Source organism: Phyllostomus discolor, chromosome 2 (genome assembly GCF_004126475.2).
Source record: "Phyllostomus discolor isolate MPI-MPIP mPhyDis1 chromosome 2, mPhyDis1.pri.v3, whole genome shotgun sequence".
Lineage (NCBI taxonomy): Eukaryota > Metazoa > Chordata > Mammalia > Chiroptera > Phyllostomidae > Phyllostomus > Phyllostomus discolor.
In genome coordinates this window covers 11,702,005-11,846,183 of record NC_040904.2, presented here as the reverse complement: position 1 = coordinate 11,846,183, position 144,179 = coordinate 11,702,005, and the positions used below count along the sequence as shown (strand labels likewise).

At 40.1% G+C, this 144,179-nt stretch overlaps 2 long non-coding RNA genes and 1 other non-coding gene across 3 annotated transcripts in view; 1 reads left to right on the top strand and 2 right to left on the bottom strand.

Moving 5' to 3' along the window:
* The window catches only part of LOC118498779, a 15,575-nt gene extending 11,057 nt beyond the window's left edge, over positions 1 to 4,518 (top strand). Inside the window, exon 2 of the long non-coding RNA XR_004901234.1 lies at positions 2,309 to 4,518. This is a non-coding gene — a long non-coding RNA (uncharacterized LOC118498779). The remainder of the gene's footprint in view (positions 1 to 2,308) is intronic.
* A 43,611-nt stretch (positions 4,519 to 48,129) lies between these two features.
* LOC114491148 lies at positions 48,130 to 48,236 on the bottom strand. Its single transcript, XR_003683963.1, has one exon. It is a non-coding gene; the product is annotated as a U6 spliceosomal RNA (small nuclear RNA).
* Positions 48,237 to 49,263: 1,027 nt separating this feature from the next.
* LOC118498777 lies at positions 49,264 to 105,696 on the bottom strand. The gene is made up of 3 exons (XR_004901233.1): positions 105,323 to 105,696; positions 99,817 to 100,019; positions 49,264 to 49,355 (listed from the first exon to the last, which is right to left on the bottom strand). It is a non-coding gene; the product is annotated as an uncharacterized LOC118498777 (long non-coding RNA).
* Between the last annotated feature and the right edge of the window lie 38,483 nt (positions 105,697 to 144,179).

Below are 144,179 nucleotides of genomic sequence, written 5' to 3'. Positions count from 1 at the left end.
CCCAGAATGGGGAAAAAGAGTTTTGTCCAATGTTCCTTAATATGCAAGAACACAAAGCAGGTGATTACTGATAGCACTTTTTCTCCGAGTCAGAATGAGAACACAGCACATCAGCTTCCCAGTCCTGGGTGAGCCAGCCCAGAGTGCAATCCAATAGCAAGGAAAAATAGAAGCAGACTTCCATGTCTGGTTTTATTCTTGCAGTCTTCATTTTGCCCTTTCCATGCTAAAGACAAAGTGCATGTCCACATTCAAGTGTCTGCATGCATCAGAGCCTCAGAAAAGAGAAGTCATTCTCCAATATTTTCTCTATTATAATCATTACAAAGGGAGAAGGTGCATTTTTCTTTCCTTTTATCTGTTCATCTGCCATGAGGAAATAGTGAGTTATGTAACATCTGTATTCATTCTCCCATGAAATCTCTCTCTGCCATTCCAAACTAAGTAAATTCTAGACTGAAGATGGCATGACATTATTCATTTAAATCACCCAAACCATCCAGGGAAATGAATGTACGGATTGTCTTTCATTGGATATCCTGTATACAAACACAGAGATCACATACAGGAGGTTTTATATGGCTTGTCCTGTCGGAAATAACACATGTAAGGGAAGGACGGAAGCAGGATTGTGCAGAGGGAAAAGCTGAACTGTGGTGCAGTTACAAAAGGCTTCAGCCTTTCTGTGAAGAACACAGAGGAATCTAAATCTAGGATGATCTTTTAGAGATGTTCCAATCTGATTCAAGGGGTCAAGCTTTTGAAACCCCAAATGACCAGTTATTGAATGCTGGTTACCCTCAGCAAGGGAGCAAACCTTACGTGAAGGAGTATCCTTCCACCAAGGGCAATTCCCAGAGAGAGACACAGGTCAGAACCATCAGCAGCTAATGTATTCAGAGTTCGAACAGGAGTACCTTGGCTCGTAAGAGGGTAGTCTGGATAGTACATAATAGTATCCACTACAGTCCATCCTAATGTAAGAACTTGGAGTGGTTGCTTCTGGTAAAGTTTTCCCCATCTAAGAACATCTTCAAAATTCGAAATGGTCTCATGTTCCAGTGGAACTTATAAGAGGAAGGTTAGTAGGATGAACTACAGCCCTCTCCTTTGCAGCTAGTCTCATTGTAAGTGTTCTTCATCAGTTCCCACCTTTACTACCCATTCTAGATTCTCCACATCCTCAGCCTGCATCTCTGTTGGTCTAGCCTGCTTATTTCTTTGAGTGACACAAACCCTCATCTCTGAGGGGTAGGAGCCTTGGTCACCATGCAGTTTTGGGTCATGACTGCTGAACTTTCCAACTACTACCCATCACACTTGGGAGTGGGAATACCAAGAAACATACTGGTGGTTCTAAACTTTCTCCATTTTGAAACAGCAACCCATCTTTCCCTTGATCAAGATCAACTGACTTTACCCTAGTGAGCTCTCTGTTGAGAGCTTCATATCTTTATACTTTAGAGGAAACTCTAATGGAGTTCTGCATCAGGAGTTGAGAGCAGAGACTTCTGTACACTTCCAATTTTAAACCTCAAAATAGAACCAGCATTGTTTTATTCCTATAGGAATAGCAATGTCATATTCCACCATAACTACTTACCAAACTACTTTGACATTTGGACCATGTTCAAATTCTTTGTCTTGTTCTGTGTTCTTAGCAGTGTTCCTCCAAAGGAGAGCAAAGCAGAGTCTGAGACGAAGGTTTGCAGGCCAGGAGTGCATGTGAGAATGTGATCCCACAGAGCTGAAGTGAAGTCCAGGAGGAGAGAACCAGGAAACGAAGGAAAGCCAGTACACAGCCAGTTGACCCACTGAGATGGTCAACTGCTATAGCTGCCGGGGCTTCCAATGAGCCTTCTGAAATGCATCTTAGAACTAGGAGAAAACATTGCTCCCTGGTCCCTTGGCCCCCACTGGGTCAAAGTGACACCATGGGCATTATCTATCCTGAATCTCCAGGTTGCACATGTGTGAGGGCCAGAAGGGCTCCCGCAGCAACAACTGAGAATCCCCACAGCAGAAAACAAGAGGTGCTGATGGAAGTCCAAGGAACGATGGTGCCAGGTCTGTCTCATCTGAACAAAATGGGTGACAATCTGCTCTAAGGAGTAGTCTGTGATCATAGGTGGGGCTGCAAAGATCTAGAGTGATGTCTAAGAGTTATCTAAAATGTGCCTCCTCTGCACACATTTTTTGTTGGTAAAGACAGTAGCTTCTCTGTTCTGTTCAAAAACAAGCTACCTTGAGGCCTAAGTCATATTTCTCACCCACGAGAGAAATGTTATCACTCTGCTTTTTCATACAGGTCCTTTCTTATGTCACAGAGCCTGTGTAACATAAGAGCCGAGAGGACAGGTTCTGGAGTAGACTTCTGCAGTCAGTAGCTCTGATGCAACTTGACCAAGTTAACCTCTCTACCTTTCTGTTTTCTCACCTGTGATAGGAAAATAACCTTGTCCATGCAAAGGGTTCTTTATAAGTATTAAGTATACTATTCGCAAAGCATTCAGAAAAGTGTTCAGCACATAACCAGAATCCATGAATGTTATTTATTCCCCATTAAACAAAACTTCATCATTATTGATATTTTTAGATTAAGCTTAAGGATAATTAAAGAACAGCAATTTCAATGAAAGACAACATATGTTTGATTTGCTTGCATTGAGGTCTAAACTGATGGGTGGACTCTACTGAGTTTGGGCAAAATATGTTCCCAGTTTGTTCATAAATTTGTTAAAAAAAAAAAAAGAAAGAAAAGGAAAAAGAAAGAAAGAAAAGAAAAGAAATGGGCATGCAAGTCCTAAGTATGAATTTATTGAGGGCAGTAGTTGGTGTGATTCATTTCTAAATCTCCTGATGTAGATAAGTTTTCCATCTTCTTTTTTAGTACTCTGCTCCTCAGTCCTCATAGCCTTCCCCAGAAGGCTTCTGCTCCCAGAAGAATCTTTTTACAAGCTCCTGTGGTTCCGCAGCTGGCTCATAAACCTACCAAAATGAGGGATTATAAGGCTCAAGACAATATTGCCCAAGGTATAATCTTTGGACCACCTGGATCCTAATGACCAGGGTATGCATCCACAACTAATGCAACAAGCCAGATTTCATCCTGGGGTGGGGCCCCGAATGTCCTTCTTAACCCCACCAGATGATTACTATACACTCTCAATATTGAGATTCCCAAGCTTGACCACTTCTAGTATTTCCAAGTATTTTAAAGGAAAAAACCTTCAAACTTTGAAGTAATGAATATATATATGTATATTCTTATATATATTCACACACACACACACACACATACACACGTATGACCTGAAGATCTCTTGCTTCCCCATAAGAATGAAGCTGCTTCAGATCATCATCTATGTAGCAGATTTGCACTTTAAGATTAAGTGAATTAATAGGACCATGTGGAATTGAGATCACACCAGCTCAGGGGGTTATTGACTTTGGCATCTGATATCAGTTTAAACCTGAAGCTAGAATTTATGAGCTGCTTAGAGATATGTTTTTAACTTCCAGGAACTGAATGTCCTTGTGGTAGCAAACACAGTTGGAAGTCTATAGAACCTCAATAGATTTATTGGCCTGTGTGGTGGATATGCATGATTACCTGAAATACTGGAGAATGTAAAAGAAATATTAATGATTTTGAAGAATCCTGTCAAAGCTGAAGAATCTGGCTGTATGTTGCATTTGAGTAGCATCCAGAATCAATACATTGGTGAGCGATGCCTTATGCACAGTGGGACCAAATAAATACAATAATAGATAATATTTATTTTATGAGCAAGGAATTTCTAAGTAAACTCAGAACATTTTTCTTCATAAACAAGCTATTATTTTCCTATAACGATGATTCCTTTACTAGCAAAAAACATATGTATTTCTTGATCTGGGTAATTTTCATACTGGAGTGAAATTTCTCTGGCTGAACACTGCATATGATAACTGTTCTGAATAGTGCATTAGTTTCTATTGCAACTGAGCAAGGTTGCAATAGAAACCTTGCAACCTTGGTGATCATCTCCAAATGCAATCTTTTGACTAGAAGTTGGTTCTCATTTGCGGGGACAAGGCAGGACATTCCTTATTTTCCTATATATGATTGGGTACTAAGATTTCAGAGAGAAAGAATCTCTCATCAAAGGGACACTTTATATCCACCCATCATCTCCTGACACCCCAAAGAGCTCCATTCCAAATGAGCTGGTATGACAGTCTGCTAAGACTGAATCAGTAATGGGATATTGCCATCACTCATTCAGAATGTGGAAAACCTCTAAAGGAATGAAAGATTAAGGCAGTCTGTCTAGGCATACCCATGTAGGCATCCTTTCAAAAGCATATGTCATAGGAGTTCATTAAAACCTATATATCTTCAAAAATAATGCAATACTAAGTATCAGATATTTCACAGATCCACACACTAATAAAAATACACTTGCCCTTCCCAGACAGTGTTTAACTAAACAATAACAAAAATAATGAAAACCTGAGTATAAGGCACATGATGTTGAAAAAAATACTGGCCCTCAGATTTGAATTTAGATTCATTCCTTTTTATTCAGTAAAGATTTATTCATCGTTTACTCATGCCTAGCACCACAATAAACATCAATAATTCAAAGAACAGTAATATAATACTCTCCTTGTCTCCACGTAAATTCAAATTCAACAGGGAGAGATAAACACGTTAACCAATAACTATGACACAGTGTGCATCAATTGTCACAATATAAGGACAGCCTTTTAATTGAAGCCTTGGAGTTCTCATTAAAGATGACATTTGAGCTTAGTCTTGAAGAATGAGGGAAGGAGAAGGGATGAACACTTTTGTCAAAAAAGCAGCCAGGGGAAGTCAGAGCTAAGTGAGCAAACTCAGTGTCTTCGGGCGCTGGCTGGAAAGTCCAAAGCTTATAACAGCACAGAATAGATGGAGACCAGTGCCTAAGGGCCCACGAATAAGTTACCCTTGACCCTTCACAAAATAAAACTATTTGTCAACGGATGATTTTCTAAACCAATTACATAAAATTTCTCAATAAAAATTGGCAGCTTGAAACTTTCCACCAAAATAGGAAATACTTGTTGAAAAATAATACAATCTTATAACCACATACCCCTGCGAAGCTTAAAATTCCATTTTACAATATCATAAACATTGCTTTTTGAAGTCACAGGCAGTTCATAATTATAAGGAAACTAAACAGAACGAAGACAAACTAGGTCAGCAATTCAGGGCACTAATCATCTGATCCTATTCAGTCCTTTTTAGAATTCTGAAGACTAATCCTTCCAATATGTGAAATTAGAGGATTAGCTTTTTTCTAAAAAAAGTGCAAAAGTAAAATAAAAGTAAATTCAAATCTTTGGAGCTCAAAATGGTATGTAATTATTGGCCCGTTTCAACAAACATGTTTGTCTGAAACATGTTTGAACAGTTTTCCATGTCCTGTCCCCAGTGTTACACAGCACTTCAGTTCAGCTTTCACAGACATGCTTTGAAAAAAGTGATCTGATAAAAATGCAGATAAACAGGAAATGCTTCGCCCACTCCTCAGCCTGTCCTCCCTGCACCGTCCCAATTTAAGGCACTATCTTAATGCAAAAGCAGATTCTGTGAAAGCCCCTTCCAGCTGACTGAAGAGCAATATTTACGTTGTAGAAAAGGAAACTTGACCGAAGTGAAGACATATGATTCAAGAAAAATCAGATTTTGAATGTTCGTCGTCCAAATTATGTTCTCATTTTGACCTTTTTATTTTTGTGATAATGTGTTCCCAGAATGCCTGCCATTTTTAATTATCTCGACTACTGTGACCATATCCTGTGTTAGTCTTATACAATAGGACGTTCAAACTTTTAGAACATTCCATTCAGATACAAAAAAATGAACTGAAACACAACATAAAAGATGAAATGAAACTAGATGTTCTTGGATAATTTGTGGAGGATTTGCATCAACTATACATTTTTTTCCTCCCTTCATGTTATATGTTAAAGTTAAGCTACAAAAAATATATTATTTGGTGAGAAAATAAACTACACATTTCAAACATTTTGCTCTAGATTTCCTAAATAATTATTTTAACTCTCTGCTTTGCTCTCACAGTGGAGAGCCTAAGACACTCAGATGAAATCTTTGTAAATACCCACCTGTGCCTTAACTCAACAAGGACACTGTTACGTTTCTAACCCTACTCGAAGAGTTTATTATTGTAAATTAGTTAGCTATTTCTTGGACTGAAATTACTTCACAATAGTATTTGCTATATTGACAGTTTTCATTTATGATTTAACATCCATTAATATCTAGAACTTAACCCAGAAATTTTCTGGTGTGATGTACCAATTGACAATTTCACTGGCTCATATTGTACTAAGCATTCCATGGAAAACAACTAGAAAAGTTGATAAAATATTATAGAAAATAAATAAATATAAATGTATATAAAATATGTAATCTAGAAAGCATATAAATCAGTATTGAAGAGCTACAGAGACAGACAAGCCTTGAGGGACCAGGATCTAAGAAAAGGGGAAGACGAGATTTTGAGGGAGCAATCTGGTTGTTCTACTCTCCAACAGACATTGGCCAGATCTTGAGTGAAGCCAAGAGACTAAAAAGCCAAACCTTTTTTCAATATTCCACATATAAGTGAGATCATACAGTATTTTTCTTTCTCTGATGTATTTCACTCAGTTTAGTGCCCTGAAGATCCATTTATGTTGTCACAACCGGCAAGAGATTTTTCTTCTTTATGCCTGATTAATATCCCATCATGTATATATGCCCTATTTTCATTATCCACTCATCTATTAATGTACAGTTAGGTTGTTTCCATGTCTTGGCTATTGTGAATAATGCTTCAGTGAGATGGGGGTTCAAGACAGTGACTTCAATCCCTTTGTATATAAATCCAGAAGTAGAATTGCTGGATCATATGATAGTTCTATTTTTAATTATTTGAGGAAATTCCATATTGTTTCCCATAGTGGCTGCACCAATATACAAGCTCATAAACAGTACCTAAGGATTAATTACCTTTTCCCCAGCTCTTTGCCAACACATGTTGTTTGTTGATTTATTGATGACAGCCATTCTGACCTATGTGAAGTGACATCTCATTGTGGTTTTGATTTGCATGTCCCTGATGACTAGTGGCCTTGAGCATCCTCTTATTTGTTTGTTGGTCATCTGCATGTCCTCTTTGGAGAAATATTTATTCATGTCCTCTTTCCATTTTTTAATCAGATTGTTTGTGGTTTTTGTTGACCTTGTAAAATTTGGGGTGTCCTGCTGTGTTTTTTTATTGTTGACACTATCACAAAGGTCTCCCATTGCCCCCATTTGCTCCCCTCTACCCAGCCCCCACCCCCACCCCCGGCCTTCACACACTGTTGTCTGTGTCCATGGGCTATGCATATACATATATGTGTTCTTTGGCTAATCTCTTCTTCTCCCCACCACCTCCTTCCCCTCTGGAAACATTGAGTGGGTTGGAGAAGCATTAACATTAGTTATTTTTTAAGATTTAGAGTAGTTAAAAAATAGAATAACAGTTTAGAAAAAACTAGAAAACAATCTCTTTGATTTTTATGTTAAAGTGTTTTTGTAAAGAAGGAACTGTTCTCTACCTAACACTCTATAAGAAACTGAGTGTTTGAAGGTAAGAGGACAAGGGAGCCTATACAGGCTCTTAAGAACTTGGAGGAATTGTGATCAATAAAATTTCTATCATCAGAACTTTAACACTGTATATCATTCTGCTTTGAAGTGTATGGTTCAAAGTCTGCAACTCAGCAGTGACCATCAAATTCCTGTTTTATTTGAACACCTTACCACCTCATATTGTTTCTTTTGTCATATTGTCTCTGCAGTGGTGTGAAAAAATATTATTTAATGTTGTTTAAATTTGGAAATGTAATAATATACTACACTTCAAAATCCTAAAAATACTGCATTCTCATGGCAAGATTTAAGTATCCTCCCTAAGTCAACTGTAGGGTTCTAGTTTTTGGACTGATGGAAACTGATGTTGAAGTTAATGAAGAGAGGTATTTTTATAATAGAAGCAAGCTAAACTGATAAATAAAAAGGAAAAAGGGAGGGACATGAGAGGAGGAATGAAAAAGAGAAAGGAGAATGTGTCTTTCTAGAAATTCAAAGATTATACACTATGTGTCAATTCTCACTAGGCTTAAAGTAGGAGCTGTGAAGGATATGGCCTCCGAGTGCCATGAGCATGGATGGCTGAAGAAAGACACAGGGTGTAAAGAGACAGGTGATGGCCTCTGTGGGTGGGAAGAAGTCAGAGGAGAAGAGAGGATATGCTGGGGTTACACAAAAAGACAATATTTGTCCACCCAGAAGAGACATACGATAATGAGTTGCCCTCACTTTGCCAAGTTGTCAGATAAATGAGGATGATAATTTCTCAGTACGGTCTTCCTCTATGGTCAGATTAAAGTCTCCTCTTGCTCTTTCCCTCCAGCACTTTGTCCTCTGCCTAACTTTATAAGTACAGAAGTTACGAAAGTCCACAAACTAATTTTTAATGTTAAATCCAGCATTTTCAAAAACTTTATATAGAATTTAATCTGTCCCAGAGTCTTTAATTCACAAATACCATTAAAATGTTAATCCCAAACAGGTCTGCAGCCCCTGCCAGATTTCAGGAAAGCTCCAGAATCCAGGATGTTAATAGGGTTGCAAAAATGGAAAAGGAGATTCTTACCATCTGTCCATCATGGACACGACTAAGATTTGTGGTTTCCACCCGGTGGTTTTTTGGTAGCTGTCTTACTACAGGACTTTGTTGAAGTTCAGCCGCCAGAGTATGCTAGTGAAGGACAATACCAACCAGAAGGTCTTGGATCCCTGCTGTCTCTGGGACCACTCCTTACTCCCAATTTTCTTTTAATTCTTGATCATTTTCCCTTCCCCCTACCCCAGCTTGACTCTCAAAGGTCTCCCTACTTTTCTACCCCTCCCCATTCTCCTTCCTTCTGGATACCTATCACAATCTTTTACATGGCCTTTGGCTCTTACAAGATATGAATCTCCCCTTGGCAGAAAAGAACTGTCTACCTATCTGAGGGTGGGGAGGAGAAAAACAAACCAATCAGGTACTTTAGCCTTTTAGTCTGCTCAATTCTATCACTAAATAACTATTTTTATCTCACAGAGAAAATTTACTCCTCACTCAGAGCTCATTCAAAACAACATGGAACCAGGTTTCTATCCAAAATTAAGAATAAGAAACCCAGCACTCATTCAAAGGCTGACTGGGTCTATTTACCCTAATTTCTCCAAGTGCTGGGCAAGTAAGCTTGGGTATTGGCCAAATTTCCTGCCTCCTTACCCTCTGTTGGAGAAATTATCGCCAATGCACAGTAGCTACATTCCAACCAAGGGATTTATTTAGTTATTCATTCAGTAAATATTTATTGAGTGCCTGCTATGTGCTAGAAGCTGTTCTAAGCACTGAGAGTAATACAATGATCAAAACAAAATACCTAATTTCATACTAGAGTTGGGGAAAAACAACAAACAAAAAAATAAAAATGGTAAACTATATAGTGTATCACATAGGAATAAATTCTGGGGAGAAAAATTAATCAGAAAGAACATTCCCTTGAACTTCCATCTGGTAGGGTCAGAGAGTGGGATGGGGAAAGGGAGGTTAAAAAAAAATTTAAGTTAGTGGTCAGAAAAGGTCTCAGCCTCAGGGGCCAGGTATGTCATTGGTATCTTTACGTAATTACATAAAGTAAAGGATGAGAGATTGAGGGCGAGTAAATGACACTTTGAAGCTTCAAGGTGGCCAGGTGTTGAGTCAGCTCTAACAAGTGGTAGGTTGGTCCTTGGTCCTCTGCCTGACTCCAACTCCAGCCATAACTCCTCACCACTAAGTCAAGACCTTTTCTCTGATTTCTTACATCATGAAATGTGAAGGCTGTGCTCTGTGGACTAGCATAAGGGACATGGATTTGCCATGCTGATTTTGGCAACAGGTGTGGTTCACCAGGTCGGGAACTCAGCTTCTACATCCACCCATCCCAACCTGTATCTCTGAAACAGGCAGGGTGTCAACAACCTAAGACTCCTATGGAACCAGAGAAGCTCCACCCTCTGATCAATTTCTGGTTTCCTGAGACACCCCATACGTTACTTCCATGTTACCAGCTCTGGTTAACCTTCATAGAAGGCTAGCTCTCTGGCCTAAGAGGAGCAACCCATTCAACTTCTTTTCCCTCTTTTATCTGTGTTAATAGCACTCAATAAATTATTCTACTGCATAAAAGCTTGTATTCTTGTCTTTAGCACTAGAATGTAAACTCCTCAAGGGCAAGAACTACATGCCACAGAGATCACCATTGTAGCACCGACACCCCAATGGCCATACTTGCCACGTAGAAGAAGCTCCCTGAATAGCTATTAGAGGAGAAAAACTGAGCAAACTGCATGCTGAGACACTGGATGGGAAAGGCTGACCCAACTTAACCCCAAGAACTAACCCACGCATGCAGGTGTATCTGGTTTAACTTTGCATACCTTCTCTGAAAAATGACTTACCAAGCACAACTTCACACATTGCGGTTATGAGGATAAATTTTTTCACTGGCTCTAGTTCACATGGTTTAAATAGCATTTCACTTTGCTATGAACTTTATTTTCATTTGAAACTCCACCAATGTAAAACCATTTGAATCAAACCAGATGCAAGCAGTCAGAATGCCTCGCTAGCTCCTTTCTGTCTGTTGCACGTGTGAAGCAACTGAAGTGAACTCATCTAGGAGTGCCCTTCTCTTCTGACAGTCTTTCGAACCCCTCTGTCCTTACTGGATATTTGGGGCTGGGGGGAGGGATTAAATAATCTTGAAAAAAGTTTTGCTTTTATTCCTTAAAAACAAATTTTTTCTTTGACAATTACAAATAATACAAAAGTGTATGAGTATGCACATTACATGTGCATGTATTGTTTGCATACTCAACTCACCCACACATACACCCAATATCCTCTTAGTTCACTGTAGTTTATATGGACATGTAATAATAAGCCAGTTCAGAAATGATGTCTGCCTTAACTTTAACAGAAACATGAGGACAGAGTTTTCCACTGTCACATACACTACTGTTTAGGTATGTAAGCTTCCAATGTGGTTGGCATATGAGCAGTAAGTAATACTTGTTCCAAATTCAGCTTGTCACCCCAACTTACCCTAAGCATTATTTCTTTACTTTTACAATGGAAGATTCACAGGACCTAGAAAATGAATGGATTTGCAGCTACAGTATATTCTCCTCAACTGATTCTATTTTTCATTCAAATGCTGCTCTGTAAATCCCATCTCCAATATAAATGACCAAGCAATTAGTGTCCAGATGCTGGACTAGTGACAGATAATGTCATTTTTCATCCAAACACCAAAGTGAATGAATGACCTCTATTAAAATGCATCCTGCGACCTTCATTTTAGAATCACAACAATGTACATCTTTATAAACAAGCCAAAAAAAAAGCAATCAAAGGATGGAAATGTCTCTGTATGCCATCCATATAAGATAAATTATTTATTAAAATAGGAACACAACAAGGAAAATGATACTAAAATAAAAATGCATAAGAGAAAATAGTATTTTTTTTGTTCAGATCCTTGATGGGAAATCACACAGAAAAACAATGAAATGAAGCCCCTTTGTCCTTTTTGCCCCTCTGCACCACTGTTGTGGTTTAGGGAGATGACAGAGGGACAGAGACTCACTGCAAGCTGTCTGGAAGCCCTGGCGGATCCATTGGGTGACCTGGCTAGGTCCCACTGAGAGTTCTACTGGGGTTTTCAGAATGCAGATTTACACTACAAGACCAATAGTCACATATGCACTCAATGTCTACTACAGGCCAGCGGCACTGGGAGCCTATTGATCCTCCCAACCATCCTTTACCAGGTCTCATTATACCCACTTTTCTTATAAGGAAGCAGAAGTTAAGCAGAAGCAAGCAGGTTGCCCCCAAAATCACAGGACTAATAAGTGAAAGGTCAAGATTTTTGAATTTCAGAACCAGAGCACTTGGACTCCTTTTTATTTTTAATATTTCTGTTTTATTCCTTCTTTGTTGGTGATTCCAGGTTTGGTCCATTCTAAATTAAAGATTCTTAATTTACCATGCTTCAGTTGTTGATCAAAGTAGTGAATTCTATCTATGAAAAAACTCACTACAGAAGGAAGAAAAGAAAATCTTACATTTTCCTAAAAGGACTGGGGTTGGGAGCAAGTAGGTCCCTATTATGGATTAAATGGTGGCTCCCAGAAAAGATGTGTTGGTATTCCCATCCCAAGTACCTTTGAATGTGACGTTATTTGCAAACTGGGTCTTTGTAGAGATAACATAATTAAGGTGAGGTTATTAAGGTGGCTTTCATTCAATATGACTGATGTCCTTACAAAGAGGGGAAATTTGGATTCAGAGACAGACACACATAGAGAGAAAGTGATTCAAAGACACACAAGGAGAAGACTACTACGTGCCTGGAGTGATGCATCTACAAGTCAAGGAATGCCAAAAATTGCCAGCAAACCACCAGAAGCTAGAAAGAGACACGACCCTATAGTTACTTTGATTTTGGACTTCTGCCTCTGGATCTGTGGGACAATAAATTTCTATCATTTCTATTGTTATTGTATTGTTCTATTGTTTTTCTATTGTTTCTGTTGTCACCTAAGTGGTGGTACTTTGTTATGGCAGCCCTGAGAACCTATATGGCCTCCAAGAAATGAAAACGAAGAACTATAAAGGTTTGCTATTCCCAGTGTGATCCTGAGACCAGTAGCACCTGCACCACATGCAAACACGATGGGGTGTTCTGACTCAGAATCTGCTTTTCACCCCCTCTCCAGGTGAGTCACATGCACATTCAACTTTGAGAAGCACTACTGTAGAGAAGAGGGATTGCCTGTGGGGTGGACAGCAAACCTTGATCTGCAGCTCAGAAAAAAATGAGAGTTAAAAAGATTGCCAGAGGACACTTGACATGCTGTTTCAGGGGAGGCTGGAGGCTCCAGGAGGCACATGGAATGGGCAGAAATGTGTGCAGCTAGGCAGAAAGTGAGTACCTTCACCAGCAAAGACTAAGAATATGCCTAAGAAATATGCAGGGACCTGGAATGACCAAGAAAAACACAACAGGAGCAGACCCAGGATAACCTGGAGAAGGAAAAGCTAAAAGTGGCTGTAAAACCAGAGGAAATCTAGGAGGCAAGTGTGTGGCAAAGGACAGCTGGGAGCAGGCCCAGAGGAAGGGGGGCACATTGTCTTCTAGTACCTGAATAACCAGAGGGCTGGGAGGGGTGGGAGGGGGGCTGGGACACAGTAGAACTCCTGGTTATCACATGCCTGTTACAAAGACTTCTCATTAATTCCTATAAAGTAAACTCTGTCCTATTACTTAACTTTTCCCCCAAAAGTATTGAGTGAGGAGTGCTTACAAAAAGGAAGCCGGAACCTGTCGGCAGGTTTTTGCCCAGGTGCCCCCAGTTGGAGCTGGAGCTGGATTGGCTCCCTCCAAAGCACACAGGCCAGACTCAAACTGGACCCAGTCATTTGCAGCGTTATGGGCACTTGTTCAACACACACAGGAAGAGCAGGGACTTAAAATGAGGGAGAAATGATTGATCCCAGCTGAGATTTGGAACGAGGGGTGAAAATGCAAAGAATCTGTTCCAGATGGCAAAAGTTACAGAGAAGCAAGTTCTCAATCTGAGGCTCATCTTAGAGAGACCTCTAAAAAGGAGAAAACTAGAATGAAATGCTCAGAGATTGAAACCAGCTTGATGGAGGGCTGAAATCAATAAACCTCAGCAGCTACCTTCTGCTCAGCAAATCTACTTCCCACTCTAGTGACAAAATTCTAATCACTGTAGTAAGTGGTTCATACAGTTTCAAACTGAGGGCTATAGATTCTTTATCCTCGTCTTCTCCTATGTATAGACACAGACCAAAACAAATATAATACAATAATAAAAGAAAAGTTAAATCTTTGCCTGGAAGTTAATCCAAATCTCCAGTTTTTCTCCAGATTCTTCATTTTAAATCTCTCAAAGAACAGGACAAACCAATGAGTCCTACGCAAACTTTCATCTAATGCTAACAAAATCAAATCACCTACTCACTTTCTGTTCTTCGCCTTTTAACTTTTTACCAATCAAAATATTTACCTGAGATAAAAAGAACTTTTTAAATGCACTCCAATAGAAAATGTGTTACAGAAATAATGTCTGTTTTATAGATTAGAGTGCTTGCCGAAAACAGTTGTCTACAATTATTGCATATGAGCTTATTTGGGATTCTTATTTTTGGGAATAAGTAGGTGGGGTGGCTAAAAAAAATCCGTTTCACAGTTTCGATGAGCATCCTAAATAGCCCACTTCGAGAGCAAATGAGATTGGCATATCAACACTTAATAACTATAACACAATGGCAAATAACTGAAAGACCGAAAGGAAAAACCCTCTGGAAATGCTGTCTTCCACCACTCTCCCCCACACATACACAGCCAAGATGCCTCCCATTTTTTCAAACACAGGAAACATTTTGTGGGACAAATGTAGAATGGGAAGGATTGTATCACACTCCCAAGTCAGCTCAATTTGAAATAAATCAGAAGTTAAGGTCACTAGACACCTTTGTCCTATTTCTTCCTCTCCACTTGTCAGTTTTCAAGGCCCAGTTTAAAAACTGCCATCTTCCATGACTCCCTTCTGAATTTCAATTTTGTTCATTGTCTGAACCAGTTGTCTGTTTCAGGTCCAATGTCTGAAGACACTTATCGTTTTTATCCAAAATGTACCCTGTACACATTAAAATGCACATCAATGAAAGGAATCTTAACATTGAAACTGGAGTATTAGTATACAAATATCAAGTCATTGTGTTCTGTACCTGAAACTAATATAATGTTATACATCAATTATACCTCAACTAAAAATAAAAGATCAACTGGAGGCACAGTTTTAATAAACAAGGTTATTTATCCTTTTATTCAAAAACAAGCTGGACTATGGGTAGTACACGTATTATTTGCAACAGTCTGATTCAAATAGTATAAAAGGGTTGAAGATCAAATGATGCCTTTTAAGTAGAAAGACTACAGCTGAAATGGTCTACAAGCATCAGCCACATCCTGCCTTCCTTGCAGCCAGACTCATAAGGCATCTCTTTGCACATGAGGGAATTTAATTCCTTACAACTCCTGGTGCTAAGAGCAGTTGCAGAACGGCCTCTTGTGTTTTCGAGAGTTTGACCACTGCTCATGTGCGTATGCCATGGCCGAGCTTACATTTCCCAGGGAAGCCCGGAATCACTGGGGCTGAATGATCTCAAAAAGGGATCATTCCGTGTTGAAGGCACTTTTCTCAGAAAGGCACAGATGAACCCAGAATATGTCATAAAACAAGTTTCCAGGCTGCCAACCTTGCACTGACTAAATGTTCCTACATAACTGTGGGCTTATGACTTAGTACCATCTCAGTCCATGATCTCCAGACAATTGGAATGAAGCAGGGAAAAATATGTCAGGCAAAACTATATGATGTATTTGTTTCATATGGACACAGTTATAATGTTATGAGTAGACATTCCACTCCAAATGGGCTCTTCAAAGCAGTCTTGATCATCACCTTCCCCTTCATTAAAAGAGGAAGCACATCATTATTGCTAAATTGGCTCTCTCTCTCTCTCCCTCTCTCTCTCTCTCTCTCTCCCTACCCTTCCTCCCTCCCCCTGAAGCAAAAGTGCACATGTAACACTTTCACAAATGTTAAAAACAGAGCTCTGTGTTTTGTGAAATTTTTGGCATTGCTTCATACCACCAGGCGGTCATTCCTTCTCTTCAAACCTGATGAAATCATAATGATTCATATGCTTTGATTAGAATGACACACCATTCTTGCAGGAGCAATAAGCCTATTGTATTACCCAAAGAAATGGGTTTAAAAATAATAAAATAGCTACACTCTTAACTAAATCTAATGTGTCAGAGACTAACACAAGATTTTAGTCATATTTGACACAATAAAAATTAAGTCAGCATAAATGTATTCAGCTTTGGAAGTAAGCAGCTGCCTGTGCATGGGGGTGAACAAGAAGAATCGGGGTTTTAATCCATCAGGGATGTGTTGGATAAGAGGTGAGACTCTCACCGACCCATCTTCAAATTCCATGAAGCCAAGATTCTAGCACAGAGGGTCAAATGACTGCAAAGGAAAAGAATGAAAGCTGATGAATCTGAAATAAAATAGTGTAATCGTAATGAATCAGGTCAGGAGAAAATGGCATTTCAGGGGATCAAAAGGAAGGAAGAAGAATGTTGACCAGAGTCCATGGCCCAAATAGAGCAGAGAATTACATCCTGAGAAGCAAAAGAAAACTTATAAGTTGTCTAATTCAATCTCCTCATTGTGCAGATAAGAAAATTGAGTTAGGAAAATACAACGATTGGCCTAAAGCCATCTGGTTATGAGCAAGAACAGAAATGGAACCCAAAGAACGTCACTCCCAGTTTAGTTCTCTCTCTACCATATGAGGGAAGATCTCTACACATTAATGAAATTTCCCAAAAAACTGGGACAGATGGCGCCACTATAGAAACCTAATGGTTATTGGGTTTCATTTATGAAAGCTTTATGGTTCTCTATATTTCCTTGGTAATGTCCTAAAACTGATAAATTAACCTAGTCGCCAAGTTAATTTCATATTTTCAGAGCATGTATCTCAACCATTATTTGCAGATCATTCTTTTTTAAAAAAAAATCCCATTTCGCATATACCCTGGGCTTGAATACTGTTTTCTGTCATCTGCTGCAAAGTGAGACAGAGAGAACACGTTCTTTCCACATTGTTATGATGAGATGAGCAACATAAAAGATCAAAATTCCACCTTTTTTCTAACAATACTCAAATCTAAAACTGATTTGCATCTCAGTTTCCCCCCTTGATTGCTCGTTACTTGGTACAAAAGGAACAGGTGGTGTGTCTTCCCTCCCCAAGAACATCTCTGAGCAGAGAACAGTGTGTCGCACAAAACATCGCACTGACTACAATCTAACTGGAAACCATGTGGTCCTGACGTGTGCTGCTGTCCCTTCTTCTCTCTGCTAGTGTCATAGCCCAAGTTTACAGTCTACTGGAGATACAAAGTTCACAAATTTGATCCAAGGACACTGGTCGCAAGAAATCTCCTTAGGGATGTATCATTTCTAGAGTTCTCACAAAACCAAACTTCTTATCATCAGAAAGATTGTCAGCACTCAGGCTGCAAGTATCCAGGCAACTATGAAATGAAACACAAGGTTGGTCATAAGGCAGCAGGAAAAGATGATAAGAATGTACGAGTCACTAAATAAATCAGACCCATGATCCATTTGCCTAAGCCAGACACTCCCTACAACTCCAATTAGAACAAAGAGAATTGTGAATTAGGAGGAGAATAAAGTTGCCACCTTCTGGAGACTTGCCCTTTTCATGTCTTCTGATGGTCTGATGCCCCCATCCTTGATCTGCCCCCCTATATCCCTGGCCATGCTCCCAGAAATATTTCTTTTAGCACCCACTGCTCCCTTTCCCCACTGGGCTTCATATCTCCTTGTTAGGAGAAAAATATTCACTTAAAAGCATTTCTCTGAAATTGCAAGTGACTTGCAGCCAAACTTAACAGGCTCACCTCCCAAGGGCATTTTATATCTCCACAGAGGAACTTGTTGATCCATAGCAATGAATTTCTAATGCTGGGATTTGGGCTGAGATGTCTGGGAGCTCAAAGGTCTTCTCAGCACTTTGGAAATTATACTAGAGGAGTTTCCTGTCTAAGTTGACACACTGAGCCCCAGGGTGGAACTCTAAATCTCATGATGTTAGAGTCAGGACATTAGGGTGCTCCTTCTGGTTCCCCAAAGTGGCAGTCAAGCAAATAACCCGAACTCTGCTTCTCCATTTATTCATTCATGAAATAGATTTCAGAATACTTCAAATCCCTTACCTCGGGATCATGAGGCTGATCTGTATGCAAAGCATTTTACAAACATCAGTCACCTTCATTGTCAAAATTTATTATTTTTCTCACTGACATCAATCACTAGAGAAATTCCTCCTAGGGACTCTAGCTTTTCAAAAGATTCTTTGTGAAAAAGCCAGATAGTAAGTGGTTTTGGCTTCGCAGACCATGCAGTCTCATCAACTGTGAATCCCTACAGAAAGCAGCCGCAGGTGATACGTGAACAAACGGATGTGGCTGGATTTGGCTCACAGGCTGCAGTTTGCCAACTCCTCTTCCAAAGGCAGAATACCAAAACAGGGATATATGTTCATTACAGGTATGAAGAAGAATCCAAGGCGTGTATTCTGAAACTAATCATTCTTCTACCTCTTGGAAGGAACAATATATGTGACAGTACCCACTTCCTTGACTTTCATCCTAGCCACTACATAAACTAATGATCTAATAATCAGCCTATACAGCAAACAGCAGAAGGGATGTACATCCCTAAATAAGTGCAATGTATTCTCCACTCTATGCTCTCATGCATTTGCGGGCAGGTCCACGGCTGAGGCCAAACTGTTATCCAACTCCCCTCCCTGTCTCTCTCAAGTTGAATGATAGGAGATGAAGGCCTTGAAGAGGCACAGAGGAGATGATAGCATAGGGTTTCTGGTGCAAAGTCTTCCAGACTGTGGCTCCCCTCCAACCCCACCATCACATCCTGTACCCCAAAGCTGCCAAATGTGAGATTGTTACCTAGGTGTCCGTGGCCATTTCTTTGGCTACTTGGTGCCCCTACCTTCACTCCTTGCTCTGGACTGACCTTTGCAGAACTGCTGTTATGTCTTTGCTCAAACCAGAAGGGAAAGGACCCCCCAGGAACTCTTAAAGAGCAGAATACAGTATAATCCAAGTTATTTTTAGGTCCTCTGGAATAGATTGTGCTAAATCAGTGGTTTCTTATTCTGCAAACCACCCCGAAACAATTGCATGTTGATGGTCAGGGTGCTTCCCACCTTCGGACCTTCACCCTGTCCTCCTCTATCCTTCTAAACATGGGTTCCTAGCACACCCTGTCACCATGCTCACATAGAAAATCACAAAAATGAAATTGAAATGTAAACTTCTCTCCATTTCTGTATGTGTTACAGTTCCTAAGAGCCCACATGCAGTGTTACCTTGTATGCACATCCCTCGGACTCAGATGGTGATTTCTTCACTCACTTGAGCTCTGTCTAAGAATCTGATGACCGTGGATAGGTGCTGAGAGGAAAGCAGTCTGGACTGACTGAGGCAAGAAAATATGAAGCTGAGATCCCTGTGCTGTGATTTCTCTCTCTGGGCAGTCAGGCTTGTAACTCTTCGGCCTCCTGACCTCGTCTTCCTGGAAGGTTCATTCCAGAGCCTACACCTTTCAGAGCCCATCCCTCCTCTCCAAACCTGCCGCTGCTGCCACACAGGTTTATTATCTGTCACCTGGAACATTACTCTCCTACCTGATCTCTCTTGCTTCCCTCCCCCTTTTAAATGCCCTCCAACCTTAGAATGCTTCCTTTTCAACACCTGTCTCTGGGGAACATGTGGCCAGGGACCATCCTCATTGTAACAAGCAGGAGGAGGAGTTAAAATGCATATTCCTGAGCTCTACTCTTGAAAACACTGAACCACAATCTAGGAGTGGGACCTAGATATCTGCATTTCCTCATTTCTCAACCCCTCCCCTCCCCACCCAGCAATTCTCTTGTATGCTAAGTGTGTAGAGAACCACTGACTTAGAGGAAAAGGCCCAGCCTCTAAAGATGACCTCCAACTTATTACATGGCCACACAGTGTCAAACTGGTCCACTCACTGATTTTCATACCCTCATGGACCTTTGGAAATGTGACAGAACTGGTTGTCATGGTAGCTGAATGTTTCTCCAGGTTTTTTCTGGAAACATAAACTTAGACTCTCAGGGGTGCTCTTTGTTTTGGACTTTTGAAGGAGGCAGTTTCCTTCCCATAAGCCCAGGCACCAAACTCCATCCCCCACCCCCATACTTTCATACAGCTGGCAACACATGGGTGAAAGGTGGCCAATTGTGAGAGGACATGGAACCTGAGTCAAGGGCTGTGTCCTTCCAGCTGCACTCTTTGTTGGCATTGATGGGGAAGGTTGATGGTAGGAAGGGTGACTTCATCAAAACATGACATTCACTACATCTCAAGCTCCTGTGGTGGCAGGGACAGGGTCTACATCCCCAAGAACTAGGTTAATGGCTGGCTCAATACACATTTGCTTAAGGAAAGAAGGGAGGGAGGGAAAGAGGGAGGGATGGAGGGAGGGAGGGAGGGAGGGAGGGAGGAAGGGAGGAAGGAAGGAAGGAAGGAAGGAAGGAAGGAAGGAAGGAAGGAAGGAAAGAAGGAAGGAAGGAAGGATATAAACAGTGTAGACACTCAGGGAAAGAGACTGAGCTGAATACCTTGAAAGGCATTTTTGTTATGCACAGGCAAGATTTTTGACAGAATAATTCAATACATCTGCTTGTTGGTTTGTTCTTTGGAAATGACATGCTGGAAAAGTATATTGAGTATAAAAAATAGTATAAATTATACTGTCTTTCTGTGATTATTCCCCCTGTGATTTCACTATTAACCAAAGCCAATAAATAGTACCCTTCTAATTTATTCATTATTCCTACTGTTGAAATTATGACAAGGCCCCAGCACAACAGCTTCCCTCTATCATCATTTTGGACAAGTAGAACATTCTTTGAAGCACGTGGGTAGGTGGGTGTGGGACTGTGGTGCGTGGTGTGGAGGAAGGATCAGGGAGGCCTGGAAAAAGTAATACTTTGAAACTCAAAAAGCAAACTGCACCTATTTCAGCAAATTGGAAATTGATGGTGTGTAACTCTGAAGGCCTAGCAGTAGCTATTATTTCCATCCAGGCTATTATTAACTGGTAATATTTTCTCTAGTAAACATTCAATTACCATAGCAACAGGAGTCATGTCATATGGACACAAGGGCTCCCTGGCTTTGCCAAAAAAAATGAATGGCATTTTAAATGAGTTTTAGAAAATGCAAACAGACTTGCCAAAAGTTATTTTTTAAATACTAAACTCAATTTTTTCCTTGAGACAAAGGAAAGAAGAGAATTCTGATTGAGTGGAAACTTCACCAACCCCATTTTTGTCATGCTGAGTCCATTGCCTCCTCAGCAAATATAGAAGAGCCTTTCCTCCGATCTGAGCCAAACTCTCCACTGGGCTCTAGTTGCCATCTGATGCCCCCTTTTCCTGTCCTCATTTACAATGTCGGACACTGCGTCTAAACCCTCTAGCTTCATTCACTCCCCCACTGCTTCTTCCCATTAGTGTTTTTAAATAATAATTTGTACTGACCTGCAGTATGCATGCAAAGCATAATCAGAAGAATATAGATCAATAAACTATTTCAAAATGAATTCAGTGGAGCGTAACAGTACCCAGAAATTCTCCCTATGCCCTAATCTGTATACTATGTCTCTCGCCCCAAAGGAAACCACTACACATTAATTTGCCTCATGTTTGAAATACTTATAAATTGACTTTGATAGCACACACTCTTAATGTCTAGCTTCAGCCACTCAAAAATGTAGTCAGTACAATCATCTGTGTTGTTGCATGCAATCAAAGTATGTTCATTGATTGCTGGGTTAGTTTCCTAAGGCTACTGCAACCACAAATTGAGTGGCTTAACAGAAATGTAGTGTCTCACAATGGTAGAGGCTGGAAGTCCAGGGTCAAGGTGTCAGCAGGGTCAGTTCCTTGTGGGGAAAATCTGCTTAAGCCTCTCTCCCAGCTTCTGGTGGCTTGTTGGCAATCTCTGGTCTTATAGGTATATCACTGTGTGCTCTGCCTACATGTTCACATGCCATTCTCCCAATATGTGTCTCCTTACAAGGCATTTCCTAATAAGAATACCAGAATTTTGAGTTAGGAGCCCAATCTACTCCAGTGCAGCTTCATCTTAACTAATTATACCTACAATGACCATACTTCCAAATAAATCACATTCTGAGGTTCTGTGGGTTAGGACTCCAACATATGAATTTAGAGGAAAACACACAATAAGTGCTATAAAGTATACTATTGTACAAACATACCACAATGGAATTACATGTTCTATTTTTATAGATATTTGGTAATTCCTGATATGGGCTCTACTATGATAGCCCCAGGCTTGATCCTTGACAAAATAATAAAGAGCATGAAGTTTATCTCTGACATTTCTCGCTTCCCCATTCTAGGCTTTTCACCGCATATGGGGATTCCTTTCTTCTCTGACAGGTTCTATCCTGTTCAAGCTGCTTAACAACCAATAGCAATAAGGCATTTGCTGATCTGATCTTCGGACGTTACTCTTCTGCCCAAGCTTCCATTTAGGAGACCAGAAAGTATTTAAACTTAATTAAATAAGTCTCCAGATTTTGACTCCAGGATGTGGGAGATATTTCTTGGCATGAGTTTTTTTCCCCAGATCACACAGGAAAACCCACGGAGGCTTTCCTTACACAGTACGACCCAGATACGACGTGTTAAAAAAGATCTCAGGATAAAATGGTAATAGATGCATCGGCTAGTGCCACAATAATGCTGCACCAAAAAACAACCCCTTCAAATATCAGTAGCTTACAATAACAATAATTTTTTTTCTCACAGGTTGAGTGTGGGCTACAGCTTGGCTAAACCAGGCTGGACTGACTCTCGATCCAAGCCACAGGATGGGTTCAAATCAGCCCTGCATGTATTTGTCCAGGGGCCCAAACTTCAAGGGCAAGACAGGCAAGTTTAGTGTGTAAACACATTCCAAGCTACTGCTCAGCTCACACATTCCAGCACCTAATGGACTAAATAAAGTAAGTCACCAGGTAAATGGAAGTGGGACAATGAGGTATATTCCCCCCATGGAGATGAAGGGAGGGAATGTCTGTGGAACAACAAGGTAATCTACCACAGAAAGGTTAAGCAGAAGATTCTATAGATAGATAACATGAGGTAGAGAGGAAAAAGAGCTCAGACTATTTGTCTCTGACCTGATGATTTTCTCAGATCAGCTGAGGGTTCCCAGGCTGGACAGTTTTCCAGTCTAATGAACTGACAATGTACAATGGTGGCTGTATTAGTTTGTGAGTTCTGCCGTAACAAATAGCACACACTGGGTGGCTTCATCACCAGAAGTTTATTGTCTCACAATTTTGGAGGCTAGAAGTCTGATAGCAAGGTGTTGACAGGGCTGGCTTCCTCCAAGGCCTCTCTCCTTGGCCGTCTCCTCCCTGTGTCTTCACACAATCGTCCTGCTTTGTGTGTCTGCATCCAAGTTCCCTCTTCTTGTAAAGACACCAGTCATACTGAATTAGAGCCCACCCAAACAACCTCGTTTAAATTTAATTACCTCTTTAAAGATCTCATGTCCAAATATGGTTACATTCTGAGACACTAGGGCTTCGGATTTGTAGTGGTCAGCCTGTACTTTGGAATCAATCAGAGGTTGGTTTGAATTCTGTATCTGCCACTTATAAAATTGGATAATCAACTTTCCAAATTATGCACACCCCAGTCTTCTGGTGTCTAAAACCAGAGATCATAATATCTTTTCAGCACATTGCCTCTCGTTGCTTGTAGGAAAAAAATGAGATCATGTAAAATACTGGCACAGTATCTGACATAGTATTTTAAAAGTCACGAATAACAATTACAGTCTCTCTTATTATTTTATTATTAAAATATTTTAACAAGGTGCATTCTCAGTCAAATACCTCATACAACATATAGTTGGTTTATAAAGCAATATAATATAAATATCACTTTGCAGTATCATGAAAATAATATACTTTAATGTGTAGAACAGCAACTCTTTAATAGTTTTATGTGTTTTAATACCAACTTGTCCTTTTAAAAAAAGAAAACGCTTCCTTAGTCTTTCCCTGAGAAAGGTCTTCTGAGCTAACTGTGCACATTATTATGCTGACTTTGCAGTTGAAGAAACTGGGACACATGGAAGCTTAAATATCTGACTGCCAACATAGAGTTTGTGGAAGAGAAGCTACTACTAGAATCCAGGGTTTTCATACCAGCTTGGCTCACAGATCTAAACTGAACTCCCTTTACTCCTTTCTTTGCTTTGATCATCATATATACTTTGATTGGAAAGTTACACTATAATTTCACAGGGATTACATGCCCTTGAAGATCATTTTAAAAGTAAATGTTTTGAAACCAAAGATAATCATTGTTATACGACCGTAACCCTTTCTCGTATGCCATAGTCTCCACCAAGAATTTAACCGAGCTAAAGTTACACTTCAGAGTCTTGGTAGCTGGCTCTAGGTTCTGATCTGCATTTCTGGGACTCCAATTTCATCACACTATCTGGAGATGCATTGTTGTATTCTGGCCTGTGCAAGAACTCCCATACTTTCCACTTCAGCAGATATACGAAAAAAGCTACCACTGTGGTCTCAACATGAGTATTCTCTAAAGAAACACACTGAGTTGGAATAGATGCTGTGCATGATAAGAAATGAAAAGTAGAACATCGTGTCCAGGAGGTCTGAAATGTGCTCCTGATACTAAACATGCCAAAGATCGTCCTCCTTTTTAGACACTTCCTACTTGTTTGGCTACATTGTCTCCAAGAGCATCTCCGGGCTCAAAAATTCTCTACTCTTGGTTAGTAGCTCTGAGCTACCTCTAACTGATAATTCTAGAGGGAAGCTCACAACTGCAGGCTTCCTTAATCCTCTATTGACAGACAAATAAAGCAATAAATCACAGAACTAAACAGGTAACAGTGACTCTTGTTCTAGATAATCTACATTTCCTATATTTCCAAATCTGTCTGGAATTTTTATGAAGAGTGATAAAGTTTACACTATTCCCTCTTATAGACCTACAGAGTGAATAGGCATCTTTTCACCCACCATACTATGCTGTCTGCCTGCCCATAAATCCCAGAGTAAATCACACAAGAGAAGCATTTTCATGGCCCCATCCACCTTTAGTATTTGACAAGGTGCTAAATATAAATTTTATACAATATAATAATATAATATAAATTATTGTATATTTATCAGCTACCATTTATCTGGAGTCACAAGATAAAATGCGACATTCTTTTTAGCTGTTGGCAGTTTGCATTGCTTCCAGTCTCTGTCATTTACTTCTCAGAGCCCTATAGGTCTTGTGTGGCCATGTGGTAAAACTCATCTGGAACATTTAATGTTATTTTGCCTTCTTATTCCATTTTCACTTCTTGGTGTAAATCAAAGCTCTTCTGGGTGCAATAATGCTTTTCATGCTTTTCATGGCAATGGTTTATAGAAACAGAAATGATAGCAGCGTCCTTATTCACATTTCCCAATATACTTGTCACCAAAAGTTCTCAAAGAGATGTCATTAATCACTGTTAGTCACTTCTTCCATGCAAATGAGGAGGCCTTGAAATGACGTGAGTTGTGCTTGCAGTGGATTCAATGGCAAAATCTAAAATAATATTGAATTGTTTTCCAAAGAATGGAGGATGTCCTCCCATAATTCCTGCGCATTGATAACACTAGAGGATCAGACTTTCCTAATGAAGGGAGGACCTTCCTAAAGAAGAAAGCATCTCAGGTTTGATGCAGGAAAAAAGGAAGGAAAAATAATGTCTCATGTTGTTCCTTAATGCGCTTAGGAAAAAAATATAATTTAGGTCTAACAATTCGCATTGTGCTCACTTGAATCTGGTGAACAGTGTCTTCAATACTGGACTAGTGAAAATCAAGAGATGATAAAGAGTATAAAGAACAGTATTAAAAGTTAAATTTTTGCATGTGTGTGGATATGCGGATGTGTGTTTTCTTTAAATGGGCAAACCAGCTTTTACTTCCTTTCTTCTGAAACCTGCTTTGGCACGGCTTGCCCTTACGAACTCCGGATAAGCTGCTTAGGTGGGATTCTGGATTGGTGGCTGGAAATGTGATCCCAGTCTGCCCCCTGATTTCCTGTGTAACCTGGAGACATTAATCTCTGGGCCCTGTTTCCTCATCAGTAACTTCATTCAAATGTGGGAGGTGAGGGAGTCGTATGAAGGTCAAGAGGGTAAAAGGGGATATACAAGGGACAACTCTTTTTTAACAGTAGATTGCCTGAATATCTCATTAAGTCTGAATGGGCCACACATTTTTGCTGGGAGAATTCGTTCTTTAAAGCAAGAAAGAGAAAATGTTTTGTAGGTATATCTATCTCTATATCCCAAAACCACAGTCGTTTTTCTTAAACTTAAGCTCTGAAAACGATATGGAATGAAGGGGGAGTGGTATACATTTTTACATAACTAAGGCCCACTTTCCCCAGTTAAAACCACTAAACCATTAGGTTGTAAGCAGAGGAGCAAAGGTGAGAATATTATTTAAATCAGTTCAGCTTTCTTAATGTGACTATGAAACAGTGGTTTTTCAACCCCAACCATGCCTCAGAGTGTTTTCTACATCTTTTGAAAAATATAAATGTTTGGGCTTTATACTTAAACTACTGAATCAATATTTCTGGGATACTTTAAATCTCCGCAAGTAATTTTGGTAAGCAGCCAAAATTGGGAAATATTTAGCTAGGCCTGAAGGACTCTGATTCTTTGGGGCTTATAAAGAACATTCTAATCACTGGCTGCTATTTCTCTTGCTCGTTTTTAGAACATTAAATAGGCAGTGTCTGAATTAAGCATCTGCGTTCATGTTAAATATTTATAATGGGCACTTTCCTGCCTAACATTGTCAAAAAACAGTTATTCTGTCTTTCAGACTCCTTTCACCCCATCATGCGGACAGTAGGTAGAACCTCAGTCCTTGAAAATATCTTCCTCTGGGTCAAGGTATCTTACCCTTGGCATTACTGATATTTTGAGTCTGATATTTCTTTGTCGTGAAGGTCTGTCCTGTGCATGTTAGAATATGCAGCTATATCCCTGGCCTCTGCCTACTCAACGCCCTTAGCACACCTCCTTCCCTGGTTTTGACAACCATAAATGTCTCTAGTCATTGCCAAATGTCCTCTAGCAGGCAGGATCAGCCCCAGTGGAGAACCACTGCTTTGTATGAAAGGCAAAAACATACAGCAATCAAACTGCATTAAATATTTCTCACCCACCAAGCTCTCCTTGGCTTGAGTCTCTCGTATCACTGAGGGAAGCAATGCACCTCTCTAGCACCAACAGGAGCGAGTTCTCTTTACCGCTCCCACTGTGTTGTTGTGCCCATCAGTAGTGGCCTCTACTGTTACCCTCCCTGCTGTTTCTACCAGGGAGAGGAAACTGCTAATCACTGCTCCCTTCCACCATCTCTATGGTGATGACAGAGCCGCTGCAAAGGCTTTTCTCCTTTCACTCGTCTTTCCTGTGAAGTCATCCCCTCCAAGTCCTGTCCAACTCTGGGAACCCATCACCTCCTATTGCCTCTAGAGCTCAGGCTTCACTGTGACCTTGGCACAGTGATTTGATGGACCCAGAAAAAAGTAAACTGTATTCTCTATGAGGTATAATAATATTTTTACCTTTAATTATTTATCATTGTCATTTTTTAATTTCTTTTATTATATTCTTCTCCCAGTCATTGATAACAGTGAGGGCTCTCCTTTATGCAATCCTGGACAGATATATTAAGGAACCAAGTTACCTGAAGCACTGGATAGATTTTTTTAAATTTATGACAGAAGCAAATATCATAAAAGCCAAGATAATACTTATGCCCATCCTGGGATAATTACTTCCAAGAGGTAAGAAGAAAAATGGAAAAGAGAGAATCATGAGTTGATAAAATTTAAATACTAAATTGATCAATGTAAATGTAGAGTAATTATGCTATTTATGTTATCATTAGGCTTAGGTACAGAGGAATTATTTTTTAAATTACATTTCCATAGGTAAGAACTTATACCTACTGGTGACCACCCCCTACACCATTTCTCTGTAAAAAGAATCCTCTGAACACCCTTCAGATGGTCCTCCCACTTCTGCCTGAGTCCCCACATTTCCATTTCCCCTTCAGTGGATAAGCAAACTTGGTTCTGGGATAATTTTATTTTTAGATTTCTTTGTCTCCAAAATTGATAATACAATATAAAACTTTTCAGTTCACAGTATGCTTTCTTGTATATTATTCCAGTAGTTATCTCCATTTTACAAAGAAGAATCAAACAAAGGAGGATAAAATAACTCACTCAAAGTTAACAAATGACAGTTCTCAGACCAACACGTACAGCTGCTTATTCCGAGCATAGCATACTGTACGAAGTAGCCTGGTAGCTTAATATCCAAAGTGTGGTTGGTTGACAGGAAATAGTTCTGTGAAGTTCTTAGGTTATCAGAGAGTTGAAGCAGAGGACCACCTTCCAACACTTGTCAATCTGCACTAGTTGGTACATAACAGAACAATATTGCAAGAGGCACCAACAGCAATTAGATCTCTGATTTATGAAAGCATTTTGGTTGGCTTGTCAATAACCCATTTTATTTTATGTAGGCACCACGTTCTCTTGACAGATGCCTGGTTTTGCCTCCTTTTCATTCTGTGTTGTTTTTCCCATTGTCTCTGGAATAAGCCTCATCATGTCCACAAAGTCTGCGTCCTGGAAGGGAAACTGGTTTGCCTTAGAACACAAGCACCTACTTTTCAGGCTTCTCTCCCCTCCTCCACTAAAGGTCAGCATGTAATGGAATCACGGATGCTCATGCTCAGATGTTAACGGTGTGTTCAATTTTGTGTTCCATTCCAGTGAATATGGTGAATACATATCATTGCTTTTCCTGTCCCCACCCTTCCCAAGGACCTATAAAAAGGGAGGGGATAGGTTGGGTTTTCCCTTTTTTAATCAGGTTTCCTGGAGTTCCCTATTGTTTCAACTGGGAATAGTCTATTAATAAGCAATTAATATTCTGAAATTATCATCCTTTCACAGAAATTTCCAAATTCTTTGATAAATAGAAATCATTTCCCAACTGCATGCAGGGGGAGCAGGAACATCCTTACCTACCAGCCCCCTAGGACAGGAACATTTGGTCATCATCGCTTCTAATCCTGATACAAAAATTTTCACCCAGTATAGACAGCAACTGCTTAATATTAGCTATGACTAGGAAAATTCTGGGAAAAAATATTCTTGGTGTTGCATTTTATGAATTAGGTATTATTCATATTCCTTTGCTGTTGCCTGTTTATGGAAACAAGTGTAGACAAATTAGACTAAATACAACTTCTCTACAACAAATTATCAGTAGAAGGAAGAGCAAAAAGAGAGAGGAGGGACAGAGTGTGAAAGAGAGAAAGCCCATACACTCACCTGTCTCAGGGCAGCCTCTAAGTTATTGCAGCCACAGATCTGACTTTCCTTAAGCTCTGGGGATGTGGCAAAAAAGACCTGAAACTGCAGTTTTTCTTCAATGAATATGTAAATATAGCATGAATTGTTGTTTCTCTAAAAGCCCTTTGAGATCTTATAAGACTGTATCTGTCACTGTTTGGGCAGTCTCATCATGACTACTACCAACAAGGCTTCTTTCTTTGCCTCCACTGCATCCAAAAGTCTATCTGATGTCTCCACTCAAATGATTCAGAAGTATCTGAACCTCCTATGTCCAAACTAAATCATTTCTTCTGTAACCTAGGCAAAATGAAAAGAGCATCTGGAATTCCTAATATGACATACTTTATGCCTAATGAAAAAAATATGTTTAATAAGTGAATTCAAAAATCAAACACAATACTTAAAAAAAAAAAACTACATTGAGGCCCTGGCTGGCGTATCTCAGTGGATTGAGCATGGGCTACAAACCAAAGCATCACAGGTTCGATTCCTAGTCAGGGCACATGCCTGGGTTGCAGGCCATGGCCCCCAGCAACCACACATTGATGTTTCTCTCTCTCTCTCTCCCTCCCTTCCCTCTTTAAAAATAAATAAATAAAATCTTAAAAAAAACTAAATTGACTACATGGGAATGGAGATATTAATACCTTAATTAATGTTATTCCAGTGTTTGCTTTCTTCTTTGATTTTCCTGAAGGCACAAGTAATTATGAGGTTAAAAAAAAACTAATAACATTAAGGACCCTTATTATAATTAAAATCTGATCCTATTTTGCCGTTTTCCCTTAAAACTCCCATTTGTCTTCCTTCCTTCTTTCCATTCTTATTTGCTTACCTTGTATCCTTCATTTTAATTGCCTTATTATATAGCATCCTTAAGACCCAAGTTACCACATATGATCAGCTATCTAAACAGACTTCTTTATTATCCAAAACAACTATGGATTATTAGCCATTTAAAAATTAAAATAAGCAATATATCAGAAAATAGGCATTAAGCCAGTGGGCTTACTTTGTCACCTGGTTTATCATTAGTGTTTCTCATCTAACAGTTCACAGTGGTAATCTTTACTTTAAACAATTTCATAATACTGTCAATGGCTTTTATTTTTCACGCTCTACCCAGCCATACATGACATTATAATTTAGCATAATTGATGGTTAAATCCCAAGCTAAAGAGCTCAATTAGAGTGAGACCTCTGATTTCTGAATCAACCTTTTCATACATTCTATTTTTAGAACAAGTTATGTAGTCTGCGGTGTGTCCAATAGGGTGAATGTGATGAAATGTATAAAACCTTTCAAGTAAGAATGAGGTCCATTAGTCAAATTGTGTTTTTAATCTGTACAGGCATTACATCATGAGTCATTTAGAGGAAAGGGCAGAGTTTCCTCTTGAATTCATTACAGCATGAAAAGTAACATTTAGAAGGTAGAACGTACAAAATGAAATTGTACCTCTCAGGTAGAAGTATTTTTCCCATGAGAAAATACACCTTCAATTTGAAAAGCAACCAACAGTATTCTTTCTCTATTTCATCATATATAAGTGACTGGAAAATTATGAGCTCATTAGTAAAATCTCTAAGACTTCTCATGCAGAAAAAGAGGCACTACAAATCAAGATATATAAAAATATAGCAGAGAGATCATTTTATTTAAGAAAATGGTATATGTCAATTTTTAAACTTAAGACTAGAAATTTTTCTAGCAATGTAAATATCCATTGAACACATATTCTTAAAGATCACCAGATAACTACCTGGCTGGCATAGCTCAGTGGATTGAGCGCGGGCTGGGAACCAAAGTGTCCCAGGTTCGATTCCCAGCCAGGGTACATTCCTGGGTTGCAGGCCATAACCCCCAGCAACCACACATTGATGTCTGTGTCTGTCTGTCTGTCTTTCTCCCTCCCTTCCCTCTCTAAAAATAAATAAATAAAATCTTCAAAAAAAAAAAAAGATCACCAGATAACTAAAATTGTTGGCTTGTTTCACATTCTTGTCTTGTGATTTACCAGCTTAATAACAAGGAGCACCCAAAATATATACACTTGATTAAACATTAAAACACCTGAAAATTAAAATTTTAGTTATTTCAAAATGTATAAACATGTAGAGTCATTGTTATTATTATATGGTTATTTTCAATGTTCTTTGCATTAGTGTCAAAACTACCTAAAGCATGAGCTTTACAAAGCTATAAGGTTCTTTAATAGGGGGAACATTTCTATACTGTTAGCATCTCCTAATTAAAGAGAAAAGAAGCAAGCAGAAGCATCTGGAGTGGGCATACCAGGAAATATAGCCAACAAAATAAATATATAAATGGTTGGAAACCTGGGCCAGGAGGAGAGGCACAAAGAGAAAGATATATTACCTAATGGCATTGCTTTGTCCTGGGACTAGTTCTGTGCCGGCAAAAAATACATAGATCATTTCTATGGCTTGAGTTTAACCAAACTGGTAAGATCCATGATGTTGAGGTGTTACATTTAGCTGTGGGTAGATAAAGCTTGTAGCAAATAAATGTTTTAATTAAGTGATGTTCCAAGTAATTTATTGTGATTATTAAGAATAAAATTGGTAATCACCTAGTGAAACAGATTACACACTGTCAAGTTAGCTCAGACCCTAACCCTTCATTTCCTCAGCATCAGTGTTCTCCTTTGTTGTTTTTCCATGACTTACCCGAATAATCTTCTCAAAGCTCCATAGCTGGCCTTCCTGGAAACACTCTGAGTGTGCGGTCGACACAACACTGACACGCAGCGCATGTTCTGAAGAACTCGGGCAACATCTAACCCTTTGCCTGGAAGGCCCAGAAGTAACCCTCAGACCAATTTTAGTATCAAATTTAAAGTATGCTCAACATTAAATCAGAAAGACATAAAAGTTCATTTAATGAACATGTTGGAGCATCTTGTACTAGGAGTTGGAGCCATGAAGATAAACATCACCAATCAGGAGATCCCGGGGTCCCACAAGCCCATTCCCAGTCTCTCTGACTCCTGCCTCAATAAGCATGTACGCTTATCCAGTAGCCTTGGCTGAATCCGTAATAAGGTACCTGCATACCTTCTTATGATGAAATTTCACAAATAAGGTAAACATTAGTTCTAAAAATCCCTTAAACAGAGTATTGTACAGACTGATAAATTTGAATCTAGAGCAAATGATAGTTCTATAAGGTTTCTTATATGTCAAGGCATACATATAACCTACTAAATGAAATTGACTTCAAGTATTGTTTCTTAAATTAGCTTTTAATATGCATAGTTAAAGTGAATTTTAGGCAAAAATGGCAATAGGTTGTAGTTAACCAGTGGCTTGCCTAAAGAGCTGAGGATCATTAGTGTTCAAACATCAGAAATAAAAACTTTGTGAAATTCTGAGTTCTGGAAGTGTTCAAGAAAAGCCATCCTATTATAAAAACAGCAATGTTTCATTACTCAGTTATTTTCTTTTTAGCCACTAAAACACACTAAAATCATTATCCACGTTACAAATCATTTCAGCAGAGGCAAAAGCTCAGAAAATCAAATACATTTAACTGGCAAGACACAATAAACTAAGCAGGAAGTTCAAACTAAAATTTTGAACTTATAACAATAGTTAGTGACTAAGGGGAGTCTAGATGAAGGCAGAGACATAAAAATTCACCTCTTTCCTGATAGCGCAAACTAATAATGGAGATATACAATGTTTGAATTTGACTAAGACACAGCACCGGCAAGACACGCCATTCCCCTTGTTTCACCTTCTTCTCTCCTTCACAAATCTTGATTCTCTTAAGATGGAGAAGGAAGCGAGGCAATGAGAGGCAGGGGGTGAGTGGACAGGACTGCTGCGAGAGGAGAAACAGCCATTCAGACAGGATCCTTCAACCTTGGCCTACCATTTTGTGAGACTGATTTTTTTTTTCAAAATGTTTGAATCATGTGTTTATTGGGGTATAGTTGGAATGAAAGTCAGGTTCAAGAAGGACCTCTGTTCTCCTCAAACCAGCTACAGTTCAGTTCATTCCAATGTTTCAGGTGCAAAACTAAGTCCAGACACACCCCACTGTGGTCCTCAGATGCAAGCCAGGTGCACTAGAATTATCCGAGGCTGAAAATACAGCCTTCCCAGAGCTCCTGCGGTAGAGCCTGGAACTTTGCATTTTAGCTGTTACCCAGGTGATCCTGAAAATGGCCATTTGGGAGCTACTAGTAGGAAACTCAGACACATCTGTCAATATGATTCTTTTCTCTAAATTTTCTTTATTTTTATTTTAATTGTTGTTCAAGTACAGTTTTCTGTCTTTTACTCCCATCCCAGCCCACCCCCCACCCTCCCCCCTCCCAATTTCCACCCCCCCTTAGTTTTTGTCCATGTGTCCTTTATACTTGTTCCTGTAAACCCTTCCCCTTTTCCCCCGAAATTCCCTCTCCTCTCCCCTCTGGTCACTGTCAGCCTGTTCTCTATTTCAGTGTCTTTGGTTATATTTTGCTTGTTTGTTTGTTTTGTTGTTTAGGTTCCTGTTAAAGGTGATTCTTAAATCACTAAATCCACCAACCTTGCTCCAAAAACAACTGTCACAAATACTTCAGCCTAGTAAGTGTTCCTATTGACTCCCTCCATAGGTGCTGTCTTCTAGAACTGAGTCTATTTGATTTATAATTCCCCAGGGCCTAATGCCCTTGGGACAAAATAAACATACAGTAAATATGTATAATGAAATTAATGTTGTTTTCCAACCTGGCAAATCTTTTAATTTCTTTTCTTCTCTTTTGTTCACTTCATTCTTCCTTCCCTTCACTTCCTTCTCACACCATTACGCTTTTTAAGAATGTCTTTCAAAAACATAACCCACTGCCACAACACCTTTTCTAGATGAATGTATGCTCCTAGAAAAATGTGGAAGACCATAGCAACATCTGGAGATAAAAAGAGCTAAGGGGCACTCCTTTAGTTCAGAGCCAGAAGTTGGTAGATAGAAGAATTATTGATCTATTTATTATGTTCTACCCAATCCTATTCATTTTTTTGGTCTAGTTTTGCTAAAAGGTAAAAATTCAGAACTGCTATGCTGAGCTAAAACACTGAACCTGCTGGTGCACCCACCACCTGAATCAGAATCCCCTGGTATTCTCCTTCAATATAAAAGTCCCTGGGTCTCACCCCAGATCTGTCCAGTCACAACCCTACAGGGACAAAGGGCATGGGTATTTGCCTTTCTTATGAGCTTCCAAAGTAAATCTCAATGCAAAATAGCATTATCCTAGCACCACTGACCCAGCTTCCAACTTCCTTGAGATTAGATAAGGTTTCCTCCACCTTTTTCTCAAGAAGACCTTTATTCATTCATTTAATGTTTATTCAGGGCCTGGTTCAGATTTCTAGATTCAAAAAGAAAATTAGCCCGAGTTTTACATGTTATGTATCTTTAATTCCCTAAAGGAAAGTACATGTTTAATAAAAAAAATACATTCCACTGACTGTGGATTTTTTAAGTGTTTTTTAAATTAATCCTTTAGAATGAATTTCTAATTGCAAAAGCAATTTATTAAATGTTTCATTTGAATCCATCATTATGAATATAAATGGCACCATAGAAAATATTATAAACTTAGCATATTAATAAAGAATAAATGGTTTCTCTGACTCAATGACACAGATCCAATTTGGAAGTATAATTTCCATTATGCCTAAGAACATGACTGACTTTGTAGGTGCTACACCTGTGTAGTTGCTCAGGGTCCCAGTCTCCATTGTTGCCTTCTTGAAACTTTTAATAACCCAATCTTCAAACTTGAGTTTTATAAGTTTAGCCCAATGGGACCATGAAGCATATGCGTGAGCAGAGAATATGCAATACACTGGGAGGCAGCCTGTGCACGTCACAGGCATAGGTCTATTCATGGCTGGAAGCGGGCATCCTGGAACATTTGGCATAGCCAATCATTGTGCACACCTGGGGTGGGCCTAGGCCCCTCAAGGCCTCCAGGAACAGCTGTAGTAACATGAGAAAACAGATTGGCATTGACAATGGCAGCAGCAGCCCCAGAGGACAGGAAGACCTCCCGTGGAAAGAACCCTCAGTGGGAGGCCAGCTGCCTTTACCACTCCTGGAGCTCATCCCCACAGCTTTTGCACAAGTATTAACTCCAACCCAAGCACAGGGACAGGAACTTCCAGCACACAAATTATTTCAAAATAAAGTGTACATGTGGACCTTCCAATAAGATATAGCAGGGAGCAATTCAAGTTTTTCAAAGAACTTAGAACTTCCGTTTATGAAAACTGCTGCCCCATGGCAAAGGGACTATCCACAGGCTTAGGAATAGAAATTATATTTTAAAATCACCACAATTGATGGAAAAGAGTATTATTATTCCTTTTTGGCCCCCAAATCTTGCATTTTTGCATTTATAAGTTTCTACTATTAACACATTTATCACTATTACCCAACCCCATTACATTTTATGAGTAACAAGATATTTTTATAAGAAAAAGGTTTTATATTTTACTTGTTCTAACTGTACTTTTTAAATTTGCATTTTGAACAAAGGGCCCTGCATTTTCATTTTGCCTTGTGTCCTGGAAATCATGTAGCCATCCCTGACTGAGAGAAAAGGGACTTTAAGACTACAATTAAAAGTACTAGAATCTATGAGGGGTCATTGAGTTGGCCATGGTCCCAAAGCTGGCTAAAGAGATCTTGCTCCTTGACTTAGAATTTGAGAGGGCAGAGCCTTGAGCCCATTAAGAACCCTCCCAGAACTCATCTACTTACAGGAAGGGAAGAGTCTCTGTGCTCCCTGGGCCTAACTTGACTGGTTAAAAACGACCACAGGGAAACAGAGAAGCAGCAAAGTGTACGTAGCCGTGAGCCCCTGCATAGGAAACTGTCATTCACCAGGGAAATGAGTCCTCAGACTGAGCAGAAACTATTGTTATCTCTTTCTTCTCAGTGAAAACCTGCCCTCCCTGGCAACTGCCGATGAGCAGCCGGCCAAAATCCCCATGCACTGATTTATTTTGTAAGTAAAGTAAAATAAAATAAGTAAATAAGTAAAATAAGTAAATGAGGCCTATTTTGTATATTAGCACTGCCCAAACTGTAAGGTGCCACTTCACTGATCACCCAGGATCTTGTCACAATGCAGATTCTGATTCAAGAGTTGAGTGAAGCCCAGGAATTTGCATTTCTAATGAGCTCCCAGGGACTACTGCAACTGCTAGTGGTCTGATGACAATGATTTGAGAGACAAGGCGATAAAGACCACCTATCCCCAAGAGCAGTGCGCAGGTGAGAGTGTGCAGGTCCTTACTGTAGCGGCCATGCCAGCTGTGAAAATACCGACATGCTTCCATAGTCTAAAACACAGTCACAGGGTGAGCGCCCATTGTCCCCAGTCATCCAGCACCTCTCCAGACCCCCTGCCTCCAGGACCCAACAACAGTTGGCTGATGCTGCTGGTGTCTCCAGAGCAACTTCAGAGCTGCAGCCAGCATCCATTCTGATTGGTCAGTGACAGGCTGACCAGGTGTTTGATGTCTTGAATGCCCCTCGGGGAAAGAGCTCCCAATAAATATGTGTTGAATGACTCTGAGAAGAATTCACAACTTGCTGCAGGATAGAACCTTGTTTATCTTTACCTCCTTTTTCCCCAAACATTCAGTTACTGGTCCTTTTTTGGCGAACGTGGATCTGGTTCGCCCCCACTCATGTTGCTAATGAGAAAACTGGGGATCAGAAAGTTGAAGTGATTCCCCCAAAGTCAGATAGCTACAGAGAAAGCAAAGCAGGACCAGAAGTAATTCTCACTCCCACAATGTCATGCCCAATGGAGTTTTCCGAAAATGAAAGAGAGTTTGACTATCATAGCATGGTGACAACCTACAAAGTTTATACAGTGAATCAAAGTTTGAATTAATGTTACTTTAAAGAGATATCACTATCTTGAACCTGAAACCCTCAGCCTTGAATATAAATGTGTATCAGGACCATAGAGATGTGTAAAAATTATCCTGTCTCTAAAATCCTTAAGTTATACTGTCCAAGGGCCCTCACTGCAGTCGCAAAATTGTGTCGAAGTGACTTGTTTAATTAACATCACTGAAAAAAAAAGAAAACAAAATTTAAAAAATCACTACCTTTCATGACAAACCTAAGAGACCAGCCCGCAGACCTCTTCCCTCTCACCGTGGTGCTCCTTGCTCTCAACCACAACTGTACTCACCTGGGATTTTTAAGGAAGTGTCTGCACCGATGGCCCATGGCCGGTTGAGAGCAACAGAAGCTGCTGTGTAACCAGGGCTCTGACTACTCGTTTGCTTCCCTCCAGGACGAGGTGTGAACAACCACATCAGAGAAGTGTGAGGGAGACCCGAGATCACATCACATGCTGCGGGCCTGGGGAACCCGCCCTCTGCTGGGATGCTGAGTGGCTTCCTTTAACTCTATACCTTTCAAGTGGGGGGCTGAACCATTACGAGTTCCCTGAGGCTCAATGGAGAATAAAGGGGCATGCAGAGAGATTTGTCAATGGAAGCAAAATCTTCGGCCACATGCCTTCATAGAAAATAGTTTCCCAGCTTCACTTTTACAAGGGCCCGAGCAGCTGTAACCCTGCTCAGCGGCGGGGCTCCTGCAGCTTGGCCCCAGGGCATATCTGTTACTGGGCTAAATGCTCTCTTGTGAGAAATCAGGGAGGCACATCCATCCCAAACCAGAAGGCACACCGGTTACCTTCGTGGGTTACCGGATAAGGTTGCAGAATGAATGAGAGAGCTGCCTGTGATTCAGTTTAAGGCCAATGTACAATAAATGCCATCGTCTCCTCGTGGAAGGGCTTTACAGAGGAAATAAGCACCATCAGGATGCAAAGCCGGTTTTCCTGTTCAGTCCTGAGCAGGAACTGCTCTCAATAAATCATCTTCCTAATGGAAATGACAGAATTACTCTCCCAGGACGGGTAAACCCGGAAGACTGCACAAACCACACGTCTCTCTCAAGGACAACGGGAAGGAAACGGAGCCTCAGCTGCCTGGAAGGATCTAAGGCTTCCTAGGGATTGGTCCCACCTCTCTCCCTTGGAGGCCACTCTTAATGCTTTTTATAAGTCCATTGTTTTCGTCCAAAGATAGAACCCTTCTTAGAGGGTATACTGCTGGTTGTTTTTTAAAAAAACTCTCTCTGTGGTTAACCTCAAAGGAAAAAAGATCATCATATACCTTAAGTAAAAAGGAAAATTGTAAAATCAGTATAAGATATCTTTTCACTAATAACGCCAACAAAATTAAATGCATTTGGAAAAAAAAATCAACTGGTAAGGGTGATAGCTTTTGGAGAATATTGTATGTGGTTCACTTCCCTTCCTTGTACTTGTCTTAATTTTCAAATTCTCTGTGATTTCAAGTTGAATTATAACTACTTGTTATTTAAATTTGTTTACTGTATAGTATGTAACTTAAAATAAGAGTTGGATGTCTGCTACTATTATGATCTACTTTGTAAAGTAGAGCAGAAATATATGGATAATATAATGGGATTTTAAAAGCAGAACTAATCATTCACAGACATTTGCGTTCTGTGTCAACTACATTACTTGTATTAAGACTTTATAATGAGCTTTGTGTATGGCATTTGGCAAAGAAACTTTAGTTCATTCTTTTTGAAATGAATTGGTTAGAACTCAAGGTTTCTTTTCCAATCAAAACATTAGGAAGTGCTACTCCCAAACCGACTAAGCAGCCAGGCTTTTGATTTCTGAGAAATTCTGCTCTGGTGACCAGGGAACGAAAGGTCAGTTTTGAGGAAGTTTCTAGAACATGAAGAATCTCAGTGAAATTGACAGGAATTTTTTGAGTGAGGGAAAAAATACCCCTTAAATAAAGCAAGGTGTAAGGGAATTAAGGTCGCAGTTTTTATCAAATTCAACCTAGATATTTAGTCAGATCCTTTGGAACTTTTTCCCATGCCTACAATTCTTATTTGTTGCATTTTTGGCATGCTGGCTAAGTGATTCGGGGCACTAGCCCAAAACTCATAGGGTTTTTTGTTGTGTTACAACAAATTAATAAATTAGAGGAAATAGTTCTCTAAGATTCACTGTGACTTGCCCACTCTGGGGGGGAAATCACAATTTGTTATATGTTCTTTTTGCACTCTTAACTCTTTTTCCCAAAGGCTGTCATGAAAAATTTTATGGAGTACTTGACTAGAGCAATTATCCAAGTATAATCTAAGGAACCGTTCGCAGGGGTCCCCAAAACCCTTTCAGGGAGTCTACAATTTCCTTCCTCTTCCATCTAAAAACCTATATGAAGCTAAAACTTCTTTATACGTTTCCAAAAAAACATATTGTAGTAGATTAATGCAGAAGCAGATAAGAGAATTTATCTTCTGTTACATCAGGCAGTAAAAATATTTTCACAAAATATAAAACAATAATACCTGTTCACTTTTCTGCTTTGAAAGCTATAGTTATTTTTTCACAGAAACATACCATTTATGGAAAAAGTGCTGCTTTTTATTAATTATTTTATTTATTATTATTTGTAATGGGGCAATAATTGGGGTAATGCTCTAAAACATTTTGAGAAACTGCTAAACAAGGGAAACTTCTTCCAGACTGTGTTTCAGAAGGGCTGTAGGGGGATGAGAGATCACATGGAGCAGAGCCGTGCTCCCCGCTGAAGCCTCTCCCCATCACCGCCCCGTCCCCGCCCAGCTACTCAGCATCTGACCACAGATGCATGGATAAGCCCAGCCAAGGGCAGACATGTCTGGCTTAGATGAAAGGAAACAACTTCTGAGGAAAAATAAATAATTCCTGTTTTAAGCCTCTAAGTTTTGGGGTGGTTTGCTGTTCGGCATGCTCTTGGTGATAAATAACTGATTTCTCCTTCCTATAATTTCCCCAGAGAATTGATCATATATTTATAATGAGTCCCACGCATTTATGCTTCATTATGTATTGTCATACTATAAACTGATGTTTCTAAGGTACTTAAGGGAATAAAGTTTATCTTAGCTTTTCTTCTCTGGCTCAATAAATATTTAATTACTTCATGGACCAATTGAAAACCTGAAATTTCTAGGCAAAGAAGAATCCTTTAAAATTGTTCAATACTTATTCCTTACCCAGCTTAATACTTATGCCTCACACCCGAATGTTTTTTTTTACAAAAAGGGTAACTTCCCTTTTGAAGAATCAGCTGATCTTTTCTGTGCTTTATCTTAGAAGTTTTTCTCTAAGACTCAACCACAATGGTCCCCAAAACTCAGTGAGTATGGAGAACTTAGAGCCATACCACTAGAGCCGCATCTGCCAGGAGAAAGCATTTTCAATTTAATAGCTTTCACATGCCTATCGCTGAAATGCTAGGACTCTGTAATCTGCTTTCTCCATCACTTTTGTTATTACTATGATTTTGGAAACTGTTCAAAAGAAAAGTGACTCACCACCTAAAGAGAGATTGCATCCTGTTCTGTGCTAGCTTCACAATGCTGCTTCTCCAAGACACTCCCTGAATGCCTGGTCATCATTGCCAGAAGCGCCCTGACACCTTGTGCTATATCCAGCCCAGGACAAAGATGAGGAGCCTGTCTTCCAGCCTCTCACATTTCCTTTTCTGGAGCCATTTCTCCTTTCTGGTCACCTCTCTCCTCAGCTCCTAGAAACTCCAGACCTTAATGCCTTTTCTGAATAACAGAAGCCCTCGCTGTATTCTCCCTTTAAAACGTTCCATGCTCCAACAATCACTTGGCTTTGTTTGCTTGTTTTCAATACGTTCTTAAATTTTTTATTCGCAGGTGACATGCAATAGACTAGTTTTGGGTGTGGAGCACGGTGACTAGAAGTAACTTGTTTTTCATATGAATGACCAAACAAAGCAGAAACAGACTCATAGACACAGAGAACAGTCTGATGGTTGGGGGGCAGAGGGAGTTGTTGGGTGACAAAGGCGAAGGGACTGAGAAGATTACAAAATAGTCACAGGGATGTAAAGTACAGCACAGGGAATGTAGTCAATAATATTACAATAACTATGTACGTTCCCAGGTGGGTACTAGAAATATCAGGAAGGACACTTTGTAAACTATGTGATTGTCTAACCGCTGTGTTACTTGTTTTTTTCCCCAACTGAGTTCTTAGCAGTGTCACCGTCCTTATCAAAGTTCCCTTTATTTCACTGAGTGTCTGAGAGACAAACTCTACTAAAATAATTAGTGTGAAGAGTATTTGCTTTTTAAATTATTTTTCATAAGCATTTCCACAGAGGAGATATTTGTTAATAAAATTATACAATAATGATGCTATTTGTGGCAGAGTCCGCTATCCGCTCACCGAAATATCTTTTACTCCTCTTCCCGGGCACACTGGGTCACGCCCAGGGTCACTGGAAACTGCATGGTGAAGAGCTTAGATTTGCCGGGTTCCCTGAATGACTGTGGAGAGGAGGGTTGCCTTGCTAACCTGTTAACTGTTATGTGAGCCACACGGGAACTTCAGTTGTGTTTATATTACAAAAATAGAGGGACTTATTTGATACAGCAGCTGTAACTACCACAACTAATACACTATCCTTCTTTCATAATGTGACTTACCCTTTTGATGGCACGTTCCATTAATTCCCTCACAGATGAAGGTCACCAAACTTTTTCTCCTTTGATAGATGATTGGGAAGCAAAAATCAAACAACAGTTCTTTCACTAAAGAAACTAGAACCATATCCTTCTGGTATTGGCTATGGTCACTCCTATAGCTGCACTAAACGGGGTGCTTGATTGGGGCTGATATTTATAAGATGGCTTTAGGTTCACGTCTGGTGTCTCATCCATTACAACGGAAACATCTAAGGGCTGATTGAGCTCAAGCTTGTTTACTTGGTGATGGATCCTAAGAATTCAGAAATGCTCCTTAAAGCCTGATTCTGGGATCACACAGTTTCATCTCTGTGAAGGTCAGCCCAGATTCAGTGGGAGGGGGAACAGGTTCCCCCACTGAAGATGAAGTAGCATGTAACCACCGATGGGGGAGGCTGGGCAGCCATTCTTCAGACAACTTATTGCAACAATTCACATCATTTCTGCAGATAGAATCCCCTTGCCCCACCCCCAGCACTTAAGACCTCTCTTTATCTTCATCACAAAGTGGTTCTGAGTGCTCATAGGGGAATTCTATACTTGGACACAAGAGGGAAAAAAAAGATTGATCTAAATTAACAGTTTGAGGAAAAGCTTCAGCAAGAAAAATCAACAAGCAAGACTGCTTGGGGGCAATCTTAAAATAGTTCACGTGAGAGAACATAGGGTGAGTCCAGGATGAGTAAGAAGGCTGTGAGGTGGAGAAAGAGCTGATAGACTTTTACAGTCATCCCATCTGATGAGATAAATCAACTCTATGGGGAAATATTTGGGGAAGGGCTACCTTTCTTAAGCCTTTAAATTATATCCCAGGACCTTAGCCTGGTAGAGTCATTTCTGGTAGAGTCATTTTCTGCAAGCTTCTGCTTGAAAAGGGAGTAAAAAAGATGAGGTTTAGCATGCACCTTTCAAAAAGGCATTGCACAAACTGCAGTAATACTTTCAGATGTATGCTCTGCCTCCAGCATCGGCATTTTACAACTATTCAGGGCACGAAATTAGAGCTTCTAGCAATTTTTGTCCCATTGGAGCAGGAACTTCACTATTTTATTTTATCCAAGTAGATAAATCAACCACATTTGGTGCGTGTCATGCAAGGACCAGGTGGTGAGCAATGTTTTCATATCTAAATGCAACACACATCTTCAAAACAACTTACAGAGGAATAAAAGCACAGTGAGGTTGGCATGAGAAGGTGTTACTGGTAGATTTCAAGGCAGGCTGAGTCTCCAAAATCTTCAAAGGCCAATGGAATCAAGGGGAAAGGACAAAGATGAAGGACTAATCTGCTGACACTAAAAAGAGGCACCTTTTATTTTTCCTCTTCCCCCAATGGGCTAATGTAGGGAGAAAAGGAGATTTGTTGAAGAAAGGAAAAATAAGCTCACAGGAACTTTCAAGGGAAGCCATTAGGGACTTTTTGAGAATATCTCTAACTGGCTTATTGCTGCATTTTATATCTTCTCTTTCTCCTCCCATTCTAGAACTCTCCTAACCAGACCAGTAGAAGACCTGTTTTAACATGATAAGACCTGACTAGGTTTTTCTCAAACCAAGAAAAAAAACTCAAAAATTGTCAGGAAAGGGATAAGAGACAAAGAAATAATTGAGAAATAAGCGAAAATAAGCTCTCTTCTATTATGTTCACTTTTTTCTTTTATTTTTTGTTAAAGAGACTTTTTTAAAGAATTTTTATTCATTTGAATCTGGTACTTTATTCTTTTTAAATTATATTTTATTGATTGTGTTGTTACAGTTGTCCCAGTTTTTTCCCTTTAGCCCCCCCCCCCTCCCATCACCTCTCACTGCCTCAGGCAATCCCGACACCATTGTTCATGTCCATGGGTCATGTATATAAGTTCTTTGGCTATTCCATTTCTTATACTGTATTTTACATGCCCATGGCAATACCTAGAGGGATGTGACTACCAATTTGTACTTCTTAACCCCCTCACCTCTTCACCCATTCCACCACAACACTCTCCCATCTGGCAACCATCAAAATTCTCTCTGTATCCATGATTCTTTCTCTGTTCTTCTTGTTTGCTTAGGTTTTCCTTTTTTTAGAATCAATTGTTCATAGATGTGTATTCATAGTTTTGATATTCCTTTTTTTAAAGGAAGTCCCTTTAACATTTCATATAATAATGGTGTGGTGATGACAAATTCCTTTAGATTTTTGTTTGGGAAAGTCTTTATCTGCCCTTCAATCTAAATGATAGTGTTTCTGGGTAGAACAATCTTGGCTGTAGGTCTCTGCTTTTCATGACTTTGAATACTTCTTGTCAATCCCTTCTAACCTGCAAAGTTTCTTCTGAGAAATCAGCTTTCATTATTATGAGAACTCCCCTGTAAGTAACTAACTTCTTTTCTCTAGCTGCTTTTAAGATTTTATCTTAATCTTTAACCTTTGGTATTTTAATTATGATGTGTCTTGATGGGGTCTCTTTGCATCTATCTAGTTTGGGACTTTCTGTGCTTCCTGGACTTGCATGTTTATTTCCTTCACCAAATAGGGAAGTTATCTTTCATTATTTTTTTAAATAAATTTCCAATTTCTTGCTCATTCTCTTCTCCTTCTAGCATCTCTGTGATGCAAATGTTGGAAGGCTTGAAGTTGTCACAGAGGCTGCTTACACTATTTTTTTTTTGATGCTTTTTTTCTTCTTGCTACTCTGATTGGTTTTTGCTTCCTTATGTTCCAAATCATTGATTTGATTCTCAGCTTCATCTACTCTACTGAGGTTTCCTTCTAATTTGTTCATTATTTTAATTAATGTATCCTTCATTCCTGACTGGATCTTTTTTGATGCTGTTGAGGTCCTCACTAAGTTCCTTGAGCATCCTTATAACCAGTGTTTTGAGTTTTGCATGATAGATTTCTTATCTTCATTGTGTTTAGTTCATTTTCTGGAGTTTTGACCTGTTTTATCATTTGGGCCACATTTCTTTGTCTCCTCATTTTGGCAGCCTCCTTGTATTTGTTTCTGTGTCTTAGGTAGAGTTGCTATGAATCCCTGTCTTGGTAGTGTGGCTTAATGTAGTAGGAGTCCTGTGACACAACCTTTCCTATCACCCAAACTGGGTGCTTGAGTGCTTCATGTGGGCTGAATGCACTCTCCTCTTGTAGTTGAGCCTTAATTGCTGTTGTCAGGTCAATGGGAAAGATTTACCCAGGCCAGTCAGCCACAAGGACTGGCTGTGACCACCAACCTTTATCCTCTGTGGAGGATTAAGTGTTCAGGGACAGGGTTGTGGTTCTCCAATGTAGTCTGTAGCTGTCCACTAGGTGTGTGGGCTTTTGGGTCTCCCTGGTGGTGAAGATCAAGGTCAGCCCCCATCTGTGTTCTTTCCAGGGACGCAAGAGCTACAAAACAATCTGAGATGGCTGCTACTTGTGCTAAGCTTACAGATTTCCATGCCGTGTTCTGAATCTAGGCTGGCTGCTGCAAGTGCTGGGCCTGGGTCCACTTAGAAAGAGGTAAGGGGGCTGAGGGCTTACTGAGGCCAACTGTTGCTTATTTGATAGAACTTAAGAAGTTGTGAAGCATGAGCCAAGCCCAGCCATTTGTATAGAAAAGTCACCATTAATAGTTTGGGTGGGCCCATAAGTTTGTTGGGACAGAGTCTCAGGGGATCTCCTGGCAAGCAGTGTTAGCCAGGTTGATGGAGTCTTAGATAAGGCACCTTCCTGCCAGCTCTGTGCCTCTGTAGGGGGAGGACTCAGAAAAGGGACAGTAGCCTCTGCTCACATTTCTGTCTAAGGGAAAGCTATCCCCCTGCTTCCACCTTGATGCCAGCATTTTCATTCCTCTCTGTTTATCACTGGTGCCTTTCAAGCTGCTACCCCGGTACTGGAGCTCAGAGGGAGTGAGTCTGAGTAAGTCTGTGTATGGGTTCTTTAAGGAGAACTGTTTGGGACTCCAGAAGTTTCTTAATTTTGTTTTATAATTGTATAAACTACTTACATGAGGTCAAAACCACATATGCAAAATAAGATGCATTCAAAGAAGCCTAATTTCTTTGTCTCCTCCAGTCTATAATGCATTTTTAATTTATATTTTATCCTTTAATTTTTTAATAAAAGCAGATATGCAGATGCAAAATGCATTTTTATTTCTCAGTTTATTAGGTAATCTGCAACATATACTGCAATCTTGGTTCTCTCTTGCTTTTTCCACTTATAATGTATCCAGGCAGTTGCTGCAGAGTAGTACATGGAGGTCATACAAAAAGCTTTTTTCTTATTTTCTTGAGGGTAACATATATACATTATCTTTATATAATTTCATTAGATTTCATATTTGGTTATTGATAATAGATATGTAGATTGATTACCTGCTGTGAGCAAATGCAAACACAATGTACACAAGCCAGGTATATTTTGTTCACAATTTTCCTACTCTAGGCAATATTGAAATTAATGTATTCTTCTTCCCTCTCTTCTACCTCTATCTCATCATGTGTTTGAAGTATTAACTTTTGCTTTCAATTATTAACAATCAGATGAATAAATTTTATGCTATTTTTTAACTTTATCCCGTATATTATATGGTTTCCTCATTCTGCCTTCACTTTTTATGTTTGCACTATATCTATATCACCAAAGGATATAGATATTTCATGTTTGTTTCCCTGGTATAGTCATTATTTATTTTGAATTCTACTGGTAAGGATATATAATTTAAGGTCACAACTAATGTTTTTATACCTCTCTAGCTGGTTACATAATTATGTTACTCTACTGCCTTCTGGCATAAAGCATTCACATAAACAAAACTGGTGATAACCTCATTTTATTTGCATTATTAGTTTATCTTACAATAATTTATCTCGATGCTGGTAAATCTGGGTTAATTTTCTCTGTATCCATTTTCTATTTCTGGGCAACAAATTACCACCAACTCAGCACATTAAAACAGCAACATGTATTTCTCACAGTGTTCATGGCTCAGGAGTCTGCATGCGGGTTAGCCGGGCCCTCTGCTCAGGGCCTCACCAGGATGGAACCAAGTCGTCCGGTACTGTGGTCTCCTCTGAAGCTCGTGGTCTTTCAAACCCCTGGTGGTTGGCAGAACTCAGTTCTGTACAGTCGAGGACTGGGATGTGCACTTTCTGGCTGGCTGTCAGTTGGGGGCGCTCTCAGCTCCAGGAGACAGTTGCCATTTTCAGCCACTCCCCACACCGTGGAAGTTTGCTCCTTCAAGGCCAACAGAAAAGCTCTGTTTTAAAAAACACTATAAACGTGTTTATTTTTCCTGAGTATTTTTGGAAGTCACTCTTTCTGTGTACTACTTGTTGAGTTGTACAGGCACTGCACGTGTAATTTTAAAAGTATTTGTAATAGCCTAAAATACGTGCAGTATAAAAAACAGTGAGAAAACCGAGGCAAAAAAAAAAAAAAAGAAAATGTAAGTAGAGAGGTAGTAATGGCATGTTCGCCAGGGTTCTCCAGAGAAACAGAACAAATAGGAGGTGGATACAAGCAGAAAGAGACTTATTGGGAGAAAATGGCTCACAGGAGTATGGGCCCGTACACGTCCGAAGTCTGCAGAGCGGGCTGCCACGCTGCAAACCCAGGAGGAGCCAACGTTGCCGTTTAAGTCCGAAGGCAGCCTGCCGGCAGAGTCCCCTCTTGTTCAGGGGCCATCAGGCCTTCGGTCCATTCAGACTTTCAACCGATGGAATGGGGCCCACCCACGTGATGGAGGGCAGCCCGCTTCCTTCCCAGTTCACCAATTTAAATATGTTTTTTTCTTTTTGTTGTTATTTTTTTTATTTTAATCACTGTTCAAGTACAGTTTTCTGCCTTTTACTCCCATTCCAGCCCACCCACCCATCCCTCCCCACCTCCCTCCCATTTTCACCTCCCCCTAGTTTTTGTCCACCTGTCCTTCATATTTGTTCCTGCAAACCCTTCCCATTCTGCCCTGAAATTCCCCCTTCTCTCCCGTCTGGTCACCGTCAGCCTGTCCTCCATTTCAGTGTCTTTGACTATATTTTGCTTGTTCCTTTGTTTTGTTGTTTAGGTTCCTGTTAAAGGTGAGATCATATGGGATTTGTCTTTCACTGCCTGGCTTGTTTCGCAAAAATATGGAACGCTTCACGAATTTGCGTGTCATCCTTGCACAGGGGCCATGCTAATCTTCTCTGTATGGTTCCAATTTTAGTATCTGTGCTGCCGAAGTGAGCACCCAATTTAAATATTAATCTTATCAAAAAAATACTATCACAGAAACATCCAGAATAATGTGCGACCGCATATGTGGGCACTGTGGCCCAGCCACATTGACACATAACTTCGACCAACACAGATAGCTAAGATGAAAGTTACACGCCCACGGCATCACGTGTAATCCTATTTATGGAGCTGCTTCACAGGCACCCTCAAAGTTCCCTACCTAACAAAGCAGAGGATGAAACAGATGTTCTCTCAGGAACATTTTGTTTTCTAATAAAGAGAAACCCAGAGCAGTTTCTCCCATGGGTCCTCACAAAGAGGACACCGCGTGTTGCGGGGAGCCACCTCCCCGCAGGCTTCCCTAAATGAATCGGTGGCGCACTTCCAACACACAAACGCCATAAAAATAATTGTATGAGGAAACTTTTTATGGCTTAATTCAGCATCATCTAGGGATGGAATTTAGAATATTTCCCAAGACACGTAAGTCACAAATTCTTTAGTCAGTTCTCCATGGATAGTATTACCCCCAATTTTTTTAACCAAAAATTGCATAGCAGGGAATTTTAAGTTATATTCTCTGACTCACCTTAAAGTCGTACCACATGTAGACAGGTAGGTGATAGCTAGCAGGTTGGTATGCTTTCATGGGCCCACAGGGAGACGAACATCCCCTTATTAAAATGAGAAGCACGACCAAGACTCAGGCTTGCATAGACTCTCATTGACTGCCGTGGGGAGTTGATCCAAGGTAGTGACCCCGAGCAAATCCAACACTTTACCCAGTTCTGGAGCTGCTGCCAACATGGGCAAGTAAGCAATGAAGTCCCCAGAGTTCTCCACTATAGACTACAGCTTCGAGTATTTTAACATGGAAAATGTGATCGGTAGTTACGAATGACCACAGCACCCATTTATAATGTCCGTAAAGCAACCATACAATAATGACTATTAAACCCAGATTTTAAGCTATGTTTGCTTTCTAGTGACTCTTTCTAGGGAATCAAAACCAAAAAGCTTTGTTATGTATAGATTTTTTTTCTATAGCCTACTAAGAAGTTAAGGAATAAGAAAGACATATCACTTAGATTGGTCCAGGGTTGAAGATTGTCCTGCTGTCCTGACAAAGTTGCTGTAAATTCCATGAGTGGTAGGAAAAGTAAACTAGAAGAAGCATGTTAGTCTGGAGAACACAAGGGAGCCAAGAAATTGACAGAAATTGACAGCCATGGAGCCAAGAAATTGACAGAAATTGACAGCTGTAAGTGGTAAGCAGAGAGTGAGAAAAGCGGGAACAGTAAAATAAAGGGCCTTTCTGTTAACATAGGGAAATTTCAGTCTTCCATTTCCCAGGAGACCCAATTTCATTCAGCTAGAATCTCCAGTGTTGGTAACAAATTAATTGCTGATGAGAAATGAAGGAAAGCTTTTAGGGTGGGAAAGTTTAGGAACTATGAACATAGAGTTGCCTAAGACTCCATGATTACAAAACCAACATATGCTCACAAACTAGAAACGGAACTTCAATGATTTGCTACTTGCTACATCTTACTAGGTAAGCTGCTTGTTCCAACTGCTTGACCATCTGGAAAACAATAGCATAGCAAATTAAGTGCAAATTGGCTCATGACTAATCCATTTTGTCAAGTTAATTGAATTCTTTGTGTTAAGGACTTTGTCACTAACAATGATGACCAAGCATTGAAAGGGGAGATGAAGAAAAATTAATTAAAAGAAAATCAAAGCTTAGATTTATAGTGTGGTCCAGTTGACTAATTTCAAATGGAAAAGACTAGTGGTTGAGAAAGCCGTTAAAATTTCACAGAAAATCACTTCCAACAGAAATATCACTTTTGATTGCTCTTTTAAATGAATATTTTGTTTACAATCATAATTTTAAACAGAAAGTTTTCTTTCCATTGCGGCTACTAATGTGTCTGAGTGCCTTGTGTGTTCTTCTCCAGCTTTGTGAATAAAAGGTCAATGAGGAGATAAATTACTTTTTGAACACATTGTTGTGGGTTGCACCGCACCCCCCAGAAGTCCGCATGTTGCAATCTTGGCTCCCAGTGCCTCAGAATGTGACCTTGTTGCAGCTGGAGCTGTCACAGAAGTAATTACTTAAGATATACTCATACTGGCATGAGCTGGGCCCCTAACCCAATACCGCTGGTGTCCTGTGAAAAGGGAGAATTTGGACACAGACGTGCGTACAAGGAGAACACCAAATGAACGTGAAAGCAGACACTGGGGCATGAGTACAAGCCAAGCAAAACCAAAGATCGTCAACCAACCACCAGAAGCTAGAAAAGAGGCACGGAACACCGTCTTCCTCAGAGGCCTCGGGAGGAAGCGACCCCGCTGATACCTCATTCTCAGACGTCTAGAACTGTAATTCAACAAATTCCTATTGTAGTTTGTGGTATTTTTGTTATGAAATCCCAGCAAACAAATGCGTGCACTCCTGAGTAAATATTTCAGACGTAAGTAGGGCGGATTAAGAATTGTGTTCATGAAGTTAGTACCTCTAAGTTAAACCAAACCCCTGACCTAAATAAGATACGGCAGACCAGGGCCAAGAATAAAGACACTTCTCTGTTCTTCGTGGACATATGACAAACGGGGAAAAACGCTAGCACAAGGAGTGGCGGTCTTGTGTGCTTGTTATTCAGCTCAGACTTCACACACCATTTGCTGACTCCTCTGCCTTTATTCCAAGACCAGCTAAGAGAAGGGGGTGGCTGCCTTTGTTGAGAGAGTTTGGGTTCCATCCAGCCAGGTAACACGTGGTGAGCCTCCCACCGAAAGGTCACAGTACCACTTCCTGACCCCTGTGGCGCATCTCTTCCCTGAGGGACTGCTGAGAGGAATGAAGAGCTGTCCCACAGCAGGCAATGGAAGGCAGGAGATCAACAGACATCACCATTCCCGTGTAATAAGTGAAAACCCAATGCTTAATAAAGAGGAAGTGTTCTCTGGCCCTGGCTGGTATAGCTCAGGTATAGTGGTATAGTGGATTGAGTGCAGGCCTGTGAACCAAAGCATCACTGGTTTGATTCCCAGTCAGAGCATACGCCTGGGTTGCAGGCCATATCCCCAATATGGTTTGTGCGAGAGGCAACCACACATTGATGTTTCACTCCCTCTCTTTCTCCCTCCCTTCTCCATCTCTCTAAAAATAAATAAATAAAATCTTTCAAAAAAGAGGAAGTGTTCTCCATGGGCTCTTGCAGCTCATAAATAAGAGGCATCATCTAAGTGTAGGAGAATGGAGAGAGAAGAGTTTATTCAAATATAAATAGGTGGTAGGCCATGTCTTGGTCCTCAGTAATATAAGGAGACATTAAATAACTTTGGTGGGGAAAAGTCTTATGATCTGTGTATGTCTTAGACGCCCTACTCATAGGGCTGTGAAGAAGATGATTAAAGGAATTTAAGATTGGTGATGCGGAGACCCCATCCTGTTACTGCAGTAATCTTATGGTGAGTGATGATGGCTGAACCATGGTAGTGACAGTGGTAAGAAGGGACAAGATGAGATACGCAATATATCTAGGATACATTGGCTGGGGCACAGGGAATAATCTATTAAAATTACCAGGTCCCTGGCTTGGACAACTACATTTATGTGGTATTATTACCAGGCATGTGAGGTAGACACTGAAGGTCAGTTTGGGGAGGATGCGGGGACCAAGCTGAGATGTCTGTGGGCCACTCTCTCGGTGAGCCCTGGAGCACACTTGTAAAGTTTTATTTTCATGATATGGCAAACACGCATTGTGTCAACTAGGCTAAACCTCCATTCTCCAGGTTATCCTCCCTGCATTAGTCTTGTGAGCGTGGGCCACAAGAGACATCTTAAATGAAATGTGTAAGACAGGAGTGAAGTAGCAACCGGATGATGTTTACTCTCCAGAGGTTGGAGGTGGACATGAGATGCTGTAGCGACACACGTGCATTCTATCTGCTGACCCATCTCAGCAGTGACAGCACGCAGCACTTGACCCTGCACAAGCTGATCCTGCCACAACTCCTTCTTCAGCCTTGGGTCTCTGGCCCCTGGGCCAAGCGAATGTCAAAGGGCGCCAGCTTCTTCTACAAGACACCCTCTTTGGCATCAGCTTCTTCTGCAAGATGCGCCCTTTACCCAGGAGGAGGCTTAGAGGCAGCAAGAGATTGATGCAGGTTCCAGTCCATCTTCATGCGTCCACTGGGCTCATGGGGTCCAGGTTTTCCTCGTAGGTTCTGGCTTTACTGTTCCAGCGTGGCTACACTTTCTGTCCTGAATACCCGATCTGGTGACTTCAGGCTACAGTATCAGATACAGAAAAACGAGTCTCCCATATACTGTTGAACCAACTCCTAAAACTGCATCAGGTCAAATCTCTATAGAAAGTCCCTAGGACTTCTCTGCTTCTCTGGTTAACCCTGATAGACACCTGAGTGAAGCTCTCACGGAGCCCCACCCCCATCACTTTGCACAGCGTTGAATACATAGTCCAGTTCTCCAGACCCTTTTACCTTGGGACAAAAGGTCAGAAGTTTTAGGTTTTACCAGCCTAGGGCACCATTGTTCATTTGTAGCATTAAGTCAGTGCTGTATCTCCTCAAGCTGAGAAACAATTTGTAGAACAGATGGACAGTTTAAAGCAAGGGTTAGTAAATGTTTTCTGCAAGAACCAGAGAGTAAATATTTAGGATTTATAACCCATAAGGTCTCTATCACCACTATTCAGCTCCCCCTATTGAGCAAAAGCTGCTATAGGCAATACGTAAATGAAAGAATATGTCTGGATGTAAATAAAATTTAACTTACAAAATCAGACGATGTATTGGTTTGGTCCATGGACTATGGTTTGACACCCAGTTTAGACAAAATAATATAAGTTCTTTACCATAAAGGTGCACTTCGAAAAGTTATCCAATGCATTTAACATGGAGAAGAAAATTAAAGTCAGGGTCAGACAGCCTGGGGTCAAATCACTACTCTACACTTTCTGATGCTTCTTGTCCTCATTTTATGTGGAGACAGCAAGGCAAGTGCCGTGTTGACTGTGTCCACAAATTCTTTGACATGCCTGCTTTCAAAAGGTAGCATTTGTTTTCCCTTAAACATGGACTAAACATAGAGACTTATTACTAACAAATACAATGTTGCAAAAGTGGCATTTATGTAATTCCCAAGGCTAAGTTAGAAAAAGATGATTCAGCTTCAACTTGACTCTCTCTTAAGCCACTCAGTCTTAAAAACCCAGCCACCCAGCTCTGAGAAAGCCAAAGTGGCCAAAGGGAGAGGTCACGTATAGGCGCTCTGGCCATAGCCCCAGCAGAGGTCCCAGGCAATAGCCAGCATCATCTGCCAGACATGCAAATGAGCAAGCCATCAGATGATTCTTGTCTCCAGCCTTAGGGCCGGTCCAGCTGAAGCCAAGTGAGCAGAAACATCTGTCTCCACAAGTTCCAGCTAAATTGCCTAAAGTTACCGTATTTTTAGGACTATGAGACGCACCTAGGTTTTAGAGGAGGAAAATAAGGAAAAAATTGAAGCAAAAAATGTGGTAAAATATTTAATAACCTCCGAACCTGCTCCACCGCCACCCCCCCACACACACACACACACACCACATCAAGCCAGGTAAGCTACATTTGGACTGTAAAACGCACCCCCCTTTTCCTCCCAATTTTGGGGAAAAGTGCGTCTTATAGTCCAAAAAATACAGGTAAATAAAATAAACATTGTCCTTGTTTTAAGCTACTAAGTTCAAGGTGAGCTGTGACATAGAAACAGATGACTGGAATACAAAGATGCCCGGAGACTCTCCAGTTATCATCATAAGAATCTCTCGGACTTCCGGCAAGATGGAGGAATAGGTGGGCGCACCGTACCTCCTCGCACAACCAAGAACAGAGCAACAATAATTTACAACAATGATTTGCAGTCATAATATCAGAACTGTCGGAGGATTTATCTAAATGGAAGACGGACAGCCTAGAAGTTGAAGTAGACCCGTACATCCAGACTGGTAGGGGACTACGAGCCAAGCGAGCAGGCGTGGGGCTGGCGCGGGTCGCAGGCGCGCGGAGGTCGGGGGAAATTTGGTGCAGAATCGGCGCGACAGCAATCCGGGACGCAGGAGCGAGCACAGCGGTGTAGCGGTGATCCCTGAGTACGCAAGCGGCGGCTGGGGGAATCAGTGGGGCAGCGACTGGGGATCAGGGCAGAGCTCACAGCCCAGAAGCCCAGGGAAGTGTCTGACTCCAGGAGAACGGAAGGGTCGCCATTGATCCCTCTTGTCCCCGCTCCCGCCCCTGCCCCCACATATAACGTCACAAGCTAGCGACTGGGGCGCCCAGCACTGGTGAACACCTAAGGCTCCGCCCCCCACCGTAACAAGAGCGACCAGACCGGAGAAAAAATAAATAAATAAGTAAAATAATAGGAGAGACAGGGAAGACGTAAGATATGTTTCCAGCAGAACAGATCAGACCCCCAGGACTCATCCTTTTGAGTGACCAAGAAATAGCCAATCTATCAGATGCACAGTTCAAAACACTGGTGATCAGGAAGCTCACGGAGCTGGTGGATTTTGGATCCAAATTACATGAAAAAATGCAGATTACCATAAAAGGGATGCAGGAAGACACACGGAGAAGAGCCAATTGTGAAAGGAAGGAATCCGAATCTCAAAACAACACAGTGGACCAGAAGGAAGATAGAATCAACCAAGCAGGAGAGCATGATGAAATAAGAATTCAAAAAATCGAAGAAAAGCTTAAGACCATCGAGGACGCCTTTAAACGTTCCAACATCCGAATTATAGGGGTACCAGAAGGGGAAGACCAACAAGTGGAAAAGTTATTTGAACAAATAATAAAGGAGAACTTCCCCAAACTGGCAAAGGGAACAGTCTTCCAAGAAATCCAAGGAGCGCAGAGAGCCCCAAAGAAGTTGGACCCAAGAAGAAACACACCAAGGCACATCATAATTACATTAGCCAAGGTAAAAACGAAGGAGAGAATCCTAGAAGCAGCAAGAGATAAGGGGACAGTAACCTACAAAGGAGTTCCCATCAGACTGTCAGCTGATTTCTCCAAAGAGACCTTACAGGCAAGAAGGGGCTGGAAAGAAATATTCCAAGTCATGAAAGACAAGGACCTACATCCCAGATTGCTCTATCCAGCAAAGCTCTCATTTAGAATGGAAGAGAAGATAAAGTGCTTTTCAGATAAGGTCAAATTAAAGGAGTTCATCACCACCAAGCCCTTACTTTATGAAATGCTAAAGGGACTTATCTAAGAAAAGAAGATAAAGAAAAGACATGTATAGTAAAAGGACAGCAAACTCACAATTATTAACAACCACACCTAAAGCAAAACCAAAAGAAACTAAGTAAACAACTAGAATAGGAACAGAACCACAGAAATAGAGGGCACAAGGAGGGGCTAGCAGTAGGGGTGGGAGGAGGAGAGAGGGGGAAAAGGTATAGAGAATAAGTAGCATAGAATGTAGGTTGAAAATAGATCGGGGGAGGGCAAGAATAGTACGGGAAATGTAGAAGCTAAAGAACTTATAAGTATTACATATGGACATGGACTAAAGGGGGGGAAGGTGGGTGGGAGAGGGGGTACAGGGGGGAGGGGAGTGAAGGGGGAAATGGGACAACTGTAATAGCATAATCAATAAAATATATTAAAAAAAAAAAAAGAATCTCTCAAACTTATTGACCTGCTTGCTCAGATCTTAGCTTCATGCACAAGTATGTGCGTGCAGCTGACTATTGAAGGGAGTTTCCCAACCATGCAAAGACAGGACAGATAAAATAGCCAAGAATACTATCAAAAGCCACAGAGAAGATTTAAGAGGCAGAACCCAATGACCTAACCTGGAATTTGACACAACTCCGGCCTTGACACTTCTCTTTCAAAAACAATGTCATAGGACTTCTGATGACCAGGCTAGATCAAGATTAGAGCTGGCCAAACCATCTTCATAGGAAGTGAAACACCACTGAAAACTAATAGGCTAGCGTACTTTGAACTAAAGAGCTGGCCTTTACTTTCTTTTAGCCAGAGTGCTTTTCAACAGCAGTGTAAATCAAATTATAGAAGTTGGCTCCTAAAGGATATAAATAGCTACAGATCCATTACAGTTGGCTTATTTAAGGTGAATTCTTAAGTTCAAGACAATGAGATGGAGCCTGGGTTTCAGGGAAACAGAATATGTGCACCCTTGATCTGACCATTTGGAAAGAAGACCCTTATGTTTGAGATGATTCTTTTGTGAGGATGGAGATGGTACTGAGAATGAAGGTCAAGTGAGAGAATATACCTAGCAACATGGGACTGTAGTCTGAAGTGGTGATGTGTGTATGTAGGTATGAGAACTGAGGGTGATGCTTATGTCAGTAGATATGAGTGAATATGAACATTGAAATTAAAGGGTAAGCCTTAAAAAGAATGGAATCGTTTCCCAAAACTAAGCACTTCAGTGACACTGACCTACTTTCTTTTTCTCCAGCTTGATATTCTGTCCCAAAATGCCATCACTTTGCCACTCTGGGATCTCGTCCTGGAATGTCCTCAGGGTAGTGTTTTGAAATGGAAAAAAAATATCAAGTCATGCAGCCCTAGATTTGGAGGTCACATCTGCCTCTCTCTAGTTGTGTAAACTTCAGCTTTTGTTATTTTTACCATAAATTTCAAGACCTGTACAATGGGGATAAAATATCTACCCATATGGTGGTTATACGGTTTGAGTAAGGCAATATTCATGAAGCATTTACCACAATATTATAGGATAACATGTAGGGCAAGTTCAGTAAAGGATAGTTTCCACAGAACCCCTAATCCCCTACCCAGTGACTCCTACTTACAATCCTGATGTAGTGGCATCTCTTACAGTCCTTGTCAATGACCCAAGGAAAGCTTAGCTTCTTCCTCATGGCTGCCACAGCACCTTAGCCACATTGCATTGTCTTAACGTGATGATTTGTCTGTGTATCCCGTGTAGCCTAGGGACTTTATTCATTCCTTGTGTGTTTTGTACCATCGTGATGATGGTCCAGAAGGTTTTGCTTTATAACAAAGGCATTCATAAACACATCATTTATAAAAATTAGCATGGGCTGTTTGAGAGAATTAAAATGCAGATTACTCAGCATTCGGGAATGTTGTAGTCTACATTGTAGAGGCCATTTCTCCTTCTTCTTGTCCCCATTTGCTCAATAGTCATCCTCTTTTGATTTATGGAGGTCCTCTGCTCTTCTTTAGGACCATGCCTCTCACGTCTGCTCAAGTCAAAGCTGTTTTGTTTTTTTTGGTAAACTGATATTCTTATTAATAAACTATGACCAACAAATGCAATAAAGGACCCCTGAAATGTGTAAATCCACATAGTACACATTGCCCATAGTATACATTGCAGTACTGATTGCGGAGGATGGAAAAACCACTGCCGTACAAGTTTACTTTTAGGAATGCATTTTGCTCCCAGGTAAGGTGTTATATTCAAAAAGAAATTAGACTCTCACCTTTTTACCTAAATATACATATTCTTAAACTGCTAAATTTGTAGAACTAATCATTATAATATAGCTAATGTTTATTGAGCACTTAATATGGCACAAGTACCAAACTAAAGACTTTTTACGTGTCATCTTATTTTTATCATGATGGCAAATCTCAGAGAGAGAGAGAGATGATCATTACGTCAGTCTCACAGATGAGGGAGAACAGCTGACACTACACTAGTTTGAATGGTATCACCCTGGTTTCTACATTCCATACAATTTATATATGGGCTCAACATACTTGCAGGAATTAGCCACCACCTAGAGTTTATGATATTTTCATTATTACCTGTTCTAATATTGGGTTAGTGTATCAAAGACCTACGTTAAGACTTTACTGACCATCACTAAAGGGAATTTGGTTATCTGATTGTCTCCTATCATCTTACCAGGACTCATGTGAATGAGGAAGCAGAAAAACACATTTTACGCCCTGGCTGGCATAGCTCAGTGGATTGAGCACGGGCTGCAAACCAAAGTGTTGCAGGTTTGATTCCCAGTCAGGGTACATGCCTGGGTTGCAGGCCATGACCCCCAGCAACCACACACTGATGTTTCCCTCTCTCTCTCTTTCTCCCTCCCTTCCCTCTCTAAAAATAAATAAATAAAATCTTTAAAAAAAAAGAAAATCACATTTTATTAAAAATTTAGTTTTGGGTGGCAAACACACAATGCACTATACAGATGATATATCATAGAACTGTACACTGGAAACCTTCATAATTTTATTAACCAATGATACCCCAATAAATGTATATAAATCTTTTAATTGGAAGAAGAGGAAGAAAAGGTCAAGAAAAGCTCAGGAATGAATGCTTCTTACTACAGACACTACAGGGAAGGGGTCTAGGCAGCCAGAGAGCTCCATGAGTGCAGAAAGTTTTCTGAACAGATGAAATGATCAGAGAAAGACAGGGCATTCTGGTAATCACATTTACTGACTTTTACCAAAGTTGCGGGGGTCTAAGACCTACAGTAAGCCATAGCTGCATCTACCATACTGACTTCGACTTAATAAGCAGAAAGCTGATCCAAGGTAGACTTTCCAAACGACTTACATTTAATCATAGGTCTATTGCAACTCAACAAAGAATTGTCCAAAGTTAAATTATTTGGTCTTTATAAACTAAATATTCTTACTGACACTTAGACCTCTCACTCTGGCACACATATTCCTTTAGGGGAGAGGTGAAGACCCCTGAGTGGGAGTCTAACATTGTGCACTAGTCTCTGAGGAGGAAACACTTGGAGCATTTTCACAGTCCATCAAATGTGGATTCTTCTCTCTCCCTGGTGTCATCCTAGGCCATCACTGTGGACTGGATCCAATAGGAGCTTTTTCATTAGAGCAAATTCCAAAAACTTGACCTTCCAAAAGGATGACAGCAGAGGGAGAGCACGCTGTGCTGGAGTGGGAGCAGTGGCCGTGGAGGAATGAAAGACAAAAGTGCATAAACTCCCACTCTGCGATTAGCTCCTCCAGAACTTTTACTATCCATACCCTTAATAAGAATGCCTGTATGAAAATTTTATAATTCAAAACACCAATATGTTATCCCTGATGCTTGTTTGACTACCTCATCCAAACCAACTATAGACATTTTAGCTTTGTATATTAGGTATCTCAAGTATATTGAGGCTGATAAATCTAGTGGTATCGATCAATGATGTGGCAAGAACTGGACCTGGAATTCTAATTCATATATTCATATACTTAACACCCTACAATTTTGCCATGAGACATGATGATGAAATTAAAGACATCATTTTTAAAATCATATGGTCCTAAATTTAAAAGAAGCCTCTAATATTTTAAGATACAACAATAATTAACCTATTTGCACCTTATTTTCTACATATTTAAAATAAAAGTTATAGTATTTTTCCTGTGATATCATTTTGACAATTAGAGATAAATATTATAAAATACATGAGGCATATAGTAGACATACAATAAAATTATTAAGACTATTGAAATAGAAAAATACAACAGAGAATATAAAACAAAGATTTGGTTTGAAATTACTAACAAAGCTTATAAACCCTTAAAAGACTGATTTTTAAAAAAGAAATGAAGGAAAGGAAAGGAAAGAAAAGAAAGGAAAAGAGAAGAGAGAAAGGGAGGGGAGGGAAGGGGAAAAGGGATGGAAGGAGTGAAGGAAGGAAGGAAAGGAAAGGAGAGGAGAGGAGAGGAGAGAAAGGAGGGAGGAAGGAAGGAAAGGGAGGGAAGGAAAAGAAAGAGGGAAGGATAAAGGAAGAAAAGGAGGACAGATGAAGACAACATGAATAACCAATTACCAATATTAGAAATGAATGTGGGGATATCACTACAGATCCTACACATATTAAAAGGGTAATAAAATATTTTGAACAAAGTTATATTCAAAATAATTCAATAAATTTGACAACTGAAATTTTTTAAAAATTCCTTGAAAAAAACAACTCTCTCAAAACTGATACAAAAAGAAAGAGAAAATATGAACAATGCTAAAGAAATTGAAATCATAATTTAAAATCTTCCCCAAAATCCACAAAAAAGCTTCAGACCAAGATGGCTCCATCAATAAATTCTATCAAATATTTGCTGCCAGTCTTACATAAACTCTTTTAGAAAATATAGGGTGAGAGAATCATCAGAGAAATGTAAAATAAAACCACAATGAGATACCACCTCACGCTCATCAGAATGACTAACAATAAATGAACAACAAGTGCTGGTGAGGATGTGGAGAAAAGGGAAGCCTTTTGCACTGTTGGTGGGAATGCAGACTGGTGCAGCTGCTGTGGAAAGCAGTGTGGAACAATTCAAACAATTCAAAATGGAACTGCCTTACAATCCAGCAATCCCACTTCTGGGAATATATCCAAAGGAACCTGAAACACTAATTAGAAAGAACATAAGCACCCCTATATTCATTACAGTGTTATTTACAGTCACCAAGATATGGAAGCAGTGTGTGTCCATCAGTAGATGAGTGGATGTCCCAACGATGGGACATTTACAGAATGGAATACTACATGGCCATCAAAAGAAGAAAATTTTACCTTTGTGACAGCATGCATAGACCTGGAGAATATTATGCTAAGTGAAACAAACCAGTTGGAGAAAGACATATAACTTATGATTTCACTCATATGTGGAATCCAATGAACAAACTGGATTAACAAGGAAAATAGAGACAGACTCAGGTGGAGAGCAGGATGACACCTCTGTGAGGAGCTGGGGGAGGTGGAGGAATCAAGCAAAAAAAAAAAAAAAAGGACTCACGGACACAGGCAACAATGTTGTGATTGCCCGGGGTGGTGGAGGTGGAAGAGGGTATTATTTGGGGGATAACTGGCAATGGAAAAAATAATAAAAATAAACTATTAAAAATAATAAAAATACTAAAATCGAGAGTATAATTTATGGATAACATGTTAAAGACTTTTTAGCAACTTTTCCCAAAGCACCTTTTAATAGAAAAATAATATTCTTAAGGAGTCCATAGTCAGGCATTATTACACCCCAATGCTTCAGAAGAAAGAGAAGCAGAAGACTTGAAAGAAATGTACCAAAATGAAGAGTTAGTTTTGCTCCTACACGCAGGAAGCCACTGACTTGTTTCCACTTGTCTGTTAAAAATAATGCTGCTGTGAACAGTTTGTTCATATGTGGGGTATGCCCATGCACTCCTTTCTTCTTTTGGATATGTAACTAACAGAAGAATTGCTTGGCCAAAATGAGTTAGTCTTTTAAATGCCTTTTAATTGGTTACCTCCCTCCAACATACATTGCTTTTATGTGTAATGCTTTGCTGAATTCATGAATGTACATTAAAACTAATGTGTGAAAATGAAACAGATAAATAAAAATAAGAAAAAGAATATATAGGACGAGGGAATACTTTCCTACTGATCTTATGAGGTTTACATAAGCCAAATACCCAAACCCCATGAGGACACTACAAAAATTGAAATTAGGGAGCAATGTCCTCCATGAGCATTTGATGTAAATATTCTTATCAAAATATTAGTAAGTCAAATCCAGCTATATATAAAGGGATAATGTATCATGGCAAAGTACTCAAAACTGAATTTACATTTGTAAATCTGTCAATGTAATTGATTAACGGAACACAGTAAAAAAAATCATACAAATACCTCAATATAAGCAAAAATGTTCTTGAGAAAATTCAACATCAATGCATCGTTTTAAAAAATCTCTCAGCAAATTAGAATTACAAGGGAAGTAATCCAATCTTATTGGCATCTACAAAAAAACCTATAGTTAACATAGTGCTTAATGGTAAAATATTGAACATTTTTTCAAGATCAAGGATGTCAACTTTCATCACTTTTATTTAATATCGTCCCAGAGGTCATAACCAATGAAATAAAGTTGTTTAAAAAAAAGTGAGTTAGATTAATGGGTTAGGTTCTATAGGAAAAAAAAAATTTAGTTTGGAAGAATTGAAAAGTTTCAATTCTTCCAAAAAAAAAAAAAAAACTCACTCTAGAAAATGGAAAATGCAAACCCACCCTAAATTGTTGCCAGGAATGCCTTTGGCAGTACCCGTGTGTGCTAAGTAGTCGCTGGGCTATCTAGAGTCCTGTTAAGTGAGCCAGAGGACTTGGAAATGTTTGGATAAGTCAAGGTCAGTGTGACCCTTCATGTGCTCAGTTCTTGGGAAGACTGCTAGTTCAAATGCCCAGGAGCATTTGTAGAAAGGCAGGCAAGTGGCTGGAAACAAGAGAAATAGTTACGAAACTAGGCCAAAAGATAGGAGAGGATCATTTGTTGCTCCAGAAATTCGCAAGAAGAAATGATGGCAGCGTGGATTTATGACCATAACATAAAATAAATGAAATGCCTTGCATGTGGTTATAATTTTGAACATGCTGAGAGCTTTGAATACAATTTCTCCATATTATCTATCAGGTTGTTAGAACTTTTTAAGAAATGACAAGTTAGTTTTTAAAAGCACCCAGATCGTTGGGGATTGATTACTCAACAACAAAAAAAAGAGCTGTTTATGTGATGTGCACGGAATTTGGTTCTGCATGGTCACAGAAGCAGGCAAGATGGAACATACAGGGCGATACAAGCCGAAGAGCCTGGGGAAGTTGGAGTCAGCTTCCTGAAGCTGTGTATGTTCGGTTGGTTTTTGAAGAAGCAATAAAATATGGGAAAGGAACTGGGGTGATGCAGATGAGACCCAAAGAACAGATTTTACAACATTTTGTAACTTAAAGGGAAATGGTCACATCATGTGGTATGCTGTAAAAGAGCACATCGTTGAAATAGGACAGGAGTGAATTTACAGCCTGGCTTCTCCCTTACTACACCTGTAACTTACGAATGTGGTCTCCCCGAGCCTCAGTTCACTTCTCTGTGAACTGAGAATTAAAAGATTGCCTCACTCATAGCATTGATATATGTCGTAAGGGAGATAAAAATGAAAAGCGACTAATTCTTACTTACTATTGTTGTTACATAAACATAATAAATGAGTTTTTATGATGTTGCATAAGTACAATAAATGGTGATTTTTATTATAATTTCAAGTAAAAAGTCTAAGAAGGATATTGCTTCGCACCTCTCTGCAAACATTGTTCATCAAGCTGCATTTAACAAAATACAACATACTTTCCTCCTAAGGGCAAATTCTAACATCTTGCTACTTCTTTAAATCTTCCTTTTGTTCCACTACTCCTAACAAGACAGTGTAGCCTTCTTAGAGATAATCAAACTCTGATAGGATAAATTAAGGAAGATCCAGTGCCAGCTGCCAGCCTGGTGTATTTTGCAGTTTCTCAGACAAAAACTAAAGAAGTATTTGTTCTGGTCAGGCTAGAGTGCCTAGGATTAAGAAGGAGCCAACAGGAGTCCACACACAACAGTCCCCAGCCATGGCTGTGGCAATACAAAAACATGGTGTACTCATACAGGGTGTGGCGAAGGTGGGTTTATTCGTTATTGTATTCTTTTCCATGTGAACAACTCCAAACCTTCTTTTGCTCCACCCTCTATTGGTTGGTTCATTCTTATGTTTAAAAAAAGGAACAAATATTCATTGAACCCTCACTATGTGACAGGACACTATGTGGATGATAAAAAACACAGCCCCCACACTCAAAGCGACCCATGTCCCAGGTTGCAGATGGGAATATTTTCAACATGTCACATTCACCAGTGACTTTGAATTTATGCTGCACACATGGTTTTGTTCCATTAGACAAAACTGTGGAATGTCAGAGAAGTATCTCTTTCATTTTTTGCCTATTTTAAAATAAGTTTGTCTTACATCATCAAGATTCAGGAGTTTTAAGAATGTTCATAATACAAGTCCTTTGTCAGTTATTGGTATTTTAAATATTCTCTCCAATCTGTCACTTGTCCTTTCATTTTCTTAACAACATTTTTGATGAATAGAGTTTTAATATTTATAAAATCTCATTTACTATTTTATTCTCTTATGGCTTTCCTTTTCCTACATGTTAAGACACCTTTGTCTCTCTGTGACTGTGAAGGTATTCTCTTTGTTTTCTTTCACAAGTTCTGTAGGTTTACTTTTTACTTTTTGGTTTTTGATCCATCCCAAATTGATTTCTCTGGTCCATTGCCTTCAGATGTTCTGATTTAACATCCAAAGCCTCACTTCTTTGCCCTTGCAAATTAAGAAACCCTGCCACATTGTTGAGTAAAGCAACTTTCCTTAATATAAAATAACACTCACATATAATAACCATCATGAAACACAGAGATGAATATAACTGTAGTCACCGGACATCAAAACAACCCAAGGTCAGGGTCATCTCACCTCGGACGCTGCCTCTAGGCAGAACTTCCCTGCACAATACATGCCACTTGTGCTGGGACTTGATGCCCCCATCTTTTACTTTATCCTATTTCTGAAAGTCTTTCCTTTTCTCCTTTTCCTAGGGGGGAAAAATCAAAACATACCATGTTTTATGAAGAAAATCACAATGTAAAATCACCTTCAGAGAGTTGTGCTCTGGATAGGGGTTTTCCTCTTCGAGTGTTCAATCTGTGGTGAGCCTTCATTTTCTGGGTATGTAGAAAACCCCTGATTCACTCTTCCGAGAACTTCTTAGTTCCCAAACCTGGGAGTCATCCCTAACTCTTCCTTCTTCCTCAACCGCACATTTTGGGTTGCCAAGTAAAGTACAGGTCACCCAGTTGCATGTGAACTTCAACTAAATAATAAATTACTTAGTATGTGACATTTGAATTTCAATTAAATAATAAATTCACATTTGAATTTCAGTTAAATAATAAATTACTTAGTATGTAATCCCACTATTGCTTAGAACATACTTATACTAAAAAAATTGTTTGATTTTACATCTGAAAGTCAAGTGTAACTAAACATCCTGTATTTTTATTTGCTAAACTGGCAACCCTACCATACCCAATTCTTCACCAAATCCTCCTAATTCTACTTCCTCCATATTGTCTGGAAAAAAAAGTCCATTTCTTTCTACCTCTATTACCCCTCTTTTGAAAAACACATCCCATTTGTACCCAGAATACTTTAGTGACTTTCTAACTGGCTCCCAGTCTCAAGGCTAAATACTCTTCAGTCTTTGTTAAAGTCAAAATGGTTCCTTTAGACACAAATCTGGTCATATCACACCCCTTCAACTGTTCCCATTGTTTTTAAGATAACATCTAAACTCCAAAACTTGGTTTTCACCACTACACTGTATCTGTCCTGCTTACCTCCACATAATCATGATTTGTACTCTCCATAATGCAGCCATTTTGGAAAAATGCTTAGTCCCTTGGCTCTTTGGTTCTAATATTTTCACATAAGTTTTTCTTCCATCTAGAACATTCTTCTAGCCCATAAGTCTTACCCTTTTCTGCTTGGCCTTAGTCTGTTTGACCTCAGATGTTTTCTTTTCACCTGCTCTTCTCTTCTCCAACTCTGTATGGTAATGATTTAATCACCTCCTATTTACTTCATTAGTGAAGGAAAGATTCCCACCCTCTAATTATGGGGATGGCTGAACAGCCGACACGTGACATGGGACAAATGAGATTAACAGTAACATTAGTCTATATATTCACAGATTGAGGGCCAGGGACACCACACAGAGCCACACAAGGGTCGCACTTAAGCACAGTGAACAAATGGGGGTTGTGAGAAGCAGGCTTTATAGTGTTGAAAGGGTGAGCTGCTCCATGGTTACCACAGGCAGGTGCTTTTGGCTTGTTTGAAGCATGTGGACTGGCAGAGAATGTCACTTCTATTCAGGGGATAAGGAAGAACTGAGCATGATCCCCTTGACCCTAAAGGCTGTTTGGCGGGGGTGGCCAATATCCGTGGAAGCAGAGTGAGGAGAAGAACATGCAAATGGACCATCCAGGGCCCTTCCACTTTTATCAGATGTCAAGGCAGGACATAACACCGGGCCTTGATTTGTGGTCTTCCACCATTGCTAACCAACTTGTAAGAAAGTAGAACAGTTCATGCCTCTTTCCATAATGTCATCTAAGAAAGATTGGGTTTACCTCTCACCAAATGCAGAAATATCATTAAATGCAATGTCAAGAAAGATTGTCCAACAGTTAGAAACGGGAGAAGCAGATGACCAGGTGCCCTTTCCCTGGAGTTATGGACTCCAGGACTCCAGAGGTCATTGGTTTCTATTGAACTATGTTGCTGTGGCTTTGTTTCTAGTGATTTAGGCTATTTTAAAGTCCTGCTGGGGTAGAAGTCAAGCTGTAGAAAATTATGGTAATGCAAATGATTCTTGTCCATATCAATGCAAATAAATTTTGATTCTAAAATATTCATTTCCTGTCTGTAGATGGCCCAAAACATAGATCGTTACATGATGTTTTATCACATGATAGGACATGAATTAGTTTTATGTGATAAAGTAGTAAATTGATCATTTCAGCATCCCTGATTTCATGTGTATGTGCATGAGTATATATGTGTATATGTGTGTATGTGTTTATATATATAATATTTACATATTCTTCAAATTCTCATTTGAACATGTTTAAACACATTTGTAGGTCTCATTAATTAAGGAGTTTAGTACCATCTTTGATACATGTTTTCATTTTCATGAGTCATAATGTTTTTTGAAAATTATGCTGTAAGCCCTGGCTGGTGTAGCTCAGTGGATTGAGCGTGGGTTGCGAACCAAAGTGTCACAGGTTCTATTCCTAGTCAGGGTACATGCCTGGGTTGCAGGCCATGACCCCCAGCAACCACACATTGATGTCTCTCTCTCTCTCTCTTTCTCCCTCCCTTCCCTCTCTAAAAACAAATAAACAAAATCTTAAAAAAAGATTTAAAAAAAGAAAATTATGCTTTAACAATAAAGGTAACCATGATTTAAAATTTTTAAGTTCTTAGAAAAGGAAATGCAAGCATACTTAAACGTAAATGTCTTCAATGAGGCAGTGAAACTATGTGTTTCTGAGTCTTGGTTTTTTCAAAAATAGACTTCTTTAAATTTGTACATTTTATTACATTTGTAGCTTCAAATTGATATTGGAGAGCTAAGTAAACATACACTAAACAGATACAATGGAGCACAGCCAACATTTATGTCAGTGAAGATAGCGGGGCGATTTTTATTTAGTCAAAATGACGCATGTCCTCTGGCCCACTTGAACCCCAAGCCCGGGTTTAATTTCTTGCTCAGTGATATTGAAGTGTGTTACCCGCAGGGAGTGCAGAAGGCCCAGTTTCCCTCTCCGTCACTTTCAAAGCTTGGCTGCGCACTCTGGTGACTCAACTTTCCTTGAAAAAGCTTCATTCCAAAGCTCTCCTTACCCTGAGCTTAGCTTAGGTCATGCCTGAGAACTCCAAATGTCGATTTGACTGACAAAGCATAAAAGAAGCTTGGCAGCAAGGTTTCCTGTACAAACAGTTGCTAGGTCACAATTCTGACTCTCTAAGAGATCATTAAGAAACCTGACAGTAAGCAAAAACTGAGATTTTGCTGCCAAATGTGAACACCATCCATTTCTACGATGTTATATAGGTTGGATGTGACTTGGCTTGTCCCACTGTGCTCATTGCTTATGTCCATGAACTTGGTGAGAAGCAGTGGCCACAGGAAACAGGTGGGCACAGAAGTTCCTTTTAAGAGAAACTGGTGATTTCTCTGCCCCCCCACCCCCCAACCCAAGACAAATGCAAGAAGGAAGACCCTGGAAAAGTACCTACTTCACCTTCTCCTGGACCCCTTCCCATCAGGACGGGGACTAGTGAATGTGCTTTTGCCCCTTGAGGCAGGAAGCAGTTATGCACAGGGTTCAGATGAACCACCTGCAGAGTCAGATGGCTCAGAAACATAATGTCGCCTGGGGGAAGAGCCAGGATGGGCTGGGCAGAGCACCTCCACGACCTGCTTGCTGAATCCTGTTTAGACTCCCACCCCGCTCCCCACCTACTGAAGCAAAAACGACAGCATTCCCTGGCTTCTGGTACACATCCCAGCCTTTTTTACCAAGTCCAACTGGCTTTGCTGCAATGAGCAACCCCTAGCAAATCAAAGAAGGCCTCAGCATGCAAAATGGAAGTACTTTCTGTATTCCCTGTAAACAGGGAAAAGAAAATGTCAATGAAACTCACCACAAGTTATGCCTCCTACATGAAACTCCCTCCCACTTAACAGTCAACAGTTAGCCCATATCTGTGAGCATTTCTTGCTGTTGCCCTTCATTCTGCTCTGTGCACGTACTGCTCCTATTGTTGTTCATAAGTTGTATATGTGTTCTCTTTCCTCAACAAAAAAGTAAATTAGGAAATGAACCATGAGATCATGGGCTGTGCCTTCTGTGTTAGCATGGCCTCAATCGGCATCCGTAAGTACATGAGGGTTTAATAAAGATACTTCCCCACACCTTAAAATTCACTGTAGATAATGACCTCTGCTCCGGAACCAATGAATTCTTATTATATTAATTCCAGAAGAAGAACAGGATAAATATCTTACCCCTCAATACCAAAACACAAAGGCCTTTTGTCATTCCACACAAATTAAAGGGAAAAATTAAGCTGAGTGATGTTAGTAATGCAAAAAAAGGATGCTTTATAGAGATTGAAATGGCTGATACATTAAGAAAAAAAATAATGCCTTCAAAGTGTACAACAGATACAACTCTTTACTATGTTGTTATAGACTAGAAAATATATTTCCAAACTATGTAAACTGCATTGGTCTTGGTTTTACGCTTTCCCTTACAATAGCCAAATTCACTGAAAAGGAGTCACAATCACTGAGGTCACTCCACCAGTTGGGGATTACTTTATTGCTGAATGTAACAGAAACTTGAACAGCAAAGGACGGAACTATTGGGTTTTCTGTTTGGAGGCCACTCAGTTCATGTAGTTCAAACTGAAACTGACATTTTAAATGAATTTATTAGTCTCACTTCATGCCAGGACCAGATGGTAGTCCAGCTCACACACATGGACACCTGGGGGGTTATATAACTTAATCCAGAAGGGACATATTAGTATCACTTCCCTTTTTCAAATGCTGAGCTTTCCAAGGTCAGTTTATTGATTTGATGTCATGTTGTAGCTTGGAATTGAAACTTCCTATTAAACCACCCAAGAATTAAGTGTGTTTTACCGGTAAAATATCATTCTGCAAGTTGTGCCTTATGGCCTCCAGGGTGAGAGTTTTATAGGAAAGGGGACTAGCTGTCCAAGGTTCTGCAGAGGCTCTGCCAGGGTCTCAGAGCTAAATACTTCAATAAGGACAAATTCCTCCCAGAAAGTGGAGGAAATCAAGTTAACAGTATTACATAGTAGAAAATAAACATCAAGAGGAAATATTATAATCAGTAGCTTTATCAATACAAATGACTTGATTTCATTCATTCTAAGATACACAATTAATGACATCTCATAATCACGAGTAGCCAGGCTGTTGTCATAATGTAGTTGTCGTTGCCTGCATAGGAACCAGTTTGGTTATTGTTCCTGGTGGTATACATGTCGGTCAGCAAACCACTCAACGTCAGTTTGAGAAAGAAAAGTGAATGCAGGTTGTTACCTGAAAACCATCCTTTGATATTCATTCACATGACCAAGAGAGAGCCAGCGTCGGCATTTACAGAATTGGCTGTCCTTGGAAGAGAATGTCAGAGACAATAGAGGAACATTCTCCAGAAATTCTGTACGGCCAACATTCTTGATGGCACAGATAGTGATATTTTTAGGAAAAGACAAACATCGATGACTCCAGGTCAGGAGGTATTTCCGAAGAATTGTTATTTGAAGGTGAAAGCATTGTAAGAATACTTTAAATAGTAGAGCTGGCATGGATGCTTTTTATGTCTGCTTAAGAATGGCGTGCATTAAAAATTACTCCCTTTAACGTGACCCCGCCAGTCCTCCAGCTGCTTCTTGCTTTCTGACAAAGATGACTCAGCTCACCTTGCACTTGGTCCCAGACCAAAATCAATAACTTCTCCATGGTTATTTTCTGTTTAACTTTCAAAACAATATCACTAATCCCATATTACTGCTTCAGGCTTTTCACTAGCCACCTGGAAGCAAAACCATTTGCAGCACTTAGGAGCAACCACTCGGTGCTAAGAGGTTTTCCCATAGTACTTTATATAACTCTCTCAGGAGAGATCATTGATACTTCATTCAGTTTTAAAAACTAGGAAACTGAGGTTTGGGGACATTGAGACACTGTTTGTGAGAGGTCACAAACATGTCAAACATATGTCTAAAGCCCGTATTTGCTTTTCACTCTGGCCACGTGTTCCTCGGAGACTAACCAGGAAGGGCTCAACCTCAGAAAGCCCATTTGTGTGAACACTTAGTGTTCAGCTACTGAAGCAGGTGAGCTCCGAAAACAAGCAGACTTTGCTTTTAATATTAAATTCCTGAAGTCCATAATAAACTATTTGTTCAAAGAAATAAAAGCTCAGAATGTTACCCCTTTAACAACATGTACTCCTACTTGGAAATTGTAATGCCTCATAATTATTTTTTAAAAGTTCCTTTCAAATGTGGCCAGCATTTACTTTTTTGTTTCTTTTCCATTATATTTTATGCTATTACAGTGGTCCCTATTGTTTTCCCATTTGTCCCCCTCTGCCCAGCACCCCCATTCCCTCAGGCAATCCCCACACCATTGTCCCTGTCCACGGGTCACATGTATACATCCTTTGGTTTGGTGGTAATGAACTCTTTTAGCTGGGTTTTTTTTCCCCTTTAAATTTTTAATCTATTTTTCAAATAAGTGACACATTCATATACTTTAACAATGTAAACCTACAAGGATCTCAAAGACATATTTGCACCCCGTATTCAGAGCATCATTCTTCACAGTAACAAGAAGGCGGAAGCAGAGGTGCCCGTGGAGGCAGGACTGGATGGACAAAGTGTGGTACCCACGGTAGAACACTAGTCAGTGCCCCACGTGCAGCAATACGGGTGAACCGTGAGGGCACCAGGCCATGTGGAAGAAGTCAAAGCCAAAGAGGCAAGTACTGTACGACTCCACCTGTACAAGGTGCCAGAGAAGTCCAGGTCACAGGACTGGAGAGCAGAGTGATGGCTGCCGGGCACTGCGGGAGCAGGGATGGGGAGAGCTTCCCTTTTGCAAGATAGAGTGTTCCAGAGATGAATGCTGGTGGTGGCTCCCCAACAGTGTGAATGTACTTAATGCCACAGAGCTACACACTAAAAAATGGTTAAGATGGTAAATTGTATCTGTATTTTACTACAATCAAAAAAAAAAAAAGAAAAGGGTAAAAATACAGAAATCACTCTTCTTCTCCTGTCCAACAGCCATCTAATTCCCTCCCCCGAAACACCGAACGTCACCAGTTTGGGTGTATCCTTTCAGAGAGTCTATGCATAGATGAGCAAACTCGTACATACAGGTCCACATGGGGAGCAACTGAGGCCTCCCTCCAGCAACCACCACCACTTGGCAGCCACGTGAGAGACCCGCCTTGAAATGGACCCTTCCACCTTACTCGAGCCTTCAGGTGACCACAGCCTTGGCCAGCCTCCTGAGAACCTCCTGAAAGACCCAGAGCCAGAACTGCCCAAGCCACTCCTAAATCCTTGACTCACACCAATTGCCAGGAATACTTACTGTTCTTTCAGGCCACTATTTTCATGTGATCTGTTACTAATCAATACACTGTGTGGTACAGGGGTTCAGCAAGACAGACTTCAGACCCTCTGAACAGGCATACTGATGAATGGGGACCTTGTAATGGTAGGGGACATCAGTCCCCGGGGCTCCAAGTCATCCCTTTTACCATATTTACCATGCCATCAATCCACAGATTTTCATGGGCACAAAATTCCTTGACCCCTCCCCTACCCCATCATGTAAAGAGGAAAAATGTGCAAATATAAAGTAAGGTTTTGCAGTCTGGGGGAGCTTATCAGCAGAACGATAACAGAGTTCACTCATCCCCAAGTTCTCAGAGAAGGGGACTAGACCAGACTTCGTTGGACCACGTGTCCCATGTCTAGAACTCCTGTAGAGAGAGGGGGCCTGCCTGGAATGCATCCGTTTCACAGGGAAGGGGAGGCGGGGTGACATCTTGTATCACCAACATGGAAGCTGCTGGATGAATGAAATGATCTCATTAGAAAGGGGGCCTCTACTTTTCCATTGCCCGCCGGTACCTGCTAAGCTAGCTGCCTGCTGAGCTGCCGAAAGGGGACAGGAAATGAGTCTCCAGCACTCCAGTACCCCACTGTTCCTCCGCACCTCCTGGGTTCCCCACACTTCACTGATCTCCGTCCCCAGGCTGTGCTATAAACACAGCAAATATGCGCTGACTCACTGGTCAACATGGAGAAAAACACTGTTTTTCATTCTCAGTAAGAAACTCTGGGAGGTCACTTGGGCAGGCCCCGACAGAACAGCATCAGCAAACTGGTAAAATGCAGGCCCGTTCGCTCTGCCTGGAACCCTCCTAACCATTTGGGATAAGAATCCTAAATTGGCCTCCATGATTTACCCTTTATCCTTGTTGAAGATCCCATCCCCATCAGACAAGTCCTTGTCATGTAGCTTCTGTGCCATGTTTTCTGCGCATGTGTCGTGGACAGGCCTATACGGATCCCTGAGCCAAAGCGGCTGCCTTCTCCAGAAAGAGCCCTCCTAGAAAACAGACAGGGAAATTCGGCATTTCCCTGCGTTCCCCCACTACAAAGCACACTGGGCTGCTTCCCAGTCCCCCTGCTCTGCTGGGGGACTCTGTGCTATTGTCCTGTGTGTGGTTGGCGCCATTCTTCAGCTCAAGTGACTAACCCACTGGCGTTTATTTGTGATCACTCAGGTCGATTATCAAGTCTTGTTAGTTCAGGATTTCTTTTACTTACTCGGGCATTTAAGCCTCACTGACTTAGTAAATGTGACTTAGTCCTGACTCTCTGCAGAAGGAGGGGAGCAACCCGTGCATGATCACTCAGAATCGTGCAGCCATGGGTCTGCATCAGACGTGGAAGGACATGGGTAGGTTTGGAGCTGGGCTGAGCTGGAGGGAGCCCAGCAGCACACACCTGACCCTCAAAGGTGTCAGGAGAAGCTGAGCAGGACAAGCGAATGGAAAAGTGGCCCCGCCAATATGTTTTTGAAATAAAGGCCTGAGGAGGGACGTCTTGGACAATTCTGCTCTCATACTCTCTTCTTTACCCTATCTCTCCAGCACCTCCCCACTAGCTGTCCAAGAGTTGGGAGGGGGGTTATTTTTAATTAAAACAAATATAATATGAATTTTCCATTAGCTTGTAAGGGTGGAGGACGCACTAAACCAAGACAGGGCATTCATGTGTGTATGAGTCTAAGAGCTTGGGAGAAAAGATCGGCCGCACCATGAAGATGGGCTCAGGGATCCAAATATTCTGACAACCCCAAAGGCCTGATGAGAAGGGCCGGAAGTGGATGAACCTCCATAGATGGGAGGTCAAGCATGTTGTAAATGGCTGGTACCTGGTGAGCCAGGAGACGGAGCACCAGAATAAGTTGTTATTTGACTTAATAACCTACGCCCCTTGAGGGTGAGGTGTTTTCCAGATTGAAGGGACTGACTGCATTGCAGAAATAAGGGGGGAAGGCCACTCTTCACCCTTGGTGACCACACTAGCTCCCCCCGAGGTTCCAGCATCAGCCTGGCTTTTCTTACCCATAGCCCTTCCTATTTGTATATAAATACGTAACTATTGCCCTGGCTAGTGTAGCTCAGTGGATTGAGCACGGGCTGTGAACCAAAGCATCGCAGGTTCGATTCCCAGTCAAGGCACATGCCTGGGTTGCAGGCCATAGCCCCCAGCAACCGCACATTGATGTTTCTCTCTCTCTCTCTTTCTCTCTCCCTTCCCTCTCTAAAAATAAATAAATAAAATCTTTTTTAAAAAAGAAAAAAATACTTAACTATTTATAATTTCATCCCTTACCTCATGGATAGAGTCGGTTACGAATTTACAACACATATTAATAGGAAGAAAATAATGTATTTTATCAGCAATGCCGAGACAATGTTCCCAAATACAATCTGCAGGTTGCCTGAGATGGGGGTTCACTCCCTGGCGGGTCAGGCTTCACTTTCTTCATCCATCTCTTCTTCAGTAGCCGAGTCTGATGTCACAATCCTGGCTGCTGACCTGGAGGCTTCCCCCTCGTCCATTTTGTCAAAAACCTCATCTTCATCAGACACATCACTGTGGTATGGCTTCCATTCCACATTTTTCTTGCGCATGGTGTTGAGAGGCCAACACATATCCTAGAGCCAATGCAGCCACCTTCTCCAGAAACCGCCCTCCTCCATCTCGCACTCCACTGAGCATCGCTAATATCCAGGGGTTGAGGAAAAGCCCCATTCTTCAGGAAGGTCCCGAGCCAGAGCTCCAGGCCCAGAGGTGGAACTGCGACAACAGACAAGGATGGGTGCTGAGTCTGAACTGGATGTGGAAATATTATCTCAGGGTGCTTTGGAAGAGTGTAGTCTGCTGCAGAGTGGTAGGATGTTCAGCCTTCAAGTGCGTTCTGGTGCTGCAGTGAGCTCCAGGTCCAAGGTGGAACTGTGACGTCAGGGAGAGTGCAGCCTCCTACAGGACTGCAGCATCAGCCTCCAAAGTAGACCAAGCTACATATCCTGTGGGAATGGAAACAATTCTATCTTCTCAGGGCCTTCAGAGGGACACACCCGGCTGGGTGAGAGGTTTGACCACCTCAGTAGGTTTTGTAGCTGAGACTTCCTTCTTAGTAGCAGATGGCAGATGGTTTAATCCCCTTATGGTGTTTGGTGTCATCGAGATAATGTTCCTTTTTAGGCAACACTGCATGCTGAGCTTCACCTGGATCCTGAGGGGAAGAAACTGTCACCTCATGATTTATAGAGGATTTTGCAGGCTGAGCTGGGCCCTTCTGCTAGATGGAAGGAGGTTCTTCACCAGAAAGAGGCAATGGTGGCAGAGCTGAGCTCTTCTGCTGGACTGAAGAGTCAACATTTTCAGGGGAAGCTGGATGTTGATCTAAAACACCTTGATAAACCAGAAAAGACTTCAACAGCTCGGGACACTGAGCCTGAGCTGAATCATCCTCCTGGGTTGAAGTAGGTTCTTGCTCCTCAAGGTCTTCTGGTTGATGAGCTGGGGGCTCCTGAGGGGTTGGAAAGGGTTCCATTTCCTCAAGGACCTCTGTAGGCAGAGCTGAGACTTCCTGTTTGAGTAAGGAAGATTCAAAGTCTTCAGAAATACCTGAAGGCTTGAATGGGGGTGAGGGTTGCTGATCCGAAAGCCAGGGCTCTGTGGGCCCCAGGGGATCAGAGGTCTGCAGGCCAGGATCCAGGGCTGGAGGCCGAGCTGGAGCTGCCTAGACCGGCAGCCATAACAGCTGTCATGTGGAAAGGAGCTGTGGTGCCCAGAGGTGCAGCCTGAGCGTGACAGCGACATGTCCAAGATACAGCAAGCAACAGAGGCAAGTGGGGCCCAGAGAGCAACACAGGTAAGTAGGCTGCCAGCCCCACATGCTGAGCAAGAGCCAACAATTGGCAGCCGTGCCACAATTGGCAGCTGTCGTGCATGCTCCCGTTAACAACTAATCACCGCTCCCTGACCTCAGATTCCAACCTTGACTTAGGCAACCTTTAGTAGTCTTGGGTTGAGAGTGACTGCCAAACAGTGCTCCTTTCCCCCAGAACCACCAGGGACCAAGTGGTCCTTTTCCCCTGCAGAGAGGACAACTACTTCTCACTGGGCTTCCCTTCCCCCCTCACAGTGAGGCAGGATTTGGGCTGCACACCTGGGGGGCCCCAGACTCTAGCAGCCCAGGGATGGTGGGATGGGGGCGGGGTGTTAAAGGAGGTGGGGAGGTGGGGGTTGCTGCAAAGCTTCCCAACGAAGCCACAGCGCCTGGCATCGCAAGAAATTCAGAAGTGCTAGTTCAGTTCTGGCCGTCTGAAGTCCTCCTTTAAAGCTGAAGTCTGAGGCACATTCTTCCTCCACTTGGCCACACTGCTTCCAAGAAAAGTAGCTGATCTTTCTTAAGCATCTTCTTCACTCTTACATAGTTCCCTTGTTTGACATACACATGAAGCTGAGCTTCCAAGAAGTCATCCTGTAACAGGGAATAAAACCTTTATACTACTCTGACTTACCATAAAATGGAATTAGAATAAAAGGTACTAACAAACTCATAGAAGATTCATGTATTAAAAGTTTCTTTATAGGTGTTTTATAGACAGCAGAAATTGCAGCTCTTGCTTAACCAAGGGATGACCCTGACCACAAGAAACTGGGCATCAGGGACTCATATTGTAACGAGGGACCCCACCTCCAGCAATGGGGAGGGGTTGAGCTGCACATGCACACATTGCCCTAGCAATCATTTTTTAAAAAATGCATGGAAATGCCACTTCTTTTTTTAATTCTCCCATCCTTCCCAGCAGCTGGGGGCTGGAGGTCCTGGGCCCAGGACATTAAGGACAGTAATAGGGGAGAGGAGGAAGCTCAGGCCTGCCAGTAACAGGCCCTGTGCCCCTGCCCAGCACGGGCCTGTCAGCAGCCATCACCTGCCTGCTTCCAGCACAGACCTCACAGACATGTGACTGAAATATTAGTTCTGGTGGTTTAATAGAGGGAGAAAAATAGAGAAAGAATGGAAACAAAAGTTTATGTGCCTTCTTCAGTAGTACAGATTTTTGTTCTTGTATTGTTTTCAGTTCTCAAATCAGTGTAGAGGTTGTGATGACAAAATTTTAAATAGCTATTTTTGCAAATATGATTGTTACATAAAAGGTTCCTTTTTTTCCCACCAAACTCTGTCCTTGGAGTTTTGCTGGGTGGGCAGTGAGGGGTAGGACCCCACCCCAACTAGTTGGGCTCAGTAACAAGATCAGAACCAGCAGAGGCACTGACTGCCCATCCTGTTCCCAGATACCAGCAGTAAAACTGTGGGTGGAGCAATGAAACCACACGGCGACACACACAAAAGATCCCGTGGAAGCCACCCAAGAGTAGGATGAAAAAGCTACACATCGCCAGAAATCCCTTAGTTCCCCTCTTCCCAGAGTTCCCCTGTATAACCTAGCCAGGATACCTGAGATGCTGAAATTGGCTTTGAGACTAGAGTCCCCCGTCTTCCATATTGCTGGCACCTGAATTAAAACACTTTCCTTTACATCAGCACCTGCCTCTCGAGTGTTGGCTTTCGTAGTGACAGACAGCCTGACCAGCACTTGGTTACAATCTCTTAAGGAACCAAGTTGGACAGGACAGGGGATTGGATGATGAACAGCCCAAGACATCTTTTCCAGCTACTTCTTAAGCTACACAGGCCATGAGAACTCACAGTCTCCGAATCCATCCTGCTCCAAACTGGACTTGCAGAAAGGCATCAAGGACTTTTTTTCATGTGGGTTTTTCAGTCTCAAACCTGAGCATGATTTTCTCGGTGCTCATCCCACCTGCCATGCCCACACCCCGCCACCTTGGCCACAGCTCCAGGAGGGGGTCGCACTGGGGCCACTCTGTGGGCACTGCAGCAGGTGCGTGGCAAGGCTCAGTCTGGTCTGGCAGCAGCCGCTCTACTTTGTGCCCATGCCCACCTGTCGCCTCCATTCGCCCTCAGCAGCCTCCAACCATCAGTGGGTGCGGCAGCCCCTGTCCCTGCTCCTAGCATTTAACTTATATTGGAGCAAATTTGTACTTGTGAGAAAAAGAGTTTCATGCCTCCTCTAAACTAAATAATTGCTACTTTTGACCATAATTAAATAGAAGAGTTAAAATTATAGTATAAATGACCTCATATAATTTTCTAAAAGTATTTCAAAAAGTATAATCAATGACCACATTATCTTGATTGGGATATCATTTATCCAGCATGGAAAACCACCTAATTCATAGTCCTCTAATTAGAAATATTGGCTTTAACCACAAAAGCCTGATCTTCTGAAAGCTATGACCACAGTAACCAGCTCTGGTCAATGTCTACATGTAGAGACCAATATAAGTATTCCAGCAATGCAGAGCCAAAATCTTTACTATGGCCATCATCACAGGATTTGTCACTGTGTACTGATATGCTCCCGGAAGACTATGTCTTTTATGTTACATCTCTCTGCCCAAGAACTGTCTTGCACTTAACACGTAACTTGAAAGCATGTGTTAAATGATTAGAAAGCAGCAATTCAAATACTAATCATTGTAGTTAGAACGCTCATACAGTATTATTTGATAAGTCCATTAATTAAATGTTCATTAAGCACTGTGGGAAGTACAAAGCAAATAAGGTCAATCCATAGCTTTAAAAACCTTATGATTTGAAAATTAAAACAACAGATAGACACCACTTCATACTTATTAGAATAGCCAAAATCCAGACACTGACAACACCAAATAAGAGGATATGGAGTGACAGGAACCCGCGTCCATTGCCCGTGGTGATGCAAAATGGTACAGCCACCTTGGAAGACAGTTTAGCAGTTTCTTATAAAACTAAATATACTCTTACCACACAATCCAGCAATTGCAACCTTTGGTGTTTATCCAAAGGAGTTGAACATTTATATATACACACAAAATTCTATAAAGATGTTTATAACAACTTCATTCATAACAGCCAAAACTTGGAAGCAGCTAAAATATCCTTCAGGATGTGAATGGCTAAAGAAACTGTGTTACATGCAGACAATTAACTATTATTCAGCACTAAAAAGAATGTGCTATCAAGCCATGAAAAGACATGGAGTAATTTTAAATGCATATTACTAATTGAAAGAAAACTATCTGAAAAGGCTAAATACAATATGATTCCCACTAACTTGACAATATTCTGAAAAGGGAAGGACTATGGAAACAGCAAAAGGATCACCAGGGGCTGGGATTGGGGGCAGAACACGGGTGTCTTTTTAAGGCAGTGTTTATAGTCTGCATGATATTTTAATGATGGATACATGTCAGTTATACATCCAAATCCATAGAATGTAAGGTCATGTGTTCATAGTTGCAAAAATCTCATTTGATACAATAAATTAACACTAAACCCATTGACTTGTGGTGATTTCCACAAGGTATTTTTGAGTGAGAAGAGCAAGACAACAAAATTGTAAGCCAGTAATGTAACCAACCATAAATACTCATACATGTAGACATATGTACGTGTACATTTCTGTATAGGATTAAATAACCAAGGACTATAGAATCAGTTAGGCTAATGTAAGGAGTGGAGAGAAAGAAGATGGGCAGCTTAAGGAAAGTACTCCTTCTCCACTTAGAAAGAGTGAATACCAGCCACTGTTGAGGATATTTAAAATTGTACAGTATCAGCTGTTAACAAAATTCCCAATGAGGAATTCAAACGAAGTCTATCAAATCTACCACTCTGAAGGATATAGACTTTCTAATATTTGTGTATATATAAGTATTATGTTTATGTATGTATGTATGTACATAATTTTGGTCATGTTTATGCTCTTATGTTTTTAGAAGTAGGCATTATATGGCCATAAATAAACAATAGATTTCTAAAGCCCTGTATTTAGGAAGAGACCTCTTCCAACCACAGTCACCAAGACAAGTTTCTGTGGGTAAAATGATGTATTATCTGAGTTTAGTGAAAGCTGGCTTGAATTTTAAAAGGCAAAAAGGTCAAACTATGGCCTGAATACAAGTACCGCAATTAGAAAGTAAAAACTAGTTTTGTATATGAAGACATCATAATCCTACTGGAAGAAAATGAGGAATGCTGTATACAGCAAAACTTCAGGGAACCATTCAAAAATGTAAAGAACAGACTTTTTGATATACTTTGGATGAAGAGGTGAACTTGAAGAAGTTTAGAATGACTAATTTTAGTTAACGTCAAACCATTGCACATTTCCACTCAGTGAACTCATTCTGTAGTCTTAAGGGAGACAATGTTTATTCAGCACTTAATATGTGCCAACTACTCTTCATGTGTCACCAACCATAGAGTTCCAACAACCACCTGAGAGATTGGTATTATTTTTATCCCTATTTAAAGAAGAGGCCCAGAGAGGTTGTATAATTTGGCCAAGAGCACACAGCTGTCAACCCTCCAGGGATTCAAAACCAGACAGGCTTAAAGCAACAATAAGATACCACTATTCACTTGTTAGAATAGCAAAATACAAAAAAAAAAACAATTAATGACAAAGATATGGAACAACAGAAATACACACATTGTTGGTAGGAATAAAACATGGTACAACCACTTTAAGACAGAGTCTGGAAGTTTCTTTCAAAGTTAAACATGGCCTTATCATATGACCAAGCAATCACTTTTAGATATTTGCCTGACTGATGTGAAAACTATGTTCAAATAAAGCCTGCACATAAATGTTTGTAGTGATGTTACTTATAATCACCAAAATTAAAAGCAACCAAAACACCTTGACATAGGTGAATGGATAAGCAAACTACAGTATATCCATACAATGGAATACTATTCCGTGGTAAAAAGGAATAAGTTATTAAGTCATACAAAAACATCTTAAATGAATATTGCTAAGTGAAAGACACCAGACTGAAAAGAATGATTTCATTTACGTGAACTTCTGGAAAAGGCCAAACTCTAGAGTTGTTAATGAGATCAGTGGTTGCCAAGCTGCTGGGGAGAGGAAAGTGTTTAATCATCAAAGTTCAGCAGCTTTTTTTTTGGTGGCTGTATGACATCACATATTTATGAAAACTTCACACTATACAGCACAAAAAGAGTGGATTTTAATGTATGCAAATTCTTAAAAAATATAATCTAGGGGGGATCAAGGGATCCCAGGATATGACAAAACAATCTGACTGAATTACAAATATATGAAATAACCTCACCAAAAGGGCTGGGGGGTAAGGTAGTAACCTAAGTAAATTTGGAAATGAGTAGAGGCTATAAGTTCTTAGACAAAGAAAGAATGCACGGGCGTTGTGCTCTAGTTAGTACGGCTGTCTCCCACTGGGGGAAGGCTTAACAGTTCTGAAACCACTATATATGTGGTATGCTGAAGCTAAACAGTTAGGGAAGGGACGGTGGATCGTGGAAGCCAAGTTGCTCAGTGTTGGCCTGGAAGTTACAGACAAGCAAAGGGAGGAAAGCTAGAGTGATTCCTGTGGAGACCTAATACTCAGCCATATGATTATAGTTACCAATATTGTGTTGTATACTTGAAATTTGCTAAGATAGTAGATCTTAGGTGTTCTCATCACACAGAAAAAGAAAAGGGTGATTTTGTGAGGGTGATAGGTATGTTTGTTAATTAGCTGGATTGTGGCTACTAATTCACAGTGTACATCAAAACATCCAGTTGGACACCTTAAATATGTACAATTTATGTGTCAATAAAACTGCCAACAAACTGGAAAATTATACAAAATAAATAAATTAATATTTTGGGATTTAAAATCACTGCATTTTACATTGCATTCCTATGTATTAGCCCTGAAAGACAATAATGGTCCATTGCACACCGTTCTAAAACTCTGCCCCTAGCTATCCACCAGGCGTCCCTTGGAGCTCCCAGGCTGAGCTTGCACTGTGAACGGGCAACTACAGAGGTGAAGGTCTAGGTCACATTACGAAGGTCTAGGTCATATTAGAAGGCAAGCCTCTCCAGTCCGTGGACAGCGAGAGAGAATGTTGAATGAGTAGTGGAAGTGAGATCATCGATGTCCGTTATAGCCTGGGGATCATCTCAAGGAAAAGGATGACTAGGGCTCATCCCACTGTCCTTTTGGCCACTACACATGGAAGAAGCCGTGCTTCGTGGGGGGGGACTTCCTGAGCACATCTGACCAGAGATAGGAGCGCCCTGAGAGGTCACTCAGTGCTCCTCCCTGATGTCCTGGATCCCTTTTACTGTCTCTGTGAGCCCTACCCCAAAATCTTTAGAGCCTGTTTTCTTCCCTTGCCCAGGGTCTCCCTTAGCCAATGACTGCCCTGTGGACAAATTGAGATTTAACCCCACACCAGAGTCCCCCTTTAGAATCAGGGGACTCCCCTGCTGTCCTCTACAGTTGACTAATTTTGTCTCTATCCTGTCCTGCCTCTCCTGCCCTCTTACAGACTTATCCTAGGAATGCTTCCCTAATAAATTATTTGCCCCCAATACTTGTCTCAAAGCCCACTTCTGGGAAGCCCAACCTAGATCACTTTTCTTAGTCTTGCTTTCAAGCACCCACATAGACGCCCTTTTTTATGAGAATTGTGGACTTTTTTAAAGATTTTCTTTATTTAGTTTTAGAGAGGGACGGGGAGAGAGAGAGAGAAACATCAATGTGCGGTTGCTGGGGTCATGGCCTGCAACCCAGGCATGTACCCTGACTGGGAATCGAACCTGCGACACTTTGGTTCACAGCCCACGCTCAATCCACTGAGCTATGCCAGCCAGTGCTAAAGACGCCCTTTTCTTAGTCCACAGTGTCACAGGGACTTCCTAGGCAACCCCTTAGTGACACTTAGCAAATGACAATATTGTGTTCCAGGAGGCACCCCATGAATTTTTCTCTTCTAAAATGTTTTCCCTAAGGAGACATATATGAGCATCTGCGTGTTTTAAGTTGCAAGGGGAAAATTAGGTAAAACCTTTCAAGGCTCTAGAATGCTAATTGTCTCTCTTGAGAAGTGATTCCGTTTCATACTTCCTTCTTCATGCTTACATGACTGCACAGCCCAAGGGAAGGAAGCTTTACTTCTCTCTCCCCTTTGTTCCCTGGATGAGCTAATAGCGCCGTGGTATCACTGGCCGTCGTGTTCCATTTCGGGCAGCTCGGTTGGAGTCTGCACTTGCAGAAATGTCTTTCCCTCTCGGCTTGTGGACAGGGTGACAGCAGGGGTGTCTTCAAGGCAGGCTCGGGTTTCCCTTGGTTCACTTGAAAGTGCAGGTCTGCCCAGAGGACGGTGGTGAGCCCTTCGGGTGGCCTGTGGGAGCTTGTCAATACCGCAAGCCCTGTTCACTCAGCCGGCCCGGGCAGGCCAACTGCCTGCCACAGGGAGAGGTGAACGCGGGCGGCCCTTAGGATTGAAGGATTCTGTGGCTGGAAGTCATGCAAGCTATCCTGCCCAATCACTCGCTTTCTGACGAGGAAATTGAGGCTGCTCAAGGTCCGTGGAGATTTTGGTGCCAGGTCTGCAATTAGAATCAGAGTGTCCATATTCCCAGGGTACGCGGTTTCATACAAGACGAAATTTTGTCTCTTGCCCTTGAAACAGTCCCCTTCAAGTGCCTGCCTGTGACAGTGGTGGCAGTTTTCACCACTCCCTGTACGGGAAAGACAGATGGGCGTCTTCCAAATGAGTCACAGCTTTCGCTTCTCATTCAGCAGATGTCTACAGTGGATGAAGTTAGACATGTCCATTTTACCCACACTGCCCAACAAATGACCCGGTGTGCAAGATTCTCAGCAAGGACAAGGAGCCTGGAAGGCATTGCGACCTTAAGTTCTGGCGTGGAAATGCCTAGATTCTAAGGCATTACAGTTACATGGCTAATTACACTCCTGTGATCGGTACGGACGGCCATGTTATATTTTTTCTTAACTATTGAATATGTCAGTAAAAAAAAAAACTTAGAAATAGTGCACCACTTTAATGATTTTCATTATTTCAAGAGCCAGTGCTTTCTTGACTTTAGGCAGCTACTTTATTAGTAATAAAAACATTTATTATTAATAGCTATAAAATAACTAATATTTGTATTTTTTGTTTAAATGGATTGAGTTGAAAGTAAAATGAGATTTAAATTTCAGCAGGATATTAAACAGAAGCAGGAAAGAATATAAACTACATTTCTCATTACTATTATTAACAGAAGTTTTCACTTATAAAACACCACGGTGGTTAATTTTATGTGTCAACTTGACTAGACCATGAAGTGCCCAGATATTTAGCCAAATACTATTGTGGGTATTTCTCTGAGGGTGTTTTTGGATGAGTTTGACAGTCGAGTGGGTGGACAGAGTAAAGCAAACTGCCGTCCCCAATGTGGTTGCGCCTCATCCCATCACTTGGAGGCCCAAATAGAGCAAAAAGTCAGACTATCCCCCACATAATGGGGAATTCTTACAGCCTGGTTTGCCTTGACCAGTTTTTTGATGGGCGGGGGGAGGTGGTGGGGGGGGCCTTCAGACTCCAGCTGAAAATCAGTTCCTTCTGGGTCTGTAGCCAGCTGATCTCTCAGCTGGAATTACACAGTTGGCTCTCCTCGGTCTCCAGATTGCAGGCGACGGATCTTGGGAGTTGTCAGCCTTCGTAATCAAATGAGCCAATTCCCTACAATACATTTCTTCATATTTATACTAGATGAATATCATCTATTATTTCTGTTTTTTTCTAGAAAAGCCTAATACAAGCACCTATTGTATGTCAGGCATTATTGTTAATTTCACCACAAAACAATGGGGTACATATTATTCTCCCCATTTTGTGTATGAGAAGGCAGAAATATGTAAGTTTTTTTGTCACTTGACACTTATTTCACTTAGCATGGGCCCTCCAGGTCCATCCATGCTGTCATAAATGATAAGATTTCAATCTTTGTTGTGGCCAAGTAATATTCCAGTGTATTATGTACCACCACTTTTTTGTCCACTTGTCTATTGATGGGCACTTGGGTTGCTTACATATCTTGCCTATCAGTGGTTCATAAAGCAGTTCCACTTTTAATTTTTTGAAGGCTCTCCAGTCTTTTTTCCACGGTGGCTGCACCAGCCTTCACAGAAGGCTGCCCACTGTCTACAGGGACAGACCTTCTTAAACATGGAGAGGGCATGGTGAGATTTAAGGGTGATAAAGGAGTCCTCTCCCCTTCTTCATTCAAAACTGACTTTCTTATTTGCCTGTTTAAATTCCTACCCAGAGTGATAGCATTCAGTTTATTATTAGAAAAGTCTGTAGTTCATCTCCCAAAATGGAGAGGGAAGATACTAGTACGTAGGGAGGAATGAAAAGTACATGCTTCAAAATTTTACTAGAGTCATATTTATCTCCTCCCTCCTTCTCCCCGTCCTCCTTCCTACTCTTCTCCCTCTCTCCCTGTTTCTCCTTCTCTCCCTCTCTTCCCCTCTCCTGCCCCCTGCCTCAGACAATGAGTTTAGAAGGCAGGACCAGCAGAGGGGAAATCTGAGTCATAGCTCTGAGGACCATGAACACTCCAGCAACAGCACCGAAGAGTCAGTAGGCAACAGGAGCGGACTGAGCTCTAAAACTCTGCTCATGAATAAGTGTGTGCCCCCCAAAAATGGTGTAAGTAATTTTTATTTGCCCTCGTGGTTATTTCAAAACCTGGAGCAGAAGCGCTTTTATGTGGTCCCTTGTTTGAATTTGGTACAGGGAGAACCAGAGGGATGACACCAGAATTGCAACCCATCTGACACAGAATCTCATATTTGTCAGCCTTCTGCAAGGCTGGGGTCTTCTTTACTAATACATTATCATTAGGTTTGAAATGGAAAGGTTTATCAATTGTTCTTATTTTTTAATACTGTCTGCTTTCTAGGAGCTGGAGCAGTGGTCTCCAAAGCAGGACACATAAATGACAGGAGGCATAAGGTAACCTGCTGAAATATAAGAACAAGTAACAAGTATGTAGTTTTTTTTATATCAAAAAGGAGCACCTGGCAAATGTATGAAATTGAATGAGAGAAGTAATGTTAAGTTCTTTTTTAAATTATTTTATTGTTGCTCAATTGCAGTTGTCTGCATTTACCCCCCACCACTCCCGCTACCCCAGCCAAACCCACCCCCCTCCCTTGGTTCCACCCTCCCCCCCCCTTGGTTTTGTCTATGTGTCCTTTAGAGCTGCCCCTGAAAACCCTTCCCCCACTATCCCCTCCCACCTCCCTTCTGGCTACTGTCAGATTGTTCTCAATTTCAATGTCTCTGGTTATATGTTGCTTGCTTTTTTTCTTTTGTTGATTAGGTTCCGGTTAAAGGTGAGATCATATGGTATTTGTTCCTCACCGCCTGGCTTATTTTATTATTTTACTTATATGGAAAGCCTCACTCTCCCTTTGGTAAGTACAACACATGTTGTCCCTTTGAGCCACGACTGTCTCTTGTGCACCTGCACCTGTGACCTCGGTTAGCCTGCAGTCCCTGATGAAAATGATTGAACTGGCCCAGTGTGAGGTCCAGGAGGAAAAGTCAACTTCAGCTGTATGATTTGGTCTTAAGCAAGGACCATATTTGTCCCCATTATTAAAAGTGTGTATTTTTATAATGACTGTGAAATATATTCTTCCCTCACTCTGAAAAAAAAGAAAAATTAATCTAAACTAATATATAAAGTAAAAATAATAGCATCTTCACTAGGTCTCTGTTTTGGGTGCCACACATCATGTTAAAACCATATGAAATCTTCAGAAGTAATATTTTATAATAAGGAGTCACTCGTTTTATTGCTTTCAATAAATTGCTTATTGATCAAATGGATTGGATTATCCAGACATGATTGCTCAAATCTTTACACCATGGGAAAGTAGCTTTAAAGAAGATTCTTGGGGATTGAAGACAGTACTAACAACACAAGCATCAGGAAATGGTAGAGACAACTTCCCTCTTCCTTTGGGACCAAGCTTTCTCTCATTCATATCATGAGAACTTTAAAAATGGCAGTTCTCATCAGATATGACTAAAAGTCCTGTGACTAATATTTGTTTAATCATTGAAGCAGGGTTTACATGCACAAGTACCAGGGGTGAACCTTGCTGAAAAGTACTCACTAAAGCAACACAAAGGGAACCACCCCGCTGAGGAAGACATTGCCGATTCCATCTCATCCGTCTTAGTTCCGTATTTTGAGTTGTTTTCTAGAAAATGAGGCTCTCCACTCACATTTTAAATTTGAGAAGAATTTAGGGGTCTTGTACAAAAAGTTATTTTATAATACTATATTTGATTTGTAAGAAATTGTAGAGATTTTAAATTCTATTACCTTCAAAATTCTCTCTAAAACTTTCGCGACTCACGGCCATGCAGGATACCCCCATTGTGGGACAGCTCAAAAGCATCAGGAAAGTACTGCTTTTAACAAGTTGAATACTGTGTTCTTACAACTTCTTTTTCTATTTCCCAGTCATTCAAAAGTTTCTACGTTCAATATGACCAGTTCCTCCTGTAGCACTTTTTAAAATTTCCTTTGTTATTTGTGTCTTATTTCTGGGTGGATTCCAATTTGCCTCTCTCCAACTATACAGCATCATATGTAACCAGTGCAGCAGTCAGTGAAATTGACTTCCTTCTTCATTTATTCCACAATATTAAATAAGGACCCTCTATGGACCAAGCACTTTTGATGGCACTGGAGGTACAGTGATAACAAGATGGATAAATTCTTGCTGTCATAGGGCTTCAGATTCAATGAAGTGACCACAGACAACTAGCTAGTAAGACATAAACAAATGTGACATGAACATCAGAGCCACACAGAGAAGAACAAGGAGATAGGACAGACAGTGGCTAATTTGAATTGGGTGATCTGGAATAATAGTCTTGCTAAGAAAGGTTACATTTATGCTAAAATCTGGTTGAAGCATAGCTTGTACAAAGCTCCCAAGGTAAGAAGTAGTTAAGCACTGAGGAACTGAAGCAAGTCAAGCAGGGCTGGAAGAGAGAGGGAAGAAGGGAGACAAGCACAAAATGAGGCTGGAAAAGCAAACGGGGACCAAATAATGAGGGATCCTGTACGACATGTGACAAACAGGTAATTCTGTGCTGATTTTACACTGAAGACCCTTAAGGGTGTCAAATCTCTCACTGCCTTCATTTCACATTCTAAAACTGTCAACCCCTGGACTTCTAATTGGCCAATCACTGATATAAATTCTAGGATATGCCAATTCTGGTTAAAGCATTTCTCTCTGCTCTGCAGAGCAGTTCACCATTGCCATATGGAGGCAGGCAGAAGTCATTTTGTTGTAATCCAAAGAATCTGTTGGTTCTTGTCACCCTAAGGGACCATTACATGACACTTCCTTACTCAGTGCCTGGGCAAAATAATATTTCTAAAGGCCTTCAATTAAAATTGTAGGCTATTCCTGGAAATGGCAAAATAAAAAAGCCTGACCAATGTTTGATATTCTGTCACTTGGAATTCTTGAGTGTCTTGAATATAAAAAGAATTACAGGAAGAATAAAATTTAGTGGCGTCAAAATTAGGATAGGAATTTAAATTTTATAGTGTGAGTAGAGCAATAGGCATATTAAAATTAGTTTTACTTGAAATGTCACTGGAGAATTTCAAATGCCTCATAAGTCTGTCTCTCGGCCACCTCGCTTTTCAAAATAAAATGTTAAGGTTTTCATGACTTACAGCCCTATATCCACAAAAACAAAACTTTTTTGCATGAACTTCTGACAAAAAGAATTTGCTGGCCTCTTTCCTTATAAATACTGTGCACTCACTCCTTGATTAATGGCTTATATGTTGACGCATAATTCACAGCTTGTTTTGTACTTCTGTACAAGTCATTCTCTAGTATAAATAAAAGATTTGTGTCAAAACTCAACTTGGATTCTTGTTTCAAATTGATTATTAGAACAAAGTCAGAGTCACTGGTTAAATACCAGTTAATCACAGGTAAACCTCCTTGAACTGTATATTTTGGGTTGATCTCCTTTTTCCTTAGAATTGCTATTTAAACCCATATCATTGGAAAAGCTGGCTTTTCACCTGTCAGTGATCTTGTAAACATTGTCTATAACTCATGCTCACAGTTGCTTAAGAAAGCTTGCCCTCCAGGCAGTGCTTTGACTTTTTGGCTACACACTGGCACACATCTCACCCGAGACGAGTGAGCCTTTTTAACACTTGTCAGTATAACAGTGAGAAATTAGATTGTAGTCCTTAAAATTCTCAGTGTGACATTATATGAAATAATAAGCTGACTTTATCACAGGATACTCCATGTACATTGGTTGTTATGAGCCCAATTGTCCCTCTCAAAAAAAATTCATGTGAAGTCTTAGACTCCAGTACATCGGCCTGAGACTGCCTTGAGAGATAATGACTTAACAGAGGTGACTGAATTAAAATGTAGGTATTAAGGTGGGCTCGAGTACAATATGACTGATGTCCTTCTACGAAGGAGAAATTTAGGCATAGACGTCTCCAGAGAGAAGATGACGTGGGGGCACTGGGAAGACACAACCATCAACAAGCCAGGGGCGAACACCCTAGAAGTGTTCTCTTACCCTTCCCACCCTGACAACACCTTGATTTCAAACTGCTGGCCTCCAGTACTGTGAAAAAACACTCTTCTGTTGTTTAAAGCACCCAGGAAGTAGTACCTTACAGGACAGCCCCAGCGAGCTCAGACACTGGTTTCAGATCAGAGTTTGTGAAGATTAGAGGTAGCTCATCTAATGTTATGCCTTATGAGAAGTCATTTTCTGGTTACATATTTTTAAGAGTTCACAAAGTAAATATCATAAGGTGTCATAAGGAAATTGAAAGAAATCAAAGCAAATTTTGTAAACTGAATTCACTTTTACCAAATCACATGATAGTGCAGCAGATTACCATATCTTGCTGTGTATAATGCTCACCCACGATTTTTGGCCCCAACTTTCAGGGAAAAAAATCTTTCATTTGAATGTTTAATTCAATTTTTTATTTACTTATATTGAGAAACAAAACTGATTATCATATTCCAGGTTATTATTTTGCATGTGGATATTGTAATTATTTCCAGAGTTACACTTTTAATGCATAAGCATAAATAAAAGAATTAAAAACATTTATATAGATGCAGAATTAGTACTACTCACATGCAATGTGCATCTTTATTTTTCCCTCAAAAATTTGGGCAAAAATTGCTCATTATACATTTGCTCATTATCCATGGCAAAATATGGTACATTTGTGAAACATTCATTTTACCAGCCACTAGTATTTCTCCCAAGGACACTATAACATTAACTAATAAAAGATCTCTTATTCTTTCCTACACACTGCCAACCATAAAAATCTTCATTTTATCCCTGCCTTTCTTTATTAATTACATCTTCTCTTAGAGTCCTTTAAAACACAGGGTAGACAGACAATCTTCATTGCAAAAGAGCTGAATAAAAGAACTATTGATTTGGTGCTCTCCTTTCTTCTCTGTTATCAACAATAATTAATGTTCCTATTAAAGTAATATGGTTTTAATTCTGGTTTGGGTTGCTAAGGACCAAGAATAACACATAAATCAATAGAACATTAAGGAACTACAATTCCCACAAAGCATAATCTGAGATAAACACCATATGTCTCGGTAAATCTAAGGAAATGTCTCTTAAAACTCTAATGCCAACTTGCAGCGCCAAGCGAATGCCTGCATTTTCAGAATCATGATAAGGAAAAACTAGAAGACTGTGAAACTTGGAAAAACTTATTGTCTTATCAGAAGACTATTTTATGTTTTTAATTGTATTCACTAAAATTTGTGATCCTTCTTCCAAAGGGACCCAAACAACAAATTCTCATTGTTAGTCTTTGAGAAACCAAAAGTACAGGGAAAAAGTTACATTAGCATTTTATCTAGGGTTTCAGAGAGAGTTTATGCTAAAGTGAACTACAGGAATTTTGAAAGCCATGATGAGTATCTTCTTCTGTCCAATGAGATGGCGCATCATCTTACGCATGAAAATCGCTATTTGAAACAGTTCTAAATCAATCATTCTCTCAAACAAAAATAATAGAATAAGGATAATCCAGAGACGTGAGGTCTGTTTGCTGCTGACGTCCAAGGGGAATATCAATTTAATAAGAGGGTGGACACTGTGGTTTCTAGGCGGTAGCCAAGCTCACAGCCACATGTCTGGTGCTGTCGCTGTTTCAACTCACCGTCATATTTTGTTTGTCTCCTAACAAATGACTATGATTCTTTGGGATCTAGAGACCCCAGAGAAGGTCTCTGGAGAGAGTTGAGAAGAATATCAAGCCCCCAGCTCAAAGGACTAAAGTAGGAGCAGGGCCCAGTATGGGTTAAGAGCACTAACCAGGGACCCAAGGCAGAAAGTGAGTTATTTCACCAGCCCAACAAACAATGGAGTGCATGGGCTGTCTGCACCTGGTCACTCACACTGGCCCATGACCGAGTGTGACCGCACCAAACACCAGAGAAACCAGCTATCGAGCACACACTGTTGCAGGCATGGGCTCCTCCTCCACCAAGCACAATAAACCCATACATGCCTGGGTTCAGCTGAACTGGGGGGAAAAGGCAGGGCCTAACCACTTTTGTCTACTAGGTAAATAGACTTTTGTATTTACCATATTTTAGGTGTCTTATTAAAATGGGCCTTAGCCTTTTACCAGTCAACTTGCTAAGCCCCTCCCCCAACTTAATGAAATTGGCTGAGGAAGAGCGACATAACCCCTGAGCTCTGGCTACACATCAGTAGAAAAAAAAATGAGGAATTAATTAGATTGAAAAACAAATAAACATAAGTTCTTCTATAGAGCTATCTTGTTTCAAGAATAAGGCTTATTTCAGGGGAAAAAATTCAAAATTTTTCTAAAAAGAGTGGCTCTTAACAGATCATTGTGGGACTCATCTTAAAACAAGCCCAGTAATAAACATATACTTCTGGAAGATTTTTGAAAAGATTATAACATGTAAGAACTCTAAAGATATTCCAGTTCAAGCCATTTGATTTGCTTATGAGAAAACTAGAATTCAAAGAGGTTTTTTTCTATTGCCTTATTTGTGAAATAACTATAATTACACCATAATTACTGAAGTTTTTAAGAAGACTGAAAATATCACAAAATTTAAAACGCTATGAAATTCAAGGTATTGTTATTATTACTATTTATAATTAGAATTAAACATGTAAATAGCTTCAGAGTTATTTTTAAATAACTCAAATGTCAAAAGCAACATGAAAAAGCAATTAAGAGATTTCCACTTCCAGCCAAGATAGACCAAAGAGACCAATTTGTCCTCCCAACTGAAACCATCAACAACAGGAAAAATACATGAAATTATGGTTTTAAGAACTGGCTATCAGGCAACAAGAGATGAGAAATGAGAACCAATGGAACAGAATAGAGAACCCAGAAATAAACCCACACCTTTATAATCAATTAATATTCAACAGAGGAAGGAAGCACAACGAACTAAAGATAGTTTATTCAATAAATGGTGTTGGGAAAACTGGACAGATACATGCAGAAAAATGAACCTAGATCACCTTCTTACACCACACAGAAGAATAAATTCAAAATGGACTAAAGCCTTAAATGTTAGAACTAAAACCATAAAAATGGTTTAGAACTAAACCATAAAAATTCTAAAAGAAAACATAGGCAGCAAAATCTCAAACATTGCTCATGGAAATTTTTATTATATATATCTCCCCAGGCAAGGAAAACAAAAAAAAGTAAACAAATAGGACTTCATCAAACTAATGCTGTGCTTCTTTGCACAGCAAAGGAAATCTTCAACAAAATAGAAAAACAACCCACAGAATGGGAGAACATATCCACCAATACATCTGATAAGGGGTTAATATCCAACATTTATAAAGTACTTACAAAATTCAACACCAAAAAAACAAATAACCCAATTAAAACATGGGCAAATGACCTGAAGAGACATTTCTCCAAAGAGGACATGCAGATGGCCAATAGACATATGAAAAGATGCTCAACATCACTAATCATCAGAGGAATGCAAATAAAAACCACAATGAGATGCCATTTCACACCTGTCAGAATGACTGTCAGCAATAAAGCAAAAAACAAAAGTGCTGGCAAGGACGTGGAGAAAGGAGAACACTTTTGCACTGTTGGTGGGAATGCAGACTGGTGCGGCCACTATGGAAAGGAGTATGAAGATCCTCAAACAATTAAAAATGGATCTGCCTTTTAACCCAGCAATCCTACTTCTGGGAATATATCTGAAAAAAACCAAAACACTAATTAGAAAGAACATGAGCACTCCTATGTTCATTGCAGCATTATTTACAATTGCCAAGATATGGAAGCAGCCCAAGTGTCCATCAATAGATGAGTGGATAAAACATCTGTGGGACATTTACACAGTGGAATTCTACTCGGCCATAAAAAAAGAAAATTATACCTCTTGCAACAGTATGGATGGACCTGGAGAACATTATGCTAAGTGAAATAACCCAGTCAGAGAAAGACAAATGCCATATGACTTCACTCACATGTGGAATCTAATGAACAAACTGAACTAAAAAGCAAAACAGAGACAGGCCCATAGATGGAGAGCAGATGACAGCTAGGCAGGGAGGAGGTTAGAGGGTGGAGGGACTGAGCAAAAAAGAAAAAGGACTCATGGGCATGGACAACAGGTTGTTGACTGCTGGGGTAGGGGTGTATAAGGGGATTAATGGTAACGGAAAGAATGTAATAATGATTATGTATTTTTTAAAAAATAAGTGAATATATAGTTTATAAATTTTGCCTCAATAAAAATATATATATAAATAAGTAAAAATTAAAAAATAAAACATACCCCAAATATAGTGTTTTTGTTTCACAGTTTCAAGACTGATGTTAATTGATCTTGCAGCTATTGTTAGTTAAGAACTGCTTATTGTTACTACATTATCATAAACAAGACAATTTGGGATTTTCTAACATTCTAATGAGTCCAGATGAACCATATTTCTGCAGAACAGTCTTCTTGAACAGTCCTGCTGGTTAGAACAAGGGAACATCATATATCATATACCATACTGACACTTTGGAATGAAAAGGAATACTTAGCATGCTTCACCCTTGTACTTCAATGGGAAATGTGTTCACCACCAGCACTAATCACCATTCACTGAACAGGAGTTATTCACAGGACATCAGAGTGAAATGAATCCTGATACAGTAAAGCAGGGTTTTCCAAACTTGCCTGTTCCTAAGAATCCCTTGCCCCCTCCCCCAGCAAAGCTAGCTAGTGGAAATCTCTGGAAAGGAGGCCTGGGATCTATGTTTTTTAAGTACAGCACTCCCTCACCCCACCTCATGCACAATGACTTTCAACATCAGGCAAATCTAGGACATGCTGGCCAATGTCAAAGACCATAGAACTGACCTCAAAGTCTCAGTGGTTCACTCCTCAGAGATATTTGGCATTTAACATGCTCAGATTTGGGCTGTCTCTTTCTCTAACATCTCGCTGGTAACAGAGGGTAGGAGGTGGTAGTAACTACAGCCATACAGCTAGATTCTGGAACCAGAGCGGAAGTCCCTGTGGTGCTGTTGTATGCTATAATTAAGTGTACCTAGGTCCCTTATTGTCAAGTCATCACCTCAGTGTCAAGCAGACATTTCACCCTGGGCCCTGAAAATCAAAATAAGTCATGGTCTTTCTCATCTGGAGTAGACGGAATGTGAATTTCCAAAGTAATGGTCCTCAAGTAAGCGAATGTGCTTGTGGACACTGGGTGAGTATCTGAGAGCCAGCTGCGTGAGCCACGCAGAGCAGCCATGAGAGCTGACTGCAGGCTGGTGACAGGACCAGATGACAGCTCATGTGAAACATCCTATTTGAAACCTGCATTCTTCAAGCCTTCAAAACAAGACATGACTGTAGCTGCCGTCTCTAATTTGAGAAGCAGGTAAAAATCTCATGTACCATCCTTCCTATCATTTGAAGGGTGTTAAGCTTTCTATAAAGCAACGACCTACAGCATCTAGGTTTCCTCGGGAGTCTGGAAGGCATAGAGTGAACAGATAAACCAGATCAGGGGGTCAAAGAACAAACATAGTCCACTGGTCAGTGAGAATCAGTCTCCTTAAAATCGCCTGTTCCTGGTCTCTGTGTCAGATTACTAGTGACTAAGAAAACAGCCACTAGAAAGTAACGAATCTCTCCGAAGAAAATGCGTGTGCCACTCTGACCAACGTCAGTGAACGAGAGCACAGAGGATTTCAGTACTCTGAAACTGACATTGGGCAATTCCGACCATAAACCTGGCTCTTTCTTTTCCTGGTTTATAGACGAACTGTTTCAGAGAGGCCAGCTGGTCCGGGCCCAGGAAAACTTCAAAAACATCACACCAGGAAATGCAGACAATGTCCAAAATGTTATCTGTGGAATCAGCTGAGGCTTTTTTTGTTATAAAAGTTCTGGAAATTCTTTAGCAAATGTGTTAGTAACGTTTTTTAAAATATCTAAACCTGTGGAATTTTTCCTACAACTGTTGGTCAGTGAGGATTCTCTAAGCCACTAATTTCCCAACCTGATTGCCAGATCTTCATAAAAAATACATATTCCAAGCCCCACCCTCAGTCAGTGGTCTGGGACAAGATCCAGGAATGTGCGTAGTGAAAGTCCCCTTAGCCGACCAAGTTATAACTGGGATTCTATTTGTTCAACACAAAAGTGGCAGAAAGCAAGAAATCAGAACATAAGTGCGGCATATGCACATCTTTGCAACAGTTTATATGAGGCTAAAACATATAAACATATGCATTTTTGTAAAGAATTTCTTTACACGCTTTTTATGTGAAGAATTTCTTCTCACATACATCTACTGATTGAACAGTAAAGCCATCTTTCTTACACATTTCACACCCACGTGGCAGGTATACAATTTCCAGTTTTAGTTTCCTTGAAATAGAACAAGGACTTAAAGACATTTGTAAAGAAACCGGAACATGAGCTCTTAGACTTTTACCATTCTTCCTGTCACAGTTTCCTTGTTCACAGACAAGAATAAACAGAACCACTCTCATCACACTCATAGTTTGTTAGTTTGCATTATTTGCACTGTGCCATTAGCAGGTTCGGGATCGAACACACAGACCTGGTAAGTGTATACGAGTGGCAGGTGCAGAAATGCTTTCAGATTCTAGAGAATGGGCTGGAGGCCAAGAGCAGGAGGCTTGGTCGCTGTAGTCACCCGTCAGAACGCTTCACTAAAGCTAAGAGGCAGTTTGGCACACCAGAAAGAGAACTAAATGGAGACTCATGAATAGAATCTCTACAATATTGCTTAAAAGTTCCATGGACAGATAACTAAGATAATTATCTAAGATTAGGAAATACTATCCTAAACCAGGGCTTCTCAAACTTGAACCTGCATAAAACTCCCTGAGAGTCATTAAAATGCAGACTCTGGTCCAGTACGTCTGGGGTGGAACCAAATGTCTGAATGTGTGACAAACAATCTGAGTGGGGAGGCTCTGAGTGAGATCTTCATGATGTCCTGTGAAATTTTTGATAAATAGCAAAAAAAAAGGGTTTTGGTGTGCTGTCAAAATTGTAGTTGAAACTGGATATTCTCATATTCTAATCTAATTTTTAAATCTGGTTGAAAATTGAATACCTTCTGTTAAGCAGAAGAGTTTATTAACCAATCATTCTCCATAATAGCATAAGTTTTTTTGTTTTTTTTATTTTTTCCAGCTATTTCTGGCCTAAAGTTTCTGTTTAGCAGAAAGAAGTTTTAGGTGAGCGGTAACAACGCATTTTCACTTTCTGGTATTGACATCAACGGGACCAATTTTCTTTTTCTGTCCCCACAGTAATATAGAAATTAAACTATCGGCCCTTGTAACTTTTGGGTTAGAGGGAAGGAAATTATATTTATAGAAAACTTCAACAAGACACCATCTTCTCTCTCCTTCAATTCTTACTGTACGGTTTGGGGTTAGCCAGTGACAGTAGCTAACAAAGCCAAAATCAGTAATTTATTGGCAATAAATAACTCTTTGGTGAATCATCCTAAGAAAGACGCAGAGGATGAGGAAGAAAAGTGGACGCACTTTTAACAGATTTTCTCTTGCTGCAGGTGGTTTATTTCCATTGTCAATACATCGCAAGAGAAAATTTCAACTGGAGTCCCACTGGATGGCTCCTACCATGATTGACTGACATTTGATTTGACCCATTTTTGGCAATCCATGACATCACTCTAACACCCGCAACCTAACGCTAACCATGATGTGCTCGTGCATTGGGTGGGATTATGGGGACCGGCATTGCTATCAAGGTGACCTGCTAGGAAGCAAGTTCTGACCCCCACATACACGGAGAGAGAGACTGGTCTCTATAGAGGCTAGGAACTCAACCCTGAATCACCGAAAGGCCGCCTGGCACCACTGTACACAGGCACGCAGAGCAGGTGAGAGTACCTGGGCTCTCCCCACAAGCCAGGACACTCACTGTCTTATCTATAAAGGATATCACTTACTGTTGAAAATCCGTATCTGAGACTTTAAACTCCTATTTAGGTAGAATGTATTACTCTAAAAGCACACAAAGAAATTCTCCTCAAAATCATGGCAAGATGTGCACGGAAGAGAGGGGAGGAAACAGGCAGTCTCCTAAATGGGCTGTTATTGGTTACCTATAGTTTGACAGTCTGGTTACATTGCCATGGGTTTAAATATACCCACACATAAGACCTTTGAGAGGGTTTTTAATAGAAAGATGAAGACTCTGTTTGCAAAGGACCCTGCTACTGAATTAGCATTTCGACTCCTAAAATTCTAGTTTACTATATATAATATGTAATAAAGGTTTTGTTGTGATCTCTTAACTGTGTAATTATCAGGAACGAGGTTCTCATCTTTTAGAGACCAGAGGCCCCTTTGAGGATATAATGTAATCTGTGGGCTGTTCTCTCAGAAGACAAAGAAGCCTCTTTGTGCAGCTTCCCAGGAGTTCCTAAGATGCCCTAAAGATTTTTGTCCTCCACATGGCTACCAAGTTCCAAATTCCCATCCCGATACGATATTCTCTGAGCCTTTCCAGCAAGTGATGTCTGTACTAAGCACTAGAAGTTCTGGGTAAGAGACCCAGCGACTTCTGTCCCTGTCACAAACGCCTGTGCTGTCACCCCCTTCTCCAGGAAAACGTTGGGGAGGTAACAGGAACCGCCTGCTGTGAAGTTCTGAGAGCCACCACATTCCCGTGCTGGGGCCAGTGGGACAGGCTGCGATTACCTAACAGAGTTCATTCAGTGCCAGCTCCAGTGCCCGTTCAATTGTTCAGTGTTTCCCCGACCGACCGGGAACTCCTTCTCAAGCACTGCCTGTGGCGTCACTGCCCTTCTGAATCATGCAAATGAGGATGTCATATCCTCTGACTCAGAACGCTCTATCTCATTGAAAATTATTTTAATAGTTACAAGCAGAGAATCGGTCTTTCCTTAGATTTGACTTCCACATCCATCATTTTTCCTTTTCTCACAGGGATCCAGTTGATCGATGCGGGGTTGGGGTGTGGGGAAGCTGGGATGTGTGCAGGGGTGTGGCAGGGAGGGGATCCTGAGTGTCTGAGCTGGAGAAACACGGGCCCCTTTGCCAGCAGGGAAATGCGTCTCCTGCGAGGCTGAGATCCCCAGGGCTTGCCAACTTGGTGCAGCAACTAATGGTACATTTCCATGTATGTACTTTTCTCCCTATTTTCCCCAAGGAAAGGGCGAGACAGGATATGCACGCACATCAGGCAGGACTGAAATAGCCTATTTAAGTAGTTCACCAGCTACTAAGTGAAACTACTTGGCTTTGTCCATTCTGAGTGCCAGGAGCTATTCAGCAGTGGTCAGGCAGCGTCCCATGGGTCAACGGCCTTTGTGCTCTTGTACTCAATACCAGGCCCCTGTGCCGTAAGCATGGGGTTATGAAAAAAGGGCATTAAAATTGAATTCCAATCGCAAAGGGTTAATTGTACAACTAACAAGCTATGTGAATTTAAGCAATATAGTGAACCTCTCAGACCCTCAATTTATTCATCTATAATGGGATGGTGATGGTACCTATGTCATAGAATTATTATGATAATTAAATTAATTTAGTGAATATAAAGTTCCCAGGTCAGTATGTGGCACATAGTAGCTATTGTGTGATGGTTAGCTGTTATCACATAAATTATTTCTGGTCATTCTTTAACTGAAAGTTAAAGCCAGAAGAAACATGTATTGTTTTTAGTTTACAGGACAAAAAACAATATAGCATAGACTTTGCAGTCTGCTAGCTCATCACACTGGAAAATTCTCTAGCAGTTCAAAGTCAACCAAGTTCAAAATCATCTCTTAGCTGAGTGACCTTTGGGCTCAGTGTTCTCATCAAGCACTAATAATAGATTCCTCCTTTTGAGATTTTTATGGCATTTAAACCAAACAAAGCGGGCAAAGCACTTGGTCCACAAGCAGTAAGTGTGCAACTAATGTTAGCCATCATTTATGTAATATAAGCATAAATCTATACAAACTACAGAATACTGCAGTAGACCTCCATTCATTTAAAAAGTACTGCTTTGCACCTACTCTGTGTTGGGAATAGCTCTACACAATTTACTAATTAAAAAAAAAAGCTTGAGCCCTGGCTGGCGTAACTCAGTGGATTGAGCGCAGGCTGTGAACCAAAGTGTTGCAGGTTCGATTCCCAGTCAGGGCACATGCCTGGGTTGCAGGCCATGACCCCCAGCAACTGCACATTGATGTTTCTCTCTCTCTCTCTCTTTCTCCCTCCCTTCCCTCTCTAAAAATAAATAAATAAAAATCAATAAAAAATAAAAATTAAAAAAAAAACTCATTCATTTAGTTCCTGACAGCTCTAGGAGACAGGTAGTGTTGCCTTACCTTATTTTAAACATGAAGAGACAGAGGCGCACCATTGCCAAGCTGCACATTTGGGCTTCAGCCTCAGCCTCCAAAGACGATGCTCTTCCAATGCCAACTGATAGAACCCCCCCACCATAATGGACCTGGTCGGTCTGTGCTGTTTACTTCTGCAGCCCCAGGGCATGTGTGGTGATTGAGTCCTTGAAATGTTGTGAATGTGCCTGAGGAAGAGAATTTTTATATTACCTAGTTTTAATTAATTTAAATTAAATTTAAAAAGCCACGTGTGCCTAATGGCTACCATATTAGACGGTGCAGCCAGACCACCATGTCGCATTTCTTTCCTAAAGGGCTAGTTCCATCAAAGAAAATAGTGGAGACCCTTATCCACACTGTTATTGTCCCCATGTGTCCACACGGGCTGTAGTTCCTTCACTCAAGATCTCTAAAATACCAGTACTCCACTAATGCTGGCTCACTGTTTAACTCTTTAGCACTTTTTCCGAGGACTTCTTGTTTTGCTTGCTTGATGCCAGACATGACTCTTTAGCTACGGGCCACATGTGGACAGTTTTCCACACATGCCCACCCCATGTTTCTCTGCATAGTGCAGAGGTTCTCTTTTGTCCCCTGTTGCAGCTGGCAATTTTTTCACTGGTGTCTGAGCGCTGGACAGAAACAAACATCATGCCACTTTCTATGTAACGCTGTGGAACTTGGCTTTCCTTTGAGCCACCAGATTATACTCTTGCTTTTGCTTCTATTTCATAACATTAAGGTTGTGGCTGTCTGATTGCAACTAGCCAGCTGCCACCTCCTCCACCTATTCCCCCTTACACCCAAACGCTGTAGTTTGGCAAGTGGAACCTGTTCAAGTTCAGAAAAACTCAGGAAAAAAATAAAAAAGAAGTACATTTTTCTCCTAAGTTAAATCTATATTTCAGAGGAGAAGACAATTTCACATGAGTGATAACGTCTCATCCTGCTGCCCAATCTCACTTTGGTTCCATCATTTCATTCAATTGTCTGTGCTTTATTCAAACAAGCACTGCCCTATCTGTAAGCAGGACACAGAGTATGACTGTCACTTTTACCCCAGTCCCTAGTACAGCGTCACTTGTGACAAGCATTTTCAAAACTGCATTTCTAACATCACTACTGATATAACTGTCTAGAAGCCATATGTCAGAAGCCCCACAGACAAACTCAAAATCCTAAGCAAACTTCAGAAATACTCGTATGGCATAATAATTATCCAATGGTGTCTAAAATGGAAGTTGGTGGCATCTCCAGGTAGTTCAGGCTGCATTTCTTTGCTTGGAGTCAAAGACGGAGTAGCTCATGTGCAAATCTGCTAAATCACTTCCTCTCTTTGTTCTCAGACTGTATTCCCAAGCAGAATATTCATATCATTTTCTGTAGATCCACTGACTCAGCTCAGCCGCAGTTTTGTGAACAAAGTAGGTACGTGTGTTGCATGTTTACCTTACTCATTGTTCTATGATATGAGGGTGGTGATTTTGAGAGATTTTAATTTCTCTTGTTTTCATTGGACTGCATCTTCTTTCCCACCTTCATTCCTGCTGATGTGCTCACAGGTTATCGTTCGTGTGATTTCCAAGGCACAGTGAATCAAAGGGATTAACGGGTAATTTTGATACTCAACTGTTTTTTCATTAATAGAATAGAGGGCGCCTACCTGCCTTAGCACTCACCAGAAAGAAAAAACTATGAAACTCAGTGTATTGTTTTCAAGAGACCTAACAATCCCATCGTCGGTTTAGTATTTTTCATCTGGCTTCCACAGACCTCCTCTCATGCCACACAAATGCCTCACTCTTTCGCCCAAAGTTAGCAAAAGACTTTCATTCAAAACTTGCATTCACAGCTCACAAACATTAAAAGCTGACAAGTCTCCCTGCTGAGTGAGTAGGAATGAACTTCCAAACTGATTATAGAATTTGTCTGGGAGGTCAACATAGGTGAACTCATTAATTGTGAGCACAATTAAGATTATGAAAAAGAAAGACACCAGTTTTACTCCCACATCTTTCATTCTTTATCATTTTAATATAAACATTATTGTTTACACTTGTGGTGAGTGGGGAAAATTATCTATTTTTGCCTCTAATTTGATTATATCAGTAATGTCCATATCAATTAGAAAAAAACATTTTTTGAATAGGAGAGAAATAGAATTCAGAGACACAGAAATGAATAGGTGTTTATTATTGACCTCTACAATATAAAAGGTAGTTACAAATTTTAGGTACCATTTTCTGCCCTGTTTTATTCAGTTTTACATTCCTGAAACATGGGGCATGTGTTTATTCAGTAGGCAGGCAACCTGCTAGGTAATGGGGCTGTAAGAAAAATTAGATACAAATCTGCCTCAGTCTCTCTAGGGGGTATGAACATAAATATTTTAAAAGAAAGTCTTGCCCTGGCTGGCATAGCTCAGTGGATTGAGCTCGGGCTGGGAACCAAAGTGCCCCAGGTTCGATTCCCAGCCAGGGTACATTCCTGGGTTGCAGGCCAGAACCCCCAGCAACTGCACATGGATGTCTGTCTGTCTGTCTGTCTGTCTTTCTCTCTCTCTGTCTCCCCCCCTTCCCTCTGTAAAAATAAATAAATAAAATCTTTAAAAAAAAAAGAAAGAAAGTCTTAAGTACAGTGATAGGGATTTGAATCAGGAGAATATAGAGAGAAGCAGTCAACCCATCAGGCTTCCTGGAGGAGGCAGAATCTGACCTGTGATTGGAAGGGCGAGTAGAATGTACCTGTGTGAAAAAGAGGTAGAGGAAGAGCAAAGGGACGGGAATGAGGAGCATGGTGCACACAGAGAATTAAAGGGTTTCCACATGGCTAGAGGGAAACTGTGAAGTAGACACTGATCAGAGATAAGCCTAGAGTAAGGAGAAAGGACCAAATCTTTAAGGTCTTGTGTACAGCACTAGTAGAAAGCACTTTTGGGTTTTAAGCAAAGGAAAGGCAATGTCCAGCTTGTTTAATTTTATTTTTTGTCAAAGGTTTTGTTTCTGCCTCAGGAAGATTTTGGGGGGGGGGGTTCCTTTTGTACTGTTAATGAGGTATATCACATGTATTAATTTGCATATGTTGATCCACTCTTGCATCCTAGGGCTAAATCCCCCTCGGTCATGTTGTATGATCCTTTTAACTGGGTAGTTGAATTCAGTTTGGTAGTATTTTGTTAAGAATTTTTGCACCAGGGATTTTGCATCAGAAATATATATTGGCCTATAATTTTCTTTTTTTATAGTGCCTTTGTCCAGCTTTGGTATCAGGGAAATGTGGGCCTCGTAAAATGAGTTTGGAAGTGGCCCCTCTTCTTTAATATTGTGAAAGTGTTTGAGAAGACTTAGTGTTGATTCTTCTTTAAATATTCAAATAGAATTCACCAGTGAAGCAATCTAGTCTTGAGCTTTTCTTTGTTGGGAGGTATTTGATTACTGATTCAATCTCCTTAGTAGTTATAGGTCTGTACAGATTTTCTATCTTCATGATTTTAATCATGCATCAGTTAGTTTGTACTGCATCACGAACCATCCCAAAATGTGGAAGTTTAAAAGAATGACTGTTTAGCCAGATCAGCTGATTCTACTCAGCTCTCTCATGTATCCGGGGTCAGGTGGCAAGCTTGCTGGCAGCCAGATGATGTAGGATGGCCTCACGCCCGTGACGGTTGGAGGCTGTTTGCCACCAATCCTTAGTTTTGTTCCACGTGGCCTCTCATCCACCAGCCTGGGCTCATTCACACAACGATCTCAGGGCTGCCAAAGCAGCAAGAGCGAAAGCTGCCAGAGTTCACAGTGTGGGCAATGACATGACTATTTCCAAATATTTCAGGAAAGGGATATGTTTATAAAATGATTCACTGAATTTGAGAAAGGGTTGAATCAACATGTACAGCCTAGAAACAACTAAAATGGAGCTAAGGCGGGATCCAGAACTGCCACCATCCAATGGATACATTTGCACTCTAAATATAATTCACATATGTCTGAAAACCCTGCTGTAGACACAAACTGGGGAGAACGTAGCTCCATTTCTTTGATACTCTCAGGTAGATACTAAAGGATTTATATTCTACCCCCAAATATCAGGCATTTTATCGAAAATAGTTGTAACAGAATGTACTATCAAGAAGAAAAAGTGACTTGTTTGCATTTTAAGAAAAACTTATTTGCTATTGTTTCTTCTTTTGCTTTCTTTTTTATCTGTCTTTGCTTTTAGCATTTTGTTTTGTTTCTGATGATGTTCACTTACAAAAAAATAAAAACCTCCTCCTTCCCTTACTGTCATCTCAGATGGAAGATGCCAGCATTTTTTGTCTTTAAAGTCTAACTTCTCCTCCTTTCATAACTTACAGAGAGAGCACAACTTCTTTGATTTTAAATCCACAAAGATACAATAGAGTAAATCAGGAAGAGGAATAGAAGGTGATGCTCTGAGCTAAAAAGAAGGAGTACCCCAATCCCTAGAGTAGCTTGCTTGAGTTAGAAGTCGGTAATGACAGTGTTCTCCAGAAATGAGATTTGTAGCTTGAGACCTGACCACTTAGAAATCTTCCTACCCAAAGCACAGAGTCATCCATTTCCTAATAAAAGAGGAGGACTTCAGCAATGAACATCTCAGAAGAGACAGTGATGGACTGAAGGTCAGAGGATCTCCACCCCGGTCTTCCAGGTTGGGAAAACCCCTTGGTTTCCAAAAAGGAGGAGGGTGGACAACCTCCCAAATGCGATCAAGTCTGAATATACTACAGAGCCTGATGAATAAAAACTGAGACAAACTTACCTCATTTTGGAAAATAAATATTGTGGTTTTTACACACACAGAGCAAAGAAACATAGATTACACAACTTCTTCAGTTTTCATTACCGAGCCTCTCTCTCTCACTTCTACAATCAAGGCAGATGGAACCAGGCCAGGGATGAATGCCAGAACAAACAAGCCATATTCTTAGCAACGACTTTCCTCATACAACTACTGCTTTGTTGTTATACCAAGTTTATCTCCCTGGATCTCTGTCCCTGGGGATAAATTCTCTCCCAGAAGATTCAACTGTCTCTACTGCAAATAATCCACTGGTGAGTCTGCCACAGCGGTTAGGGGAATGTACCCACATAGCTCTGGATTCCGGAAGTAGGTTTCCATGAGACTCAAGCCCTCGGGTTGGGGCTCATACAAAATATAATGTTGAAAAAGTCAGGTCCCCTGACTTTTTAATAAATAAGTCATCTTCAAGAGATGTATTAAGAAGCGCTAAATGCTGTAACAAAACCACATCACAATCAAATGAGGGCAGAAAGGGGCTCTGCTTCATGCAGCCGTTTAGAGATGCAGCCTCCAGTCATCCTAAGGTAGCGCCATCTCCCAGGGATTCACCCTTCTCTGCATTAAGCTAGTAATGGAATGAGAGTCAACGATGAGACAAGAATGTAGAGGACTGCATGTGAGAAGACTCCATGGGCCGAGCTTTGAAGTTATATGTAGCATTCACCTCCAAATTTCACTGCTGCACATTCAAGTGCATGCCCTCTGCAAAGAAAGCTGGGAAATGTGTACCGGGGAATTGGTGGAGATTCATTTGGTAAACTTCTAGCCAGTCTCAAGTGTCAGCCACAAGAATCATAGCTCTTTCACCCTGCTGATGTTTCTCCATTCTCCTGGACTAGCCTAAACAACTTATAGAATTAAATATTTGAGTGAAAGTTAGTCCTAGAAATAGATGGATCAACTCCTCATTTTGATAATTATCTCATAGTAAATCTCTAATCATTCTGATGGTTATGATGACCCAGCAATGTAAAATACTGGAAATCTAATTTTTAGCTCCTCAGAAAGGTACAAACGCTGCCTTGTTCCTAATTTTACTAATGTTATGAGAGATTGATATTTGACTTCAAAAGTCTCCCCAGGTTGAGGTCACTGCTATGGGCCCTGTAGACTTGGCTTCAGGAAGCCAAACCACAGATCTCAAGGCACCTAGAGGAATTCTGGAACAGAATGGAATGTGCATACCTTTGGGGTGGGAGTGTCCTCATCAAGGATGCTAATGAGTCCCCTACTCCTGTTGTGGAAACCTGAGAAATGAGTCTTTAAGGCCCAGCAGGTAATCTGCTTGAGCTCCCCTTGGGGGTGCTAAAGACAGGGCACACTTTGCTGCCAGATGCCTTTTCCAGCATTCTATGCTGGGCAGCCCTTCCACTTACTGCGTGCACTCACAAGTTGACACTGGGAAATTAGTACAGGAAGGGTCTCGGATAAAACTTCTCTTAGTATTGTAGGAATCCTGTCTATTGCAGAGTGGTAAGAGGGAAAGCCAAAGAGAGTATCACATTAGAAGTGATTATGGGAGGAGAGTCCAGAGCACCCGCACGCTGTCAAGAAGGTAATAGACCACAGTTGGAGTTGTGTGATTATTTCCGTGAATTCAGTAAACTCTCTTCAGGAAGATAGTTAGGACTACATTGCTGCTCTGAAAATAAATATAAATTGTGCCAAAGTGCATAGTTTTCTGCTCCAACGTAAGCTTTGCCAGCTGTCAAATACCAGTAGTTTTAAAACTAAATAAGGACATACTTCACAGAGGTATTCCTTTTCCTCCCCTCAATGATTTCATGCAAATAACGAATAAAGAATGTAGCAATTTAATAATTCACTGCACTTTTGAACTTAGCTGTAATAGGAATCTACCAGAAGAGTGAGTTAAAAGAAAAATTATAGAAAGTGTTCTGCTTCTGTAGCATTGAATTAAGGCTGTTAGGGAGATAAATGAAATGGTAGTTTACTGAAAATAGGGGACTTGGAAGAAAATATAAAGTGTCTTGCTTGTCTTAGGTATGCAATTGTTACAAAGTAGTGTTATTTAGCTTCGAACCATTGTCCCTAGAATAGAAAATGACCCATGAATTTTTTATTAGAGTTGCAATCTGAGCCCAAAGTTAATATCTATCAAAATAACAAATACATTTTTGTCTGTACTGTGCAATTACCAGAGTGACAGGCCATCATGGGGAAGGTAAGACCACGCTCGTTCAAACACATCCTTTTCCTTGGACTCCAGTGTCAATCACCTCAAAGACACACTGCTAATGCCCTTACAGAAAAACAGAAAACAAGGTCTGCCATGTTATTAACATGCCATTATTTTGCAAAGAGAAAAAACCTAATAGGAATTTAAAGAAAAGAGGTAGGTGGGAATGAGAAGAAAAACATATCAAAAATGTGAAAATCAAGTAAGAAAACTTGTTCAGATTCCAACAGTCCATAGCATACCACATTATACCGGTCTCATAAATTTTCCTTTAGCTTAGGGGAGAAAATTAAATTACCACATTTCTGTGATTTAAGATCTTTGAACTTGATTTAAATAACTGTGTTTCTGAGGCTGCTTCGCTACATTTTTTCCTATTAAGGTAAAGCTTTTTTGTTATTTTAACAATTATTCGCACCATATTTTTGGTCCTCTAAGATCTTAAAATGCATAGTGTTTAATGATTTTATTAAAACATTCAAATAGACAGTAGGTAATTATCGATACTGCTGATTATCCTCCCAACAACCATTTCTTCTTTCTTATCAGAAGTCTTATTTTATTTAAGCACTCACCCTCCTCTCTATCCTGGGGAAACCCTGATTATCCTAAGCCAGTCTTGAACATATTAGTACCCAGGAAACTGGTACTGGTTCCAGAATGAGTCTATGGCCTAACTTGACATAATCAAATGGGAGAGAAAGGTTTATACTCTTTTTCTCCTGCTAAACATGAAGAAGGAGCATAAGGTCCCGGTGTCACAGAGAATCATCTTGCTCTGCTGAAGAAAACCGGTCTTTGTATCAAGAGTGGCAGAATAAAGTTACAGAAAAAAACCTGAAATTGTAATGCTCCATTGAGCTGCTGTTCATTGTACTAGAAGCCTACTTTACCTGTTGCTCCACTAAAAATGAAAGAAAATGAATGTCCTTTTTAAGTCTATTTGAGTTGGAATTTTCCTCTATACACAGCCCAAAGTATCTCAAGTGATATAGTGATTCACCTAAACTCCTAAAAATAGCATTATGCATTTACTTCATTCTTTCCTCACAACCTTGGGTGGCATATTTCTAATTCATTTGAGAACACAGAGTCACACTAAGGCCAAAAACTATGTACCAAATACAGTGGAACCTCAGTTCTCAAATTTTATTTATTCTGGAAGACTGTTCAAAGAGTGATTTGTTCAAAACTGAACCTCCCTTCTTTGTGGCCCGAGAGATGTGTGACTGATCATACAGGCATCGGCATGAAAGGGTGGTCAGTCGAGAACCAAAGTTTCTGTTTTGCACAGAAAAACCTAGACAACATTTTTCTGTGAACAACTTGGTTAAGAACCAAATTGTTCAAGATGGAAGGCATTCAAGAACCGAGGTTTGGCAGGATAATCTAACCAGGTTATGGCTAGAACTTCCAGGGCCTAACATACCAACAGCATATGGTAGCCCTTTAAAAAATGCCATTTCCCGTAGCACTGGCTACATATTTTAGTCTCACAATCAATGCAACACTCACAAGCATCCCAAATTCCTCTCCTTTGCCACATTCTTCTAGTATCACCTTAATCCAAGTCACCGTAATTATCCCTCACCTCAGTTGCTGTAATTAGCTTCTAGCTGCCTCTAGTGCTGCTGTCTCTAAAATTGGTTCTTCCCATAGATGCCAGAGTGACCACTATAAATCATAAACAGATCACATTGCATGCCTCACACCTGTCTATATCTTCCACAACGCTCAGAATAAAACCCAAGCCCCTTCCCCTGGTTTACAAAGCCCTGTGTGATCTGTCCCCATGCCCCCTGTACTTGGACCCATACCCCACCCCATCCCCTCACTCACCAGACTCCAGCAACAGCAGACTTCTTTCCTATTCCCCAAACACGCCAGTCTTGTATCCACACTATGGGTCTTTGCCCTAGTTATTCACTCCTCCTGAAAAGTTCATCCCCCTAATCTTTCATGGTTAATGTCTTCTTCTAATTCAGGTCTTATTGTAAATGAAACATATTCACGGGTCCCCCTCAAACCCCCAAGCGAAAATAGCTCATCAGGAACTATTTATCCCTTCTGCATAACCTTCCTTACCATCTGACAATTTTCTTATTTGTTTATTGTTTACACTGTTCAAATGAATGAATAAACAAAATTCCTGGTTCTGCAGCTCTCTCAGACCCTTATTTGTGTTCAGTTCAGGTGTATGATGATAAGTTTTGAAATCCCAAATGCATTTGGGTTGGGTCTAATAAATGTACTACCAACAGAATCAGATATCATTCAAAAACTGTATGAGCTCAAATGATCATTAACAATATGTGTAATTCCATGATTAGCAATAAAAGTCCAAATTTATTTGCCCTTTGAATCATCAGTTTTAAGTCTGAAAGACCAGTGAGATAGAATAGGTCCAGACATTAACCTACATTTAAACTTTGTTCACTAACTAGAATTGTTATAGGCCAATGAATGGTATTTAAAAAGCCATTAATAGCCTTGGCTGGCATAGCTCAGTGGATTGAGCGTGGACTGTGAACCAAAGTGTCGCAGGTTCGATTCCCAGTCAGGGTACATGCCTGGGTTGCAGGCCATGACCCCCAGCAACCACACATTGATGCTTCTCTCTCTCTCTCTTTCTCCCTCCCTTCCCTCTCTAAAAATAAAAATAAAATAATAAAAAATCTTAAAAAATAAAAAATAAAAAAATAAAAGCCATTAGTAAATTGATGGAATAATTACTGGGTGAGCAGAAAGTGGAGCAACCCTGAAGAGGAGTATCAGCTGAAACTCTGAGAAAACATGTGCATGTAGGTCATAGAAGATTTCAGAGGTCTCACTGTCTTCTTGTTAAAAAACAATCATAACATGTCTTTAAAATGCAAGAGCACTAAGTTAGCTGTATATCATGATCCACTAACCTTAAAAAGAGGACAACATTTTGTGCAAGTAGGTACACTCTCTCCCCGCCCACACTCTAAAAAGTGGGTGTGCCCATTAACTGCTTCCATGGTTTTCTCCAGCATTTTCTTTCTTTGCTTAGTTACTTACTTTGGAAGGGAAGGAGACTGGAGGTTAGCCTCAGACAAATGAGAATCTTCTTAATGGTGGAATATGCACCAAAGTTAGAGATCCATGACGCTTTGCTCCCAAGCAAATCCTCTCAAGTAGAAGTTGCTAGGACCAACTTCTATCTACTTAGAAGAAATCTAACATACTTCTCCTGATGTTTTCCAAGAATCCCAGTGCTGCCCAAACCAAAACCTGGTGGCTGATACACACTTAGTGGAGGAACTAAATGAAATCTGTTTGTAATTCATAGTGTCAGTATGAAGTGCCCATTTTGGAGAAGCGGTTCTTCATATTAGGTTAATATGTTAGGTTAGTTGTTCTTCACAACAAGATTACTGTAGGTTTCTGAAAACACAAGTTTGGCAGCCTAGACTTCCGTATGCCAAGAAGATGGAACGCTGAATATAAACACCAAGTTCCAATTGCGTACTTGGGGACCTATTTTGCCCCGGTACGCAAAAGATAACACACTGGCAGAAAACATCAGCTTTTACCCTCATGACTCATTTCATGCTTCATAAATACCCAACTTTAGAGTTTATTAACTCACCTGGGAGCTAATTCACTTTGAATTCAAACACTTGCCCCAAAATTCCAGGCAGATACTGAGAAAAATCACAAGTGTTCCTACAGTACATTTTGTCCCTAACATACCTTAGAAAAACAGAACTTTTGCTTTCCATTGAAATAGGTCAATGTGTTCCATGTGGGGACCACCTGAATTCCTTGCCCTCCTCTATTAGTCTCTTCTACTATTCACCAATTTCAGCAAGTGCAATAAATTCTTCATTTGGAATTTGTTTTTGACCAATCAGCATAGGCAGAAAAATTAGTTGTCACCACGATAGTGTCTAACTGCATAAAACTTTGGTTTAAATAAGGAAAAAAGTGGCTTTGACCATAAGTGATCTTTAAAATAACCCATTTGAACTCATCAGGGAGTGTATAGGGCACAATTTCTTTTTCAAATTCATCTCAGTTGAACAAAAGGCTCTTTGGGGCAGGAAGCAGCTCAGGCCAGTTGATAGAATGATAGAGAGCTGAAATCAAACAGATAAGAACTGTAGCCCCAGTATTTAAATCACTTTGTGACCTCTGCCAGGTTAATTATTCTCTATAGGCCTAAATTTACAATCTGTAAAATAAGGATAATAAATAACTACTTGACAGAATTGTGTTGTGAATTGAAAATCTAAGCATCTGACTCCTAGTGAGCTCTCAATAAGTGTTTCTTCTCTATTTTCCAACATATCCAGGTTACTGCTTCACACATAGTGGATATAACGAAGGTTTCCTAACAAAGTAAAATTGAATGCTATATACGTAATATGAAATACATGCTATTATAGAAGAGATAATTATAAATAGTAGGACAGTTTTCACCTTTAGATTCTTCTAACTTTACATTGCTTCCAATTTCTCATTTGGATTTATCCTATCTTCCCTCTTGCTCCTAAATCAAAAAGGAAAATTCCTTCATGATTATAATTTAAATATACAAACAGTCACATTTTAAACACCAGCCTAGATTTGGTCAGGAAAACAAAGGGAATATCAGCATTATGGTGGCATATAGTTGATGGCATATAGAAATTAAGAATGCACAAATATGAGAGGATGCGGCAGTAAAGGTTTTAAAAGAAGGAGAAGGCTCAAGTCAAGGAACATGTTATAAAGGACCCATGGACAAAGACAATGCAGGAGAGAATTGAATATGGGAGGTGGAGGGTGGGTAGGCCAGGGAGAGTAATGGGGGGCAAATGGGGACAACTGTAACTGAACAACAATAAAAAAATTTTTAATAAAAATTTTAAAAGATAAAAGATGGTGGCTAAAGTATCTCTCAACGACAGAGGGGGAAAGCCAATTACCCTGGGAAGCTGGAAAAGCCGCCACAGGCACGAAGTGCGACCTTGCGGAGAGGTCTGGAAACCACTTCCTCAGCCACAGCCTAGAGAAATCACGGTCTGGGGAAGTCCAAGAAAGTGCCAGAACCACTAAGTGGAGGCTTGCAGAGAGGTCTAGACTCCAGCTGCATCTAACCATCAGGACTTTCTGGGTATAAAAGCTGCCACTTCACTTCCACCTTCCAAATCTCACTCAAGTCCTCCCATTGGCCAGTTGTAACCCAGCAACTCTCAGGAAGGGGTTTAGGGAAATGTGGTTCTCCACTTTAGAAGGACCTGCTGGGTATGGTGCCAAGTTGAAAACCAACCACCGCCACAGTCCCTACAACACTGGTTAACTCATTAACTCAGCATCCTTCCTACTACTACAACTATCTTTAACTTCCAAATAAAGATGATGACATCATACTTCCATCTAAACTAAAGCAACCATCCTTCATACAACGAAAAACACGCTAACCATTCAACAAAACTGGTGGCGGATGAAAAGTCTAAGTCACTGCTAATTCTTTTAAATACAAGGTAAGATACACCCGTTGTCCGGAGGTAATGTGATGCAAGACTTCAGTGTAAGAAAGATCTAAGAATCAGCTTCCCAGTGCGTTCCCAGTTCTTGTTCTTGACCATTATGTGACCTCCAATAAATTACATACTTCTCTGAGCCTTAACGTTTCAACTGGAAAATGAGAAAACCTATCTTCTATGACTATGGTAAGGATTAACAATGTGAAATGCCTAGTTCATAGTAATGCTCAACAAGCATTAGTTTGTATTTCTATTCATTTGAAGTGGCACAGACAAGCTAGCGTTTCTTGCTGAGGACCTGTCCTGATGTTCAGTGGTATATTGGGTCATTCATACCTGAATGTATATATGCTTGCATATTGCACAAAGTTTCTAAAAGAAGCACTTACTGACATGTCTGAATTTAAATGATCAGCTTCTCATTCCTGCACAGGTAGTCTATAAAAACATGGGAGAGCAGTTAAACAGTCAGGATTTGACAGCAAAATCTAAGAAAAGGGAAGGCTGAGGATCTGAATTAAATACAAGTTGCAAGATCAGCTCCAGCATTGTAGAAAATTGACCATTTCCCCAAAAAGGTGGCAGCTCTGTCTCATCTGAATCATGCCAGGGGTGACTTCAGGAAGGAAGCAGCTTTCCCGACTACAAACATCTAACCCTTAGGTTTATAACTTAATACTCTGACTTTGTGTCAGAGAAGAAATATCTCAATTCAATTACCCTACCAAAAAACACAAGTTTGTTGACACTGGCAAGCTACAACACCGTGAAAAATTATAACTGGAAAGAAAAGACCAAAAAAACCTGTGGAAGTCAAAATACATGAGATGTGTCCCTTCATAACTTGAATGGTTGCTCTTTTGTTTGGACAAAGCATATGAAAGTTCTTCAATGTTTTTACTGCAACTCATCCATTCTTATGATATAATATCCAAAATGCAGCCAGAAATCCCACCCTTTGAGGCTGCCAACTATGAAAAAATTACTTAACACAACAACGATCTTTCTTAACCATAAATGACCTTATCTTAGGCCAAGCTTCCTCGATAGCCTTGGACTGAAATAGCACTTACCGTAAGGCAGCTGACTGTGTAATGTGTAAATTGAGAGAGAAGAAAAAGCAAACACAAAATGTGAGGTAAATTAACTCTTAAAATACCACCAATTTTTAATAAATGGAGACCTGGCTGGTAGTCCTTCAAGTTAAGACAAACCATTTCTTGCTAGGTGTGCAAAACTCCTAGAAACTGTAAGACGCTTAAAACTAGGTTATGTTTCCAAAAATGAAGTACATGTGCCAAATATAGGTTGTAGAGACAAGTTCCAATAAATCCCAGTACAGTATTTGGCTCTCACGCTAAAATAACAGGATTTATGAGAAAAATATTAGAGGCATGACACTCAAAACTTAAACACTTTGAACCCCTTTAATTTTTGGACATCTCTAATGTTTGAAAACTTGTTCATCTGGAGAGGAAATATTCGCCTACCTCCCGTTGTTCCTAACTTCGCCTCTTGGAAAGCTGGAAAAAAAGTATTTTTCTCTTTGATATGAACTCCCAAACTGATACCATGTTTTCTTTCCTCTAACCTAAATGTGCGTAATGGTTATTAATATTATTTAGATTTCAAATTCCTCCTTTCTTCTGTGTGACTTTCCTTGACACTTTTTTCATTTTTATCAGTATCACCTTCCAGGTGTGGCATCCAAATGAAGTACAATGAATGAGGTGAGGTCTGGCTAACGGGCCATTATCACTCCTTACTTTTCACCTCCTTGTGACTGTGGCCTACCTGTCTGTTTGTGAAGTCTACACCTGAATTAGGTTTTAGCAGACATACGCATCATTGACTTATCATGAGCTCAGGATTGACAAAAAACCCTAGTCCTCTTCATAGAACTTAATGTTAAGGCACAGCTCACTCATTCTATATTTATTGAGTTGCTTTTTTTAACTCATTGTAACTCTTGACATTTTTAATCCCTATTACATTTTATCTTGTTAAACCTGGTCCTTTGTTTCAACCTGATCCCAGATCTCAATTTCATTATCCAATATATTAGCTAAACCTCCAAAGTCCATGATAATTCTGTTCCCTAAACACATCAACAACTTTAAATAGACAGAATCTCAAATACCTGCTACACACAACCAGCCACTTCCTGATAGTCAAAGATATTCATTACTTTCCATAGGTGCAACCTAGTATTCAGTGATTCACAAATGCCCCTAAATCCTGACCACGTGTCTTTTTTTGGTCCAAAAATATACTATCTCTATAACATAACAGGCTCATATGTATATCTGTACCATTTTCTTCAGCAATCAACCTAGAAGCTTTATTAAGCAAAGGGATTTGGGAAATTTGAAAAGCCTTGGGCTAAATGCATACATAATCACTCATAGCAAGTACTTCTGCTTTTCAAAAGACTCAAAAGGTGTCGTTTAATTACTCTGTTGGAGTATTTTGTTCCAAATGGATCCTCAAGTTCACCAATCCATGGTGTTCAAATCTCTTTTTTTTTAATGTTAAGATTTTAATCTCTATTTTGGCAGCATTTGCTTATTTCTAGTTTTTTTAGCACCTCTGTCATTGTCTAAGTCACTTTAAAATGCCAGAAAAAGTTGAGAAGCTCATGGCCATATTCTCCATATTCTCCATTCATGAGGAGACACGGAAGCCAAAGAGGATCATTGGAGTGCGGGATTTCCTCCCACATCGTATCCCGTGGATTCAACGTTGTGACATAATGAGGCCTGGACACATCAAGCTTAGAGATTTGGGGATATTTCTAACCAAGCAGAAACAGGTGTGGAGTATCTCAAGCTCAGCTCACACATCATTTTCCACCATCCACTATCTAAATTACTCAAGCTATTTTAAAATTATTGTTTATGTTATTACGGTAGTCCCAATTTTTCCCCCTTCGCCCCTTTCCCCCGCGCCCAGCCCACCCCTGATTTCCATTCTCATTCCCCACACTGTTGTCAATGTCCACGGGTCCTTCATATGTATTCTTTGACTCATTCCTTCACCCTCTTTCAAACAGTCTCTACCTCCCTTCTCCCCTCTTACTGCTGTCAGTCTATTCCACGATTCTATGCCTCTGATTCTATTTTGCTCACTAGTTTATTTTATTCATTAGATTCTTCTTAAAAGAAAGATCATATAATGTTTGTCTTTTACCAACTGGCCTATTTCACTTAGCATAATAATCTTCAGTCCCAACCATGCTGTCACAAAATGTAGGAATTCCTCCTTTTTTTTTCTTTTTTTTCCTTTTTTTTGCTGTGAAGTATTCCAATGTGTTAGAGACCTTCCATAAAATGAGATTGACCATTTTATGTAGTGGGGGAGATTGTTCCCCCACTACTATTTTTGGAAGGATTTATGAATCATTGCCACTAAGATTTTTTTAATATTTAACAGAATTCAGTAGAATTTAGATATGAGATGTTTCATCATAATTTCATTATCATAGCATTCAGTTTCAAATATATGCATTTTCTATTTTTTATTGATTTTTAGATTAACGGCATTGTGATCAGAGAGTCTCCACACACAGTGTCTGGCAGATGCAAGTCCTACTTGAGTGTGGTTGGTAGGGTAATAATATGGGTGTAATCATTCGTAGTTTTAATTTGAACATTTCACCTGAAATGTCACATGATGTGCTTGAGTGCGATATTGTTATGTTACAGAATTACATGCTTATGATTTTGTAATAAAAGGGGGGGCATTATTTGCACTGGACCCTGTACATTTCAATCTTTCTTGAGAAGAGCTCATCCTGAGTCTCTTCGACCTCATTTCCCGGTTCTAGTGAACACCTTCCCTCCTGTTTGCTCCTGCTTCGAGGAGCCTTCATTTCTCTACCCCAGCACTGCTCAGTGGAACTGTCTGAGAAGACAGAAATGTGTCTGCACTCTCTGATACATAACCCATAGCTACATGTGGCTATGGAGTGCTTGAGAGGTGGCTAGTGGAATCCAGAAACAGTTTTAAACTGTGTTGCTTTTAAATCCATGAAACATGCATCTAAATAACCAGTGATGAATGGCTACCATATTGGCCAGCACAACTCCAATCAGCTCTTCCTCTCTCAGGATCCAGTCAGGAAGGAGTTACTTAAATAGAGAGAAAGTAACATATCCAATTGTTAACTAAAAGTATAAATATGTTAAGTAGAGAAAAAAAGAAAACTCTAAGGCATCACAAAAGTAAAACTACAGGAAGCAGCTTCCTTTGCTAGAACTTAAGGAACAAAGACTCCAGAATATTTAAACTTTGAAGCTTGGAGGAGGGGTCCCTGGAAGCTGGGTCTTGGAGCTCAGAAAGAAGGGCACATGCATGGGGGCAAGGGGCCACACGATGAAAATGGTTTGGTGAGTATAGGAAAACTGCAGTCCTTATGTTGCAGCCAAGGTAAAGGAGTGTTGCTGGGGTGATACATACAGGAGCAACAAGCAAAGAGGAAGCCAGAAGCACCAACAGGAAAGGATCAAGTCCCTTCATCTTCCTCCATCTTTGCAGTCTCTGTCTTGCTCCCTCTTCTGGCAAAGCCTAACAGGGCAAGCAAAAAATAGTGGCTTGGGGAGTCCAGGTCCCAGTATCACCCAGCTGACTGACTACACAAGGATGGGTTCGCTGAGAGCCAAAACCAGCACACTCTCTTAGTTTTCTCTCTATTCCCCCCTTTTCTCTTGCTTTTCCGACATGCAATCATATCTGGTCTCTGGAGGGAGAGCAAACCAGCAAGCATGCCTCTGAGAACCTTCCATACCTTATACTGTCCACTAGTATCTTAGATCTTTGTTTTAATTTCACTGGGAGATAGAGGAGAGAAATTGGCCGTCCATGTATGAGAGTAAAGAAGAAGAGAATCTACAAAGGACAATTTAAAGATATAACCTTGCCACATTTGTACCTACTTTTGATAAAGACACTAGTAGAGAGAAATGTTTTCGAGTAACAGAGAAACAGCAAATGCGGTAAGTGGGAACTGAAACGCCGGGGGTGGGGAAGCCGGGGACTGGTGCGGACTGTAGAGAATGCATGCCTGTCTAGAGGGGGCAGCAGCTGCCCCACCAGCCACAGACCGAAGTGTGGTAATGTGAACCCAGTGTTCCCAGATCTCCTTAATTTTTGAGAGATGCCAGAAATCTGGAGTTTTATGTGAAAGCTTCCAATTTCAAAATGTTGGCTCAACAATTTTTTAAACATTGTACAAGCCAAATGAAACACTGGGATGGGCCAAATCTAGCCTGTGGGCCATGGTTTGGGACTTCTGCAGAGCAGCACACAGATGAAAGGGGATCTGTGGCAATATAGAGACCTCAAGAATCCCATCACATGGCCCATAGGCAAGAAGAGCCCATTTCAAAATCACACAATAAACTGAATTTTAATGCAGTGTTGGTTTCTTATGTTAGCCTTCTTTTTATTCTTCCTCTTGTTTCCTTGTCTTTCTTTTCTTCTTTCTTTCTTGTTTGTTTGTTTGTTTGTTTTTAGCTATTGTTGGTGATGACGTTAAAGCAACGCTAGCCTAACCTAGCACTGCCACCCGCTAGCACGATTACTCACTTAAATCTGGAGTTAATTTTAAAAAGACAACTTTGGAAGAAATGAACTCTCTAAATCAAATAAATATATAATCATCATTCTGAAGTTTTGGAATTGGCTTCAAGAGAGTTGGCACCTCTCTAGTGTGACTGTGAGAGCAATAGTTAATCACTGGGGCATCGGGCAGGATGGATGAACTGCAGGCAAAGTGGAATAAACACTAATATATACACACAGATGCATATATGCACTGTACATATTGCATAGTCACAGAGCAAACCCATGGTCTCCAGAAGAAACTTCTGTATAGCTCTATTACACAATGATAAAGTATATTACGAAATACAACATTTAGACATTAAAACTTGAATTCAAAGTTTTGGGATATTTGTCAATGTTTGTCAAACTTTTCAGTAAGTTCTCTGAGGTTTGATTCTTTTCTTTTTTTAATTTTATTTTAACCATTGTTCAAGTACAGTTTTCTGCCCTTTACTCCCATTCCAGCCTATCCCTCCCCACCTCCCTCCCATTTCCACACCCCCTAGTTTCTGTCCATGTGTCCTTTATATTTGTTCCTATAAACCCTTCCCATTCTCCCCTGAAATTCTCTCCCCTCTCCCCTCTGGTCACTGTCAGCCTGTCCTCTATTTCAGTGTCTTTGACTATATTTTGCTTGTTTCTTTGTTTTGTTTAGGTTCCTGTTAAAGGTGAGATCATAAGGTATTTGTCTTTCACTGCCTGGCTTATTTCACTTAGCATAATGCTTTCCAGCTCCATCCAAGCTGTTGCAAAGGGTAGGAGCTCCTTCTTTCTTTCTGCCGCATAGAATTCCATTGTGTAAATGTACCATAGTTTTTTGATCCTTTCATTTTTGATGGGCATCTAGGTTGCTTCTAGCACTTAGCTATTGCAAATTGTGCTGCTATGAACATTGGGGTGCATAGGTTCTTTTGGATTGGTGTTTTTAGTGTTCTTAGGATATAGTCCCAGCAGTGGAATTGCTGGTTCAAAAGGCAGATCCATTTTTAGTTTTCTGAGGAAGTTCCATACTGTTTTCCATAGTGGTTGTACCAGTCTGCAATCCCACCAACAGTGCACTAGGGACCCCTTTTCTCCACAACCTCTCCAACACTTGTTGTTTGTTGCTTTGTTTATGATGGCCATTCTGACTGGTGTGAAGTGGTATCTCATTGTGGTTTTAATTTGCATCTCTCTGATAGCTAGCGATATTAAACATCTTTTCCTGTGTCTCTAGATTCTCTGTATGTCCTCCTTGGAGAAGTGTCTGTTCAAGTCCTTTGCCCATTTTTCAATTGGGTTGCTTGTCTTCTTAGAGTGGAGTCATGTAAGTTCTTTTTTGTTTGTTTGTTCTTGTTTTTAAGATTTTATTTATTTATTTTTAGAGAGGGAATGGAGGGAGACAGAGAGAGAGAGAAAGAAACATCAATGTGCAGTTGCTGGGGGTTGTAGCCTGCAACCCAGGCATGTATCCTGGCTGGGAATCGAACCTGCAACACTTTGTAAGTTCTTTATATATTTTGGAGATTAAACCCTTGTCTGAGGTATCATTGGCAAATATGTTTTCCCATACAGTTGGTTCTCTTTTTATTTTAATACTGTTTTCTTTAGCTGTGCAGAAGCTTTTCATTTTGATGAGATCCCATTGTTTATTCCTTCCTTTATGTCCCTTGCTCTAGGAGACATGTCAGTATAAATGTTGCTGTGTGAAATATCTGAGATTTTCCTACCTATGTTCTCCTCTAGGACTTTAATGGTGTCACAATTTATATTTAAGTCTTTTATCCACCTTGAATTTACTTTTGTGTAAGGTGTAAGTTGGTGCTCAAGTTTCATTTTTTTGCATGTAGCTGTCCAGTTCTCTCAACACCATTTATTGAAGAGGCTATATTTACTCCATTTTATGTTGCTGCCCCCTTTGTCAAATATTAATTGACCATAGAGACTTGGGTTTATTTCTGTTCTCTCTGGGCTGTCTGTTCTGTTCCATTGGTCCATGTGCCTGTTTTTATGCCAGTACCAGGCTGTTTTGATTACATTGGCCTTGTAATATAGTTTAATATCAGGTATTGTGATCACTCCTACTTTACTCTTCTTTCTCAAAATTGCAGCAGCTATTCGGGGTCCTTTGTGGTTCCATATGAATTTTTGAAGTGTTTGTTCTATGTCTGTGAAATATGCCATTGGTACTTTAATAGGTATTGCATTGAATGTGTAAATTGCTTTAGGTAGTATGGACATTTTGATGATGTTAATTCTTCCAATCCATGAACACGATATATGTTTCCATTTGTTTGTGTCTTCCTTGATTTCTTTCTTCAGTGTTATGTAGCTTTCTGAATACAGGTCTTTTACCTTCAGGTTTGATTCTTTATTTGTTTGAGTACTAGAAAATCTTTTTCCCATTTGAAAGATTTACAGATATTCCTAGGCCACATGGAATAGACACTTTGACTTGAATGCAAAAAATTTGTGGCCTTTGCTAAGTCATTTTAACTTCTCTTGTGGCACAGATGAAGCCATAAATACATACATGTACACACATGTATAAATTGTGTCATATGGTTTTTAGTATCTTACTTGCTATTACTCATGAGAATTAAATCACTACATAGGTCCACACTTTAAAGGAACTATAAACAGCGGGTTTCATCAAATATAGTATTTCTCTTCTTTTTCTACCTCCATCCAATTAAAATAAATACTTTGCCTAGACTATCATCAACTTTACCTGTACTGAAGTTTATGCTTGCAAAAGAGGGTTGGGGGTACAGAAAGTACAATTATTGTTTTCCTAAAACTTTGTCTTTTTACAAATTTCATTGTGTAAGCTAAAGACAAAAGATAATCACTCTGCTGAGTTCATCTTCAGGTCTCCCTCCTCTGTGTTCTCCCATATGTTGTATGTCCCTACTCAAGTCTCTGGCGATCATCTACCCACAGGATGAGATTCTCAGAAAGGAAAATAAAGTAGGACTTTCAGTGATAACATCATTTACTAGCAGTAAATGAAACATTTTGATACCCAAAAATGATAGCTTCAGTTCAAAAGTTTAGTTTTAAAAATTAAGATTTATTTATGAGTAATAAATTCATAAACATAGTTTCTTCTTAAACTTTCAAATTCTGTATACAAAGCTTATTACTTCATTTATAACTCCAAAAATTATTAATGGTCATTTTTAAAGAGACAGGTTAATTTATAAACACATTTAAAAACTAGTTACTTAGTTATTTGAATATTTAATTGCCCAATTTAAAAACAAACTTTCCAAGTGTTTAAGTAATTCTTGCATATATAATAAATTAAAAATAAATACAATGGACATCAACTTCTCTTACATTTTTCAATATTATTCTTTTGACCTTAAAATCACAAGCCTACATAGATTATGCAGATTATACATTTTACATTAGAATGTTTATCTAATGTTATTTAATGGCTGTTGGTAGACATAAGGCTAATCACCAACAACTCACATTCCTTCCTTTCACATTCACAGTAAAAACACGCTTTCCTGTTCATTGAAGTTAGGCCCAACCATGTGACTTGTTTGGGCCAATAAAATACAAGCAGGAGCAACATGTGTCACTTTCTAGTCAGAAAACTTCGAGAGACAGCGCTACATTCTCTAACCCTAGAAACGTTTTCCAGCAATGCTTCACCCCCTAAGTGAGAGAGAATTTCTCCAACGGATTGCCTTTGTACTTCATCTGCCACATCAGCTCTTTCTGATTCTACTACATGTTGCTTTCAGGCTCCGAATGGCACATCAGCTCTCCTGGGTTGCCTACCTGCTGGTCTTTCCTACAGATTTTGAACTTGCCAGTCTCAATAGTCACATGATCCAATTCCTTATTTTGAAAACAATCTCCTTCTCTATGTAGCACATCCTACTAGTCCTGATTCTCTGGAGAACTCTGTCTCATATACCCATTTTGTTCCCCAACGTCCCAAACCTTTGAGTCTGTTTCCATTTGTCAGGGCTTTGAAAGAAAATAGATTGGAAATCAGCTTCTTCTTGATCTGCCTCCCCCTTTTTTTAACTATTAGAGAAAATGTGTGACTGGTGAGAAAATTACAGAATATACTTTGTGTTTAACTGTTATATTCCCTTCAGGGTATAATCTCAAGATTCTTTAGTTATTTAGTCAAGCAATTTTATTGTGCTCATCATACTAGGAGTTGTTAATAAATCAGATCTGTCTGGAAAAGGTCCAGCCATTGTTAATATAATGAGAACGGTTTGCCTAACATCAGTGTAACCTGGCAGCCAAGGAGAGTGGACTGTAATGCAAATGTGTGGACAATGACAATTTCATTGTACCAGTCAGTGGAGGCAGTAGATGCTGTTGAGTGAGCATGTGCACCGTGAGGCCATCACATTCAAAATGACTGAGCAAGTAGAGCAATGAAACTATTTGGATGATTCAGAAGGCTGCAGCTATGGGCAACTGGTGATTGGCAGCATCACCACAACAATGTACCTGCTCATGCATCACTTCTCATGCAGAGTTTTTTGGTGAAACATCAAATCACCCAGGTGACTCAGCCCCCCTACAGCCCAGATTTGGAGCCCTGTGACTTCTAACCTTTCCCAAAGTTAAAATCACCTTTGAAAACAGAAGAGATTTCAGACCATTAGTGAGATTCAGGAAAATACAATGTGGTAACTGATAGCAGTTGGAAAAACCGTGTGAGGCCCCAGGGTGCCTCCTTTGAAGGGGACTGAGGCAGTATTGTCCCACATATAATATTTCTTGTATCTTATATCTTCTTCAATAAATGTCTATTTTTCATGTTATGTGGCTGGATATATTCTGGACAGACCTCGTATGTCTTTGAAGAATCTGACATGCAAATGAAAAAGGATCCTCTTCTAGGGACATTGTCTTCTAGTGAATTAGTGTGATGGGTAATTAGATTTAGGGGGAAATTTGTAGATTAAACATTGTTTTATACCATGTTGAATAGACACATGAAATGGTAAGATTGACTACAAGAAACGGTTGAGAATCTGCCCTCCACTTATTCATTAAAAGCAGCAGAGGAAAGATTGTTCCATAGGTTTAGAATATTTTTACCCAGATGGCAGCAAAAAATAAAAAGACAATAAACATCTTAGAAGCTTCTTTTTAGGAATAAGATCTTTCTTGCTATCTGTCAATCCAGTTTGACCACTTGTCTCCCACTAATGTGCACTTGGGACAGACCATGTATATTGTTTCTTACTGAGTTGACTGAGTGTACTATGGAAGAAAGAGATTGAGAGCTAAATCCATTGCAGAGATATTTATGTTATGTGAAATATGGAAAAAAATTCACTTAATGCATTAATTTGAGGGGTTTTTAATAATCCTTTTTTAAAGTAAGAGAAGTGATGAGGTGTCGAGACCAAGACAACAAAATTTGGAATCATGAAAATCAGGCTCCATTACTGTTCCCATACTGTGTGATTTTGTTAAGATTCAATCTCCTTGTTCATAAAAGATGATACTTATAATTTCTCTGCAGGTTTGTTACTAGAAGTAAAGCTAAGACATGTAAAATGTCTTAGAGTAAGTCCTGAATAAGTAGACACTATTATTTTAAACAATTTTTAACTTGCATCTTTACCCTGTGTGAGCTGCATTTCCTTGCCACGAACTCATGGACTATCTAAACATGTGATGTTTTCTTGGGGTTTTATTCCAATGAAGTGCTTTGCTAGAAATTGTGTCATCTGCCTTCAGGTTTCTGGGTCAAAATGAAATGAAAAACCTTAATTTTTGTTTCTCTGATGAGGGAATTAGAAAGTGGAAAAAGAAATATTTTAGACCAAAATGATGGGGATGGAGAAAGAAAGGGAATAAAGCAACCAATATCCAACAGATTGTCACTCACTCCCAAGGATAGTTGTACACACATCTTACCATGGGGGTCTGGAGTCTTTCTGTTCTAGGTGTAAATTGAGCAACTTGCTTTCCTAGGAGGACTTACGTTGTTTTAAGTCATGAGGGGTCAAATGCAGTGAAAATTATTCCAGGAGCAACAACAGAGTGATCGAGAGAAGAGCTACTAAAGTCAGATTTCCCAGGGCTATGACTTCCCAGCTGTGTGGCTCTGTGAGCCCAGCTCTTCATCCATGAAATGAGAGTAATAATAGTCCCTGCCTCAGAGAGCTGGGAACATTACATAAATACATGGAAAGTGTTTAGGATGTCTCCTGGAATGCATGAGTATACATTACTATTTGTTATTATTGCTGATCAACCAAGCACCAAAAAAGCAAAAACTCCTACTCTATCTGCAAGAAGCAGGCCTTAAAGGGGAAATTTTAGGATCAAAATCAATCCTGAGATTGTTGGTAGGTCCTGGATAAACCTCTTTATAAGCTAATTTTCCCCTTCTCTGGCATTTTCCTTAGGTCAAAATAAAATAAACACTAGTGGTAGGCTCAAATAAGTCAATTAAAAGGCACCTAGAAATCGGAGAGTAGTGAGTGAAAAGGAATTCCAAGTCCCAGTTTTGTCCCAGTTTGCTATTTGCCCCATTTGCCTTGTTTAGTTATTGGCTGTATCTGTCAGCTTTCGAGGCAATAACACTGTATAAGAAACAATCCAAACTCTCATTGGCTTATAACAACTAAAATTTATTTCTCACTTGCGTCTGCGAGGCAGCTACAGTGACAATGCTCCAGGCCATGTACCTGGTTCATGTCCCTTGTTCTGGGACATGCAACATTCCTCACAGGCTGATATACCTGTAGCTACATAAGTTCTGCTCATGGCAGATGTGAGAAACACAAAAGATGAAACTTAATGAGATAAACAAAGTGTAAACCTTACTTAAACAAGAGGCATGTCATATCTTCTTACTTTCCACTGGCCAAAATTAGTATTGTGACCAGATCCAACAACTTTGGAACAGAGAGCTAAATACCTCCCGGGTAGGAGTAGTGGGGTGGAGCAGTATTTGCTGATCAATGATGCAATCCATCACCCTTCCCTAACTGCCAGGGTCCCCTCAAGTTCAAGACCAGGTTGACCACTTGAATTAATCCCTTTCTAACAACATGATTCTCAAATGTCAAAGTGCATTAAAATCATCGGACGAATGCCTTCCCACAGTGATTCTGATTCATAAATTTAAGAATAGGACCCAAGATCTCTATTGTCACCAGCCTCACCAATAATTTCATCACACCAAGGTTTGAGAATTACTGGGAAAAGTCATGCCTAGGGATCAGAGCAAGTCACTTCTGAGAGCAATTGCCACCTTCTTCTGTCTTGCTACCCTAGGGGAGAAGGGAGGATAAAACAGTGGTAACATTCTTGCCTGCAGAAAAAAAAAGAGAAGGCACTGGGATTTCTGGTAGATTGATTTACCGGCTCCCACATCTTTTTCTCTCCAAGTTTTCACACCCCTGCCACTGGACTTTCCAGTACCTCCTACTAAAATTTCCTACCTCATTAATGTTAGACTGAGCCATATGACTCATTTTGGCCAACAATATATGAGTGGAAGTAGTAGCATACCAGTTTCACGTGTCAGCCACATTCTTGCTTGCCCACCTGAATTTCACCTTGAGAAGAGTGTACCCCAGTAGCTGTTGCCTTTCCTAGAATTAACACTCATTGACAGACCTAAGTATAAGAAAGAATTCAAGGCCAGCTGGACCCAGCTTGAAACAGGGCTGCCTAGCCAAGACCTGCTAGAACAACCAGCCTCTGCCGGAAAATCTTATTTACGTAAGAAAAAAAAAATGATTTCTACTTTGAGCCAATCACCAGTGTAGTGGTTTGTTGCTCAGAATGCTAATTTACACCAAGCTTAAAAGTCACTTTCTAAGACACTCTCCTCTCTTCCCAATCCCAATATCATTGAAAATAGTGGAAACTCGTGCTCCCTCCCTTGAAATGAAGTTCAGATTTTAAGCAAAATATTTTTTTTAATTTTTCTGAAACATTAAGGATATACACCACTACAAACATTTGTATCTGAGTTTATACTATATTCTTCATTTTAATATAACTGAAAAAGAAAGCAGATGAATGTAGACAAGAGAAATAAAAGAAAAAAAGAATATGTAGGTCATACAACAGCACCGCATTTTTTTTTCAAAATAGAAACAGATTGTTGTACAGAATCCAGCAATTCTGGTGGAAATACTCTGCAATGGAAGCATGTTTTCCATTAACTTAAATACTGTGTTAACCTCAATCAAAACTACACTTTCTTAAACTGAATACAGAATTTATAGTCTTGAGAAACAGTGCCTGCCATCTAACTGTGCAAAGGGTCTGATGCAAATGACTCCGCCCCATGTGATTAAAAAGAATTCCCAGTTTTATTTTGTTAAAATGAAATAAAAACCTAAAGCAGTATTTATTCTCCCACTCGACAGAGCATTTTAGCATCTTTTAAACCTCCTGAGTATACTTTCCTTTCCTGCTGCTGTCTACTACCTTGAGGTCATAAAAATGATCCCTCTCTATTTAATAAAAGTATTCATGAAAACTTCTCAAATAGAGACAGGCTCCATTGTCTGAAGAATCCTGGAGGCTGACATGGAATGGCAGTGATCTTTCTACTCAGCCAGTAAGTCCTACAAATGCCATGAAAGATCTGTGCTCTTAGGGATTGCAGTGACAAGTTGTAGTTTGTATCTGAGCTGCATTCTGGGCGTTTGGGCTTTCTGCTATGGAGGAGAAAGATGCATTCTATAAAGCAAGGTCTCAAAGGCTGCAGCCAGCTCTGGGTCTTGCCAGTGATTCAGATATTTCTCATGTGCTTCACCTTTGCCCTTTGAATTGGCCCCAAAAAATGTGGTAACCATTAATCACATCTTGGAAAGAAATGAGAACAGGCAGTGGAGGGAGGGACATAGAGGGCTAGAGGAAGGAAGTGGGAAGGTCCAAAGAGATATTTTGTGAAAACTCAAGGCAAAAAATGAATTGTAATTATGAGAGAAAGGTTTCAGGTTAATACAACCAGCCTTCCTCCCTTTGCAAGCAAACTCTTCCTCTGATTACTGGAAAAGGGAGAGTCCCCTACTGATATCCAGGCCCGAAGGGAAACAAAGACCAATCTATATTCATTCTGTATGAAATCAGCAATTTATGAGATTAGATGAGGTTATTCCCCATCCTAGAAGGCTGTGATGATGAATACAAGCTGGATGACTGACAGTGGGTATGGAAGGTGAATTACCTACTATTTACAATGTCTTCAGAAGACTCAGAGTGCTTAATGCTTGTTCCCAAAAGGCTGAGTTCAGTAGAACAATGCCACAGTCCTCGTCACTCCATAAATCTCATTTATGCCCTTAGTCACTAGGACACTTGGCTTCTTTAATGACATTTGACAGTTGCTTCCACAATATTAAGCACAATCCTCTGAATCATTCCCACACTTTGGAAATATTGGTTTTAATGTCACACACAAATTCTGCCATAGTACCAATATTTGTAACTTAATTTGCAAAATCTTTAGGCCAACATATGGTCTTTTCTATCATTTCATTGGAAAGCCAAAAATTGTTCAAGTTCGGCTACTTGTTCCATCTGCAGTGGACCATAACAACTCTAGGCCCATCAATCATCTAAGCAGTCATATCTATTTTTTAAAGCACATATTGCTTTTCAAACAGCAGGCACAACATTAGAGTAGTCCTACTTGCAAAAACTCCCAAGATGGAAGCATGAGCTTATAATGTTACCGTTCCCATCGTCATTATGCTGTAAACACTTCTCCAGCTCTTTTTCAGTTTTAAAACAAATGTAAAATCATCTGAAACTTCCTTTTGTTGAGTCTTGCCTTCCACAAAGTCTCTCCCCCTGGCTCTCTTCCACCCCCTGCCTCACTCAGAGCAACAACTGCCCCAAGTACCAATCTGTAAGGGATGCAATATGTGACTAGGATGTTACATTTCCACTGGAAATTTAAGGTGAAGAAAACAATATTTACCATAGTATTTTCCAAGGAGAAGACAACGTGTTGTATGAGAACTTTGTTAGGTCATTCATGGCCAAGAAAACTCTTGACATGAGTCCCAGCACTGAACATACATGCTTGTTCAACTATGCCCCCCAACAGGCATGTTCAGGGCTCTCATTTGCTAAAGGAAGACACATAAGTTTGGAACCAGAGCCGAGTCCCCCTAACGATAGAGAAGAGACTGAGCTCTGCCACCAGGTAGCTCTCCTCCTCTGTTGTTCCCCAACAGTACCCTGCCTCTTCTCAAAAATATGGGGCAAATATTGAAAGATGAGTACTGTAAAGTGATGATATTAATAGGCTGTCCAATGCACCTGTGTGTCTCAAAGCACCCCATGCCTGCTTTTCCTCCCTCCTTATTTCCTGATCTCTTCTCATTTCTCCCTGTTTGTTTTAAATAAAGAAATTAAAAACCCAAAGCTTCCCTCATAGATGTGAGCTAAATCTCAGCCATTTCCTTAATCTCGCATTTCCTGATTCAACTGAGCAAACAAAACTACCTCCTTTATAATTAGTTGATCCTGGTGCTCTTATTCTTCCTTCCATATAATAAAAGGAAAAAAGGATGATTGTCTAGATGTTTCACCAATCATTTAAGTCGTATTCTTTATAACTACCTTCTCCAGTAGAAGTTTGTTGGACAGTATTTCTCTTGCATTACTGGAAGTGGATTTACATCCACTCTCTCACTCCAAAAATGAACTTAAGATGCATTGGTACCCTCAGCAATAGTCCTAACCCTAACACTCTGTTCAGATACAAACCAGTTGACTTGTAAACATGAAATAAATGAAAAACAGTATGAAAATATTAACATGTCTCTTGCATTGCAATTGTTAATGTCTTTCAAGCCTTGAAGAGAAACATGTGTTAGACTAAACCACTCAGATAATTTGAATCACAGCCCCAGTTAAGGACCAAACTCTTTCAGAGGTAGGAGAACAGAACGATTCCCCCAGTGAGACTCTCTAGCCATCTGGAGGTGAACGAGAAGCTTGCTCCATGGTCTAGTTCCTTCTTTACCCACATGAATGTTTTTAGTCCTTTTCATCTCCAGATTCTAGCATTTAAGAACTCTTTACTAAACCCAGTAACTCTGAATGATTAATTAATAACACAAAGTCCTAGGTGCTGGAATGCACGCATGAATAATGGGACACTTACACTGTGTGTGATTTAGCACATTTACCAAGAGCTTCAAAATGAGTGGCTTGTCCCTCTACATCTACCACTTGCTAAAAACAATGTATTTCTTTAAATATGATGTTCCAAGTGAAAAATACATTAATCCAAAAGGATTAAAAACTGATAGGTCCTGATTGATAGGGGTACCGATTATGTGAGGCAGACCTCAATCTGGTTCATCCCAGCCAAATGTCTCTCTTTTGAAAAACCCACGATTTATTTAACTATTTTTTAAGGGCATTAAATATCCGAAATGACTGACAACAAGACTCTGTGGTGTGGGTAGGGTAGCAATTCCTGACGACAGACACAGGGCAAGTTGAACAAAAATATTACAAGACAGAGACCAACATGACACAGCCCAACCTTGCTCTAGACATGACTTTAAGACCGCAAGGACTGATAATGTATTTTAAAGGAGATAGGGGTAATTTTCTCCTCTGATCTTGGGATCAATTGGGGGTTTACCAACTGCTTGCTTTCCAAGCAATGGGTGGATTTTCAAGGACGGATAATCTAATGAGAAGCTGGGAAAGCCACCAACCTTGGGCCCAGTCCATCCTTGAGGATTGAGAACAGAAAGTTGAGAACTCATTTTCGTTCTTGCGGTATTGGAACGTGTTTTTGTAACTTGGAGTGAGAGAGAGTTTTCCTCACCTGCAGAGAAGAGGATAAAAATAATCCAGAATGTTACATCTCTGTTCGTTCTTCCCAGCAGGGCCTGGAGCTGCTGGAGGAAGCTTCTCATTTGCAAGTCTGAGGTTCTTTCTTTTCCAAAGCCAGCTCCTCCTTCAGGGCCAGCAGGGCACTACACTGCCTCCTGGCTCTCGCTCCAACACCAAACAGAATGTTTTAAGACATCTCGATTGCTTAAGCTTTCAGGACTGGGCCAAACTAGAGCAACAGATAAAGGAGAAGGATCAAGGAGGTAGAATCTGAAACAAACTGACTGGGGCTGCCATAACAAAAGACCACAGACTGGGTGGATTAAATAACAGAAATGTATTGTCACACATTTCTGGAGGCTGGAGGTCTGTGATCAAGGTGTTGGCAGGGTTGGTTTTTGCTGAGGTCATTCTTCTTGGCTTGTCTTCTCCGTGTCTTTCCATGCTTATCACTCTATAATTGTCTATGTCCTGATCTCCTGATAAAGACATTACCAGTCCTATTAGATGAGTGTCCACCTTAACTGACCTCATTTTAACTTTGTTACCCCTTTAAAGAACCCATCTCCAAATACAGTAACATTCTAAGGTACTAAGGGTTAAGGCTTCAACATATGAGGTTTGTGGAACACAATCTGGTCCATAGCACCTAGAATCTCAGGTGGACCACTAACTTCCCTAAGCTCCAAGCCCCCAGGTCAAATGTCTGACTTCCCTTCCCTGCCACGATGAGCAGCCCCCTGTGCATGAGGCTCTGTTGTATACAGAATGATGCTGGGGGCCTGAATGACCATGACCTTTCATGTTCCAAAAGCAGTACTACCCACGTGGGAGGGAAGCTGAAGGATAACAAATCAATGACGTCACAGGACATCACTGAGAATCATAACAACAGCTCCCTCTTTGGGGTAAATTTAACAAAAGGCTGTGATAAAGGGGAGAAGGCTATGTTAAGTGTGTAGGAGACTTAAGATCCCACTGTACACTGTCTCTGAGGTACAGCCTTAAAAAAGTTGAGAACTCACCTCAGCCAGTTTGGTCATGCACACTTACATTCTTTTTAGAGGCTGCCAAAGAAGGTTGAGACAGGGAGAGTTTACTACTCTCCCACAACCTGGCTATGGGATTTTAATGGAAACAAATGTTAGTCCAAATTCCCTCATACAGTTAGATGTTTATTAGCAAAAGCTTATAAGCAAGAAAGCATAAAAGAGTTTATACGGCTTGTTCTACACTCTGGATAAAGCACCCTTGGGTGGTCTGAGCATGAAACATTTACCTAAAACAGCCTCAGCAAGTTTTCCAAGGTGAGATTCTGCACCTGGAGGGCACCATGGAGTCAGAAGTTCTCCTAAACCAATGTCTGGACTGAGAACCAATTAGGGACTCCAACTATGAGTACCATCCCTAACCAGACTAGTATAGGCCTCTTACACGCTGTTCAAAAAAGAATAGAAGCCAATCCATATGTTCAAAATATGTTTCATTTCATCCGTGAGAGCTGAAGCCTATTTCTAACATCCATCATGCTAATGAACAAACACGAGATTCAGCAATGGAAATCCACATTTGGAACCAACATGCTAAGTCATAAAGCATCCACATGCAGTCAAAAGGATGTAGACGTGAAAGACCTGTAGAAGCTCCCAAACGCTGGGGCGCCATCACTGGACTGAGCAGGGCTGCCAGCATTGCCTCCAGCCACACAGAAAGTCAAACCCTAACTAACTGGTACATGCCAAGTGTCACAAGGGCTGTAAGCACTCTAAAGTAAGTCACAGGCATTGTAATGCCTATTGAACATGAAGCTAGGCCATAGAAATGGGGAACGCATGGCACCAGGGATTGGGCACCTGGATCTGATTCTAGCATGGCCACGTTGTACACACCTTCTCTGGGCTTCTCTTTCCTCATTTCCAAAAGAAAGGGATTCACTTAGATCAAATGTCTCAGATTCGTTCTACATAACCTTGGGGTTTATGGAGGAGCTCCAGGAATTCTATGAACTCATTCATATTTTTATAGAGTTTAACTACTTGTAATGCATTTTCTAAAAAACGGAAAACACTGTGTATACATCAGCACTCACCAAAATGGAACAGAGTAGAAGCCAGGGCTACCAGACTCACTTGTTTTATTCAGATCTAACAATAAAAATTCTCTAACCATAGCTGTAAATGATATATAAATATATCATAAATATGTGATTGAAGAGGTAAAATGTAATTTAACTTTTTTTTAGTTTAAGCTTACGCAGGTCAACTCACATGAAAGTACCTGAGGAAGGACACGGCTGCAAGACACGTGTAATGTACCCAAATGCCAGGAAAGGCTTAAGGATGGATGCTTTCATCACAGCAAAACCGTCAGCTACACAGTAGAAAGTTAACACCCACTACTTTGCATACTTACTGCATGTTCCGGTTAAAGTCTGACTTTTTATGCTAATTATAGAGTTATCATAAACCTTGGGGTCTTTTTATCTAACTTTTTCTTTTCCCCAGGTAAAAATGAATTCCCTTAAGGCCAAAAATGAATAGGCATCACTGATTAAAATAAAGTTTAAAAGAATAGCTGTTGATAGCTAAGATGAATTGATGAGGCTCAAGTTAAAGTGTCAAAATGTCCAATTGTCACCAGCTGATGGCTTAACTAGAGATAATTTCAATCACAGCATGATCAAGAAAAGCAATGACTCCTGAGCTGTAACTTGAAGACAATGAAATGTGATGGTACCTTGTCTGGGCCTGCCACAGGTCTTATACAGCAACATTTTACAAAATAATTTTGACCCCTAACCAACGTCAATGTAAATTTGAAAAAAAAAACATGCTGAACATAAACGAAGACTCAGATTTTTTCATACTCATCACACAGTTTATAAGACAACATAGGCAAACAGTATTTAAATCTAACAATAAAAGTGCACTAACATTCATATTATATGCTGCTCTATTGTATGTTGGGGAGAAACTATTAGAAAAAGCTCATTGTACCCTGGACTCTTGACATCATCAACAGCAGGTCAACAAGCGTATGTACATGGGGACTTTGGTTAACTGCAGCATATCTCCAGGATCTAGAATGGTGCCTGGCACATATTAAGTGGCTAATAAATATTTGCTGAGTGAATAAATGAATGAGTGAGAAGGGATACAGAAATATGTTTAGTTCTGTTATCAGAGTTCAGAGAAGAATTCAGATGTGTGCACTACACATACTTTAAAAAGTGGGCTCCAAAACTGAAATCTTTATGCTACAACTAAAGAAAAATACAGATTTTTGTGCCTATCTTCATTTTAGTTGTTTTTGTATAATATGCTTATACAAGCGAGTACAATGAAAATATATCACTACTAAAATAGCACACACAATGAGAGAAAAAATATTCAAACGTGCAGACCAAGGGTCTGCAAACTGTGGCTCATGGACCAAACCCAATCCTGCCCATTAATTACGTACTGTCTGTGTTCTCTGGGGCTGCAAAGACAGACTGGAATATCTGCAATGGAAAATAGGGCTTACAAAAGTGAAAATATTTACTACCTAGACTTTTTACAGGAAAAGTCTGTCTACCCCTGGTGTCGATCAATTTTGATACACCATCAATTAAGTTAGGAAAAAATATAATGACAGCTATACCCAAAAACTAATTATGAAATGGCAAGAAAACCAAAGGAGTATCAAGTTTTATAAAAGCTATTACCAAAATAGATGCAAGGAGCCGTATCCTGCAAACCCAGAACCCACTATAAAGAATACATCTTTAAAACCATGTTTCATAATTCCATACAAATTGTAAATTTTATTAAGATATAACCTTTTATTGCAAATGTCTTAGAGTTACTTACAGTAATAAAAACAGCCAATTGCAGGTTCTACTTTTTTAATAGCTACATTTTTTACCATCTTTAGGCAAGGTACAAAATATTTCAACTAAAAAAAGGATGTTACTTTCTGGTTTTGTCTTTTTTTTTTTCCCCTAAAGAAAGGCAAGCATCTTTGATAAGTATCCTTTAAATATCACAAGAAGACACCAGTTTGCATGTCTCAATGGCTTTTTAGTCCTTCAATTTGTAAAATGAAAATAAAATGAAATGGAGATATAACACAAAACAAATGTATAAGGTAAAAATGCCTGTGGCAGGTAGAAATCTAAAGACATCCTCCAAGGATATGGGCCCTCTGGTTAGTCAATCAAACACCAATCCAGGCACTTTGAAGATGGAGTTAAGTTTATTCATCAGCTACCTGAAAATAGGGAGCTTATCCGGGATCACCAAGGAGGGACAATGTTACTACATGGGACTTTAAAAACAAAAGGAAGAAAGTGGGAGAAGTTGCAGAAGAATGAGAAAGCAGAGAGATTTGGAGCATAAGAAGGACTCAACCCTCTGCTGCTGTTTCAAGAAGAGGGACAAACTAAAGGAATGTGGGCAGCCTTAGGAAGTTGAAAGAGGCTCCTGGCTGGCAGCCAGCGAGGAAACAGGATCTGCAGCCCTGCAGCCACAGGAACTGAATTCTGCCAAAAGCCGGAAGGAGCTTGGGGCCTCCAGATATCAGCCCAGCTGACCAGGACCTTGATTTTGGCCTTGTGAGACTCATAGCAGAGAATCCAGTCAAGCTCACCTGAACTTCTGACCTATAGAACCGTGACATCATTAGTATTGTTGTATTAAGCCGCTAATTTTTCAGTAATTTGTTACGGCAACAATAGAAAACCAATACAACACCTTTGCAACCCTCACCTGAGTCAAGAAATAGAGCTTTGCCAGCCACCCCAGAGCTCCTCCATGTAACCCATCCCCAACAAAGCCACCTCTTTCTCACAAATAAATGCTCTCTTGCCTTTACAGTAATGGCTTCATTGTATTTTACAGCCTTATTGCTAACATGATAAGCCCTAGGCAGTATCTATAGCTTAGTCTTACCCAAGTTTTTAAAAAATCAACATGTCTGTTAAGTTACTTTCCCCAACTACAGCCTCCTCTGTACATTCCCTTCTTCCCTTTTCAGTGTCTCTGTGGAAGAGCACAGGCTACTTAACCTGCAGTGTCCCCTGATCTGGATTTGGTTCACTGCATGTTCATGGTGCAGCTCCCCACGTGTCTCTGCCCCCTCTGCTTCCTGCAAATCGGCAGCGGAGTCCAGAGCCATGATCCATGGCCGGTTTGCTCCCTTGGCAAGATTATAGCTGGTGGTGTATTCTTTCATCAGGAGGCACTGCATCTGCTTTTCTTTCTTGTGACTTCAGCCACTCAGTGCCTGCATCTGTATTTCATGTGAGTTGCAAAATGGTGATATTTTAATTCACTCAGTTATTTTTATGTAATCATTGGAATACTATTTTTTATGAAGAGTAGCTTTTCATTTACTATTTGTTACACAGTAGGACAGTGATCATATGGAAAGACATAATAAATGCTTGATTCTTTCCTTTTTAAAAAAAATCTATTTTAAGACTAGGAATTAATCCTATCATCTTCCATAAATGAACAACTGATGTTTCAATTGTGAATTTAAGGATTTAAATATATGTGATGGTGTCCACTTTATTAAAGCTCAAACTATCACAACTTTGGCCAGTGAGTAAGCTTATCAAGCTGGCTTCTGGTGGTCTCTGGCCCTGGAGGTCCCCAGTGGCTTCCTTGACATACAGCTAACAAGTTGTTTCAGAGGCTACTTTTGTGTATATCCTGCCCCAGAACCTGGAATCAACCATTCTCCACAAAACCCTGGATTCTATAGTGGAAATAATATTTCAACACCACAGTCTAGGTGCTAGGATTAATGATGTTTTTCAAAATTGGAACATCCTCAAGTTGGCAGTTACAGTTAGTGATTCCACTATGATTCAGCAGCAGGTAAAGTGTCAACAGCAATGTTAGAATATGAAGTTTGGGCTCGCATGCAAAACAAATACATTTTACTCTTTTGGAACAACCTGTGACTATCTTGACAAGACAACATTGGTGATAGCTGAGGTATTTTTAATGACTTTTTGAATATTTTGTAATTTCTGAACATCTCTTTACATCAATGAAGTTTTGAACTGGTTGAAAAATCATTTACTGACTCTCTCTAAATTCAAAATTTTATCATACAATGATCCAGAAAGTTGCTAAGTATTATTTATGACTTGGAAATAATTTTTAATAAAGTGTATTTAAATGTATAGCAGGTTTCACACCACTACTTGTATGTGAATGTTTATGGCAGAATAATTGTTAATAGCCCAAAAGTTCAAACAACTTAACCATTAACTAATGAATATATAAACAAAATGTGGTATATCTATATAATGGAATACTATTCTATAATAAAAAGCAATACTGACAAACACTAACATAACGAACTTTGAAAACACTATGCTAAGTAAAAGAACACAGCCACAAATGACCACATTGTGTATAGGTGTATATATGTGAAATTTCCAGAATAGGCAAATCCATAGAGGCAAAGTAGATTAGTGGTTGCCAGGGGCTGAGGATAAAAAGGAATGAGGAGTAACTGCTAATGGGTACTGGGTCCCTTTCTGGGTGATAAAAATGTTCTGAAATTAGATTATTGTCATTCTTGAGAAATTTTGTGCAAATACCAAAATCCATTGAAATGTACGCTTTAAAGAGGAGAGATTTTATGGTAGTGAATTATATCTCCATTAAAATGAAAAAATATGCATAGCATGAATAGGAGCATAATTCATTTAATAAATATGTTGTTTTTATACAGACCTATACAAATGAGAAGAAAGGTCTTTATGAAGAAGGGGGAATTTGTGAGGGGTCTTAAATGTAGAAACATGTCAACATCTGCCCAAATTTTAGCAAGCATAACAAAATTTTAAAGCTAATGTTAGCATAGCATTAAGGACTTGCCTAAGAGGATTGGTACCATTTTAAGCTAACAAGGATTCACTTTTAAGCTACATCAACTAGAGGCTAAAAAATTCTGCCAAAACCAGTTGTTGATAAGCCTCCAGAAGAATGAGGAGTTTTGTAGATGGTACATGTATTTCTGAAGCAAAATCTCTGATTCTCCTTCAATATTTTCATTGCTGCAGCAATGTTAAAAAGATACCCAGTAAGCATGCCACAGCCTGACAAGAGTAAATACATTTTTATCTTTTGAAAATCACATAATTTTGTATTAGCTGAACATGCAGAAAAGCACGCCTTCTTTTTTTCAGTGTTAAACACAGTGAGCCCTCATGGGTTCAACTGATTCAGATGATGCACTTTGCCTCGAGCGTGGCGGCTACACACTTGCAATCTCAGTCATCAGAGAGGCACGTATATCAATCACATCTTTTATAAGCTGTCAGAAAGAATGACGAAAAGCTCTGATTTTGTCTTTTTTTAACCAGTGTTTAGTTGAATTAAAATTCAACATGGATTTTCCACTTCTTTATTCACACAATAAAAAGAGGTTTGTTTTTCAGAGCATTTTCAGAAAATATACCCATTTAAAGACTTACTTACAAAACTTCCATTCAAGATGGCAGTGTAAGTAAACACAGTTCGCCCCCTCGCACAACCACATCAAAATTACAACTAAACTACAGAACAACTATTATTCAGAACCACCAGAAATAGACCAGAAGTAAGTCCTACAACTACGGAATTAAAAGAGAAACCACATCAAGACCAGTAAGAGGGGCAGAGACGTGGAACAAACTGGTACCACACCCATATGTGGTGGATTAAACACAGGAGAGATATTTCTGAAATGAGGGGTCCCAGCCCCATAACAGGCCCTACAACCCAGGGTTCCAGTGCCAGGAAGATAAGTCCCCATGACTTCTAGCTGTGAAAACCAGTGGGGATTAAGGCTGTGGAAAATAAACCACAAGAGCCCCAAGCAGTTTCTCTTGAAAGGCTCATGCATAGACTTACTCAGACTCACTCCCTCTGAGCTCCAACACAGGAGCAAAATATTGAACGGCACCAGAGGCATACAGGGAGGAATCAAGGAGTCTGGCATCAAGGCGATTGCTAAGGGGAAGCTTACTCCCTGACAGAGGTGCTGGGAGAGTCCATTGCTCCTTTTCTGAGCCCTCCCCCAACAGAACTGGCAGGCAAGCACCATATCTGAGACTTCATCAACCTGGCTCACACTGTTTGCTACACCCTAGTGGTTCCCTGAGGCTCTGCTCCACCCAACTTTTGAGCCCACCCAAGCTGTTTCCAGTAGCTTTTCCATATGAATGGCTTGTCTTGAATCATACTTCAAACTTTCCTAAATTCTCTCAAATAAGTAGCATCTGGCCTCAGTGTACCCCATGCCTATTGTTTAGTGACCCCAGGTCTGACACTAACAGTAGCTCGCCTTGGTTCCCAGGTTTAACTCACTTGGACACCTCCAAACCCAGCACAAGTAGCAGTCATCTACAGATCACTTTATAGCTTATACCAGGTAGCCCAGGACAGGACACATCAGTGGCTGACCTTGGTCTACACCTCCTAGGAGGCATTAGAGACAGCTCACCCAGTGGACAGCCACAAACCATGTCAGACTGCCACCACCCAACCACCTACACAAGCAACACATTCAAGGGGTGGACTCAGCAGGCACCAGAGCCCTGCTAAACTAAGTCCTGCTCTATGGAGTGGGCCCCTGCACAGATGACCCTCCACAACGGTTGGAGGTTGGTGGTCAGTGGTCACAGCCAGCCCTTGTAGCTGATCAACCTGGGTAAATCCCTCTTATTGACCTGCCAAAAGCAATCAAGTTTCAAATACAAAAGGAGGGTACACAGAGATCACACAATGGGAATACCTCAAGTGCCCAGCTTGGGTGACGGGAGGTGATGCCACTGGACCCTACAGGACACTTACCACATTAAGCCACTTTTCCAAGCCAGAGAGTCATAGCAGCTCAACCTAATACATAGAAACAAACACAGGGAGGCTGCCAAAATGAGGAGACAAAGAAACATGGTCCAAAGGAAACAGCAGAACAAAACAAAATGGACACATGCAATCTATTAAATGCAGAGTTTAAAACATTAGTTATAAAAATGCTCAGTGAACTTAGTAAGAACTTCAACAGCATTTAAAAAAGGCATAGAAACCATAAAAAAGAACCAGTAAGAAATAAAGGATACACTAACTGAAATGAAGAACAATTTACAAGGAATCAACAGTAGAGTGGATGAAGCCAAGAATCAAAACAGTGATTTAGAATACAATGAAGCAAAAACATCAATCAGAACAAGAAGAAAAATGAATCCAAAAAAAAAAATGAGGATAGTGTAAGGAGTCTCTGAGACAACTTCAAGAGGTCCAACATTTGTATCAGGTTGGTGCTGATAAGAGGAGAGAGAGAGCAAGAAATTGAAAACCTATTTGAAAAAAATAATGACAGAAAGTTCCTGAACTTGGTGAAGGAAATAGACATACAAGTCCAGGAAGTGCAGAAAATCCCAAACAAAATGAACCCAAAGAGGCCCACATCAAGACACATCATAATTTAAATGCTAAAGGTTAAAGATAAAGAGAGAATCTAAAAAGTATCAAAAGAAAAGCCATTAGTTACCTCCAAGGGAGCTCTTATCAGACTGTCTGTTGATTTCTCAAAAGATATGTTGCAGGTTAGAAGGGATTGGCAAGAAATATTCAAAGTGATGAAAAGCAAGAACCTACGACCAAGATTACTCTATCCAGCAAAGTTATAATTTAGAATCAAAGGCTAGCTAAAGAACTTCCCAGACAAGAAAAAGCTAAAGAAGTTCATCACCACCAAACCATTATTATATGAAATGTTAAAAGGTCTTCTTTAAGAAGAAGATCAAAAATGTGAACAATAAAACTGTAATAAATACTTACCTACCAACAATTTAATCTAAAAGACAAAGTAGACAAACAAGCAGAACAGAAATATAATCATAGATACAGAGAATATTTCGATGGCTGTCAGATAGGAAGGGGGTTGAGCGGATAGATAAAAAAGGTGAAGGCATTAAGAAATACAAATTGGTTGTTACAGAATAGTCATGAGGATGTAAAGTACAGCATAGGGAATATAGTAGCCAAAGAATATATATGCATGACTCATGCACATGGGCATGGACAACGGTATGGAGACTGATTGAGGGCATTGGGGTCTGGGTGAAAGGGGGCAAAGAGGGAAAAATTGGGACAACAGTAAGAGCATAAACACTAAAATATAATTTAAATTTTAAAAATAAAATAAAATAAAGATGTATGTACAAATCCAGGGATAGTGGGGGGTGAAAATAAAACATTGAAGCATTACCAAATACATCTACCCAGTTACTGCAAGGTAATCACAAAGGCATTTCAAGAGGTGTATTTTCAAATAAAAGGTACCTTTCTGTAATCATTGGTCTGGCCAAAAGTTTTTTCAGCAATTTCATTCCTAAAGAAAACTGGACATTTATATGTATACTCTGCAGTTCATTTTTTTCCCTTTATTTCCATTCTTTTAAAGGTTACTCTACTTTGCCTTGATTATAATCAGTTCTACATACTCTACATACAGAATTTACACTGACCTAATTTGCAGGATGTCATATAGGTCTATGAGCTACTATCCCATTTTACTAACGTACACATCGTCTTTGAATGCTCTAAGTGCTATGAGAAAAACAACAAATGGAAGGTACAAGAAATCTTATAGGATGGCACCAAGAAATCATCAACAATAGAGCTCTTCTTAAAATTCTCCAAAGCCTCCTTCCAGCCTTTCTGGTTGAAGTTTTGAATCCTTAGCATGGTACAAAACGAGCCATCATCTCGCCTCTGCCTAGCTTCCCTGCCCTTTCTCTTGCCATTTTGCTTGACACACTCCATATTGTAATTGCATTTGCATTTCCCAAATACTTAATCTTGTTCCTTTATTTTTTTTTTATTTTTTCTTCTCTCTGCTCAGGGACACTTATTTCTTTCTGGTGCTCTGAATACTTCCTACTTCTTCAAGATTCAACACTGTAAAACTTCATTCAACTTCCACCTCCTAGTTAAATATTATTTAATAAAATAGTAATTTTCTGCTCCTCCATACAAGTTTCTTTCTACTTGCTCTAGCCCAACTGGCCCCTCTGTGGAGGAGAATCACACTACTCACTCCATCAACATCAGCATTAGCTATGTGACTTGCTATAGCCAATGAAATGTGAGTGGAAATATTATGGGCCACTTCTGAACAAAACTTTTAAGAACCAAAAAGAGTGGTTCTATCATTGATCTATGATCTCTGTGTGGACAAGCCATGTCCCATGTGTTAGACCAGTGAAAAATCCATCTTTGTTGCACCAAGCCTCTGAGATTTTAGAGTTCTTACTTACTGTTTCATAATTTGGTCTGACTTTCTGAGGGGGCAAAAAAGAACAGGAATGAATGGATCATTTGAAAGTTAAACCAATTTCATTATAGCTTTAATATTTGGGATTCCTGCTCCCCTCTCTTTGAGCTGCAGGAAATAATTCTTATTAGTTATACTGTATATTATCATACTATACATACTGTGCATTATTTATGCTTATTGTATGTATACTATAAGAAAAATGTGGGTAGCATATTCACCAATACTCTCACTAAATAAGCAAATAACCAGAAGCAGATGATATATCATAACTGTTATAAACTGATGTTATGGGGAATAAAAGGTAAAAAACAATCACCAAGGGCCCTGGCTGGATGGCTCCGTTGGTTGGAGTGTCATCCTGTACACCAAAAGGTTGTGGGTTAGATCCCCCATCAGGATACATCCCTAGGTTGCAAGTTCGATCCCCAGTAGGGATGCAAAGGGGAGGCAACTGATCAATGTTTCTCTCTCGCACTCTCACATCAGTGTTTCTCTCTCCTCATTTGTCTCACTCGAAAATCTATAAACATGTCCTCAAGTGAGGGTTAAAACACCCAGGTTAAATCAGGATCAGTGCACAATAAAGCATTCGCTAGAGTGAACAGACAGATCCCAGATAAACTGAACTCAGGAAAGTATATTTACAAGGAATATGCTTGCTCTAGGGCTAGAAATGTTCTTTTAAAAACAACTTTCAAACTGAAAGAAATTTAGGAAGTCAAAGTTCGTGGATGTTTACCACAGAAAATCCTAAAACACAGTAAAACAAAAACAGATTGTGATGGCTGGGTGAATATTGGAGACAACTCTATAACCACATTAAGGAAAAAAAAACTGAATGCAGAGATTGTCCGAAGAAGATTCTGAAGGTAGTTAACTGGGCCAAAATTTATACCTAAGCAGATCACCATGCTGAGTTTGATATTTTTAATAGTGTTAATATGAGCCAAACAAAAATAAGAAAAGACAAATACAGTTTTTGTAAAGTACCATTGACATGTTGAGGTATGAGAAAGGTAAAACTAAAATATACACTGCTTTAGACTCATTTCAAGTCTTCCCAGATTTTGCTGCTATTGTATTTTATTCATTTATTTATTTTATTGTTCAGTTACAGTTGTCCTCATTTTTCCCCCATTACTCTCCCCTGCCCCAGCCATCCCCCCTCCGACATTCAATCCCCAATATTGTCTTTGTATTTGGGTCCTTTATACCTGTTTCTTGGCCCTTCCCCTTCTTTCCCCCATTATCTCCCTCCCCTCTCCCCTCTGGTCACTGTCAGTTTGTTCTTTATTTCCATGTCTTATCAAATTTAAGAGAAATTTGTTTGCCAAGAATATATCGTCAATAAAAGAAGGCAGAGTCAAAGACAGGCATATATGTCTTCCTGAAATGTATTTAAGGAAAAAGTTTTCAAGCACAAACACATCCATCTTTTCTTAAAGTCTGAGACTGCTAACGCTGTGCAGAGACAGATGGCTCAGACGGGGCTTGTCATGCCCAGGCATGCGGGAACAGTAAACACTAGGTTTGTGTGCCAAGATTCGTCTTGCAAATTAATTTCGTAGAGTCTTACTGTTAAATCCCCAAAATATTAAACATGTTCTCCATAATACATAGATTTTTCAATACAGTTTAATAGGCTCATATCCATTTTCTTTCCTACAAAACGTCTAACTGCTATAAACCAATAATTGATCTTTATGGTGAGAAAGCAGCGCCAACCACTCCTGGACACTAACATGTGTGGGCCTTAGCAAAACGTCAGGGAGAGAAAGGTTCTCACTAGGGTGTCTGCATCCTTCTTTTCTTCTCAAGTGTTCACCCCTGGCCCATCTTCTCTCACCTCCACTCCGTAGCTTTCCTTGACCCCTTCCACTCCCCACACCCCAGCTTTGTTCTCACAAGCGTACATCTGTTGGAACTGTCCTCATCACAATCAATGGTATTTGAAGTATTGGCTCTATTTCACATTTCTCAAAAAAAAAAGGAGAGTGGGAGGATAGCCCTGAAGAACCTCTGGCTAGGTAGAGGGGGTGCTTAAGAAAGAGGGGAAAGGTGAAGGATTAAGAGTACCAATTGGGGGGAGTGAAGGGAGAAAAATGGGACAACTGTAATACTACAATCAATAAAATATATTTTTAAAAAAACAGTACCCCTGGCTGGCATAGCTCAGTAGATTGAGCGTGGGCTGCGAACCAAAGTGTTGCAGATTCGATTCCTAGTCAGGGTACATGCCTGGGTTGCATGCCATGACCCCCAGCAACTGCGCATTGATGTTTCTCTCTCTTTCTCTCTCTCTTTCTCCCTCCCTTCCCTCTCTAAAAAAATTTTTAAAAAAAGTACCAATTGGCAGTTACAAAACAGTCACAGGGATATAAAGTACAGCATAGAGTGTGCAGTCAGTAACAGTGTGATAACTATGTGTGATGTCAGATGGGTACTGGGCTTATCGGGGAGAGGGAATCACTCTGTGAGTTATATAAATGTCCAACAACCAATGCAATACATCTGAAACCAATGTAATATTGAGTGTTAGCTACAACTGAGAAATAAAAAAAAGGAAGAGAAAATAAGCATTATTGTCCTAGTTTTCCAGATTAAGGCTAAGGAAAGAATAAATCCCACCTTGTTAAGCATGATTGTGTCAGGTACCATATTGGATGCCTTGCTTCTATATTCGAATATAGTCTTTACAATAACTCTCAGAGTAGGTGATATTAACACCATGGTTCAGGAGAAGGAACTCACATGAGGAATTATTAAATAAATAATAACCCCCGCCTCATCCCCTTACCCACAGTTTCACTCTCCAAGGTTCCAGTCAACCATGGTCCAAAATTATAAAGTGGGAAATTGCAGAAAGAAACAATTCATAAGTTTTAAATTGCATGTCATTCTAAGCAGTGTGATAAAATCTCAGGCAGCCCTGCTCCATCCCGCCCAGAGTGTGAATCATCCCTTTGTCCAGCATCTCTAAGCTGTGTTTGCCTTCCCGCCTGTAAGTCACTTAGTATATCTCGATTATCAGATAAATTGTCACAATATCACAGTGCTTCTATTCAAGTCACCCTTATTTTACTTAA